Below are 144,179 nucleotides of genomic sequence, written 5' to 3' on the forward strand. Positions count from 1 at the left end.
TACATAAAGTTTCCATTGGGCTATCTAGGGCATTGAACACTTACCACTTCCTCCTTGATTGGTGTTTAGACCCTCATCATGGCTCCAGGGGAGGAGTTATCACACCATCAACAGTTCTGCCACCTCCCTGTTCTGTTTCTCTTTTATTCTGTTGCAATTCTAGGCTGGTTTCCAAATTTCATTCAGCTCTACACTAAAGATGCCCTGAAATACGAAAAAAATCCCAATTCTGAAACATTTTGCTTTTTAATTCACTGAATTTTTACATGTCAGAAAAAGTCTGATATACACTTAATCTGTTTTGCATCTGTTATTTGTTTCTGCTCTGCCACTGGCACAGAGATATCAATCTTATAGATAGTTCTACTTTTAGGACATATTTATAAGTTAGTGTAAATTGGAGTAATTCTGGATTGTGCTGGGCTGTGGCCAGATACCATATATTGATAATCTGACCTGTATTTTGCATGTTCTCTATGTACTGAACATTCACTCATCCTACACCTAGAATGAAATGCAGAAGCGGGAAGGAAATAGTTTGGATTTTTCTTACTGTGCAAAACAACCATTATTCTACTCACATACTGACATGTCAAAGAAACCAGTAAATCTGTTTCAGGTCAGCATTTTAATTTTTTTCTTTGTGATGAAGGGATTAATCATAAAGGTGCAATACTTCATGGCAGTGAAAAAATATATTGATGGAAATTATTTTTATAGGTCTCACAATGTCTTATTAGTCTCCATAACATTATGAAGCAATTCAGAGAAGGAATCCATGGCACCCTCACTGTACTTGCCAGATTCTTTCCTTTCTTTACAGACTGATATTTATTGCCTGGAGATATTAACTAGGGACTGGAAAGACTCAAATATTCCATACTTACTGCATGACCATGGAGTCTACAGAATCGCTGAAGTCACTTGATACTATTTCTGCAATCTTCTGCAAAGCCTAACAGCCTGAATATGTGCAAAAATATCTGTTAGTTAATTTTCAGAGGGGGAGGCTGTAGCTTTTGACTGATGCTCCACATTCATGAATGATTAAATTTAAGTCTGTTAAGCCTTTTCTCCAGGTGATCAGCCATGACAGAGGGTGGGGGAACATTTCTTCTTTCATTTTGAGTAGCCTCCATTTTACTTAACAGAAGTGGTAAGTATCACAGATTCTTCTGTGCTAAGTGTAAGGCTGTTAAGATGTAACTGCAGACTGTCTTCATTTTGAAGTGGGTTTTCCTTTTTTATCCATTGCAGTAGTGCAGTAATGAACATGAATAATTTATTATTGCTGTAAAACCAGATGCTAAATTGTTGCACAAGCATGTAGTTTGCTTATGCAAGTGAGATTATAGGGTCTTAAACTCATTTTGCACCCATTAATATTGCTTAATATTGACATATCCACGTGGACTCAATGCTGTGGTTGCAGCCTACTGGACATGTGGAGAGGCATATGCACAATGAACCTTGCTGATACAATTCTGGTCAAAAACCTCACATTGAAGGAATCAGCCTCACTGGGCTCTCTGATTTAAATAATTAGATTATTTATTTATTTATTTATTTATTTGAATAAGGATCTCTTAAAAATGCATGTTCAGGATTTAATCCAGCAAGTCCATAGAGGGTGAGAAAAGCATAGTAGTTCATTGGTCTACTCTATGGGAATTATTATGGAACAGAATTTTCAAGCCTAGAATCTTAAATTTGAAACCTTTCTGTGGCATGATAATGTCCGATTGCAATTATCCAAGGAGAGAGAGTTCATGAGGTGAACCAATGTCAAACATCCGGCACCTTGAATCTCAGTAAGATTTGAATCTTTTTTATACTTCTCTGTCTTCTAATTTACTCCTACATCTGCAGTTTTGAATATTCAAGCACAAGCTGAGAGAGGGAGTACATTATTTTGGGCTACTGGCATTTAGTTTGAAGTTGTCAATCACCCTACAGTCAGTGTACAGTGAAGAATAAATACTGCCACAATCTGAAACAAAGCACTCATTACTGTTGATACAAAACTAATCTATATAAAATAATCCCAAATTAAATGTTAATAGTTCTCATATTGTGTATTAAATTTTGGTTCATGTTGACTTCCTCACAGGGTTCTGCAGTAGTGTAAGCAGAATTACACATGGTGGTTAAGTAAAAATTACTTCCCACAAACTCACTTCTCTTACAGTTTCCTCAAGGTCAGTAGCAATTTGCCTGCAGTGAATTAAAAAATGCAATTTTGTTTTGCTTTCTCTGTATCCTTCACACAACTGGAATTAGTCTTAACACTCCAAAGCTGCTACTCATAAAATAGGAACATCTGCACATGCTCAGTCTCCTGTCAACAAAATAAACTCAACCTTCAGAAACTGCTCAAGGAAAACTGTAAAAATTCACACATATCCAGTAGCTCTATGTTAGCATCAGCTCTGGAAGGAATATGTATAAGAAAATTTATAGAATACTTCTAAATAAACTAAAATTTCCCAAAGAATTGGAGATATGAAGATGGTTATACAAAACTTGGGAGTTAAAAATTTAAAAGCAGTGTCATTGTCAAATCTTTGAGAATTGGGTAGAACATTACCCTCTCTATTTTAACAAGTAAAGGTGATTTCTCAGAAGATTAGATGTTACAGTGACTTCAGATAAGCTGATGGCTGACATTTGGCCTGAGGAATGTTGGTCTGGTGCCATGTTGATGTGGTGGCCACCTGTTTGGTTGGGTTTTTGGCACTGTGATGAAATGCCTGATAAGAAACCGTGCTGAACTGCAGAGAGGTAAGTGGAATGCTTTGAAACTGGAAAATACTAAATTATCAATATAGAAAAAATCCATAAAATGCATTTCTTTTGAGAAAAGCGTTTGCTAAGAGGGCAGCTCATATCCAGTGTGAAATTTCTATTCAGAAAGAGAAGAAGTAAATACAGAACTTTTTGGCATCCCAGGGTGCTGTAACATCTCTTTCACCTGGCTGCTGTTCTGAGCCCTGGGTCTTGAAGAACACCATACACTGGGTATTTTCTGTCTTGTTTTTTAAAAACTGGATTACATTTTTTATGCTAATTTAGCAGAAAACAATACTGACAATATTTTTTTCCAGTTCTTATTGGATTGTTGATGCTGCTGTTATTTAATTTTCTTATTTGTACTTGCTTAAAATTATGATTCAAGCAGTTTTTAAAAGATAATTAACATATATTTGTTTGATAAGTTTGTTATATATATGTGACACAGAACATTCTCATGCATCTGGTTGAATTTACAATATTTCTTTCAAATATAAGATTAATTTTGCAGTGCTAGTAAAGCAAATTATTCTACTATAATTAGTAGAAATCAGGCAAAGATGTAATATCAATCTGAAAAGTTTGAGCAGGTCTTTTGAGGGTCATGAGTAGTTAATAATGCACAGTCTGATGTGCATCTTCCTTGTTATCGAAGATAGTACTTCCAGCTAGGCAGTGAACTCTGCCAGAAGTAAACTCTCTGAAATCTAAACCCTTTGCAGAAGAGAAGTCATTGCTAATGATAAAGGTAGAGCAGCACTGTCATTACAGGTATAACTGAGGGGTGGTCCCTTGATTCATGTTGCCATAGTGTGAAACTGTGGAAATTCTGCTTTCAGAGACTGTTTCAAAAAGGTTAATCTCTTGTTCATTTTCTTGTTCAATTATTACTGGACATGTGCCCAAGTCAAGATTGCATTTGGGCAGGTTTAGCTCCTGGCAGAACTTTCTGTGAATGAGTTTTAATAAGAAATCCACTTATTTCTAGTTAGTCAGATTCATGTTTTTGTCCTAGCATCCATAACCAAATCAACTGAAGAGTGAAATAGCTATGTACTTAATGTCAAGGTTTTACTTTGACTTGTTTGTAAGATTTTAATTTTTAAGCTTTTCAGTATAATTTTAAGCAGTGACAGAGAACGTTTGCGTGGGTTTGATATTAAGGTAGATACATGCTGTTTCGAGTCATGTAACATCAGCTTCGGAAAGCAGTCCTTATATTTTCACTGAATGTCTTCTGGACTTCCAAAATGAACCAATAAAACTTGATTTTGCAGAACTGCTTGGTATGTGAATCTTCTGTTGGCCTTGCTTCAGTACTACGATATGCATTGAAATCACAAGGCACTTTTAGCTCCAAACTGCCATCAACTAAATTACGTATCAGTATAATCATGCTAAATCAACCAGAGTCTGTTGACACAAATGCAAGACCACCTTAAATACTCAACGGAATCCCTTGGCATGCCCTTACAGCTCATCTCACAATTTTTTTTTTTTTACTTTTTGTCTGCAGTGTGGGGATTCTAAGCTACTATGTTCGTTTTGAAACCATTTGGAGCAGCACTCTGCTTCTCAGTACTAAGTATGTGACAGAAATAAATTGATATAGTGAAAGAAACAAAAATAAATTGATATAATCCTTTTCAACCTTGCCTCTTGACAGACATATACTTCAGGGAAAGGTCAAAGTTGTCCACTTTTTTTGAGGTCAATAATTTTTGTATAACTTTCCGTACTTTGAAGGAAAGGATTATTCCCATTTCCACTTGCATTTTAACATGGTCTTCTCACTAAGATTGTAGCACTTTACTGTTAGGCTTTGACCTGCTAAAGAGCCATAAACTTTGCTGCAGTAAAGTGCAGCTTCAACATCACTGATGGTAAGAGTGGAATATACATCCCTTCCATGGTTGCAAATACAATCTTTTATAAAGCAATGGAAACTGCCTGTACATATTGGAAACAGAAATTTGGCCTGAATTAAAACGAATGTATAAAAAAATCTGAGAGTACAAGACTTACAGAAAATGTTTATTTGCCTGTTGGCTCTAATGCAACAATCCAGATACAGGCCAGGAAAGCAGTGACTCTTTGCTGTCACCATTTGTTAGTCTGTGTGAAATGAGAGAGTAAGTGCTGCCAGTTATGTTTTCTGACTAATCCCATGCCTGCTCAGCTACGGGAGTTGAGAATGTGCCTGGATAATTAAATATTTCCCATGCTCAAAATCAAGCAGGTGGTTTAGTACCTTGATGAGTCAGGTGTCATAACAGCAAACACTATAACTCTTAATGCTTGTTGGCATGTCTATAGGTAGGCTCAGCCAAGAGGGCAAAAAAGGAAAGGACTTCTCAGTCCAGGAAGCTTGTTGGCAGCATAATGTGGGAGCTTACCCTGTCACTGCCTATGCTGTGCTGGAAGATTAATGGTTATTTTATTCTGACTGCCTTCAAGTGGCAAACTGGGCTACAGCTTCTTTAAGAATGGATAAAAGTTTGTTTGTGCATATCTGTACAAATGCTCAAGTATACATAAAATGCATGCACACGGGCACAGCACACACATACAGACTCTTCTATGTGGCTCTGCTCCTAGGGAGATTCACAAGAAAATAAAAAAAGTCTGACCAGTCTTTTCCTGCACCTTACAGCCATCACTTCTCAATCAACCTTTTCACTGCTTTTTCTATAATAACATTTTTTCATTGCAAAATGAATAAAACTAAGTAAGAACTGCTAAAAACAAAGTAGTAATATTAAGAATTGTAAACCTTGTGTCTAACCAGATGTTTTTCAAGGTATTTATCATTACGAATTTTCTTGATGAGAGAGTGGTGTACAAAGTACATCTGATAAATTCCTATAGTTAAAAGGAAGTGGAAAATATTTATTTTATCATTTCCAAGAACTGGGTTTTCGGTGTCTGTTTTATTTTGTTTATATGTCTCAAGGTACACACATAGACAGACAAGAGTTTAAAGTTCTTTCCCAAGGTCTTCAAACCAAGAGTTTATTCCTCCTTTTGAAAGCAGAGGCCTTATTCACAGCTCAGAGGAAGAGTAAACCTTAGTACTCTCTGGGAGAAATCAGTTATCATGATTTTGTGGCTGAACTGGCTGATCACGCACATGAGCAAAGAGAGAGGCTCATTTTAACAGTTACATGTTGTCTGGGTGTTGTGCCCTAGGTAAGGCTTCAGGGGAATCAGCAGACACTGGATCAGCCACAGCCAAATGCCTGTAGCCAAACAAGGGGGTGGAATTATCCTTTTGCAATTTTCTTTGCTCTGAACATAATTGAGGATTCCTGTACTAGATTCCCATGTCAGAGCGCAGTGCTTACTTGTATTGCAGCATGACTTTCTTCTGGTGCCCCACCACCTGTCACTGCCTGGTTGGTTAGCTGCCAAAGGCTACACATAACAGCCTGGAAAGGTGTATTAAAAAACAGGGCTTCACATTTGTAAGTGTAACTTGGCAGAAAGTACTGTCTTAAAAAAATCCTGCTGCTTAGCGGGGAGCAACCACTGGGTGGTACAGGGAAAGTCCTTAACTGTTGTCTAATGGTCAGAGAGATTGCAAGTTCATAAGGGTAGTGAATTGCCTTAATGTAAGTAATGTATACCTAAAACATACATAGTAAGTCAAATGTCATGGTATACCCATTTGACGTGTTTTATATTATACCCATGGTGACTAATGAGTTACGTATTATAATGCCAATAAATAATTGGAATAATAAGTGATGTATTTTAATGGCTCAACTGAATGGTCTTAAAAGTCTTTTCCAACCTTAACGATTCTAGGATTCTATTCTGAAAATAAGCTAATATTGACAATCAGGCTTAGCCTTTTGGGTGTTCAGCTGAGATACTCAGACAAAGACTGATTCACTGAAAATGTGAACAGGAAGACCCTCCTCTCTGAAAACGGAGCAGCTCTGAGATGTTCCACATTAGACAGGCAGAAATCTAGATGTTCCAGGAAGTTAGATACTTTGCAGTTCTAGTTGTTTTGTTGTTTTTTTTCAAATGAGGCACAGGGAGGAAGCGGTTTGCAAAACAGACCATTGCTCTTTCAATGGTTCATGAAACAAGCTTTTTGCCCGAACTGTCCCTGGGATCACCATCCAGAACCACTAAGTGCATGTCCAGTGTGAAATAGCAGAAGGCAGTAAGTTCACTCCAAATTCTCAAGAATTTGAAACAAAATACTCTACCTTCTTCTCTGTGCTTTTATCTCCTTAATTGACCTTTATGTTGTTTTAAAATATTTAATACCTATCTAAATTTAATTTAGCCTACAACAAATAAGATGGTAAGAAAAAGGAAACTCATATTTGTACTATTACACTAATAGGCTTAATAACAATAATCCACTAACATCTGCAATCATAAAATAAAAACTTCATTATCATTTCAATACAGTTAATACAAAACCTCAGGTTCGCCAGTACACCAGCTGTGTCCTGGTGCTCAACAACACAAAACAGCAATTCATGCAAAATTACCAGTCTTTGTTACTGACTCTTTTTCCTGGCTTCAGTCCCAAAATATTCCTGCTGTTCAGGTCTTTTGTTTCCTCTCCCTGGAAGTCTTTTATTTTCTAGGAGAATATAAAAGATCATCCCCAAGAATGCCTTCAGTAGCCTTCTCACCTCCAGTATCATGCCCCTAGCTCTTTATTCCTCACAGTTGAGAGACTCAAGCGTTTGGTTAAAGGTCTCTACTGATTTGGATGATGTGCTTCTTTACGCAGTGCTGCTGGCATTGCCCTTGACATGTCCACAATATTCTCTAGAACCTCTAATCACCTTGGAAGTTTAGAGCATTAAGAAAAAACATTCATTTATCAATGATATTTTCTGACATTCCCTTAAGGAAGGCAAAATGCTCAGAAAAGTAAATCAGCAGTATCTAATGCTTGTCTTTGAATTAGTGTTGAGCTCTGTTGAGCTAGAAACTCGTGGCATTAACCACCAGCAAGGCCTGAACATGTTGCTACTGTGCATGTCTTTCACTTAAAGACATTACAGAGGCAAGAGACTAAGAGGAGATAGTTCAGGATTAAATACTTTTGTCCTGGATTTGAGCCAGTAATTCCAAACTAGTCCCATTGCACTGGACCTACCAGTTCAGTCACTAGAAGCAGCTTTCTGGCATACACTGTAAACCTGCCTTAGAGAGGTGACAATGATTGGCGAGTTCATGGTACTGAAATATCACTTATGTCTGTCTCAGACAGCTTCTCATCTCTGCCATGTAGCCAGCCAGAGAAAGGACAGCTTATGTTTCAGACTTGTGGGTTGCCCTTGCATTTCCTCTCCATCCCGCTCAGTTGACTGAGGCAATTGTGTGTTTGCAAACTGAGGTAATGGGTGTCTTCCCAGCAGTTCTTTTGGGAGGGGAGGAAGGGCAAAGGAAGTAAAAATGTTTTTCTGTCAGTTGTCTGCATCTGTTATTCCCCAAAGCCTACTGAGAATGTAAAAAGAGGAACGAACTTCTCAGATAATGTCCTATTATGTAGCAGACCACATATCTCAAGCTGCCATTAAGATGAGATTCAGCACTCGTAGACAACAGAATAGTCTAAAACAATTATCCATTATGAGAGGATTGGCATCTTTCCTGAAAGCATCCTGCACTGTACCTTGGTAGAAAGAAGGCACAAACTGCCTTAGATCAATGCTCTGGCTACACATTCTCTTTTTATTTTGGGAAGCACCACTGTTTCCATGCCCCGTGGTACTCTGACCAGTAGTGTCCAAATGAACAACCTTTTAAGAACACGGTTTCCCAGGTGATAGGATACATGTCTCTTTACATTGATCATTTAATCACTCATTAGAAGAGAGAATAAAGACAGTCCACTGGTGTCTGGAGCACAAGAATCTATAAACTGTAGTTTTCTCACTAGGTATGTGGAATGATTTGAGGTGTTTAAAGGTGTTTTAATCTCATTGGTAAGTGAATAACACTATGTTTTGACACTAAGACTTCTAAAATAAGTATCAGAATTGTATTTGGACAAGCCTGTAAAATGGGCAAAAACACTTGTGACTTGAACTTATGAAGCGTGGGGAGCCAGATGCTATACTGCAGTCAGCCATTGTTGGACAAATCACTTCCTCAGTGTTATCTCCTCCTGTCATTCCCTATCTTGTTTATTTGTATTGCAGACTCCTTACAGCAAGACACATTTCACATGTCTGTGCAATGCCTAATATTTGCTCCTTGTTCTTGGTCATGATGTTTTCAGATCTAAAGTGGCTTGTAGGGCTCAGGTTCAAGGGTAAACTGCACAGTGTTTTTAGTGCTGTGGAACAAACTCAGGTGTGTCTGCACAGAAAATGTACTCCAGTCCATATATCACTGGTACTCTGTAAAAATCTAAAGAGTTATACATTTGGCTTTTAAGGTCCCACTTTGAAAAAAATTCTGAGTGTTTTTTTTGTTGCTGTGTATAGGGAATTTTTCATTTTAGCTAAGTTCACATTTTCAGCCTGTAACCATTTATCACAATGCCCAGGATTACAAATCTTTAATTCTGGGAACTTCTGGTAATTTTTATGTTTAAGAAATAAAGTCCAGGAGATATCCGACCCCAAACCAGCTCAGGACTTATTATGCAACAAATGTGGGATTTTTCATTTTGTTAGATACCTAACTAAAACTTGTTCACAGAAGACAATTTAATGCTGCAACAATGCATTGCAGAAATGAAAGATTAAAAAAAGATTTTTCAGTTTGATTCAAGCTTGTCATAAACCAAATCATTTGGTTAACTTTATGACTGTTCCACTCTGCTATCGTTGCCATGTCTAAAGGTCAATCTCTTTACCCCATAATACAGATTTATTTTGTTTGTATAGCTGATTCAGTCCTTCCTTCCTGAGTCAGATGTACCAATCTCCCTTTGACCTTCTCTGTAGGTGTTGTAGACAAAATTCTGCACAAGTTGTTACGAGGGAACACTCACAGACTTTCCACTTTAACTATGGATTCAATAGAAGTAAGAGAAAAAGAGTCCTGTGGCAGCAGAGGGATGTGGAAACATCCCTCATGAGTGGGATGCTTTCCCGAGCTCTTGGGAAAGAAGGACTCCTCTCCTAGGAATACAGTACAGCTGCTAACGCATTACTTAGGCAGAGATTAGCACTTTGAAATACCATGTATTTGATAATCTTTATATAGACCAAAGAGACAGCTTGATGGATGACTATTCTGATGTCAGCCTGTCATAATTACTCTCAACAAACTCGATATTTATCCCCTTTTTTTTCACAATTTCTATTATATAATAGTAACAAGACTGTAAACAGAGTGTTTCCAACCAATGGAAACAGTGGAAATCACTTAGTCTTCATTTGTGTTTCCAGACTGAGGATCAAAACGATTGCTTAGCTATACCATGGATATTCACTGTCCTGTCTCTTCAGCAAATCATGGGCAGTCTCCAGTTTTTGTCTGAATGAGGCAATTTTCTTTCAAATGGTGCCAGCAATTCAGATGATGACCTCAAAATATGAACCTGAGCTGTTCAAGAAGGATGTGTAATGCAGCATAACCGTACACAAACCAAATTGTCTGTCTTTTCTGTGCCACTAAGGTTCTGTTATGAGAAATAGAAATTTTAGGTGTTATTAGTTTAGCATTTGGGACATCCGAATCCAATTTTTTGTGATATCTGTCATGTCCGCTGTGGTACTGGACAAGTGTAGATCCAACAAAGGACTTTGTTGCCCTGCAAGGGACCATCCAGGCATACAGGGCACAGAGCTTTGTTTCTGGTAGTAGTTAGGCTTCCTATGTAGTGATCTGTTATAAATGAGAAATAAAATAGTTTTCCTATTAAGAACAAAGACTTAGATGTCTGACAGCACTTTAGATCTTTGGTGCCTGAGTCAGGGTGACAGACAAAAGCCTCCATTCATTCAAGTAGTGCCCAGGGATAGGTGCCTACATTTCTTTGAAAGATCAGGGCAGATTTCTTTTTTTTTTTTCCCTTTCTGTGTCCTACACAATACAAATGATAAATCAAACCATAATCTCTTCAGTGGCTATCATCTTCAAGTTCAGATTTTAAGACAGCATGATGGCAATTACTTAACTCCTTGAGAAAGTCTACCTTTTAATTGTGAAAACCTACCACAAAGTTTCTAGAAGACACTTTTATTTATGTCCTAAATTTTCCTCAGCTCTTTAGGTGAAATATCTGGGTGAATGCTGTCAGGTATTGTATATCACACACTGTGGTTCTTCTGTGTTTTTACACTCATTGATTCACACTGAGAATCTGAGTAAGTGTATCTGTTCCTACCCTTTGCTCCAGCAAGGCAAGCCTTTTCTTTGCGGTCATGAGTCCTGCAGAATGAAGCACAAGCTTGAACCATCTCTCTTACAGCTCACTGTGTGCTTGCTGATCCGTTGCTATTTTCAACTTGCTCTGTCTTACCTATTTCATGGGGCTGTTGCAGGTTGTTCAGTTTGCAAGTGCATCACAAAGCACCTAGTAAACACAGATAGTTTTTGTAGCAGAGAAGCCCGAAATGTTTTCCAAAGCATTTCTCTGATGCTGCAACCCTCCCTCTTCTGAGCACTGCTGGAGTTTCTTGTCTTCTATTCTGCCACCTCTCACCACATCCTCCCCATTCTTCTACCTGAGGGCAAAAGGTGTTGGGAGGGTAAAGAGAGACAGTTTATCCTATACCTGGTTTGAACAACATATACATTGTCTACTTCTCATGGATGTCAACACCTTTTTTTTAGCACTACCCCTTAATAAGGCAGTTTCAGCATTCAGAGACATGGATGAATCACAGTTCCAAAGTGCATAAAAATCCCAGCACAGCTGGACATGCAATCTTTAGCTTCCATATTTCTGTAAGTGGCCAGTTTCTGGAACCACCTCACAGAAATGATATTCTTGTCATGGGGGCATTCTAGCAATTTAAATTCTGGTTACAGTGGGTACCTGCTCCTGAGCTAAATAAATGCAAAAGCAGTGGGTACTGAATATAAAAGCTGTCCAGGGATTTGATCCAATAGAACCATTGAGAGTCAAGCACTTCTGACCAGTAGTCCTATGATGTGCATCTTGCATGTTAGTCATAAGGATCATCTGGAAAAGATATAGATTTTGTAAGCAATATATGTTGAAAAAAAGCTTGCTAGCATCAGTATGTGAAGAACCTGTCTTAGCCCTCCAGTCCATTCAAAATTCCCAATTTTTAAATTGCCCTACATGAACAAACTGGTGGACTTTAATTCCTATTAACACACAATTGCCTGTGCTTCAAAAGGAGCATATATTACATTATTATTTTATGTCACTAGCTATGACTAAGCTTTCATCTTACCATTGGTCTGCACATTTTTTATTCAAGTCTTTCTTGCTTAGAGATGGACCCTGATTTTAATAGGCTTATCTCTTCTATTTACAGCACCAATAAATGTATATGAATATATATGAAGTGAAAAAAAGGGGTTTTCTGTGTCTGAATAAAGGATTTTTCAAAACGTGGTTCAGTGGAAACTGTGGAAGCTGATTGAACAGGGAAAGGAAGGCCTATTTTAAAGTGTGCTTGTAAGACCTTACATGCCCAACACTGACAAAAGTATGCTTTTGCATACTGCATGCCCTGTATGCATTAGCTCCTGTCCCAGTTCTAAGTGGGCTACAACATTTTCTAGATAGTGACAGTTCTGCGAAAATAAGTTACCTTTTTCTTTTAAAATCCTGCATGGATATCAGAATTTTCCACTGCATTTCTGTGACTTAGCTGTACCTGAATGGTACTGAAAAATAGCAAATGTTAAGCAGGAACTCCATTTGTATTTATGTTAGAACTTGTTTATATTACATTGGAGAAGACATTGGTAGTCATGGAAGAAAGACAGAAATCCCTTTCAAAAGACCTCTGTCACAGAACACACATATTAGCCAGACTGTGATGTTATTATCCCTGTTCTAAGCAACATTAGCAGGCATTTTGTGCACAGGTGAATAATAAAAAAGAGAAATAAAGAGATTATATTAGCCATTCCTTGGAACAGACGCTCATTTTTGGTCTCTTTTTGCTACCTTTAAGGAGTCCTTGTTCATGAATATGGTTTGTGGGTAACAGGAAATTTAATTAAAAAATAATTAATTATATTGCATCTTGCTCTTGTTACCTTTTTTTCAGTCAGGTAGGAATTAAGAGACACAGAGAGGAAAGATTCAGATTTTGCCCAGGTACATTAGTCCTCTTTATTGTCAGATTCCCACCTGACTTTTATTCCCTAAGAGTCCAAGGTCTGTGATTTTGTCAGAACCCTCCCCTTGTGAAAATTCTGCCCACCAAAAGGAGTAGAAAACATATTGCTATACTTGGTAATTACTCAAAGTAAATGAACACAGGTCAATTTTTTGTCAATATTTGTGTTAGTTTTTTGTTACAAACCTTGTCACCTACTGAGCTTATGTAGTGAATTAAATAAAGGGGACAAAAGAATTATCAAGAAGTGTTCCCAACCAGAAAAGAGTCCAACCTCATCACATTAAGGCCTCAGCTCTATCCTGTAGTTTTCATGACACAGTGTCTACAAATTTGGGTTGCATGCCCTTAGTCTTTCTAGCCACAACACTCAGATTTATGATAGCATAGATTTCCCATTGGAACAGATGGCATACTGCAGCAGAATTTATTAAAGCTTCATTTCCCAGATCCTTTTCTGTAGCACTTGTGCTCTTTCCCCTCCTTTTCCTAACGTGACAGAGCATTGTATGTCTCTGACACTGAAATTAGCAAAAAGATGCTTGGTTCCTTGCAAATCTGTTCTGAATAAATAATCATTCAGATTGCTGACCTGCTAAGGCTTCTAGCTGGCAATCACACAGCAAAGCCTGTAATTTCTCCTACTTGGTGCTGCTCCACCATTTCCTTATCCTGACTTCTATGTTGTTATGCATCTCTTATGTCTGACATCAGAGAAAATAATCGGTTGGGGCTTAGGAACATTATCATTCTAGGTCTTATGTGTAAGTATCTTGGTTTAGTAAGAAGACAGACAGGTATCAAAAAAAAGGACGTGACTCAACAAAATTAGGCCAAGATAAAAGTGTTTAGGCTTTCAGAAAGTATTATAATTTCAGTTTTTCCATAAATCAGATTCGTAACAGATGGGTGAAATGTAGGTCAGATGCAGCAGACATCTTCATAAGCACTTGCTTTAATGGTTTCCTGGATAATTTCTGTCTCTCTTGTCACATGATAAAGGACGGTTTAAATCAGTCCATGCAGACCACTCGCAGTAAACAAGGGGTACTGACTGAGTGGGCAAACCTGCAGAACGAAGGGCAGGATTGTGGCATTCACTTTTGCCTTGGGCCGGTTTCATCCTGGATGCACACTGGATAAAGCAACTGCTAAACAGATAAAAACTGCCTGCATTGCAGGCAGGCAGAATTTGCACCCCTGTTAATAAGTACTGTGACACATTTTATAAACAAGATCACACACACTGAAGTTCTTAAAATCACAGGGCATCAAAAGGTCAACCAAGGACAGAGTAGCAGCCTTGACTTTGAACTTCCTACATCTTGCCAGCTGAGTACCTGAGATTTATGTGTCTGCCTTTGTATTTTGAAAAAATGGGACACAGAGCCACCTCCTCAAAACAATAATTCATTTATTCTCAGTCATTTCCTTTTAATGGCTCACAGCCCCTTCAGTAAATATATATATATATATGAGAATTTAAATGATTGGAGTTTTAAATTAGGTATCCCCTGGAGCCATGAGGGCCCACTGTATAAATACATCATTGCTCACAGGCGTGAGGGATGTAGCTGCTCCTTTGGAGCTTTAAGAGGCTCTGATGCTGATGCTGTGCCTGCTGCACACACTGCTGGCTCTCATCTCATGACGTACACGGAACTCCATGAGCACGGCTCTGCCCCTGCAGCTGCTCAGTGCATTGCTGGGCAGAGAGATAATAGAGATCTCTGCTACTTATGTGATCTAGCTTTAAGTGTAAAAATAAACATGCACAAAAACATTCAAAATAATCTGTCATGCTACCCTTTCTTCCTGAACACCATTCTCTCCAATTGTTTCCCTCACATCTGATATATGTCCCTAAATTAGACATAATGTTTCTTGGTTTACATCACTAATTGTGTGTCACCATGATCTTAATCCCCAGTAAAAGGTCAGTCAAACCCATATATTTCTAAATTTGCTTAGTTCTGAGCCTGAGACCAAATTATTTTGAATATTGTCATTATTTTTTAATAGACTTCATTTGTTTATGTACTCTGCAAGAGAAGCCAGCCAGTAAAATTCTTGCATATGTGCTTAATTCAACAGAATTGCCATTCAGCTTAAAGACATAAGTACTTCACTTTCTGATGTCTCTGGGTAGAGCTGCTAATAGGAAATTACAGTTTCTGATACAGAAAGATGTACTGATTTCAAAATCCCTCTCTTAGCATACTTTTCTACCTGTATGGAAAATAGTTCTTGAACAAGACTCATCTCCATGGGCCAAAGGCAGGTAAGAAATGACATTGTTTCTCTGCTGTACTCTAGAGAGCCACTGCTGTTAAGTGCCAGTCAAACCTGTAGTGGGACAGATGAAGGCCAGGCTGAGTCTCCCTCTGCAAGCCTTGCATTAAGGGAGGTGCAATAGGAAGCCTCGGTATGGGGCCTAAGGACAACATCTACTGGAACTGAAATCAATCATGATCTTTCCATGGCACAAGATAGCTTTGGCTAGGATCCAATAGAAAAATAATTTTTAGCTCACTGATGGAGTGAGTGGAACTGATCATCTTTGCTGCCAATGTGTTTGTTTAAAAGGGGTATGCAAAGTCCTATTTCCCCTCACACAGCAGAAACTTGTTAAGAAACCACTCTTTTGGTGATACTTCTAAGCTCTCCTGTGGGAACACTCGTCCTGTAAAAGTCTTTTCAGGCATTTCTGAAGAATAGCTACTAGTACTTGTTCTGGCTCTTCCGTGTTTCTGGTTCTTCCTTGCTCTCTTCTCTCCTATTACACTAAGTTCATTTGCTGGTTCTTTAATGCATACAATAATAATAAGAGCCAGAGACATTTTTCCATGGACAAGTGAAGCTAGATAGGGTCATAAAAGCCTTTAATGAAGACACTGCTCTGGTTTCACCAAAAGTTACACAGAGATGTTTGTAGCCTTCTTATCTTACCCTAAAGAAACCTTGCAACTCTCTCTTCATTGCAGAGGTTTAATCCAATTTATCGCATCTACATACTATGTAGTCTTCCTTCTAGGTCACACAAAATCAGAGAAGTATGTTTTGTCTCTCTTTGGCTTTTGGTTGTCTTGGAAAATACAGGTGTGCTGGTGAACTGTTCTTGACTGAAAGGGCCACCCATGTAAAGGCTGCACACTCCTCTTCATTGCAACTCTGAAGTTACAGAAGATTCATTTGAGACTATAAGCAGATTGGGATATGTACTGATCAGATATGAAAATGTCTTTGATAGAAAATTGGCTGTATAGAATAAATACATCACAGGTTAGTTGCCTCACTTTTATGAGAAGTGGAAGAATATTGTGACTTGTGACTGTACCTAAGCCCTTAAAGATGGGCTATTTAAATATGATCTAAAAGCTCTTCAATAAACATATCTTCATGTTAATGACTCATATTTTGTGGATGGAGGGTAACAGCCATTTTGCCTTTCTCCACCTCCAAGAGGGTTAGAAATTAACCCTTTCTCCTCTTCACTTTCTCTCTGTTGTAGCACATAGCAAAAAACCACTTGTGCCTCCTTGCTTGATGTCTCCCTGAAATTATGCATAGTAATGGATCATCAAAGCAAAGCTGCTCTGCTTGGTGAGGACATTTTTCAAAATGGAGCTTTGACATGGCATAGAAATTGTGCTCTGGCTTCTAAATATTGCTGATGTGGATTTGATAAGGTGCAGAGTCAGGGCTGGAACAGTTGCCAGAGCTGTGTCTCTTCCTGGATGCTCACACCACTAGGAAGGGCAGAGATCTGCCCTGTGATACAGTTTCATAGCCACATGGCATGTTGCCTCAGCTTCCACCTTTTAAAACCAACCCAAATTCAAAAACCACTTAACTAGAGAATAGAAATTATAGCCTGACAAAGATGAAATTTCTCAGGACTGACTATCTTCAAAATGCATTCTGTTGGTCATAATTGTTGAGTTATTTAATTTCCTTTCTGGGCAAGCAAGTAGCACTCTTTTTCCTGGGGAGAAAATTTCCCTTTGGAAGGCAGTGAGAGAGGTTGGACAAATGATGACAGGCTTGCAGAAGCTGGTTAGCTGCCTAATCCTTAGAAAAGTTTCTGGCAAGACGTTTTACAGAGGAACACTCACATGTCCATAAACATCCATGCACACATTCATTTACATACCACACAGAAGCATCAGCCACAATCCAGGCCTCACTGTTCTTTCTGCTGTAGAGTTCATGCCTAAAATCTAATAAACTCCATAACTGATGCCTTCTGAAAGGTGATAGATCTATATACAGATCGATGATATTCAATTTATACTCAGATAAACTTAATTTCTCCGCCTTTATTGGAGTATTGCTTGAATAAAATCATAAACCAATTTTTTAATGACAATGAATACATAAATATCTTATTTGAGCAACGATAGAGAAGGAGAGAAATAAAGAGATAGACTTTATTTTTCTCCACTCTTTGTTGTACATTTAATCTATTTCTGTTATTGTAAGTGAAAAGTAGCAGACATTAATAGACCAAATTTTTCTCATGGTGCATTTTATTTCTTTTGTTAGTGAGTGCTACTCACTTGAATTTCAAATCCAGTTCAGACTGCAGAGCATTAATAAAGTTAACTGATAAAATAGATTCCACCTTTATAATCTTAAGCTCTGAAAGATTTACGGAATTCTCATGTCCTTTGATCTTATGTGACTAACACAGTCAGAGGAAAATATAAAAACTGCAGCTGGGCAGATAAGATTTAGATTAAGAGAACCATTACCTCATAACAACACCAGGAAGAGGATATAAATGTTAAATTGAGTTTGGACATTGCTCAAAGCAGAATGTAAAGTGGTGGGAAGAGCCTGTGAACCCCCTGATGCTGGGCGAATCGCTTTTCTTAATGCAGTACTTAGATAATCAAAAGAATCCACTATACATTTCTATTTCAGTTAAACAGGAATAATTGTGAATAAACTTCCTACAAAATATTTTCCACCGCCGACCATGGCATTTTGTATAGAAAATTTCCATCCCATGGTTTTCAAAGGCTTTCAGCCACATGAACATTTTCAGTAAGGGCTTGGGTTTGAAGGATAGGTGTGGTTCCTGGACAGATGGCCCACAGGATGGGTAAGGATGGGAGCCTGCCATCAGCATCTCATGGCCAAGGGTAGATGAAGCTGAGCCCTTGACCATGGATTACACTGTTATTTGTGGAGCAGTGTGCTGGACCAGGTTCCCATCCCATGCAGGTTCTCAGGGCATCAGCAGAACCTCAGGCTCCTCCTGCCACATGGTTTGACGTCTTCAGATATCAGCCCCAGGTTTTGCTTGAGAGGTGATCCAGTGGCCCTAGTCTGCTGGGGAATTTCTCTGGGTAAGCAATAAATTGCTCTTCATTTCATACTTCCCTCTCCATCTTCTTCTTCCTCTACTCGTCAAGTGAGAATGGAGGTTTGTTGGCTGAGGGGAAGGTAAGGAGGGGAGGAATAACACAAGTCTCTACTTGTCTGATCCTGGAGCTACTGATGCAGAAGGCAGAGCCACATTGTCTCTGTTCTCATTAGAATCTGTAGCTAACATTCCCCAGAGGGCAAATATTCAACTGGAGCTTTAGGAAAGAGAAACCCCAGGTCTTCCAGGGGTCAGTCACTTGAAGTAGGTAAGAGTAATAAAAAAATTGAGACAACGTTCTGGCTCTATCTGCCAAGCTATTTCCTCATGTTGGTTGTTTTTGCCTGTTCCTGGAAATGTGAAGGGCCCAGAAATGGTTGTGGACATGTCTGTACATGCTGGTGTCAGCTCTCCTTTCAAGTTCATCCAAAGCCAGAAAGAAGAGTAATCTGAGAATTGATTTTTGCTTCTGTTGAGCTCTGAAATATGTGTCAGATTTGAGCTTCAAAGAAACTGCTTATTCACCCACACAGGATTCCACTTTTTTATATTCTCCTTTGCATTTTAACTGCACCCAGTGGACTCTTCTTTCAAACAGAGAAATCAGACACTCAGCTGAATACCAGCAGCTTTTGTGAGATGTGTGCTGTGGTAAACAGCCCTGCTTTCTTCTGCTGCTGCTGCACAGAACCTGAACTGAGCACTTTTCACCAAAAAGAATTAGTATTATGCTTTGTCAGATTTTTTTTTTTTAATTGATATATATGATGATGGATAACACTTTACTGGGCCCTTAAAAAAATTTTTCAGTCACAGGGAAAAATCTCAGTGATGCAGTTGCTCACGTTACAGAGTACCAAACATTACAGAGTAATAAATGAGATTCATTGCCTTGGATGATCTGTAGTTCACATTTCTTGAAGATGAACTGAACACCTACATTCAACGGCCAATTTATCTAAAATGAAGCATAATCTTCAAATATTCATTTTATTCTGAATGTTTGAGAAAAACATGTAGGGCCAGGTTCAGGTCAGAGTCTTGTCTGGAGCAGCACAAAATCAGGGAGTTTGACTGCAGTTAAATTACTCCTTATTCTGAAGATGAGAGTTGAGGCTCAGGCAGTGAGGTAAGTAACAGAGGTGATTATCCAGTACCTTGTGATTATCATAATACTCATCTGTCACTGTGATATTGTTGGCCAGCACAGGATCCACTTACCATGCTACCTTGCAGCCATCAGCAAGGAGCACAATAGATCCCAGCTAAGGCACATATCAGCATCTATTGTGGCTAAGGAACAAAATGCTTCTCCTATCTGTGGAAATTTATACTTATAAACCAGAGTGTATCACTTGCCTGGAGTGGTAAATCCTTGCTCAAGCACATTTCCTCTCTGTAGTCAGGCTCTGTAGCAGCATGGCAATGCAGGAGACCACAACTTAGACCTGATCTTGTACAAAGCTATTTCGTGTTAGACTTATAGCCAGGTTGAAACAAGCAGGGCTTATATTTGTTTCCTTCAAGTGTTGATGTGGACATACTTCACTCATGAATGAAATGAGTCCATTTGCACAACATAATTAAGAAGGATGTCAGCTTGTCTGACTGAGTTGAGTTTCACAGCTCTTATGTGCTTAAGACTGCATCTGCTACTGGGGCAGCAAGAGTAGGTAGCTGAGTGCACAGGCTCACTCTCAGGAACAGACCAGTGGCTGTGCCCATAGATATTCTCCTTTCCATGCCTTTGCTCTCCAGGTACCCTCTTGTCTGTGTTGCCTATCAGGCTATAAGGAATTCTGGGGCAGGGACTGTTTCTATTGATATGTAGAGTGACATGGTACATTAGTTTGAAGTCCTCACCAGCCCTGTACTTATCCCTAAACCAAAATCAGTATAGTAACACCAGCATGCTGTCTGACCATTAAAATTGTGAAAGTTAATTAATCCAGGCAAACAACACATTGACAAAGTTATGTTGTCTCCCAGTTCTTCACACTCTGCTGTGATATATAGCTACAGAATATTTAATTAAACAGCATTTAGGCTAAAGGGACCTTGGTGACGAACAGGACTACTATATACTACTATAATAGAAACTAAGGACATCAGTGAGTGATGCCCCGATTACTTACAGCAGGGGTAAGGTGAACACCAGTAATTGTTCAGTAGTGCTGTGGATCACAAATGGGATGTCCTTGTGGTCCAAGAGGGTTAAAGTTTGGGGAAGTAACAAGAAAAGAAGGAAGGAAGGAAGGAAGGAAGGAAGGAAGGAAGGAAGGAAGGAAGGAAGGAAGGAAGGAAGGGAGGGAGGGAAAGAAAGAGAGAAAGGGAAAGAGAAAGAGAAAGAAAGAAAGAAAGAAAGAAAGAAAGAAAGAAAGAAAGAAAGAAAAAGAAAGAAAGAAAGAAAGAAAGAAAGAAGAAAGAAAGAAAGAAGAAGAAAGAGAGAAAGAAAAGAAAGAAAGAAAGAAAGAAAGAAAGAAAGAAAGAAAGAAAGAAAGAAAGAAAGAGAGAGAAAGAAAGAAAGAAAGAAAGAGAGAAAGAAAGAAAGAAAAAGAAAAAGAAAGAAAGAAAGAAAAAGAAAGAAAGAAAGAAAAAGAAAGAAAGAAAGAAAGAAAGAAAAGGAGATAAAGCAAGAGCAGCTCATATTGAACAGTAAATTTTTAGTGCAATATATTAGAAATTGGGAGGTGGAGTAGGAAAGAGAGTGACAGTGTCTCTATCAGTTCTCCCCACTGATAACATATGTATAATTGTAAGACAGTGCAAAAGCCAGAGCTGAGTCCATCTTGGTGGCATAGAAAGGAGCTAACTTTTCCAAGGCTACCTTTTCTTGTTATGCTTCTAGAGATATAAATGATTCATAAACAAGAACTGCTTCGTATGTGTGGTGTTTTTCATCTAGAAGGTAAAGAACTCAACACAAAAAATTTCCATTTCAATACAGCTGTTTCATGAACTAGATTAAAGTAGATTTAAACTAGTTCCAGGTTTTAGCCTGTAAAATAAGACCAGGATAGCAGTTGAGCCCTTGTCTTACCGAGGTAATAGGAAAATAACTTGATTTATACTGAATCCCTTTGGCCTTGTTTATATCTGTACTTGTGGTAAAAACTTCCGGAGGGAGGCATTCCTACTCTCATTTCTGAAACTTACACCACTTTGTTTTGTAATTTTTATTTTTGGTAATCTCTTTTGTAAACAGTGTCCTGCAGAGACCTACAGTAGTGAGTCCAATGCAAACAGGACATCAAAACGCATTACATTTTAAAACACATGCTGGTGTATAGTTAAGATTGCGACACTTAGGACTACAGCTTGTAACATTATATAGGGCTACACTATACAAACACTTGAAATGAAGAATTTCTCACACAGTTACTATTATTTTTGAGGGAGTTTATGTTTGGGTTTCTCAGCATCTTACACAGACTTTAATAACCTTTCCTTAAAAAATCCTCCCTCTTTCTTTGTATGTGACAGAAACCAATGTGTAACCAGACCTCGGGGATACCTTTGCTCAGGCAAATGAAAACAGACCTTGAAGGCAGCTGGGATTTGCAGGTATCTCCAGCTCTGGGCAGCGCATGCAGCTGACCTGGGGGAAGCAGCCTGGCATGCAGAGCCCACAGAGTGGCAGTGAGACCACTCTGACCATGTCTCACCTGAACCACCCCTCTCTCCTGCTCGTTGCTCAGCTGCTGCCACACAGGTACTGCACTAAGCATCCAGAGACAGTTTTGTGGTCCCCAGTGTCTGTCTCACTGCCTGTGTCCCCTTCCTGTCCTTGTTGCTGTCAGGTAAGGGTGGCTGGAGGTAGCAGTGGGAGGACTGGGCAAAGCAAGGTGTGGAACAGGTTGGACAACTGTACATGCTTCAATGTAAACTTAGTGGCTTCTATTGAAAAAGTATAGCAAATGCAGAAATGGGTAACCTTCCCATATTCCATCCTATATCCTTATATAGAAAGGAAATCCCATATTAAATTGGAAACCTAGAACCTGTTTGGGACTCACTCCAGCTTCACTGAGAGAATTAAATTGGGGGGTCAGGGCTTAGTTCTGTCTGGTAGAGTAGAAATATGTGAAAAGATTTGGCCCCGTGGAAGATAGTTTCCAGTCTAATTCACTTCAGTGATTTCCATGTTTGTCTTGCAGCTTGTCCTGCAATGAGATGGAATGCCACACTGTGTGGGAATTAACTGTTTTGTAACTAGCTTTTGCAAAGCAAAAAGGTTGCTTTGATAGAGATATCATTCAGTTTAGGCAACATCCAAATTTTGCCAACATCCAACCCTGGCCTTACAGCCTACTTAATTTGCTAATATACCAAAGGAGTGCCTCCCAAGTTTCTCAGATGACTTTGCTTATTTCCTCATGCATAAATAAATTAGTGTGACCCTGAAAACAGTGCAGTTTATTCTCTGTGGAAATCCCTGTATTTCTGGTTTGACATAGTCCTTCCCAGCTCCTTTTCATCCATCGAGTTTCTTGCAGTGGAAAAAAACAGCAGTGCAGGCACTGCTGAGACACAGCGTCCCTACAGCCATGAAGCTGCCACATTAAGACAAGTGACAAAGTAGCTTTTAAAAATCTCCTGACACAGCTGAAAAAGAATGTTTGGTCTAAAAACTTGTCTAACCATATCAGTTAAAAAGAGCGACTCAATGAAGAACAAACTTCAGTCTCTATGACAGTAGCAGAAATCTGGAATTACTTTCTAAGCACTGAAGTGCTTTTACTAAAGATTTCCACTTGCAGAGGCAATATCAGCTTTGGGCCCATATCACAATCCATATTTTAATGATATTCTAATGACAACTTGCTCTAGGTGTGGCTAAAGTGTGTATATGGATTTTAGTCAGAAGAAATAAATATCTGAGGAAATTCTAGGCTATTTTTTAGACACTAGTGAGGTAGAAGCAGCACTTGTGAATTAAAAACAGTCCTAGAGACAGCCTTTGGACATTACTTGCAGCAAGACTGATTCCTATCATCTTATCAGCCAAAGCATATGACTGCAGAACACACTAAGAGCTGTCAGGCTGTTTCCACAACTATGACACAGAAATGACCAGCAGATTATCTGCTTGAGAACAGAAGGTCAGCACTCTTGCTGGGATCTTGGAATACAGGGAGGACAAATTCCTTTTTGTTACCAGGTACAAGTTAAATGGGAAAAAAAAAAAAGGAAAAGCAATCGATTTTAATGAGTGACTCCAGATTTACACTGCTACAGCTGAGACCAGAGCTTGGCTCATTGTGTGTAGATATATCTATGAATAACCTTCTTAACCTGTTGGAAAGCTAATGACGGAAAATGGTCCCCATAAAAGTATATATATTACAGCTGTGTAAATATATTAAAAAACCCTAAACTGTCAGCAGACCTGCTGGTAGATGTATGAATGCCTCAACAAGATCTCTGTAGTCCACATAGCTTCATTTTTATCCTCTACATAGACACACACACATGCACACACCTGTTTAGACCTAATAACATTTAGAGTACAAAACTCTTTGATCAGTTAGCTCCTCCAAGCAAACAGGATCCGTGGCAGAATACATGCTACATTGTACTGCTTATGAAACACATTTTATAAGCTTTACCTGGCTGCCAGCTGTAGAATTCAGCAGGCAATCTATATAACAATCCCCAGGCCTAAGAAACAGAGGGTCTTTTTTTCTCCCTTCATATCTTCCAGGGGATAACAAGAGACAGCTTATGATGGCACCGAAGTATCCCCATAAATGCCCCAGCAAGACTGGAGAACCTCCTTGTTTTCTAGCTCCATAAGTTGCTTTTATCATGGGTTAGTGGCAAATTTTTAGGGAGCAAGTAAGAAACATGGAGTAGGTGTCTTTAAGTTTCTCTGCCCCTTGGTATTACTACTGGAGAGATGTGAATGACAAATTCAGGGCTAAATCCTGACCCAAACTTGTACGTCCACTATTTCAGTGGAAAAAAAGGGGGGTAAGGGAGGATTTGACACATACTTCTGGTATTTTTAAAAGCTAATAAAGTGGTTAAATGTCTATAACTGAGCAGCTATAGTGAATAGTTTTTTTGGCAAGACTGTTAAGACATATTTACAGCATGCAATTGGAAAATAAGCTTGTTATATGTTATAAATAAACTATTCTCAGTGACAGATTAAGAAAATATTGGATATGTACAAAATGACAGCATTAAACAATGAAAGTATTTCCTGAGGAGCTGAGCCTTAGCAAAAGCCACAGACAAAATATTTTTAGTGGCATTCCAACACTCTGTGTTTCAGAGCCATTTATAACAGAGCTCATTATGAGATATTCCTTTCTGCTACAGGCCACAGCTGGATATACCAAAAAATTAAAGAAATATTTACCTATGAGAAAGAGTCACAGTACCTGGCTTTATTTCATACAGATAATTTCTCCTCTTCAATCCACCACGTGGGTTCAAGAGAAGAATTTGCCCTTGTGTCTCCAAATCCTTAAGTCCCTGCCTCTCCCAAGAACTGCTATAAATCCAGTCATTCCCATGTGCATGACCAAAAAATCACAGAAAAAGGCTTCTGCAGAAGCCTGTCAGGGTAGGAGGATACCTGTACCTGTGGGCTGTAATTGCCTGCTCCCCTTACATCCTCCTACAGCACAGTAGCTGTGAACTCTCTTACAACACATGCAAAATGGATCCTGACTTCAGCTATTGTGCTGGGCATGAAAACTAGCTTTCAAGTGAGTCATGCTGCTAAAAGCTCAGGTATACTTTCTTGTCTCTTTAGAACAGCTAAACCCAACCACTAAACAAATTGTAGCCCTTAAGGACTCAGATGGGATGGTGAGGTGCAAGGTGAAAGGAAGAGAGCACAAGTGTGAAAATGCATTGCCTCTGAGCAGCAGTAGCTTGAATACCTTGAGGGCATTAGGAGGAAAATGCTCAGAGAAGGCACTTTGCGGGTTTTCTAAAAGGTAAAAGCATCATTGCCTGCGAAGCTGCCTGCAGGTACTGGTCAGCTGTGCTATCGTGCAGTGGCACCAAGAACTTTGGCTGCTTCGCATTGGGCATGCATCCACATTAACAACGTTTGTGCTGGTCTGCCTTGTCCTTTGGCTCATGACTCAAACCAGAACTCCAAGCATTTTGCTTTTAGGAACTGCTTTTTAGCAGTGTTTTCCCCCTGCCAGGCTATGTTTGTTCTTCTGGGGTTTTCACCATATTCATTCCCATCAGGGCAGATGGTACAGTCTGTTACTGACCTGGAAAAGCTGCCCTACGGAGAAGAAATAAGTTGGGAGGAAGCAGAGATGTATCATCACTTTGCTCAGGGTACATCTCAATGGAGATCTAGATTCAGTTTTCCTTCCTTTCTCCCCTTTTCTGTGTGAATGGTGTTGACAGTGTGTGTGTGTGTGTGTGTGTGTGTGTGTAAGTCTGCCAGGCTTCTGCAGCTGCCTGGCTGGTGATCCTCTCCTAGGGAGCACACATGCAGGTAGAGCTGCCAGTTGGCTTCCCTAGCTGTGCTTGCTGTATAAATATGGACACTCTTCACATGTTTGTCTTTCTTTTGGAGAATATTAGTTCTTGGGTCTCTGGGTGGCTGCAAACGAGAACATACCGAGTGCCACCTTGTCTTCTCTCCCTCTGTATGCACCTCTGTAAGCTGACTCTAAGCACACCCAACCACCAGTTGTATATAGAGATGTGTGTAAATCCATGCCACTGTATGACAACAGCCCTGTCCTGGAAGTTAGAGAAGAAGAGGATCTCTTGGATCAGTTAGTTTGATGACTGGGGGTGCAACACAGTTTGAAACAGTAAGCTGTAGCTGTGTAATAAAATGTCAAGGAGGCATTCCCTGTTTTGGTTTGTTGTTGTTTGTTTGTTTGTTTAAGATCTTATATTTCTTCCATGAAAGACCATTGATGAGCTTCAATGTCAGATGAATCTCATTTCAAATTCTTCATAAATAAATAAATAAACACCAGTTGTTCTAATCAGGGTGATCCAGCTTTTTCTGATGGTAAATTTTAGATCCCAACCTGGAATTTATAGTGGTGAGGCTTGGATTTAAAAAGATCTGAAAGTATTCATACTTTCATCCCCTCCTTCTAACAGACAGAAGCACAGTGATGGCAGATATTCTGAGCTCATAGAAAGATTTCACAGGCCTATCCAAACCTGTGATTCTCCTGCTGTTCTGAATGATATGTGCTGTGAAAGCTACAGAGTAAGCAAAGCTGTTGCAATGGCCAGAATTTCCTTATGAGATCATTCCAGTAACTTGAAACTTAACTACGAAATCAGGTGATTCCTTACAGAAATATATTAATTATGTCTTTTTTCTTTTCCCAGGACTGCTAATGTACTGTAGCCAGGTATATTTGCTAATTGGTGCATGCTTTTTCCATGAATCATATCTCATTTTGATGCTAATTGCATAATAATTGAGGCATATTTTAGATTAGACAGGAGCAGTCAAATTCTATTTATACATTCTATTTATATTTATATAGTGTAAAACCAGAATAGTTTCTCTAGGATTTATTCTCCCAGTACAAAAGTTCACCTCCACTGAATAAAATAGAAGAGCGTCTCAACTTAAATAGGGTTAAATGGATCCACTGGGGGTTATAGGGCAGGGTAACAGCAGGAGACAAAAGGCTGAGTCCATAAACCATGTAGAAGAAAAATGAAACTTAATAGAAAGATTACTGTGTTAAGCAATAATTAAGATATTACATGTTCTAATGTATCTGTATTTACTGTGTGTGGTTACATGCACAAGAAAAAATACTTTAACTGTGAAGGTGGTGCAACAACAGCTGGAAGAGGTCGTCCAGAGGAGTTGTAGAGTCTTCATTTTTACAGGTATTCAGAACTCTATTGGTCATGGTCCTGAGCCAACTGCTTTAGTTGTAGGTTTGGACTCTATGATCTCCAAGAGGTCTCTGTCAACCTCAACCATTTTGTAATTCTGTGAATGTGTAATTCCAGGGTCCAAAGGAAAGTTTAAGAAAAGATAAAATACACTTTTTTTTTTCCTTAAAACTTGTTGCTTTAAAGGCTTCAGCTTGCTCCAGGAACAAATAAAAGATTTTTTGCCTTATAGATTTTTTGCATGGAAAGTTGTAGTAAATGTGAAGTGAAGCAATAACACAACAAAGAAAAATTGTTGAAGGTAAATAATAAATTTGGGAATACCTTCTCCTTTCTTCCTGGATCTCATAGCCAAAGTAAATGGCACAGCAGCAGAAATGAATGCTGGAGGAAGGTGCTACATTCAGGAAGCATTAATTCTTGTTAGCTGAAAGCATAATCAACAACCATATAGAAGAATAGAGAGTCACCAGTATTGTTCTGCCCTTTCAAATTCTGCTGTTGCCATAATAGGTATGGTGACTCTCATATTCAGGACAACTAGCTAAAGGGCAATAATAGTCAAATTCCTTCAATTTTCCCTGTAATTAGAATAATTATATATCCTACATGCCTATATCCCAAGCTGCGATCATGCTAGGAAAATAATTTTTTTCATGAAAATCTTATTAAGCTGCATCATCATTGGTATTAATCTTTCCCTGTTAAAATCTTTTTTATTTCCAATAATTGAAGTCCAATGTATTGTGCTTTCTGTATTGCAAAATCCATTGGTATTTTCCCTCAAGGCAGAAGGTCTGAAGCAGCTGTCAGTGTAGAAAAGTCTAACTGTATAAACCATTTGAATTTCTCTTCAGTTTGATTCTAAGCAACAGCTGCTTTAATCTACTTCACAGCACATTATGTTTGTAAAACAATGCAAATTGGGCTGTGTTTCGGTGGTTGACCTGCTTGTCTGGCAAGTGTTAATTCAACAGTGGTACAGTTTTACTGTCATATTTATAAAGAACAACTGATTCATCTCCTGGGAATTCTCTGTCTGGATGTTTTCCACCTTTTGTAGTATAGTAATAGATTGACTTCAGTTGGAGTAGAAGGCATTTTCTTCCCGTGGAAACATACATATCTGACCAAATTTTTAGCTGCTGTATTTCTTGTGTAATCCAGTTAAGGGACAGAGTGATATGCGTTGTGTGTGATCTTACCTTGTGCACAGATATTTACAGGGCAGGCCTGAATGGAATATTCCTGAAAATATTTACTGTACCTAGCAGTCATCCAAGTCAGAGTAGCTATTTTTGCACAAACATCCTTTGTATGTTTCACTTACTCTGAAAAGATTAAAAAACACCAAGAATTTTTTCCTGTCTGCTTTAATATTTTATTTTCAGAAACCTGATATGAATAAATGTATGGTTTCACTTTATTCTTAGTGTATGCCTAAGATGTGTGTCCTTTCTATTTCCACAGTATTCCTTTAATTTGCTATTTTTCCCCCAGCCAGTTTTAAATAGTTTATATTTCAATTAAGCTTGAGATAGATGTGAGCAAAACCATTTGAGAATAGTTTTGCAAATTCTGATTGACTTTTCTCATCTTATGCTCATATGTTCATACATCTTTGCTGTTCAATGAATTTTAGGTGCTTGCTTATTTGAAGAGCAGGGAATTTCTACTTTTTAAGTGAATATACTCATATATGTAACAAACATGCAGGTGGCAAAAGCTGTCCAATGGTGTGCTGTTACAGTAGTTGGTGCTATTACAGATATCAAAACTTCTTAACTTTGTTTATAACATTTTTAGACACCTAAAAGCAATGCAGTGCCAATACACGGTCAGGAGAACACTGACAGGCAAGCTGTGGTAGGTCTTGCTGAACTGGTTAAATCAGCACTTCTTCCAAGAAGATATGGCTCCCAATTAAAGAGATGGCAGAATAGAGCATTTTACTGCACCTCAGCTGTTCCATTTTACAGCCCTGTACATGAGCTTAACTGAGCAATAGAAGTTGTTTTGCAGTAAGACACCAGATTATGAGCTGGAGCAGCTGAGGTGCAGCAGGTTTTGCTGTATCTGGAACAGAAGCAAGAATTTCTGGCAGAGGGTCAATAACAAACAGCTGGGATGGGGCGAGAAGAGGCAGTAAGGTCTTAGCCACCACAGCTGTTTGCTTAGTGAATGTGAGTCAGAGCCTTGAGAGAAGCATATATTCAAAAACAGTTGAATAGTTCATGAACAACCTGTAGCCTGAAATACATTCACAGGGAGTATTTGCTGGACAGCTGAAAAAGATGAGTAAAAGTACCCATGTCTGCTCTTGGATCACTTGCACAGAGAACAGAAGGCTATATCTGTAGTATAAAATTTTCTTTATGAAGTTCAAGGTCTTGTACCTGGAGTGTGAAGGTAAAATATTTTGAATGGACGTTGGTTTTGTAGGGTGTGTCCTTGTAACCAGTATGTCCCTGGCACTTTGTAAAATGAAATCCATTCAATGTTCCTCTGAAAATGGTGCTTGCCACGTACGGTACAGACATAGTTTATTAGGAAATAACATAAAAGAATTCAGAGGATATTGAGGAAAAGAAAAACTATGACATCAGCCAAAAAGACTCTCAGTGTCAAAATATTCACTGTTTTTACCTCTTTTCTTCTGATAATTCCTGAACCTTGTCTACAGAGAGGCACTCACAGATCTTTGTTTATTTATTGACATGCATATCTATAAAACATGTGACCTCTGCCCAAGCACCTGGTTGGATTTCCATTCAAAAAAATCTAATAAATAATTCACAGCATATTACCAACAACTCTAGAGAAAAGAAAATCCTGAAGCTAATTAATATCCAAGAGTGTAAAAGCCCTCTAGAAACTTCAGGTGTAACCAATTTCCCCACTAAGTCTCCTAAGAAAAGAAGTATGTGGATTTTCTTATGAAGAAACACAAAAAAGCTTTGCTCTGTGCCCTAAAGTCTAGAAGGACTAGCAGTCCAGCTGGAAACAAGTTCTAGAGCTGAGCATTTTTCCTGGCAAATATTTTCCTGTCCATTACTGGAACTGGAACTGACAACAGAAACACTCCAGGTGAACTCAATGGCTTAAAAGATAAAGCAAAGAAAAAAACATGTCCCAGACCACTTAGGCCTTTGTAACTTATGCCAACATGTTCAGTGTTATTGCTCCACAAACAAAACTTTATAGACTGCTTTAATAAAAAATGCACTCGGAACTAAGAGTAAAATGGCCATGGAGTTCATTTATGACGCAATAAAAGTGAATTAGTCACGGAGCAATATTATCAGGCAAAATCAAGTCAGATTTACTTATTCAAACACTTTACAACCTGGAAAGTAAAAGACAATAATTTATAAAAAGTTTTATGTCTTGACAATAAAACCTTTAAACAGCCAGATACATTATCTTGCATTTAACGTAGGGGCAAACAAGCTAAAAGCTGTTTAGAAACCTGCAGAACTCAATGACTTATACAGTAAGAGTCCAGCAGATGAGTAAAATTTATAGAGATCTGCTGACATAGGCTGGATGATTCAGACCTTGTGACACATGCCCTCGTGTTAAAGCTCAAGAAGCTGACACTGGTCAGAGATTTGCAGGGTTGCAAATGTGCAGGACTTCTCTATGCAGTTCAAACCTGTTGGGTGCAGTACTATTTCAGCAGCTGCTTTGCTCCTTTGGTCTCATTAGGAAGGGAAATCTTTCTTTGTCCTGTAGGGATACTTTTCCACAATTCCTTTATGACTCTCTGCCCTTTCCCCCCCGCCAGACCATTATTGTCTAATGGGAAACAATGGCATTGTTTGATGGGGGCTTTACCACTCACTGAAGATGGTGGAAACTCATGTCCTTAGTTCTACATTAGGGCAATTGTGTTGGAGAAATGAATTTCAAAATGTCTAAGGGGAGTTTAGAAGACATTGCTGAATCTTGGGAAGAATTACGGAGAAACACTGGGTACATAGAGAGGACACAATGGTAGGTGAGAAGGAAAAATACACTGCTTCTACGCAAACCCGAAACATTCAAAATGCATAACTAATCAAAACTCCCATAAAATTCTAATTCATTTAGAACATTTTCTGCTGTGTACCTCATTCAATAAAATCTCAGAACTCCTGATGTCCAGTGGCCTGTAAAGCCTAAAATACAGGAAAAATCCGAAAATCCCCCTTCCTAGTGACACAAAAGTAATTATTCCCTCTTATCAAACAAAAGACAAATTCTATTATTTGTCTTCTCCTATGTCTGCTGACTAAAATCACTGCCATGGGTACAGCCCCTACAGTGCAGATGGGCCAAGCTAAGGAGGACCTGCTGAGAGGAGTTCTGCTCTACTTGCTTCCCAGCTCTGTAATTTGTGGATAGGTCTCTATTCAAACACCCTTTTGGATAAAATCAAACAGCTTGGAGTTATCTATGCATTTATATTCAGTGTAGGACCATTGCTTAAAAATGACAGAACAAATTTACTCAGAGCATATCCAGAGCATTCTTTGTGTTCGAGCTGGTGCCTTACTTCATAAAGAAGCTGATATGAGGTTGTTTATTGCCTGTTTGCTAGAAATGCAGCTCATTATTCTGAGATCACACCTTCAGAAGCAGATTTTTTACCACATCTTTTCTGTTGACTCTGACCTGAGTTTTCCTGATAATCAGGCTGATGGTATAAACCCACTCTCCTCAGCACAGACATTTCTGTTTTATTTGCTTCTTTTTTTTACAACCAAGTGATCATTCTTACACAAATAGCAATAGCAGTTAATTTGAGATGTGTTCCCTAGCACTATGAACAGCATGGGTGTCTTTTTTTTCTCTTTCCTGAAGGATGTTTTGAGTTGGTACCAGTGCCACCTGAAGTGTCTGTCACCTTACAACCACCGTCTGTCCTACCTGCAAATTCAGCAGGAACAAAGCACAGATAAAACAGAGAGGAACCTCTCCATGAGGTCCTTCCTGCTGCATTGCTTCATCAATGTTTAAGGATAGGGAAGGACCTGCTGTGGGGCCCCGTGGATGGTGCAACAAAGCCTGCAGACCTCACAGGTCCAGATTGGCTCCCAGGAGGGCACTGACTACCAGCCCCTCATGAGGAGGGCCTGAGACACCAGAAACCCTCTTGTGCTTCCCAGCAATCTCCTAAAGCAGCCATGCTGCCCAAGAATTCACAGGGAAAACTCCCCAGGGTTGTGAATACAGCTACAATCTTTAGTCCAGCAGTCTCTGTACTGGTCAATAAGAGATGATGTGCTGACTTGAAGCAGTATTTACTCCTGTTATCTCTTGCTTTTATATTTTTCTGTACAGATTGTAACTCTACAGACAGCATATTAAGAGTCTATGTAGAATATTTCTGCTACCACAGATATGATCACCAAATCTTTGTTGTGCAACTCCTTTCTGATCCTCCATAAAATCTCTTGCTCTTTGTACTTCAGAATGTGGCACAGACATCCACTGATATCAGTGACCTTTCAAATCCCATCCCAGAGTTTTCCCAAAGGACAGATAAATCAGTCTACCAACACTGTGACAGTCAGAAATGTAAGCTTTATATCAGTAAATGACATTCACTGTGTTTCTTCCAGTAGGCTCCTTGTACAGGGCACTGAAGGTCTGCTCCACTGCGTTATGCATAATCATGACTAAGACCAAACAGAATATTCCATTACTTGAGAGTGTCAAGACATCTATCTTTTTAGAATGGCATGGGCATGTTGAACTGTGATTAAGATCTTTGCTCCTCGTTGAGATATTTCCAAAGCTCTAGCAAAAAAAGCTTGTAAAAATACAGATGAATACTTTCATTCAGCCTCCTGGGATAAAATTAGATCTCGCATAGATCTATGCTGCTCTTGAATTTTCTGAATTCAGTCATTTTTTGTGAAAGACAAGGGTGATTCTTAACTAACTTCACCCCAGATAAAGTTAAGTGTATATACAGTTAAGTGTAATGCAAAAGAGTGGGCAGATGGGCTCCCTGCCAAAAGAATGGAGGCAAGTCTAGTTCGCAATTTAGCTTCTTCTAAACCAGATGTTTAAGTCATCGCAGCAGAGCACCCTGAAAGTGGCCCTCTCTACTGTGTAACAAGGCCTTCCAGAAAATTAAGACCTCCTACTATTTGACAAGTTCAATCCACCCTAGCTCTAAGAAACGCAATCCCTATTTTATACACTTAGGCCATCCCATGTGTTATTTCTATTATTGTATCTCTGTTTTACTGGACCAGATTTAATAGAGTTGTAATTTAGTGCAAAAATATTAGCCATGAGAAAGTATTGACAACAAGCTGTGAGCAGCTGGCAGGAATGACCAATCTTTTTCCCTGAAGCATTTTGTAAGATTAACAGGAAATTGGTAGAGGCAGGAGGCAAGGAACGAACTTGGTTAAAGCCGGTACCACTGAAGGTGTCATCATGGTTAGAGTTGTGTGTATGGAAAACAAAACCCTGAGTTCACAAATAATAACAAAACTGCCTACAAGCCTTTCTAGGGCACATTTATGAATTTAAGTTTACTTTTACGTATCTCATAATTTTCTGCTTCTAACAATTTTTGTGTAAGCATCATGGTCTATGAATTCATCTACCCACATAAAGATAGAGGAAAAAGTTAGTATGAACTCAGTGCATTAAAGGAATCAAGTACTTCACAGAGGAAACAGACCGCATTTCAACTTATTTACTAGTGAGTGAACAAAACGTTATAGCAGAGGATTTATTATAATGCAGAAAGTAAAGATGGGTAAGAATCTGATTTTAAAAATTGCTGAGTGACAAAAAGGCTGTTTGGGAATGATAGGCTCCATGGGAAACATGAAATACTGTGCAAAAACTGCACTTACAACAGTGTCTGTCATGGCACTGCCCATGGGACTAAATAAATACAACAGCTACACTCACTTCCATTACCTCTGATTTTCCTTTGGTTTCTAAGACTAAACTGAATGATGAAATTTTCTGCAAATGTAACATTTTCCTTCCTTCAAATGCTTTCTGGTATATCTGCTGGTGCTTATCATCACAGTAATTTGTCAATAAAGAAAAAAAGACACGTAGTATTTCAGTCCTTGGTGTACTATTTCTTTAATCTGGTTCTTTGCTATAGAAAGTTCAGTCAGATGTTAACTACTATGAGCTACTGAAGTGATAACAAACAAATATTACTGAAAAGCTTTGCAGCTCAGGGATCAAGTTTATGGCATTATTCTTTTGTGATGTCTGGTTCAAAGCTTGTGAACAGCCAACACAATAGTAAAATTAGGTAACAGGTAGAATAAAAAACCTGTCTTGAATATTTCACACTTGCTTGTGTCATGTCTGCAAGATTTTTCTTTTTCTTCCTGCTGTGGATTGGTGTCTGCTTTAGTTACAGATCTGACAGGACATGCTCTAGATACCTAAGCAGAAGCATGCAAACCAGTGTTGTGCAATCCTGGATACTGTTGGAGGCAAAAGCAATAGTTCCGGAATACCTCAACAATGGCTGTGACACAGCTGCTTCTGTGCTACACAGCTTGAGTTGTTGGGATGAAGAATACGCTTTTTGACCAGAAGCATTACATTTTGGAGACTGGTCCCTTGATGCACAAAATGAAATTTCCCCGCTTCCAAAGTGCTGAAGGCTACATGCCAGGTGGTAACTACAGTTAATGGAGAGACTTAGGAAGTTTAGAGTTCACTTCCTCTCCTCTCAGATCAGAAATCTGATATAGGCATGATGAATGAATTTGCCTTTGTCTCTCTATTGACAAGCAAGGATGTAAATGGCCACTTTCTTCAGCTCACGTGTGTTATGTGTAACTTTAGATGTTATGGCTTCTGTTCATTGAGGCTTACTCACCATAGTAATTTACTTCGGTAAGTCACTGATTTTAAAGTATTTCCAACAAGGATGACAGTTGCTAATGTGACTGTAAGCCCACAGAGGGTCAAGATGACTGTGTCTGATCTGGACTAGATACTTACTCAGTCTCTCAGTTTCTTTAATGTGTTTCATAAGATCAGACTTCACACAGCACCTTCTTTGTCTTGGTCCAGAGCCATGCCTATTAAAAATGATATCTTACTGGTACAGTAAAAGTTCCATTTACTAGTGTGCTGAACATTTATTTTTTTCTTATTATTATAAAGAGATTGCTGGTAAGCCTAAAATTAGATCTATCAGTTCTGTCTTTTTGTTTGTGAATATATATGAGCTTGTCACACGAGCCCTCTGTTCTGCCTGTCCAGTCAGTTCTTGTAAGTATAGACACTGATGCAAATATCATAATAAGAGTCATGCTCTCAAGTCTCACATACTTCACTAGCTTGCCTGCACACAAAGGTGAAGCAGAGTGGAGTGGTAGGGTGGTGTGACCTGCACATATCTGTACATGCCTTATTCCCCCGGGTTTGCTGTGGCCACGATACCATGAGGAAAACTGAATTTTAGCAGTACTGCGCATTGTCACTGGGGGGAATCTTGGTTCTGTAGGGCAGTGAAAAAAAATAACATCATCAAATGGATGGATGCTTAAAAATGGGACCTGTCATTCTTCATAATGTCAATCTTAACTTGAACTCAGTCCTTCTTCCAAACATGCAGAGCTATGAATGACACGAAGGATTCACATTTGGCTGGTGGCTGGCAGCCACAGCGTACAGAGGCAGAGTGCAGCTATTGTTTTGTATTGATGTAACTTTATTACAGAGCTGCTTAATGTTTTGCAGAGAACCTGGAGGGGAAAAAATCACAATGGGTGTTAAAATCAAGCCTACTGGGAAAATAATTATATCTCTTGCCCATAATCTTAAAACCTCTGTAAGTCAGCTTCTGTGATCTTGTATCTCTTGCCAGCAGAAAATGTTAAGAGCTTTATCTCTCTTCCTTTTTCCATTTCATAGTGCTCCATTGGAAGGTGGAGAATATTCTTTATAGAAAGACAGGATATCACTATTTTGTTCTGTGTTGCCTATGATTGTAGAGATCGGACTCAATTGTGGCCGGTGTTCAGCCTTGTACATGCATGAGGTTATGTATTAAAGAAAATAGAAATCTGTGAATCATTCCTCAAGCTCTGGATTATTTTCTAAAGCACTCCAAGAAGATCTCGTAAAATTAGAAAAATTGCCAGTACATTCCCAGCACTCTAAAGGCATTCTGAGGCATAATATGGAAAAAAACCAAAGGTTTAAATTTCAACTGTCAGGCTTGCTGTGGAATATTGATGCAGATGTTCAACTTAGTAATGGAGGATGCGGATGAAGGGACAGAGTGTACTTTCATCAAATGTTCTGATGATACAAAACTGTGAGGAGTTGCTGATAGACCAGAAAGCTATATTGCCATTCAAAGGGACATTGACAGGCTGGAGACTTGAGCAGAAAGGAACATCATGATATTCAACAAAGGCAGATGCAGGGTCCTGCACCTGGGGAGGAATAACCCCAGGTACCGGCACAGGCTGGGGGCTGACCTGCTGGAAAGCAGCTCTGTGAAAAAGGAGCTGGGGGTCTTGGCAGACAACAAGATGCCTATAAGCGAGCAGTTCGTCCTCATGGCCAAGAAGGCCAATGAGATCCTGGGGAAGAGCATTGCCAGCAGGATGAGGGAAGTGATCCTGCCCCTCTCCTCAGCTTTAGTGAGGCCACATTTGGAGTCCTATGTCCAGTTCTGGGTTCCTCAGGACAAGAAAGACTAGGAATTCCTGGAAAGAATTCAGCAGAAGTCTGCAAAGATGTTTAGGGGACAGGAGCATCTATCTTATAAGGAAAGACCAAGTGAGCTGGGCTTGTTTAGCCTGGAAAAAGAGGACTGAGAAGGGATAGTATCAATGCATATGAATATCTTAAGAGAGGGTGTCAAGAGGATGGGGCCAGAGGTGTCCAGTAATAGGATAAGGGTCAACGGGCCCAATTTGTAACACAGGAAGTTCCATCTGACGATGGGGAAAAAGTCTTTTGCCTAGAAAGTGAAAAAACGCAAGAACAGTCTGCCCAGAGAGGTGGTGTCTCCTCTGGAGATGTTTAAACCTGCTTGGACATGATCCTGCGCAACCTGCTCCAGGTGAACCTATCATAGTGTGTGTGGGGATTAGACTAGATAATCTTTAGACATCCCCTCTATTCTATGATTAAGATATATGTAATGAAATATGAAATAGTTGAGTAAGTAAAGTAAGATATCATATCTGTATGAGCTACAGATCAGGTAGACCTTAAGAAGCCGTTAAGTCATTATTTTTTTTAATTTGTTTGTTTTTGTTAAAGATCTGTTAACCCCCCCCCACACACACTCCACACCCCGCCTGCTAAAAGATCAAAAGAAAATGGTTGGGATGACAGTGAGGCAAGACAGAGGTTTTTTTGTTTGCTTGTTTTCAGCACTGGACAGCAGAGTGAATGCTTAAAGCTAGATGCCTGAAATTAAAATGGTCCAGGGCTTAAAATAAGGTAATCCTTTCCTCAAACAGAAATCTTACGATAAAATGAAAATGATTTGCAATTTCTGTAAGAGTAGTTTTCTAATAGCCTGTTGGTGACATCGGTAGACAAAGGCAGCCTTGTATCACAGCATAAGTGTAGTGCATATATCGAATTTTGTGGGTATAAAATCATGTCTTATGTATTCTCCCATGTGAGGTGCCCACATCAGGGCAGAGATTGAAAAGGCCAAAGACTTGATGAAATGCTGGTGTTTTGTCAAAGAGTAAAGAGCAAAGCACAGCTTAAGTCCAAAGAATAAATTAAGAAACAACTCCATGTTTGAGACTCTAACTGATTCACTGGAGACGGAAAAGTGGAGACAGACGGAAGGACACACAAAATCTCAAAACATGAATCTAAGAGCCTAAACTACTTGTAGAATAAAAAAAAAAAGGCAATTTTCTGCAAAATGCTAACAAATCCAACAGAGTTTTTAAAGGTACCTTCTCAATTAGGTGACCATCAGCATATTTTGGTGCTGCTTATGCCAAAGTCTACAGTGCACTGGTGATTCTAGCTGACAGTAGAGTCTAACTGACAGTGAGAGAAGACTGACAGATGTTTTTTTTGCCTGCTGAGAACTACAGTTGTATGGAACTCTCTGGACTATTTGAAATAATGATGTGTTACCCAGAAATTATGCTGTTCTCAGTTAAATACTCCTCTCTGTTTCTTAGGGTAAGGGAGAAAATGTGCCTCATCTTGGAGTAAAAGCAGATTTTGCTGTACGCCACCAGGAAATCAAATTTGTATTCTTTATGAGGAGGCCTCCCTGTTGGGCACTTTAACAGCTCAAAGTCAACCATCATCTGCGGGTCTCTGAGGCAGTTTTCTTCCATCAGATGAAGACAAACAAAAATCTTACAATCATTCATCCCCATTCTAAGTGTTGTGGCGGCTAATAATTTGGAAGCAATATTAAAAGGGTCTCCTGCCCCACTGATATTAAAGATTGAGTGGAAGATGATACAAAAACAGTGGAGTGTACACTAAGTACTGCCTGGGAGCATGAGACATCACCTGTAGACTGTCATTCCACTACTCCAATGGAAAAAGACATCTGCTGACCTATTAAGCATAGGCAAAACCATGCAGAATAGGTTTCTGGCTAGCCCCACAAACTTATCCCAGGGGTCTAGATGAGGTTCCTTTGTCTGCAAGGATCTCTTGATAGGGAATGCAAGATGAAGATATAATTCCTGAAGCCATGACTAGCACCCTTTTACTTTGAATAAAAACCTTCCAGAGTGAGAGACAGACAGTGGTCTTAATGAGAGGAGAATCCTAATTGTGTCTACGTTTACTTGTTTGGGTGCCACTTAATGCCTTTCTTTGTCTATTTAAGTTGTCTTTCAAAATCTTCCACAAGCTTTATACTGGCAAATGGAAAGACAAGGCCTTGATGCTAGTCATGTGGGCTCTTGGGTCATGACACATTTTGTGACAAACTCTCCAGCTATGCTTTTCTCTTAACAATGAGGAATGGTTTTCTCAATAATAAGTTATCTAAAATCAAGACTAATTCAGACAAAATTAAAACTAGATTGATGTTTTATTCAGAGATTTCTAGTCTGTTCCCTCCTTCCTCCCATCTATAGGAAAGGAAGGTAAGATAAGGTACCAGTACAGCAGAACACATTTCCTTCCTGCTGACCTCTGATTCCTACAGGCAGAGTGCAGGTGGGAAAATTTATCACCTCTCTTCTCATTCCTACTTGTCAGTTCAGGGAAGGGAGACTCTGGGCATAAGAGAATCTTTTTCCCCACATGTCTTAGATACAAAATGCTGTCAACCTTGATGTGGATGTATTAGTTTAATAGTGACTACAGAAGATGGTATTTCAGCCCTCTAAGAGACAAATGTTTTCTCAAAGGGCTCTGTATAGTCCCTCTGTAGATAGCTGTAGCGGGTTCAGTTTGTAAACCAGGCAGAAACACCAATTAAATGTAGTGGTTTGGTACAAAATATCCATTACTTACTTATTTACCTTCTGTGAGATAAGAATTAGGAGAAAGCAAAGCAGGCACAAAACTTAAAAGAATATAAAGAAGTTTATTAATAGACCTAAAAGAAAGAAAAAAAAGTCAGACAAAACCTTCAGAACACTTCTCCTCCCCCCACCTTTCACTCTTCTCCCGCTGACAATGTAAAAAGACGACCCTTGAGATTTTCAGTCAATTTACCACTTCTATAATAACCTTTTTCAGCTCACTTAGGGAGAGGAGTCTCTCTTGCTCATGCTATGGAGACATCCCCATAAGAAGTTCTTTCATGGCTTCAATGTCACAGCCAGACAGCCACCTGGGTTGGTTCCCTGGTCGCACGTGAAAGTCCCTTCCCTCGTCTTACAGCTTTCCCCACAGCTGCTTTCGAGGGTCCAGTCTTGAGCTACTGGGGTACCATTTTAAGGATGAGCTGTTCTCATGATAGGTTCTCTTCACCTACCTCTGGGAGCATCTTTATCTCTAGGAATAGAGGCCCTCCCCCTCCCCTGGGAGCAAAGGTCTTCATCACTTTCATCTCTAGGAACAGAGGTCTTCTCCTTCCCTGGGAGCAAGGGTCCTCATCAAATTACAGCTACTGTCATTTGCTTATTTCAGCACAGGTACTTTTGCTCACAATTAGAGTAATTAATTTTTTCAGCACAGGTACTTTTGCTCACCATTGCAATTTGAACGCTCCACTCCCCCATGCTTTCATGAAATTACAACAGGTACTCTCATGTATCATAGTCCATCACCATAGCTTTACAACAGAATATCAGCTTCTAGGCTTGAAGCATCTCCTCTTTCTCCTCTCTCAGGGTTTCAGCCCTTCCTTTTTTACTGACTTTGGTGTCTCTGTGGTGTTTTCTTCACTTGCCTCCACATTTCCTCTTCCTCTGGCTCGGGAGAGGATTGATGTCTGCAGGCTTCATCTGTTCTGGAGGAAACTTACAGCACTAAAGGGTAAATCTCACTCGGGCTTTGCAGCTGGAATTCGCTTATCACTGTTGGTCACATGAGCTTTGCCAGACAGCGGGCCAGCAGTCTCAGATGAGCCCCGGCCTCGCCAGGGGCTGCCTGCACGGAGCAGGGCTGTGGGGGGGGCCGCAGATGGAACTGGGCCATGCCTTGGACGACCTGGCCAGGCCAAGCAAGGCCCAGCCTGGCCCCGCTGGGCTGCCTGCAGGCCCCCCCTGCTACCTGTCTGAAAGCCGGAAGACAAGAAGAGCTTTCCAGGGGTTTGTTAGTTCTTAAATGTGGACCACAGAGGCGTGTCAAGCTTCTTAAGTGGCTTAAAAAGTTGCCAATATTCAAACTAGCCAATTGATTGGTTCTGTCAGGTCATAGAGGAAGCTGTAAGCACTTCTTTGCAAGAGAATCACTTCCATGGCTGATGCCTTCTTCACTAAAAACCCAAACTATACTAAACCATGACAATAGCTAAGAGTTACAAGTGTTTTCAAAGGATGATTCCTTGAATCATAGAATGGTTTATGCAGGAAGGGACCTTTAAAGGCCATCTAGTTCCAAACCCCCTGCCATGGGCAGGGACACCTTTTGCTAGACCAGATTTCTGAAAGCCACATCCAACCTGGCTTTGAGCATTAGTAGGGATGGGACATTCATAACTTCTCTGGGCAACTCTTTCTCTGGTTAGCACCACCCTCACAATAAAGAATTTCTTCCTTATATCTAATGCAAACCTACACTCTTTCAGTTTAAACCCATTTCACCTGTCCCATCACTACATACCACTGTGCAAAGTCCTTCTCCAGACCTCCTGTAGGCTTCCTAATGGAAGGGGCTATAAGCTCTGATTCCTGGAGTCTTCATCTCTCCATAATGAACAAGTCCAACTCTCTCAGCTTGTCTTCATAAGAGAGGTGCCCCAGCCCTTTGATCATCTTTTTTGTCCTCCTTTGGACTTGGTCCAACTTGGTCCATGTCCTACCTGTGTTGAGGACCCCAGAGCTGGATGCAGCACTGCAGGTGGAATCTCACCAGAGTAGAGTAGAGAGGCACAATAATCCCCCTTGACCTGCAGTCCACCACATGGTTGGTTTTCTGGGCTGCCAGTGCACATTACTGGCTTGTGTTGTGCTTTTTGTCAACCAAAACCCTCAAGCTTTTTTCTTCAGGGTTTCTCTCAATCTATAATCAAAAATTAAGTGTGTAGAACAGAGATGGGATGAACCCTCTAGAGGAGCAATGTTCTCTGCACTGTCTGTTCAAATAACATAGATGATGACAGCCTCAGACTAGAGGTTTCAATTTTGCAAGGCTGCAGTTAGCTGAGGTGAACCCTATCTAAACTTAAAATTCCAACCACACAGTATCCAGAGCAGCACTTTAAATGATAAATATGGCTGAGTTAAACCCATATGCCTATTGAAACAAAAAGGAAGACATCCATAAAGAAATTTTGGAATTACTAATCTGCCTAGTGGAAGCTGACAAAAATCATCATCCAATAATCAGACATTTACAGGCTGGTTTGTTTTTTTAATTTTTTTTCCCTGCAGATGAGTCATTTGCATGAATAGTCCAAAAACTAGAGTCCTGTTTTTCCTGTTCAAACACAATTTGAATCCTTTAAATTTCTTTTGAGGAAGAACTTCAGTGCTTTCTGATTTTTAATGCAATGTTGCCTTGAGTAATGATTTAATTGTTTAAACAGTCCAAAAATGCAAAAACTGCCTCTAAGCTAGGCCTTATTTAATGAACAGCAAGAAAAAGCTGTTGCAATATATGTTACAGAATTAGCTTCATTGTGGTGAGATCACCAATTCCCTTGTCCTCCTCAGCAGTCTAGCCATTGTTTTCCATGGAACAAATCCTGCCATCTATACTCAAAATTTAATCAGGACAAAAGACACAATAACAACACTAAGAGCAACTTCTGGCAGTGCTCTTCATAACCTGAAGCTGTTTTGCTTTCCTGGCAGTATCGTGCTCCATTTTGCTTGACATGATGATAAAGCTCAGCAAAAGGCAGCGCTGTCGATCCTGAGGAAAGCCGACCCACATCCCTGTCTGCCCACTCTCAGAAGAGGGATGAGAAGGCTTCACTCATTACCTTTACCTCTTTTTAAGGATAGCAGCACAAGAGAGTTTTTTTGAACAGAACATTATGTGTTATCTCTGTGCTTTTAAGTCAGATCTTCTAAAATCCCCTGCCCATTTCTTTTCAGGTGACATTGGCCTTTTCTTCCACAAAGCCTCACCCTGTTTTATCTCCCCTCCCTACCCATAGTTCTTCTTCTCTGCATCGATCTCTTGCCACAGTGACAGTCCTCTTGTTTCCATTAATTGAACTTTGATGGTGTTGAAATAAAGAAAATATCACTGTGTTGGTGTACTGCTGTGCACTGCTTTGGGTAAAAATACACTTTTTTTTCTTTCTGCTATTCAATGCTTCTCTTATTTTAGTGCTCAGTGCTGTCATCTCTTCACTTGCTTCCTCCAACTTGCGTCTCAGCAGAAAGCAGGAAAGGCAGTCAGCTTTTAGCTCAGGATGACCACTCAAATATATAGAAAGAATCAAAGCTTAGTTTCATAATATGGCAGCTATTTTGTTCCTTTCTCAGAATCAGAAGTGCTGAGAATTGCAGAGCAGGCACCGTTGTTCTCCCCGACTTGCTGCAAGCTGCAGTTTGTTGGGCTTTTAAGTGACTCTTTGATTCCACATGAGTAGTTCATGATAAAGGAAGTGATTCAGTGCCCAAAACTCCTATTATCAGGAATGTACAACCTCTTAAGTAAGTCCCTTCTCCTGGATGAAGATAGTGAAGTTGTTAAAAAACTCAAACAAAATAATCCTGCCTATGTTGTAATTAAAAGCCCAAGAGATAACGTGAGTGCCATGCATTGCTTGGGCTGTCAACTGTAAAACAAACACTATCTTCTGCTTTATTGCATGATTTATTTCATTTTTATCTGCTTAAAAAATACTCTTTAGGGATGAGCTGCAGGAGAATGACTTTTGGACAGCTATGGGGCGAAATGAGCACACAATGAAGGGTGACCTTTCAAAGGGAGATTATCTATAAATAGCAATGGTTATCCCTCACAGCCTTCTGACATAAGCCTGCTGGGAGTATGAAAAAGGAGACCCTTTCCACCAGTTCCTCCAACATGATTTTAGATTGGCACATGATATATTTTGGCCATGAATAGCTGATAAGAATTTGCAAAGGGATCAAGCAAAAAGCCTTAGCAGCTGTCTGGCTGTTGATATTCCCCTGGGTTTAAAAATTAGCTCAGAGCTTCCTTCTCTTTGCCCATGAACAATGGCATACACTTTACTATAAAGGTATATTAAGATTTTATGTTTGCAATATGTCACTTTGTGAGCTCATCTATTAAAAAATTAACTATAGCAAATTAGCCAAGCAGTCTCAGCAGAATTTGTTCAAACACCAAAGGGCTTTAGGATCAGACTGCAGTTCTTAACTACTGTTTTAACTTCTGCTCTGCACCATGGATCCATCAAATCCTTTATTTGGAATGAGGAAGAATTGGTATTCCTGGCCATTCACTATTTTTAAAGAGGTGAGTGAATTTATCAGGAAAAGATAATGGACTGTTCTGCTTGTAATGCATATCCTTTGCTTATTTGCCCTGTAATATTGTCATTAAATAGTATTTCAGAGATTCTATTTTTGAAGCTTTCATATGAAGGATAATCTGCAAAGGGACAGAGCATAGAAGATGACAGTTTTAAATGGTCAGATGTGATCAGTGTCTGAACACTTGTGTGTTTGTTGCATGCTTACGTATCTGTATGGTGTTTTAAGGTGCATCCTGTGTGCAGCCAGACATTACCAGCAGCCCTTCCACAAAAGGTAGAACTGCTCTGTGTTCCTAACTGCTGTGGCTTCATGTATGTAGGATAACTATTCTGATAGAAACAAAGCCAAAGCAACTTGGTTACTGTTAGATTCATATTGAATGATTACTGTGTTTATCATCACTACTATAATAATGAGTATTAGTGATCAGGATCTACACAAAAGATTGAGCCCATGCACTACATACTGTTGGTTAACAAAGTAAGAGACAGTCTCTGTTGGAAGGCATTTGCAGCCTAAATAGATGTGCAGGCAAGAGGTGTTATTATCTCCTCTTCACACATGGTGACCAAGATACACTGAGATGATGTGCCAAGGGATACAGGCAAATGTGAGGGGGCAGGGCGGGAACAAGGCAGTACCAAAGCTGGGTTACTGGTTTGCCCTGACTGTGACCCTCCTTGTTGCACCTGCTGCAAATGGAGCAGCTGATGGGCTTCCCTCTGCTTGCAGACAGCCAGTGCATGACAAGCAGCTTCCTCCCCAGCTCCTCCAGGCACGGTGTGGCCTCACAGTTGACTTCTGCGAAGTGGAGCGAGGTTCCTGTGTACCCAGGAAGTATTTGTAATCGGTTGGCTTCACAAAGGAGATTTTTTGATTCTGTCTTGCAGATGTTGTTTTAATGCACATTTGACAGTTGATTCTCTGCTTTAACATCACGATCTGGAAGCTGTTCTCTTTGGATGTTTACAGCTGTTCTTGGGTTTAACAGCAGTGCTTCCTTCAAACCTTTCCACAGTCCAGGATTCCTCCCTGAATTTATTGTGAGGAAATGTTGCCTTTAAAAAAATTAGGATTCTTAGAGATGGGTTAGTGAAAGGCATTATATAATAGCATGCTGGCACTAGAAGCAGATTCTGTGACCCAGAAGATAGCTTCCAGTCCTGTGTTACTGCTGCCTATGATACAATGACTTATTTTCAGTGCAACACCACTGAGCATTGCAAGTTCTCTTCTGACATGAAAATCCCCTGAATAGTGACAGGGAGCAGATCACTCTTCTGCCATTGCTATCATGTATTTATGCTCAGATGCAACTCCAGTTCAGGATCTGTGTCCTATTGTGACCTCTCCTACAAGGACAGGTATAGAAAATGATCCCTGTCCTGAACTGCCAGGACAATAGGAAATGTTAGCAGATATTAACTGACAATTTACATCTCCTGATTGTCCTTACAGCATAAAATTGAGTGTGGGTTTATCATGCAGCTGTGTTGCTGCTCCACTCCAACTGGCAGGTTAGTTTTTAAATGTGATTTATAACGTGGATCTTGTTTCCATGTTGGAATGCTTTCACATTACTGCATGAAATTTGAATGTGTCTAAATAATGGGAATGCAGTGGTGGTGGCGGCTGGGAGGCAGGGATTATATGAAAGCTGTCAGGATGCTCCGAGCACTGTGCTGCATTAGCCAAGGGATTTTTATGGGCACAGAGGCACAAAGTAACCCCTCTAATCCCTTTCTCACTGGCTTACAGACTCTGAAGAAGCTTAATAATTACAGAGGAATGCAGTCAAAGTGTTTTTAAGGACATATGTGCAGAGGCTTATTTTAGTCATTTCCTAACGGCAAATGCACTGGCGGATTCTCAAGGAGAAATCTGGGCACAAATTTTCCCTTCTCTCAACCCCCCAACAAAAAGATGATTTATGCTTATATCAGAAAGAGGCTTAACCAGTGTGGAGCTGAAGGAATATTTCCCAGCCTGTAGGATTATGGTTTTTCCACAGCCACACCACTCACCCTCTCCTTCTGCATATACAAAGCATATCCCTGTTCTGCTGAGCCTCCCAGATGGGCTTTTTTTTTCAGTGAAAAGGCCAACAGAAAGCCTGGACGTTCCCTTTAAAATACTATCCTATCCCTCTGGAGAAGTATTTCGCCTTCTCTGAAATCACTGGTTCAGCTGATGGTGACTCTGCTGCTTATGTATCGCTATCTGTAAGTATGTCCATAACTGCATACTAAATATATGCATAAGAAGGAGGTGTCCAGGAGCTGTTTCTGTGCTAAGCTTTTAGTTTCACAGCTATGTCATTTCTGGAGGAATCTGCGCCTGAAAGAGAAAGATACAGTGTATACTCTCTCACCCCAGGGAGTTTTTGTGAATTTTTTTTTTCTCTGAGAATCTTTCCTAATTCAAGAATTATGGCATGGATTATCCCTCACTCTCCTTCGAATATAACCTCTTAGGAAAACTGGGCATGAGAAAAACAACAGTAACTGGAAAAGTTCTTGAGTTTTAATGGTAGAGGAGGATAGGAAATATATACTTGTTTTATGGTGCATGCTAATGCAGTGCTTGGTATCCCACTGTTGCTTGGAATATAAACTGCAATAAAAATGAAACAAGTTATATCTTATTACTGCATTACTAACTAAAAATGTCCTGTTTGATCAGCTTTGTAGCAAAGATGAAAGTTTGTCCATATGCTTGCCATTTCTCTAAGACAATCCAAAGACCTGTAAATTCATATAAAATATATATGCGGTAAGGATTAGCCTCATCTATCTTGAATCTTCTTTTAAAATTGCAATATTCTGCCAGCACTCTAACTAAATTCTTGGTCCTTTTCTGCTAGGGATGCTAGGAACAGATTGCTCATGTTAGGATTGCAAATTAACTGTAGTTTGAATCCTTAGCATTTGATCCAGTTTACTGTGTGTGAAATTTTGAGATGAAACAACATAAACTAAACCATGATCTGCCTTTCCTGATTAGATATTAAAAACCTGTGGCACTTTCTGAAGAGAGGGTGTTTGATGAAGTGACATGAACCTGATTTTTCTTTCCTGTGGTCTAAAACTTTTTTCCTGGGGAAACTGGCTTTCATTTTACATACTGCTTTCCCACCAAAGGCAAGGTTGTCTGGTTCAAGTGGCCTAAGCAGTTTAGATTTGAGATGACTCAGCAAATCTCTGTTTTCAAGGTGGAATCTAGATACCAAGATGAAGCAATGAGCACGTGTCCCAGCACATGCACAGACCCTTGCTGACTCCTCATGAATGTGGGTGCTACTGACCCACGTGGCGTCCTCTCGTGCTGCTTTCTCTTGCTATGCACAAGACATGCCAGGGACTTAGACAGCAACAGGAAAGAGAGAGCTTCACCCTGCAAATGAGAAGGTCTCCTTCCCTATGTGGTAGCTGCACATCCATCCCTCAAACAGAACTTTAAGTCTGTCTCAGTCTTCACACACCCACAGCATCATCAAAAATTTTTTGTAGATGGCACACAGTAACCTCACAGTATGTGAGATGGGCAGGTCTGTGCCACTCCAATTAACACATCCCAGTTCATGATAACACAGTGTCCTCCAGACTCTTACAATGTGCCATCTAATAATTACTGACTGAACAATGTTTCTCTCGTAACTAGTTCTGTAGACTTCTGTGGAATGACTTTGTGTGAGCACAAAGTCACATTTTTAATTGGAATTACCTGCTTATTTGAATGTTAGATGCCATTATCCCAAGGTGCTGGATGTAATCTGGTTTTATTCTCTTTGATTGTTTCTAGGAAAAGATGCTTCCTGAGTAGAAGAAACATGAAAGATCAGGAAAGTGACTAACAGCACTAGAACCCTAATGACGCCTATCAAGTGCAATAACTGAAAACACCGAGGATTGTGGCAGGGATAACATAATGGGCTGTTTAGCACAATAACTGCCAGCTATTGTTTTTCAGGCAAATGACTGAGACATTGGGATGATTACTCTATAACCAGAGGAAAGCAAAAACACTAAACAGGATGAGAAAGAGATTGTAAAACACAGGAAATAAAACCCTCAGACAAACTTCCTATAGACATGAATTTCACCCCAAAACCAGTCAAGTATCAAATTTCCTCCTGATGTATGGCAATAGAGTCAGCACATTTGTACTGGGTTGAATATGTTCTTATATATATGTAATTAGGTTTGATCACAAGTTAGCTCTCTTTGGCAATAAAAAATTTACCTTTTGTTGCTTGAATATGAACCTTCAGCCCTACTCTGTACACCTTCATGCTGTCCCATTGGCTTTATTGGTAGAAGGGACTAGAGATGTTATTTCATGATGAAATGTAAGTATTTGGAGCAGAAAATCACCACTGATGACAACTCCTCATGCTGAAATAAATGTCATCCATAAACTCATCAATTTCTGTGGTGTCTGCTCCAGCAGGGACCTCATGTTACAGTAGGCAAACAATCTAAAAGGCAACATGGCATTAAAATATTGATATAACTATGTTAATAGGAAGGGAAATGTATATTTAATAAGTGCTTAGATTCCTTTCATGTTCACATGTGACACCGGATTACTCAGGCTAATCAGAGTGAGGTTGGGTCAGTCCTTGTGAGGGGAAGGTTCCAGACAATACATGGGGATATCCTGTTGTAGCTGGCTTGATTGTGTTTTTGGTGCCTTGACCAGAGGCAAGGAGCAGGGTAATCCATGTCTTGAGTCCCGGTTTCTGCTGGGACACTGGGCAAGTAGCTCCCCTTGTGTGGTGTCTCAAAAGGCCCATTTCCTCTATGACTAACTCCATTGTAAGGAAGGACAGGCTTTAAGATGCTGCTGTTGCAGCCTTCTGTGAGCGACAGGGAGGCTGGAAGACACACCACTCATGCTGATTGCTCACCTGGAAGCTGGGAAGTGGCAGGACTCCTGATCCACTGACACGAGGAAGTCCCAGTTTGCCCAGAGAAAGCATTTGAAAGGGTAAAACAAAAAGCTCACTGTGCCCTGAGCACCCCCTCACACAGAAAGGTCAAGAACAACATAACCCAGGCTATTAATGGCAATGAGCTGTAAAAGCTTTGGCCTCTGTGTCATGAAACTGTAGTTGTTACTACAATGCACTTTATAACCTGCAATTCCACCTCAGGCTGTGCAGCCTAAGCATGAGGGACAGTATAAGTCCGTGTAAATGAGTGTGCACAGCCCCGTGCTCTGGCTTGTCAAGGTGTGAACTGTGAGCAGCTGTTTGGTTTTACAGACGTGACACACACCTTTCAAATAGCTGCTCATAGATTCAAAAGTTTAGCCTTTCAATTGCAAAATTGTTCTTCGTGTTAGAGTACATAAAGAGCCCCATGTGTGCCAATGTATGTGTGTGTATGTGTGTTGAGGTGCTTGCTCCTTTATTTGTTTAAAAATTATTCATAACACTTACCAACAGTACTCTGTACATTTTTGTTAATTCCAGCTCTGCTTTAGCTCTCATACCCAATGCATTTGCTGTAAGTAATAACACTTACTTAATCGCCACAATGAAGGAAATTTTCTGTGCTTGAACTTTGACACAGTAAAGTAATGGCTTAATAGAAAAGTACTTGGAAATAGTGACAAACCTTATTATGAATGTCACCTATTGGTGAGTTGTAGATCGCTTTTTAGTCTTTATCACAGCACTGTGCTTTTCCACTGGAGGGTATGTTTCCTTCTAAGCAGTTAGTTAGTGGTAAAAAAAAATCCCTGGTAATAAGAAAAAAAAATCCCTGGTAATGAGAAAAAATTACATCAGTGAAAGGAAAAGAGTATTTTCACAGAACTTGCACAAAGCTGAAGCACACTAGGCAATTATTTGTAGTACATTACATCCCAGGCAAGGCATACTTGCTAAGCATTAATAGTTACATGCACTGTGAGCCAGACTGATGCTTTCATTGTAAATGTACTCCATGTTCTGGCCCATAGTTGCACCACAAATTTCTGAGGATCATTATATTATCACAGAGTTCCCTTGAGATGTATTCAGTGATAATGTTGGTTATAAAGAACTTTAGAAAAAGATAGAAATATCACAGTCAGGCCAGCATTTACATATATTGCCAATTTACCATTTATAGACTCACTAAACTTGGGTTTGATTCATTACACAGCTGGTTGTTGGTTTTATAAAATATTAATAGGAGCAGAAATATTTATTTGTCATAGAAATGCTGGAAAGTATCATGACAAAGAAAAAATGGAATCTAAATCTGAAGACTGGGAAACTTCTTTAGCTCCACCTTTTACCAGGATATTCAGGAAGAACTGAGAAAAATCAATTAGAAAGAAATGAAAATGCAGGACTTTTGAGAAATCAAGTTATTCAGGCCAATAATGTCTGGTTTAGAGCCTTTTCTGAAGTGAAGGCAGCACTTTATAGTGATATTTAGCATGTGTATGGAAACAGACAAGCAGCTACTAGAGGGTCCCACAGCAACATCTCAGCTATCTATTTGGCATATTGAGATGTACAGAAGTAACAGAGCAGACTATACAAAACACTTCCAAATTAGCTGGAATGGTAAATATACATACATTTGGGAGTATTCAATGCTAAATACGTGCTGAAGTTGGGAGAACTATAGACCAACCACAGTGTATTACATGAAAAATGCCAGTTTGGATATCTTTCTCTTGAGTAAACACCCACAATGGAAAAAAAAATGCATCTGCATTCCTCTCCTGGACTTCTCCTGTTTTATATCCTGGGCCAGGCTGCCTCCAGTGGAAGGGGCAAGGGTGGCAACACCTGTGGAGGAGGCCCAATGACTCCACTGGAGCAGATTCGGCCACGCTACACCTGCGGCCTGTCGCCACCAGCCTTTTCTGGGGAGGCAAAGATTAATCAGAACAGTGGTGGCAAGGACTATTGACCTGGCCGATGTCCCTACACTGCACTTATGTTGACATTCCCAGAAAGGAGCTGAGATGCCTTTTACATGGATTTCCTTTGCAAGGCAAGGCCAAAAGGGGGGAGACATATATCCACATTCTTCCCTCTTCTTATCTAATCTTATCCCAAAGACCTGGTCCCTCACAAGGTCACAGGAGCATGAGGACCTGGTCTAGCACTACAGAGGACCAGGTCTGTACACAGAGGGGCCTGTCTATGCGTCAATCATGAGAAAGACTGGCTCAAATGGGGGCTGAGCTGGCTGCATCCAGACAAAGGGCTGCATGCACTAATCTTCCTGAATTGCAAGTATTGGACAGTATTTTACTCACTGGAGCACCAGATCAGAATAATTAATGAATTAAAATGGATTTTCTGCTAGGCAATATTTTACCTAGGTTTTAGAAGTTTGGGGTTCTTAATAAAAAGAACAGAAACCAAAAACCAAAGAAACCCTCCAAGACAGCTGTCTTGTGAGGAATCTGTATTCAATATTAGAAAGCTACACAGCTGTGGAGTCTGGATGCTATCATAAAAATTGAACAGTAGAGACATGGCATTGCTGGAATACAACCCACTTTGGAAGTGTGCTGGGTGCTTGGAATGTGCATATCACACAATAAATGTGCTGTTCTTGTCTTCAAAGCAAGAGCACCAATAGGCCTGTGGAGCTGATGTAATGAGATTCAGGCTGCCCTCAACAGCTGAAATATTCAGTTCAGCAAATGGATATTTCAAATGTAAATATTTATATGGGCCAAGGGCTCTTTGTTGCTTGCTATTTTGACATTTTCAAATCCCTCAGCTTTACTTTTGTTACAAAGATGGTGTATTTGCTGATGAAAAGAACAAAGGTCAGTGGCTAGTTATGCAGAAATGGTGTTATTATCACAGCAAAATACCACTTCTCCCAATCTGCAAAGCTTTGATTCCATATGCTTCAACATGATAACCTACACATTAATGGAAATAATGCGTCACCCAGGCTGGTATGAGGAAGACAATGATAAAATAAAGAAACAACGAATTTGAAGTTGTAATTATTGGATAGGATTAATGTTTCATCAGGAAGAAATGTTAACTGCATTTGACTTTCAGTACAGAAACATTCCCAAGCTGCTCTTAATAGCCACTTGTTGCATTTTGCTGGACTGGTATTTACCTTCAACACCATTGCTATTGCAATTCTTCACTCGTTTAACAGTGTGCTAACTTTTTGGTTTTTACCCAATTTAGAGATTTAGGAGATACTTAAGAAAGTTATATTTTAGCTAAAATTATTGCTATTATTTAATCCCTAAAGCTTTAAAATTAATATTACTGTCTCGATATTGCCTACATGAGCAATTATCTTCCTTTATATAGCTAGGTGTGACTGCCACTGTTTTTTTCCCTTTTCTGTCTCCTTATACCTTCCCTACTCTTTCTCCTTGCTATGCTTTCTGCTTTTCTCTCCTTTTCCTTCCAGTTTTTGGGTACCCTGCTGCCCCCAAGCAATGTGTCTCTGCCTCCTTGCAACCAATTTACTCTCTTTTGCCATTTTCCTGGGCTGTTGCTAGCTCTTTCTCAGTCTGGTTCCACCAACTCAGCTCCTCAAGTAAAGATTCTTAGTTTGGGCTTCTCGCCACTCAGTGCTTAGTCTGTTTATTCTTATTGCCATTTTATTGCAACAGTGGGAACTGTTGAATTATATATAACTGCTTCTTGGAAACTTGAAAGAAAGATTGAATGTTTACCAAACCACTCTTTGGCAGATAGCCAAATTTCAATTCATATTGTTGGACTTCTTCCATAAATTGTTTCTTCCATAAATTGTTTTCTAGAAAAATAGAATACCAATCATTTTTCTGAGGAACATAAACATCTGGAGAAAAAATTCTTCCAAGATGATCACAGAATGTATAGGGCTGCTACCTGCCCAGATGAGATAGGTCGGGTTCTGAGGATATTTATTTTAGTCCACTTAAATATTTAAGTCTTGAGCACTGTTGTCTACTTAGTGCTGCTTTTGATGTGGGATGTCATTATTCATATTTGGTTGCATTTACTACCCATTTCAGTAATCAGGAGTTAAACTTTCAGCAGGAGTCTAATTACGATTCAGATCTGGAGCTGTATTTGACTTTTAAACAAAAGTGGGGTGAAACTGTTCCCGGCAGGATTCTTTCCTCCAGTCTCCAACAACCTGTGTGCACAGACCTCTGCTCATTTCCTTTGCTCATCACCAAATTTTCATTCCTGGCAAGCAGTTTAGATTCTCCAGGCTTTATTATATTTTAAAAACATTGAAACATTGTTTTCTTAAGCAAAAACTGAGCTGCATTAATTGCCAGGGAAAGGAGTTTCGAAGATATAGCTGTAGAATTAGGCTGCTATGAAAGTATGTGTGAGGTCAGGAGTACCTAGATGTCCTAAGAACATCTGACTTTTTTGGACTGTGAATACATGTACTATAGGGTAATGAGTGTAGTACAGAACTCTGGTGTAACTGCAGAACTCCAGCTAGCCTCTTAAAAGAGAAAGCCGTAGGTAAACAGCATCAGTTCTCCTCTAATCCCTCCAATTTTCCTCAGTTTTCAGATATGAAAATTTATGTCCTAGCATTTGGACCATGACTAACAAATGCCTTTTTTATGGAGGTAATTGATTTTCCATGTGGAGCCAATTACATACTTTGTTAACATCTTACAATCCTCTCAGGTCACAACTTGTGTGTATCCTCTGATGGGAATGGATTGGGAGAGACGTGCTGGTGTGTTTGTGAGAGTAGTTCTCTCACCATTAAGTGCATCGTGGTTCAGTATAATGAAAATTTCACTTGCCCACCCTCCCTTGCCAAAGATAAAGCGAGCATTGACAGCATTGCTCTCACCAGGCAAAATGTTCCTTAAAAAATATTCTTTCCAGGTCACTGAGAAGGTCATGGAGAAGCTTCATTTTTTGTGTGTGCTTTCATGTATTTCCCCATGTGTGCATACCCATGTACATTCTAGCTTGCGAGGTGTCCTGAAGGAGATGTTCAGTGACAGTTTTTACCCAATTAGAAGTAACAAAATTTTGACTTTGTTATAATGTCACCATCTTTTACCACTTTTTTCAGCTAACCACATTCACACACTTCAGAAGCTGATAATTATTTGTCATATCCTAAAGTATAGGCACAAAGATCTCAAGTTCTTCTCTTGGGCTCATTAATGTACCATGGGAATTCTTTTAGGCACCACCAAGTTCAAGTGTCTTTTGGAAAATTTGGTTTAAGTAGCACTCTGCTCTCAGATATTTTGTAGTTTATCCCCAATACCAAATTTTTAAATGTTTTACCAGTGATTTCTTCCCTTTGAGTCAGTGCACTAATTACATCCTGCATCACTCAGCCCTGATGAGGCACAGCTGGAGTGTTCAGTCCCCACATCAACAGGCACATGGAAATACTGGCCTGAGTTCATTGAAGGGTCACAAAGATGGTTGAGGGATTGGAGCATCTTTCATATGAGGAAAGCCTGAGGGGGTTGGGACAGCCCTGCCTGGAGAAGACAAATCTCAGGGGGATCCTGTGAATGTGTATTATATACCTGAAGGATGGGGATAAAGAAGATGGAACGAGGCTCTTAGTGGTGTTCAATGAATGGAAAAGAGACAGTGGGCACAGAACATTTAAAATAAGAAAACACTTTTTTACTATAAGGGTGATTGAACAACAGGACCAGTTTGCCCAGACGGGTTGTGGTGGCTCCATCCTTGAGGGTTTTCAAGGCCTGAATGGACACAGACCTGAGTAACCTATTGTGGTTGACTTTGCTTTGAGCAGAGGCTGGAATTAGATGATCCCCAGATGCCCCTGCCAACATCATCCATTCTGTGGTTCTGCGGTTCTCCCTCATACTCCTATAAGATTCTAACTTTTTTTCTCATTTTGCATGCCTTCATGGTCTGCTTTTTCATTGCATGCTGGTATGATTTGTTTTGCCGTAGGTCACATCTTGAGAAAAGTTTTCTGAGTGATTTTATTTCTCTCACATCTGTTTATGCTCCTAAATAAAAGTTAAATTCTTTTTGATAAAACTTTCTGGTGGTTTTTTGGACTGAATGTAACTCATTATTCTAGAACTACTTGGTCAGTGCAATTTTCTGACTTTTCAGTGACATTTCCTTTTGCTCGTATGTGTTGCCTGGCTAGGTTTTATGGTATGCAGTGCCTGGACATTTGTACACATAGAGATATCAAAGCTTTACTCTGTCTTAGGTCCTGCAGTCCCACAAGGGCTTCAAAACAAACTCTTCACAAAGCACTTTCTGTACATTTGGATAGGAGAAAATAACCCTGTATTACTATTACTACCTAAATAAATCACACCCCTGTATCTGTACTAACATTCATTCCCTATGAGGAAGTCAGAGATTTACTGTGCCTCAGTTTATCTCCTTACCAGTTTCATTGTCCTCTGGACTGTCACTGGTCCCTGCCTTTCAGTACCAGGGAAGTCCTTGTCAAAATACTTGAATTTAGTCAATACTATTCATCATGTATGAAGTGATTTCCACAATGCAGTCCTTTGGAAAAGGGATCGAAAACTAGGTTTGCCTCATCCTTGCAAAAACATGTTTCACAAAGATGACCAACACAACCATATTTCATCTTCTGAACCCCCTCTCTCCTCCACTTTTTTTTTTTTTTTTTTTTTTGGGGTGGGGATTGGAGGGAAGTGGATACATACATAGAGCCTGTCTTTATTGTGCCTCTGAAAATGCAGGGTTTTCTTCATTTTCTTTCTTAATATAAGTTGACAACTGAGCAAAATGAAGAGGGGAATGGAGCCCTTCTGAGCTGTGGCAGCTGATAATTACCTTGTTCTGCACAGGGCTCTCCATAACCCCAGCATTGTGAGAAATGTGCTTGATTACAGAGTGTAAGCCCGGCTTAGTGTGAGAGTTCTGCTTCATTAGGAAAATAGAGCTGCAATGCTTTTGCTGATCTTATTTCCATCTCCATTCTTGCCCTAGCGTGTATTTATGCTCAAGTAGCTGCCAATCTTTTATCCTTGGAGAGCTTTAGAGGTAAATGCATGGAGCCAAACAATTGGTAAAATACTTGTAAAAGTGGGTAGTGTGAGGAGAGGATAACCTGGAGGACCAGTAGATCCTCTTCAGAAAAGAAAAAAATAATGTTGTGATAGGATTTCTCTGGGGAAATAATAGTGCTTATCATTTTAGTGGGTTTGTTTCTTCAATCCCTGGAGAAAAAAACCCCAACCAAACAAAAACCCAATGTCTATCCCACAGGGAAAGAGGCATGATCTCCTGGAATAGGCAGTGACTGAGTACAATGATGATGACCAGAGGCCTTTTAATTTAGAAAAATGGGTACATTGAACATTGTGGCTCAACAGCCTGGCTCTGCTGGGTGCAGAGAGAGCCATGGCACTCCAAAACACTCTATTGAAGTAAGTAGGGATTTGGGGCATAGAGGAAACTTAGCTGAAGGGATTGTTTTCACCACAGAGTGATATTTGCCAGGATACATGTTTTCTTCCATCTGTGAACAAATATTTAAATTCTAATTGTGTGTATTTCTGATTTGTCAGCATTTCAGAGCACATATAATGACATTTGACAGGTGTCTCCTCTCAGACCTGGCATTGTTCTTCAGTACTCAGCAGTGAGTGTGCAAAAGTAGAGACTTCATCTTGGACAGGAAAGTTACTCATGAGGTTTTAGACCTAACTGCAGGTTTGGAATTATTTATTCTTTCATGGATTCAATGTTCAATCCAATGAGTTTGTGAGTGCAACTGCACTGGCATCAAAGGGATGGTGAAGTTTAGGGATGATTAGGGTGCATGTATACCTTGCAATAGAGCAAGAAGATCCATGATCTAGGACAGTCTGGGACTAGTGCACACTTAGTACAGTGCAGTCAGCAGCAACTAGCTTGGGGAGGAAGGCAGATAATATCCTCCTGAGATCATCTCACTCCAGGCAAATTCAAGCACAGATGGCGAGTGAGGGTGGGAAGTAGGAGGAGTGAGCATCTCCCTTCAGGTAATGTTGCTTTCATGCTCAGTTATAAGACATATTGCTGCCATTTTTGGTGGCTGTGGAGTCCTCATGGGGTCAGGGCAGGGTACCACCATGATTGTCGCAGATCCAGCTTGGCTGGCATGCTACTACTAGTGTAGAAATTCCATTAGCTTTTCAGATCTCATCCCTATGTTACACAGGCTATGAAGCAAACTAGTTCTGGTTTCCTCAGCCATGTGTGTCTTCAGCTGATATTCTAAATGCTGCAGTTGACTTTGCAGTTGATTTTCTGGATGGTTTTAAAATCTGTAGGTAAGAAAACCTGGGGGTTTTTTGAGCCTAATCATTCCCTCATTTATATCACTAACTTGAAAAAAAACCTCCTCACAGCTATCTGTACAAAAGGGAAAAAGACTTATTTGACTGTCAGAAAACAGGGACCATTTATATCACCAGATATTCCACTCTTAAGACTCCTCTTTAGTGATGGGACTGCTGTGAATTTGGCTAGTACTGTGCTGCAGCATATTAGGCATCCATGTTCCTTCTGGTTACCTGCACCTTTATGGAGCAATGGTGGTCCTCCCCAGCCTGGTGCATTTCCCATGACTGTATACTCAGCAGCTTCCTCTTTTTTAATGTATAGAAGAATAAGGTTCACCACATCAAACGTATCCATAAACCTACTCTGAACTGCATAATTCTGCTTAAATGAAGTCACCAGAGAAGGAAAGAATGGTTAGTGCTATTACAACAGAGTGAGACAGTATTACTGGAAATTACATAAAACAAACACAAAACTCTCATTACAAACAAACATCTAATCTACTTTTTAACAGTGTTCCGAAGACAAATGAGTTTTATTTCCACCAGTGGCTAAGGTTTAAAATAAGATCTTTCCTATTATGCTGCTCATGACCTCCTTAGATCTTGTCTCAGTCATAGTGCATGGAATGGAGTATTACAGTGTTGGCTCCCAAGGGACGCTTGAGTCTTAGTTACCTTTTAAATTAACTAAACCTTTTGGAAAGATTAAACCATTCCTACCCTATTATGTTTCATCTGGTCATTTTATTGTTTTAGTTAGCATTTTATGTTTTACTACCTCTGATCAATATTTTCCCTGGATCAGAACAATCACAAAGACAGTTCACCACAACAAATTCTTCTTCCCTTTCTTGCCTTAGTACAGTCACTGGTCATGTTGTAAGCAGCACACATGTGGCTCCCAATGTGATGTCTTCTGCCTTATTATCAAATGTGCTGTTTTCCTAGTGCTGAAGATATTTATAATGTAAGGGCTGCTAAAAATGTCTCAATCAAATACTTGAAATATTTTAATCTCTTTCTATACAGTAAATGTAGTGCAGCCCTTGATTGTATAATATATTTTATTTGCCCCATGCTCTCGTTCCTAGGCAAGATTCACTGCTTTGAATCAAGATCAGGCAGCGAAGACATATAGGCATAACTGGTTTTGTAAGGCCATTTTGAGGATTTTCTGAAGCTGTGCCAAAGCCTGCCTGCCTCATTTACTCCTACAGTATTCTGAGTTTTTCTGTGCTGAAGCACAGTCTGCTTTCACTGTCCCCTTCCAACCTGTTATGCTATGATTCTATTGCATCTGAGGATCAGAGTGTCACCAGCAGAGCAAACTCTTGCTCCTTGCCTGTATCCTCTTTCCCCTTGGACACATCATCCTCTACACAGTGGGCTAAATTTATCTAAGACTCATTTCTATGAAAGCAGTTTCAGCCGTTCTAGATTCTATTTGAATCTAGGATGGCTGAAACTGCTTTCATAGAAATCAGATGTTCCCTATTTTTGCTTTCTTCAAATGCCCTTTTTGAAGCCAGGGTTCAACAGCAAGACACTTGTGCAATTGAAAATCAGCTTCAGTACATGCTTTTCTATATCCTCTTGGGATGACAGTGCCTTTGTGGAAGGAATTATCAAGCTGTGAGAGAAAACTTTCTAAGAGCAGTGTGTTTCTTTGCTTCCAGCTGATATTGGGGGGTGCTAAAGTTGTCACGCTAGGACTATTTTCCTAGCGTAAGAATGAGTTAAAATCTGGTGTGTAATTAAAGCATCTGATAATTCAACTTCATTTGATAGGTAAAGCATTAACAGTGCTTAGGTAGGGAGTAGAGACCCATGGCTACTGGATAGTATACCTAACAGTGGCTGTGCACCACACTCAGGTATGTCTCCATAGCAAGCTACAGAGACCCAGGGTATTTGTAACTCTGCTAGTCTGGGCTTGGGAAATAGTCTGGTTGTGCTTAGAGAGGGGAATTTAGCCTGCCAGGAAACAGGGAGAGATTCACAATAAGGTTTAGGGGGCAAAGTTTGTATTATGCAGGTAAAAACCAATGGTATCTCAGTCATGTACAAATGAAATGAGAGAATGTTGAATCAGACTTTTTTATTTTTAACCATGGGAAACAGACCCTGGAATGTGTATGGGAAATGCAGCAGAATGTGCTATAGCCCAGGAATCTGCAGAAAACCTGCTTTCATATTCTGGATAGACTGCTAAGGCAGGAGAATTAATAGCATTAGCAGCCTCTGACAAGATACACAGCTTTCAGATTTCCTAAGTGGGTAGGTGTAAAGCAAGGTGGGTGATGGCAGGATGATTTTCAGTTTTAAAGAGAGCACTCAGAGCTCCAGCAAACAGCTTTAACAGCTCAAAGAGCTTGCTACCAAGATGAACAACAGTGCTAGGACTGGGGAGGAAGAATGGGGAAGGGAAGGGAAGGGAAGGGAAGGGAAGGGAAGGGAAGGGAAGGGAAGGGAAGGGAAGGGAAGGGAAGGGAAAAGATGGAAGAAATATCCTGAAGATTACCACCAGTCTTTGTCTGAGGTTACTGAAATACAAAAGGATGACTTGGTTGATTCAGCTTTACTTGCTGTTGGGAACCTCCTCCCCTGCCCTCCCTCACATCTGATCTCAGCCCTACATTTGAGAGCATGTGTCAAGCACAAGGGAGAAAAGCTGCTGAGTATTTTGGTCACAGTCTGTTTCTTTGTGAAAAGTACAAGATATTTTGAAACTGAAGCATGTCTCCTGGAAACACCTTTTCCCTTCCCTTTCCAAACCACATTTACTTTTTTCCCAACATTTATTATCTCAACTCAGGTCAATCTAATTTTAAACATAAAACTTATCCTACTTTATCTTCTTTCCTGCTGTTTAGTAAACTCCTTCCTTCACAAACACAATTCACATTACTGTGGCAATTATGGTCTTTTCATCCTCAGCATCAAAACCGTGTAGTCAAATATTCTTCTTTTAAAGCTGCCACATGGTATGTTATTGTGAACAAGAATATGTCATATTTAGTTACAGGCCTCCCTCTCCAAAACCATCAAATGCTAGTGGGTAAACATTTAAGGTATCAGAGTAAAGAAAACTGCCTTTCAAGAGCCCCTCTCCCCGCTGAGAGGGAGCCGACTCCTCACATACCCCAGCCTGTGTTCCCGGCTGGCTCGGGGCATTGCTGCTAGATGCATCCCCATCCCTTCTGATGATAACAGGCTGAGGAAGCAACACCTAGAAAATGCAGTTTGTTTTAGGATACCTTTTAATTTTTTTTTTTTTCTTAGCCTGGCAACAGCACGCGTGATGAATCTGTGCTGGCACATGTTCCTCTTGCTGCCACCCCCTCATTGTCTGTTCAATGTCCTTGCCTATTCCTGCCTTAAACTGGGCTGCAGCATCACGTGTATAGCCTCTTCCTTCCTCAGTTTTTGTGTGTCTGAAGTCACCAGGATGATGGAACTTTATTCCTGGTTAGGACTAGGTTCACTATTTCTGTAAAAGCAGGTCTTCTGACTCGTCCAGGTCTGGGCCAGTTACCAAAAAGTTTTGTCAGTCACTCTCCACAGTTACAGCATTAAAGTAGGAAAGTGCCATTTTTCATGCGTTCTTCCCTGGTTGCACTAGCTCATCTATATTTTAACCCCTGTTAAAATCACAAAAATGCGATTATGCAGTGAGGCTCTGTCCTTTCTGCCACTGGCAGCCTGGTGGAAACAGGCTGTTTGAGAGTCCCTATAGATACGTGAGTCAAATGTGAAATCTCAGTGGCTGCAGGCACTGCATATGGGCCAGGCTGCAATTCATCAGGCAAATAAGCTCGGGACAAATGCCTTGGGTTGAGCGATGTTCCTCATCCTCGCTTGTCTGTGTCAAAACCAGCAGAACACTAGGAAGTGGTGGTTGCATTCCCATGGGCCTGGAACTGGATGAAAAGGTACAGTGATTGGTGCCAGGTGGGCTCCCTGCACTGTCAGGGATCACCAGGCACCCTGAAGGGGGCACGTGGCACGAGGAGTATCCAGGACTGCGTTGCAGCAGGGTGGGTGCTAGCACCATGCCATTGGGAAGGTTGCTTCATGTCACCATGGTGGTCACCCCAAGCTAGGCAGGGCAGTCTCCCTGTGCTCTTCCCTGAGGCGCCTGCAGAACTCCCTGCTGCTCTCATGCTGCTCACTGCCCAGGGAAGGCTGCACAGGAAGGCACTTCCTCTCCTGAGCTGTGCTGGGTATAAATAGCTTTTTAGGCAAGTGGAAAGGGCTGCTGGCTTGCCAAGAGGTGGGAGCTGGTGGCACGGAGAGGGCTGGCAGGGGTGGCAGCAGCAGGCTCCCCTCTGGGCTGTGTCTCTCAAAGCCTCCTCTGTCTCAGCTGGCTCCCTTTGAGCAGTTGCTAGGTAAAGGCAGGTGTGTCAGCTGAAGTAGTGGAAATTTCTATTCATCTTATAAATAGTTGAACAGCTCGACTTGGTGAAATGTGAAACGAGCAAACATCCCATCTTCTCCTCTGAGGGCAGATCGGGATTCAGTCTATAGTGCTGTCATGTCAACTGTGTCAGTGCTGCTTTCATGATGCCAAGGCCCAATAAGTTATTCATGTGAACACAGCAAACAAAGGTTTAGCTTAACCAAAGGATGAACACTCCTCCACCTGCAGCTTTCTCCACAGCTAGATGCAAAAAGTGCAGAGGTCACTTAATCTGTGACAGAAATAGACTGCCCCGTCTTTGGGGCAGTATGCTTTGCAAGTTTAGAAATATGACTGCAGGCAGGTCTGAGGGCTTCTGGCACAGCATCCTTGGTAGCAAGAGAAAACATTAAAATCCTCATGCAGCTTGGCTGGCTTGCTTGAAATTTGCTGGGAAAAATTATAAATTTCCCTTCTAATCATGTTTATACCCTAGGCCATTAGAAGGATTTTTCCTGCTGCTAAGCTCTCACACTTCTTGTTGAACTACTCTGACCCTTGTTCTCTCGTGTATTAAGACAGATCCTCATCAGTGGTTAATACTCCCCATGAGACTGCAGGAGCTTTTCAGGCCTTTCTCAGTGACAGAAGGGTCTGTGTTCTTAAAAAGATGAGACTTCACAGACTGAATTAGAAGCTATATGTCAGTTTGCCAATATATTAAATTGAGTTTATTGCAGGATTTCAATTGTAGTCAATTTTAAAGAACGGAGATATCTCTGATAATTGCCTGGAAACAGATGTGTCCAAGCAAGCTGTCATAGAACCTCAGAGTATCTAGTCATCAACATCATCTAGTGGTCAAAGAAGAGGGCTGTGAGTAAAGGTAACATAGATCCTAGTTCTGCCACAGGCCCTTTTAGCTGGACTGACTTCCCAATCCCTTCTTAGATGATCAAATTGCCATGGGGACACTAAGAATAACATGCAGAGAAAAGCATGGTGTGCTCATTAAATGAACAGGAGTCTATTAGAACAAGTTTTTGCTTTCTTTTGTTCCCATTTATTCCTGTTAACCAGGTGGTAGGATTATGCTGATCCACAGCTGACCTGGGCTCCCACCTCCACATGGAGGCAAAGATACTGTAGTGGCCCTGGGCAGCAGCTACTGCCAGTGACTGCAGTGACAGTGACTGAGTGACATGGTCTGAAACTGGACCAGCACTGCATTTACATGTAAAACAAAACACATCTTTCAGGTCACTGGCTTACTGGTGAATTATCATATCCTGCTCTCATTTGCCCTTATTCTGCGTAGCTGCTTCTGGAAAGGGGTGTTTTGTAGCGAGCCGAAGGAGGGTGATCTGATGAGAAGCCAAAGGGGGTATGTGAATGAAACCCAAGCCATTTAAGACCATCTTATGCCTTTCCTGCATTTCTATTTTGTTATGCTCACATCCACAGAGAAGGAAAAACTCAGCTTTGTTAGGTTAGCTGTCGCCCTTAAACCCATGTTTGCCTGTAATCTGATTAAATTCAGGTAAAAGGAAATCAATCAAAATTAAGAGAGATGACAATGCTCAGCACAAAGCTGGTGCTTCACCCCTTGGCGTGTGATGTAAGCTGTAAGTGAGCCTTGCTGCCTTCCTTGGAGATTGGTAAGTAAGCAGAGCAGTCATATTTAGCAGATGTAGGAACAAGAAAGCCTATAGCTACAGCATGAAGGGGGAGGATAAACAATTTATAAGTACTTGTAAGTGATGATGGCACAGCTCTGAGTTACTGCTCTAATTTACTGCTTGCTGCTTGTCTCCCCCGCAAGCCTCAGCCAGAAGATTGCAGGGCCACTGCATTTTGAGCTCTGTGCAGTCTCAGACACAGGCTGAGGGCTGTGCTGTATGAACCACACTTTCATTTTTGAGAGCATACACGAATAGCCTCACTAAATTCAGTGGGATGCTTTGCATAAATACTCACTCTGTATGGCTTACATTGGGTAGTGCTTACGAGGTGAGCCACTTAACCACAAAACTTAGCAAAGGCATAAAAATACAACCGCTTTTTATATAGAGCTACTGTAGATCATTGGCCTCAAAAGTCCTTGTTTTTAACATGATAAATGGCTGGCTCCCAAGTGTAGTCACTACTGTTGTGGAGTGTAATCTGATACAGAATGGTAAACAAGGTTTTATTTGATGTACAGTATTGAAGTGAATTCATGCTTTTAAAACTCCCTCCTCTATTGGTCTAACCAAGCACAGTGTTCCTACATTGTGCAAATAATTACTGATGTGGACTTTACAAATGCAAATGTTAATAAGGTATTGCTTGAAAGTGTTACGTGGTCTCAATTAATTTGATGCAGGAAGCCATTTCTTGGTAGGATTCCTTATCACCTCAATGCAAAGATAAAGATTTTTTGAGGAACTATGTGCAGATCAAAGGCACTCTTTGAACTGCACCTAAGTATTGGTTAGGCCTGGGAAATGAATTGTTATGGGAGATGTATTTAACTGTGAGTGAATATATATATATCTTAGAGCAGGAGAAAGGAAATTGTAGTTTCCTTAGAACTTCAAAGGGAGGAAACTTTATAATGAAAAACTAATATATATCTTTGCATAACACTTCAGATTTTGTGTCTCCTGCCATTGTGTAATCTTGCATCAAAGGATACCTAGGTAAGTATTTGAGGAAGCCATCAGCAAGGAGACCAGCACAAGCTATGGAGGGAGTGAGCAACAGAGAGCTATCAAAAGGATTTGGAATTGATGAACATGGGATTGAACAAATTATGTTTTCCCATATTAAACTTTTATATTTGAAGAACAGCTTTAAGAAGTCGTTTAGACATGTTGGGTGACCTGGTTACTGTAAAAGAGTCCATAAATATTCATTTACTATCAAAGTTATAGTTTCCACGACTTTATTGCCCTTGTACATTGTGTGGGATTTGTTTCCCACCAATATTTATGAAACATCTTAGACACAGTTATTTTCAAGCAAATGTTGAGAGATACTTTTGATCATCAAATTTTAAATTAAGAAGATTCTTGATCTGGTAAAATTCCTAAAAATCTGAAAACTTTCTAAGAAATATATATATGCACTCAGCAGGTACCATGGAGGTGGTAATGAGATCATTCTCAAGGGAGAAGAATGAGGTAGCCAAGGATGTGTATCACCCATACAATAGAACTACAGGTACAGTTTAAGTTTTGAATAACCAATGTTCACAATAAACCACTTTATGCCACAAATTATTCCAAAAAGATAATTAAAATAGTTTTGAATTCTGAATGAAAACTTCAGTGAGCCAATGGGCAGCTCGAGTACAGAAAAAAGAGATAATATTCATTTAAGAGATCATTTGTTATGGATTGTTTGCCAAGTTTCATTGGTTGCCATCTTTATTTTGCATTTTACTCCAGCTCTTTCAATGGGTATTTATTTTGTTGGCCAAAGTCTGTAAAAGCAACTTAAGATGCATATAAGTACTCAGAAATCACTTAGCTGGTAAGCTGCTAAAGTGATTTTAGGGCAAGCCAAAGTCAACATACATAACAAAGCAGAGTTTTTATTCTTCTGTTCACTTAATTCAAACAAACACAAAAACCTTATGCAGAGGTACGTGAGACAATGCTCCCCTTCCTACAGATGCTATTTTGTACATAAAAATACAGATTTCTCTTATACCATTGAGCCCAAGTTGGTAAGCAGCAGTAGTACTCAAACCTGTTTTCCTATGGATTTTTTTGTTAAAGTTGAGGTCATAGTAAGCATCTGTTATGACGAATGAAGTATGAACACTCATTTTAACCTTTTCCTCAGTGAGGCTCTCACTGAGTTTCTCAGCCTTCAATTTCTTTCTGAGAATTTAATTCATTTGGGATATTTTGCCATACACCAAAGTTGGTAGAAAATCAGCAGTAGATTCAGAAATCATTAAAGGAACTAACAGACAGACATTGGCATCATATGATCCTTATTTATTTCAGCAACCAGACAGCAAGAGAAAACAAAAAAAATACACTTTGCAATATTCCCTGTCCAGGTTTCTTCTTGGTGTCTGCAACAAAATAATGCCCCCCAAAACTTCAGAGACCACTTGTAAAAATTGACTGAGTAGTTAAGCATGTTTAGTAAAAGTGTTACAGGTACTGGCATGCAAATGCTGCCTTAAAGAAAGATAAAAATATGCTTGATTGTCTTTACCAGACAGAGCAGGAGAAAGGCAGGTCAGCCCACCACAGAAGGCTGCTATGCTGAAGGTACTGACAGTGTGGTTGCTAAACTCTAACTTACATGTAGTAAGTTGTGCTATAAATAAGAATTGTATTCTTATTGGTGGTCCTGTGGTATGTCTTCTGCCTATTGCCTCTACCAGCAGCAAATGGGACGTTTTTAACTTATAGAGACTAAAGTTAACACTGTTTTCTTGTTACCAGACAAGAAAGAGAAGTACACACTTGTCATTATCAGTACCGTATCATTCACAACTGGGAACATGATGTGGCACCCACCAAGTCCTTGTGGAATGCAGTGAATATTTTGGCACCATATGTGTTCAGGTTCTTACAAAGAACTTAAAAAACAGATGGGATGGATTCCTGAAAATGTGTATATGCCATTCAGCTATTTTGCTGTAAAGAGAGCTTAGTGGTTCATGAGCGAATTGCTATTTAAAGACTTTTTTCTTCCCCCTTCTCTATCCATGGTGTTACGCAGTAAGCCAATATGGCCCAAAGTCACAGAACAGGAAAAAAGGGACTCCATCTGCAGTAGGTAGCAAACTCTGTCACTGTGAGAAGTGAGTGTTGTAGCAGCCTAACAGGCATTTAGTCATGTGTAGCTAGCTCCCTACCTGCAAATCTCTGTTTTAAAATATCCTAACTGTAACACTACAAAGCGTTAGAGCAAGTCAGTTTGATTCTGTCTTCCTTGACTCCACAGGAATCTGTGGAAAGCATCTGTTTAAAGCACTGCTGTCTTGAGGGCTTTTTTTTGAGCACAAGCCCCATCTGCTCACAGAAGAGTCTGTGATGTCCCCTCAACAGGATTTTATGTTTCTGCCTAGTCTGTAAGAAATTCCTCTTCTGAGGATCTCAGCTGAGTCAGAGGTCCATTGAGATTTAAGGCTTAGCATGGACACAGGAAAGACAGAGAAAGGGGATATTGTGTCCTGCTGTACTGCTGCTTTCAGACTAGCCAGATAATTTCTGTAAACTGGGACAAGCTAGACCAGGCATTAATAAAGCTCAGAGCTGTATTACATCCTTATGGAGCCCCTAGTTCTGCTGCTGAGCAGCTGCAAGGGGAGCCAGATCAAAGGCAATGAACATTTGTGCGCGACAAGGAAGAAGGCAAGCCGTGCTCCACAGAGACACAGCTGTCCATGCTGAAGAGGATTCCAGTTTTGAGGAAGCTATTTCCTTTGAATTGCTTAGGTCCTGACATTATTATTGCAAAGGTTTAGAGGATGCCTTGGATGGCTTTAAATGAGAGGCCAGCTCTGTGGTTCTCTGAAGGAGAAGGAGGTGAAGCACTCAATCCTTTTGACTGAAAAAATTTTAAGTGCTCACTGACAATAGCAAAGGGCCATGGAAAAGGCTGTTTACTTTGGTACTAGACAGAAATGTTACTGATGTAAAGAGAACAGAGCTTTCTCCAAATTTTCTTCTTCCCTGATTGCATGAAAATTATATGGCTGAAGGCTATATGCTAAAAAAACTTAATGTGTTTTAAAACATGCCCAGGTCTACAGGATTTGCTTACATTTGAAGCAAGATATAACTCACCTATCAAAGGATGGCCAAAGATATCACTAGGTGAACTGACTATGTTGATTTTGGCTAGTACATGTTCAAGTCAGCTAGTCATAGGTGTCAATCTAGTTCTCAAGATGTCCTTTGGGTATGGTTGAGATATACCATGTACTGTATTCTTATTGGTGGTCCAGTCTGAGGTGAAAAATCTATATATTCGACGTTCAGAATAGCAGCCATTCTCTTACCATCATAACTCTTACAACATGGGGCTGGGTCAGATGACTCTCCAGACAATGTAAAGACAGCAATTTGGGAATAACATTGAGGACTTTATACACAGAATTCTGGTGCTTGGTGAAAACAGAATTACTCCCTTTAGTATTATTTCATCTTCAATACTGGATCTTAAGGAATGAAAAAATAGTGCCACAAGGTCAGTTCCTCATATAATTATTTAAAAGTATGTATATCTTGTGAGTTATGGTCTTTCCATTGTATCAGATCTTGTTTTTGAACAGCTGCGCACTGATTACTCTTATGGCTGGTGAACAGTGTGCCTGGGCTATCTTTCTTCTGGCAAACATTCAAAGCACAAAAAAATTATCAGTGCTTCTGGTAGGCTAATGAAATTAATGCTGATCCTTGACATCTTTATTGATATTGACTTACCACTTCACAAATCATTTTACAGAAGAGTGTGAGCAACAAAAAATAGTACATACATTTGCTAAAATATCCTGCTTTATACAGTAGATATGGAATGTTGCAGGAAAAAATAAGCTAAGCTGGGGTTGTAAGTCCACCTACTATTTTCAAGGAGTAGAGTAAAACTCAAGAGTAAACTGATGAGTGAAGATCACTCAACCACATGGCAAAACTGGATTACTCCTATTAACAGTAATTATTAACTTTTTCCATGCCAGAATTGACACCATTGATAAAACCTTTTTGTCTTTGCAATGAGAGCACTTGTAACAGGAAAAATTACTAAATAATAAACAGATGACCAGAAATAGTATTTTCTCCATTCCTGCTCCATGCATTTCTCTATGTGATGTTAGCAAGGTCTAGCTCCTCTGTTAATGATAACAAAACAATGCTGTAAAAGAATAAAATAAAAATAACAAAAAAAGTATATATTCTGCCATTAGATTTCCTTCCTGTTATTTTCCTAAATGTTTCTCCCCTCTCCTTTATAGGTACACACAATGAACCTTTAAAAATGTGGAGCTGCCTTCAAAATTGCTATCGTCATCCAGATCAATTTGGAACAAAGTCCTGTCTCCCAATCTATTCTAATTTCAATGTACACACTCTGCTGGCTGGCTGCCAGCACGGAGCTCAGGAAATGATAAATACCCATTTAGTCACAGACGCACAGATTTCCCTGGGATGGTGGGCTGGGACTGCTTTAGTATTCCCAAAGTTGCTGCATGTTTACACATTCACTAACGTCACTTAGTGTGATATTTAGAAGCTGGATGTAGCAATGACACATGGGGGGAAAGGCCAGAAGTTGCACATGCTTTTCAAAAGGGCTGAAGCTTGGAGTCTTGTTTGCCTGCCCTGAGCTGATAGCCTTCCACCTCAAATAACTGTACATAACATGAATAGAAAATTAGGTTGGACTAATCTAATTTGAAACAAGCTGGTCACAGCCAGCTACTGTGAATCTCAAAGGTCTTATGAACTGGTTATGATAAGTATTTGACATTTCTACAGGGTACTAAATGTAGCTATAAAGTGCAGCACACTGCGCAAGGAAAATGGGCTTGTATGCTTATTGGTTTGGTGGCTTGTTGGTCTTTTATCCCTGAATTGCTACAGAGATGTGGTTTTCTTTGTGCATCTGGGATATTTCCAGAAAAGGGATGAGTTTATAGCTTTGGATGACTTTTCCATATAATTAATTTTTATACCCTTCTCCCCAATTATTTGAGGACTGGATCTTTTGCAAAGGCTGAATCTAATATCAGGATAAATACTTTCCAAAGTGATTTGAATTTTTTTTGGTGCATCTCTTGCTGGTATGTTAGGTAAACATCAGCTTAAACAAACCCTGAATAAAAGCTGGAAGCCTGCAATGCAGGCAACCCTAAAAAATGGAATAAATTTAAGAGAGAAGCTCAGATTTTTCATTTACATTAGCAAGTCATTGAAAAAACAAAATACTCTGTTAAAGATAATTATGAATATTTAACTAATACTGTAGGCAAAAAAAGGTCTCTGGAAGAAACTCAGAGCCTTCTAATGTGTCTGTTGTGCAACGAAAATGTTAAAAACTCATTCCTGTTTTCACCAGCACTAAATACAAACATATGTTTTGACTATATGGTTGATATATGGACTGGATTCTTTGGTGTTCTGAGTTTCTTTGTCATGAGTGGACATTACAAAGGAGTCTGTCATGACCCTTATCTCAGTTTCTGAGTGGGGCCCTAAGTGATGCAGTCCCCTCATAAGAGAGTGGAAAGATGTGGAACAATTATCTCAGAGACACAATTAATATAAGGGACACCAGTGCACAGCTTGCTCTGGGTCAATGCTGGCTGGGTGAAGAGATTGGTGTTGGGGCTCATTACAGTTAGAGGTCTACAGTGCAATGTCTACAGGTGAGCCAGTTTGTCGTAAGATTTATTTTAGACAATATGACCTAAATCACTCCTCAACTTATCTGTTGAGCTGTATGAACAGCTGTTCATACATACATGCATACATGATAGACATGTAAAGACAATGAAATGAATCCTATGTCTGTTTCCTGTTATAAAAGGCAACTACCTTAAAAATTCTTGATTTGTTACTTAAATTGTTTAACTAGATATTTTTACAAGAGGATAGAGAAGTTTTTGTTTCAAACTTCCTTACAAGGTATTACTAAAGTGAATTTGCTTTCTGAAAAGTTGACATTTAATAAAATCATGACTCTGATCATAATGTGCCAGTAGAACAGTTTGGACTCAAAACAAGTTCCTAAAGTTTTAAACAATGGATATAGGGTTCATAAACATTCTTAAGTTAACTGACTTGGGAATACAAAAAAAATATAAGTAGACAGACTAAAACAAAGAAGAAGTCCCTTCTAAGTGTCCTTTTTCATGTTTCTATTGAGGTAAGAAGTGTTTTCAAGTATAGAATTGCTAAGGATGTGACTTTGTTAAGAACCTTACTTGATAATTAGTACTAACAAGTTTTAAATTTACATCTTGCTTTGTTCTGTGCAGGCATACAATATTCTTTCAGTATCTCATAGACTAATTTAGAACAAGCCTAGTTAGAAACATTTGTTTAGTTTGGCCTTCCTTATCTCCAGAGCCATCTTTTTCTAACAATCTATCAGAGTTACTAGTTTCAATCGTCAAAACTCACTTGCCACACACAAGATCTATTTTATATGCCACCTTTTCACTTTTATGCAATTCAAAGCATGTGGATGGACCTGAGCTTGAAGAATGCTGAGTAGCTGCATGACCACAGGGATTCTACAGCACTTGGGATGGTGTCAAATCTCACAGTGACACTTGGGTGCTACTGCAACCTGGACCTTGGCCTAGACCCAAATATGTTGAGTGTAAATAATTGCTCATTAAGTTCTACTGTAAAAATTAATTTGCACTAATAATGACAGAAACAAATGGTAATTTGTTTTGTAAAGTGTCTGTACTCCTTAATAAATTAATCTCCAAAATAATGTGCTACACTATATTTTCTGGTTCCATCACAGGCCAATTCTTATTTCTTCTTAGAATGGATGATCACAAGGTCACAGAGTATTGACAAATATTACCATCAGAGAATAACAGAAGGAAAAGAAGTTGTTCTTATCTCAGAGAAAAGGAAATGTATTTTGGTAATGAAGTAGTCAAGATACAATAAGTTAGGTTTAACCCTCACAAATATCTATATAAAGATGTTTGTGCTTCCCAAGTATTGGTCTGTGAGTTGTTGCAGCCTATGTAGTAATACGGTTGAATTCCAAGGTTATCTTATTTGTTCTTCCTCTTCAATATAGAAATGAAGATTTCCTTGGATGTTCTTCAAGGTCAGCAAAACATTGTTTTCTTTCCGTCATCTGGGAAGGAAAACATTTCTGGCCCTTAAAAATATGTATTGTCTACTTAATGGATTTGCAAAAGAAGCCTAGTGAAATCTGTGTGGACTAGAAGAGTTGTTTTGCGTCAAAGCTATTTAAAACAATCCAAGTTAATAATAACAACATTTTTTTAGATGCACAGGAGTGCATGTGAATAGAAAGAACTATTCAATACAGGCTCTTATAGGAAGATTACTTCAATTTACACATTGATCACTGGTGGAGGTAACACGTGTCCGGGTCTAATGTCTTTTGTGTACATCTCCATCCTGGCATGAATTAAACCACACCATGTTTTGCTGTTCCCTATTCATTCTGCTGAGAGGGAGCCCAGGGGATTTCTGGTCGAATTGTACAAATATATAAAGCTTGGTAGTACTGATTCCAATTTACAATGGGAGTGGCAGTCTGTTTGCTTACTAAATTTCAGGATAAGTTTTCCATAGACATTTCATTTGCTGACAGTAAATTTCAAATCTGTTTGCAGGAGAGGTATTGTAATCCTGCATAGTAAATATGCTTGTAGACATTCACTTAAAAATTGCATGCATTTGGTGTTTTGGAGACATGAGCAAAACTGTGCTGACTCTGTGCACCAATAGTAAATAACTTTCCCAAGGTATCTGGTTGTTTCCTAGATATGCGTTAAAGAAACAAAGTCTAACACTTTCCCTCAATTACTTCTGAGTTTGTAATTAAATCCATATGAGAAGAACTGTTTGTTGGATTGGGGTGAATAAAGTGCTAGTAAAACCAACTCTAATTTCCTGGCCAGTCACTGTTTTCCTTCCCTTGTGCACCAGTGGCTATTCCAGGGATCACTGCCAGATCTGTAGCCATGTCCCCTAGGGCTTTGGTCTTGACACGTCTTTCAAAATAAACAGGACAGAGGATGTGGACAAGCAAATCTGTTACACAGACCCAAGCAAAGTTTCAGAAGCACCACCAACCCCCTGTGGGTCTTGCTTCTTGGAACCTTGCTTTTACTATATACCAGGGGATAAGGACATGGTGAGGTAGAGCTTGATTCCCACCCTCACTTATTTTGGGAACTCTCTGACTAAACCCTGAGCTTGATTAAAATGCAAATCCTGCTGTACACTACTTTAAAGTTATCTTAAACATTTCCATTGCCTTAATGAAGTTGAAATCAAGCCTGTAGATTGGCATCTCAAAGGAAAATGTGGGCACTACAATAAAAATGATGTGGGTGAATCAGTAGGTGTCAGATTGCTGAGTCCATAATGAATAATTATCTCAGCATAATTATTCTATGCGCTGTTTTTCAGGCAAGATGTAAAATTGAGGTCCTTTTGTTTCTTGGTAATTAAAACCACATCTTTTATGTGATTGCACCTTACAAAAGTGTCTCTCTTTTGGAGAATATGGCCTGCTAATAGTATCCAAGGCTAGATAGGGAACTATTATACTGATTATTAGAATTGTCTGTCCTATATAATTTTCTCTTTCAGCATCTGTTACTAATTTTTGAATTTTCATTTCAGTTTATATATGTATTTTGCAGAAGAAACACTTATGTTGTACTTTCTGTGATACATTTTTTAAATTTTGTGCATATGAACAGGGTTTTGATACTGCTCCTGGACCAGATTTGACGTAATTTTGAGTTCAAAAATCAACTGCTGGATTTCAAAAGCAACTGGATGCATTCATGGGGTAAAAATACATGAAAAGTGTTAAACACAAAGACACAACTTCTGTTTCAGGAAATCCTTGAGTTGTAAACTGGTAAAAAATGGGAGAATATTCTTAAGAGTCCTGAATGTTCCCTCTATTCTTAAATTTTTCCCTTGGTATCTGTTGTTGACCACTATCAGAACAATAACTGGGGCTATACATACTTTTTATTTTGTGCAGAATGGCTATGCTTAGTTTTCTGTGTAATATACTGTAATGACTGAAATGTCCCACCATTCGGTTTTTCCCCAAGGCAAGAATGCAAACCTGTTTTTCAAAAAAGTATTGAAAATTTAAGTAGATTATTTTCTCTTGAAGCAATGTTACTTGGGATATATTTTTCTATAGAAATATTCCTGTTCAATTTTATTACCAAAATGGGCATCTTATCAAAATGTCTTGCACTTTCTGTAACTTATGGTGGTTTTTTGGACATTATTACTTGGCCTGTTCTTGGAGCTATTATGGGAAATTGGATGCAGAAAATGGTTTCTCATGTTCCATCCAACTTCTTCAGCATATCCTCTTCTGCATTTGCTATGTGCCAATGCAATTATTTTGAGTGGAAGAATCACAAAAAACCAAATTTAGATGAGACATAGCTAAAAGCATTTTCATGCATCCATCCCAGAGATAACAGTTAAAGGATACTTTTGCGAAGAGCAGTAAGTCTGTCTAATTAAAACTGGATTACTGACCTGCTGCCCAGAATCAGATTAAAGAATTAATTTAGCACACAGTGGCAAACCGGGATTTTTCTAAAACTTTTCCTGTCATTATTTAGTGATTGCAACCAATAAGGGCTGCTTTTGGCTTTACCTTTGACTGCCCACAGATTACGCCTATGCAGCCTGTCAAGATGTGACTTGAGATGAATATTTCTTTTTCTCTGGCAAAACTGGAGAAAAAAGGGATAGAAGACATGAAACATCCAACTCTGAAGTCAGACACAAAAACTAAGAAGTCGGAGATGAAATCCATCTGACGTCTTTCTATCTTCATAACTTGGATATGATAGGAGAATGTTCCTTTTGTGAAACAACAGTAGGAGGAAGACAATAAAATAAAGGGTGAAGAAGATGGCTTGGTCATTGTAATGGCAACTAGGAAATGAGAAGAAAACCACTAATTACTCCATGACTAGTGTTTGGAGAAAGAAAATCCTCATGCTTGAGCAATACAAGCATCAGAATCTCGGGTGAAACTATGTAACATACTGCATTTTCTTTGTGACAGTACATGGTGTGGTGGCTTTAAACAAAACAGCAGTTATTTATCCTGGCTGAAATTTGACTGATCAATGGTAAATACAATTTTGAGCTTATCAAGAAGTCATCAAGATAGCTGTGTCTGGCTAGATTATGACTAAGAAGGAAACCAGAGGCACTGGAACTAATGTTTCAGACTCTGTGGGAAATAGCAGAGTATGTATACCCAGGTCCTGAAGGTCCTCAACCTGTTTGAACCATGTTTCAGGAAGTGAATAATAAAAAAAGAAATCTATTATATATAATATAAACTTTGATATATTTCCATGTGTCTCCTGGGCTGGGTGTGGAACTGGAGAATCAGCTCTGGCAGTCAGTTGTGGTCTGCAGTCAGCTACCTGTGGGACTCAGGTGTACCCTGTGCTGATCAAACTGTGAGACCTGTGCTTGCCATGAGACATTATCAAAATAAAGAGATATGTCATGTGCTTGGAGAGGTACAGAATAAGGCAGTTCTCAAGCAGGAGGCCGAGGTATCTTTTTCTCCTGTGTTTGCCAAGTGCATTTACACTTGGAGTACTTGGCTGCCACTTGTGCAGACTTCCCTTGGAAACATTTTCCATCTGTCATGCTTACATGCAAAATAACCCCTGGAGATTCCACCCCCATCCCTGAAATGGAACCTCTCTTTGTCTCTTACAACTTTCAGCAAGGTTCTTATTAAAGAGACAGAGAGGAGAGGAAAAAACACAGACAAGGTCCTTTCTAGCGTTTCACATTCAAGAGCTGTAGCCAACAAGATCACAAATGCCTGGAATGGCAAAGAGAAAGGGACTCAGTTTCACCTTGACTCCTTATTTCCACTAGCAATCCTCCCTTTATCTGCAGCACTGTAAGCTGCATCAGCTGCTTCATCCAGGCCTACTAAGAATTGAGTCTCTTTATATGTGGAGAGCTGTGAAATAAAGTAGAGCTAGTAGTCCTTGACACTGCTTTCTCCTATACTTAGAACTGCATGTGAAATACCAGCCACCTTCTTCACAAAAGTAGCAGAAAATACTTTTCATTATGATTTGTAACACCATTCCCTCTTATAATACATCACTCACATCAACAGCAAAATGCGAAAAAAAATCACTGAAAAGATATATGAGAGGATGGGCATCCTAAACCTGATCAGTGATGATGCAGGGGTGATATCCGTCTCTCTTATGTCTTCTTTTTTCAAAACTGTAATTATTTTGCAAATAGGCCGCTCTCTTATATAATGATTGTGATTTTTCAGAAGACAATCTTTGGACAGCACTTTATAATTTCTACAAGATATTTAATGAATAGGCATTAGGAAAACTAGATCATTTGAACAAATGGGATCTTTCTTTAATGGAATTTCCTTGACTTAAATTTCTGCTTCACATATTATGTAAAAGGAAGCTGCATATTCAGAAAATTGAGTGGCAAGACCTGCTTAAAAGACTGGCTGTTGTGCCTATCACTGACAGCGAAAGCCTGAAATTTCTGTTGTAATTTGGTTATATTTTGGTCATAGGGACATTTAAAACTACCTTTAAGTATAAGTATATTGGAAATAAGTATAGCTCTTATTTTTCAGAAGGATTTTTTGGCTTCTCCCATCTACTCTCCCCTCCCAGCTCTATACAAGCCATATCACTCAAGGCACTGGAAACAACAGGTTAGCACATTTTCCATGAAGAAGTATTGAACTTCTGCCCATTAACTGGGCTCCTTCAGCTCTCCTGCCTGACACCACACAGTGTGCCAGGCTTTGGCTGGGCTGACAAGTCTTTGCTGTGTTTTATTTTAATAAAAAGCACAATCAGCTGGTGCAGTGATAAAAAATCAGTTTATCAGGGATAAACAAAACAAGTTATTCAGAGGGAAATGATACATAACTGCTTGTGATTGAAGTCTTTAAGAATTACTTGTAGGAGAAGAAAGGAATTGCATAACAAATTTAACTCCCTGTTTTTTTCTCAGAATATGAGTGAAACGGGGCAAAACTATCCTGTGAGCCAAAACACACAAATGCTGATCATGCTCTTCGGCAGGCCTCTTAAATGCGTTTTTACTGAATTGAATGCTATCACCAATTCATTCTGTAATGGAAGAAAAAGAAGGTGGAAGGTGGAACCTTGTGGAAGTATCCTTTTTTCAGAGAAGACAGAAGACAGAAAATGAGTTGGAAAAATTCTTTTGAGACCTCTCCCCTCACCAATCCAAAAAATGAATACAAATCTAATGCATTGTTTGAAAACTGAAAAAAATACAGGCACAAGAAAGTACTCTCAGTTTACCAGAATCAGGCCTGTTGCAGAGACCCTCAGAGACCATTGTGTCCTTCTCCATATCCCTTTTCAATGCATTTCAGTAATTGCTGCATGCTGTTATCCAGCATCCATGCTTCACCACAGGGGTGTCTGCAGTTCCGTTTTGGCTGAGGAATTTATGGTTTGCAGGGATAAGAGACAAAAGGATAGCAGAAAATGGCAAAAAGGCAAGATAAATCTGGTGGTGCCCTCTGATCTCCATGGTCTGCTGTCTGCAGGCTGTAACCCCATGCAGAGTGCAGATGCACACACATGAATACACACTGCTAGTCTCCCTCTACTTCCCTGCAGTTGGCTTTGCCATGCCACCTGTCTTCATACCACAGGAAGATATTCCTTATTCCCAGGCTTGCTGGAAGGAGGGGGATGAGGGATGGAAAAGGAGGCTGCTGTCAGGATGCAGGGGAAGAGGGGTTCTGTCAGGTGATCCTGCAACTTCCCCACAATGACTCTCTCACCGCGCCAACCCCAGATCAGGAGACACTGCTGGTCACAGACTAATAGGGGCAATTGCACTTTGTGTGTCTGATGGATAAACTGCTATGGTAATTGCCTCTCCACATACTGTATAAACAGTGAATGATAGATTTCTGATGAGCAATCAAGACTCTGGACAGAGAAGGATTAGAGACAGAAATTAATATATATTTGTACATACAGTTATAGATGTAAAAGGTTGATGCCTTGCTGTTCTGGGAGCCAGAATAGCTTATTATGGTCACAGGTCTGAGGTTATATCATGTTTATATTCTAATATCCTGGTTTTAATGTCTAATAACAGTCAGAAATTTTCTGAATTTTTTCTGGTCCAGAAGTGATTTCTATCCACATGTAATTTTTTTGGTAAAATTTGAAAAGGAATGGTTCTTGGGGTTATTTTTCCCTCCCCAAAATTATTCAGGTCTTATCATGGGCTGCTGAAAAAAGGATTTGAGTAAGGCTAAATCCACCTGCCTTCTGCCAGGGCATACCCAAGGAGAAGCATCAGCAACTCTTCTGTCAAAACAGGATCCAACCTATGTACATCAGGACTTCACTTCTGTACAGTAACAGAGTGTAGGAAAAAAAAATCTCTGCCACAGAAAGTGAAAGAAGTGAGGTCAGTATGAGAAAAAACAAGGAATGTGGGCGAAGAAGGAAAGTTTGGTGTGCTGTATCTAGGAATTCTGAGAAAGATAGTGAGGGAGGACAAAAGGGTGAGTTATGCATATCTTTGATCAAAAAGACATTACTATGTTTTAGTTGCTTCTCATTTTTCTCACCATCTTTTGGCAGTTGCTTTGCCTTCTGGGAAGGCCCATGGCCCTGTTTTGTTTCTGTGAATATTTTCTGTCAGCTTATGGTGAATGTTTCTTGCACTCATTGACTGAGTTCCTTGCAGTGTATCTCCAAGGGCTGCATGGATGTCACGTAGTCGTGTATTTTCTCTAGGTTATCAGCATCATCCTCACTGACTCAGGGAACAAGGCTTTGTTTAACTGCTGTCTCTCTCTGGTGTGGAAAGTAATTGCAAATTTGTATTTACTCTTTTTTTTTTTTTTAACTGAAAAGGGGGCAGATAACAATCCATGATGCTAGACAATCTTCAGTAAGTACAGACGAGGCTGAGACATTTCAGTACTTTTTTGCAAGTACTCGGTGTGTGCCATTTCCTGTTAGTGTCCTTGTTCTTAAGCAAATGTTGCACTCACTGTTTTGAAATGTGAATGTTTTAACTTCTGCACTGCCCAGGGCATTCCTTCTGCTGCTGGCTCAAGTTTGCTTATGGTTTTAATGGCTCAGACTAAACCCCTTCTGAACATTTTCTCACTTGTATGAATGGGTTTTTCATTGCATAGGAGTACTGCGTCATTGCTGAAATGACACTATCTTTTCCTAAAATATGTTTTTATTCCCTATCATCAGCTTGGTGTGGCCACACAAACCATGTACATTCTGTTCTTATTATCTGACTAATCTCTATCAATTCACTCTAGTCCAAAGGTTAGACAAACCCTACAGCTGACATTTGCAGCCTCATATTTGGAATCAGGACTGTGAGAACATCTTTGCTTGAGCTTCTAATCACCACCTGCAGATAACTTTTCCATTTCTCTGGCAACTTAATTATGCATTGTAATTGATTTGGAGCCTATGAAAAAGAGACATCATTGTGAAACGTGATATTACAGATTATATACTTATCTAATTTTTAAGTCCTACATTACATTATTGTCTTTGATGAGGGAGAAGAAAGCTCTTTGTGACTTAGGAAGTTATTCCCAAAGTCTTAATAAGTTATTTGATTTTTTTTTTTTGGTTAGCCAATACTGCAGTCTGAGGATATGAAATCACTTCCTCCCCCCCCCTCCAAAAGAGATCAAACAATGGAAATTAGGACCTGTGGATACTCCAAACATTTGCAAATGAACACATATGAAAAAGGAAGGAGGACCACCTAACAGTCTTTTTAGATTGCTCTTTATCAGGGTGTTTCCATCTAAAGGGATGTAAGACTCTGAACCTCCTAGCCAGCATGGGTATATGAAAGCAGTGCTGCTTGACCTACCTGACCTCCTTCTATGACAAGGTGACCCATTTAGTGGATGAGGGGAAGACTGTGGATGTTGTCTACCTAGATTTTAGTAGTCTTTGACACTGTCTCCCACATCATCCTCAAGCAGAAATTAGCTGCTTATGACATGGATAGGTGTGGTCTTCCCTGGATGAAAAACTGGCTGGATGTCTCACCCCTGAGAGTAGTGGTAAATGGAATTAAATACAATTGGTGACCAGTCACTAATGGTGTTCCCAAAGGCTCCCAAAGTATCAGGGCCAGTCCTGTATAATATCTTTTATTGGTAATATGGATATGGGGATCAAGGGCACCTTCAGTAAGTTTGCAGATGGCACCAAGTTGGCAGGACTGTTAGTCTCATGCAAGGCTCTGCAGAGGGACCTGGTCAGACTGGATCAATGGGCCAAGGATAATTGTGCGAAGTTCAAGAGAGCAAAGTGCTGGGTCCTTTCCTTGGGTCACAACAACCCCATGCAGTGCTACAGGCTGGGGGAAGAGTGGCTGGGAAGCTGTCCAGAGGAAAAAGAAGCTGGAGATGCTGGTTGACAGCCAGCTGAACGTGAGCCAGCAGTGTGCCCAGATGGCCAAGAAGACCAATGGCATCCTGGCTGGTATGAAGAATAGTGTGGCCAGCAGGGCCAAGGAAGGGATTGTAACCCTGTACTTGACACTGGTGAGGCCACACCTTGAGCACTCTGCCCAGTTCTGGGCAGGTGATACTGTGTATACAGTATGTAGATAGGCAATTACCATAGCAGTTTGTCCATCAGACACACAAAGTGCAATTGCCCCTATTAATCTGTGACCAACAGTGTCCCCTCACCTGGGATGGGCACGGTGAGATAGTCATTGTGGGGAAGTTGCAGGATCATCTGTTTTCTTTAAACATGCAGTGTTTAAAGAAAAACATTGAGGTGCTGAAATGTGTCCAGAGAAGGACAACAGAACTAGTGAAGGGTCTGGAACACAAGTCTGATGTGGAATGGCTGAGGAAGCTGGGGTTTAGCCTGGGAAAAAGGAAGCCATGGGGAAATCTTACCACTCTCTACAATGACCTGACGGAAGGTTGTAGACAGGTGGGGTTGGTCTCTTCTTCCAGGTAACAAGTGACAAGATGAGAGGAAATGGCTTCAAGTTGTGCAGGGGAAGTTTAGATTGGGTAGTAGGGAAAATTTCTTCACCTAAAGGGTTGTCAAACACTGGAACAGGTGGAGGGGTTTTCAGCCCCTGGGAGCTGACAGAAGGGAGTTTTACCCCTTGTGTGCCGACACAAAGAAGCCCAGAGGTCAGCGCTGAAACCCCTCTGGAAGGCGGCACTCAGTGCCCAGCACACAATGAAAAAGGGTTAGAGGTCCTCACCCCAAAAGGGGCTGTGTCTTCCTGTCACCGTTATGCAGGCACGCAGGCCAAGGGAAAGAAGTAAAGAGAGGGGACTCTCCGTGCGTGTTCCACGCAGGTTTACTCCTGTGAAAAGACAAGACGAAGAGGCCAGGGGTCTTATACTGGGTATGGAGTAGGGAGGGTCCAGGGATCTTATACTGGGTATGGAGTAGGTGGGGAAAGGGATCTCAGCCAATGGTATAGACACAAGCAGGTGGGATTGACGGGAAGGAAACCAATGGGAACAACACATAGGAGGGACTCAGGGAAGGATCCAATGGGGCGTCGAGGAACAAGGAACTTTCTAGAGCTAATACATATTAAAGAAGGAAAATGAATATACATAATTTCATACAGAAAACAGAGAGACAAAATATTAACCAATCAGGGGAAAACATGCAAAAGACAAAACAAGGGAATCATGGGTTCTCACCATGACTGAAGTTACATGCTAAACTTGGGTTGCTAACCACCACAGCGGGTTGCCTGGGTTTTTCTCAGGAGAAACAATGGTTGGAGCCACCTGCACTGCCACAAACAGGTTGTCCAGGAAAGTGGGTGAGTCACCATCTGTCAATGCATTTGAAAGACGTATAGATGTGATGCTTAAGGTTATGGTTTAGTGATGGACTTGGCAGTGCTTGGGTAATATTTAGACTTGATGATCTTAGAGGTATTTTCCAACCTAAATGATCCTATGATTGTCTATGCTATTTTTTTCCTGGGAATGTTAGCTCTAATAAGTAGCATTTTAAATAATACCTTCCAGAGTCTGAGTGCCTTTAATATTGGGATCATAACAAACCTGTACATTTTGTTGCAAAACATTAGTAAGAAGCAGAATTACTGTGAATGGTGAATGTTTTCCATACATAGATCTCTCTACATATGTGTGCATCAAGATGGCATTCGATAAGACTCTTTATGGATAGGACCAAAATACATCTCAAACTTTGCCGTGCTGAATCTAGAAACAACAAGTTTGGGAGAGTTAACTTCCTCAGGAAAACAGGAATGAATTTGTAAGTAATTTAACACACGAGATTCAAAACCTGCAAAAGTCAGACTAGGTAAGATTGCCTTTTATGTATGTTTAAAAGGAGAAATAAATAGAAATTTGGTGTTCTTTCAAAGGTATCAGGTATTACTGTACAGTATATGTGACATAGAACACACCAAGAAAGATTTATCAAAGAAGTGACTGACAGCTTCATGCTACTATTGCACAGTTCATGATCAAACATGACAAAATGGTCCTTAGAAACATCAGACCATTTGCAGACCCACTGGAAAGGAAATGAGAAGTTTTAGATGTGATGGAGACACCTTTCAGATCTATTGGAATGATATGAAGAGCTCCAGAGGGACCCCTCCTTAACATATAAAGACACTGAGGTCTAGAGAATCACAATGCAGTCCACTTCAGGACCTGGAATAAATTTACTGTATAGCAAACAACAGTGCTGCAGGGCAAACAGTGCAAAAAATTAGTGGTCCCTCAATAATCTCCAATCACCATAAATAAGATGGAAAATCTAACTTGCACTGAACTTTTGGTCTGTGCACACTAATTCTCTGGAGTGATTCAAAGGATGAATTCATCTGATCTGCTTGCAGTACTCTGAAAAGCCAAAGATGTTGATCGGGAAAGATCAAGGCTTTTGAAGATGGTAAATTTGGATGAAACCAAGAATGTGATAAAAGAACTGGAGGCCTGGCTGCAGAGCCTATTGCCTTTGCTTACATGCTATAAACAAATGTATATGTACACAGTAGTGCCTTGCTATGCTCATTATCTTGGAGCTACTCCTGTGGAATAAAAAAGTGGGCTTGCATTGAACGAAAAACAAGAGATGTGTGTTAGAGATGTGAAAATCAGCTGTGTTGTGTAGCTTGTCATAGCACCAGGAGCAGGCACCACTACCAGTTATGAGAGTAACTCTGCTGACAGAGTTGTGACTCATACAACCAGTGCAGCTCAGAAATGACTATCAGTGACCTGAGTAACACTGGTTTTAGGAGAGGGTCAGAATTGTTTGACAATGAGCTTATGGGCAGCAGTAGTGGAGCATCTTTATTGTTACACCTCCTTGTGTTTCAGGAGAAATTTTCAGTTCAGCATGGCTGCAGGTGTGAAATATGAAATATCAATTTTTCCTTGTTTTACCTCTACAGAAGTGAAAATGTGACAAAGGAGAATGCAACCACATGAGGGAAAATGTCTCTGCCTCAGAGTTCACTGGAAATATCTTCAAAAGACTGGTCTCAGAAACACCAACAGGACACCAGCTGGTGCTGACTGCATGTGACAACCTCTCCAAGATGAGATAGAGCAGTCACACAACGTAAAAGTCCCTGACGGTTAAATATGCATTACCTAGTCCTTGTTGGCTTTCAGTCATGCTTCTTTCTTTCTTCACTGGGTTATTTTAGGTCTACAGGAACCTATGTTTCCCTCTAATCAGATTCCTGTAGCCAGGTGCTCTGGAAGTCCTTGGATTTCAAAAGATGGAAGAGTGGAGGAAACACAGTCAGGGAACCTCTGACAGACAGACTGTGTATTGACGCTGAAAAGACAATAGTCTCATGAACATCCAGGACACAGAACAGCTGTGACTAAGCAGCCAGAGAAAAGCAGAGGGAAAAAAATTCCTAGAATACTCCTTTTATCATTCTTTTATGCATCTAGAATTGTTGTTATGAATCCAAAGCTTAGATTCAGAAAAACAGAGCCTACTCTTTGCAGCATGTTGAGAACTGTTAACTAGCAGTGAGAAAGGTCAGTAAAAAAAAACCTCAGTGATTGAAGGGACACTGAGAAACACTGGGAAAGAGATCTACAGATATTCAGGTAAGTTCTACATGTCCTATTAAGTTTTGTTGCGTTGCTTGTAATGGAGCAATTTGCAGCAGAGAAGGAATCGCTACTTTGCCACCAGAGCCTCGACTTAGTGCAGTCTGTATCTGCCCAGTGGGGAGATGTGACTGGAAACAAGAGACCTGTGACCACTGACACCACAGATGTGCATTTGAGCAGTGACTCTGAGGCTGAAGTTAAGACATGAGCATGCACGCTACTTAGGAACACCACATAAACACATGAATGCATGGATTCCTAGGGGTTAAAGGAATGATAAAGGCTTATTAAAGCTGTCTGGATTGGTAGGAGTTGTAATGTTCAATGCAGGCAGCATGAATAAGTATTAATATTTTAAAGTTCTGTGTGGTTTTATGTTCACTTACTGTCATCTAAGTTAAACTCTGACTGAATGTTCTGGTGTTAGTACTTGTGTTGTCACTTTAAATCAAATTCTTCCTTCAAATTCAAAAGTTTATGAGACTTAAAGTATCCTTACTGGAGTTTGTCTTTCGTTTACAATATAGTGCAAATATAGTTCATGGGGCTACAAGACTGGATCCAGTAAAAGTGTATTTATGTAAGTGATTATGTATTTCTTCACTTAAACTTTGGTGACTGCATGATGCTTTTTTTGGAAAATAGAATAAATGGTGTAGTGTATTCAAATATTGTCTCCTAATTTTTACATGAGAATTCAGCTTTTGAACTCCTATCAACATGTTTGATGTTAAGATAGACTTCACATTCTTTATAAACAAGAGCTCCATTGATTCAGATTAAACAGTGGTGAGTGGTGTGTCCTGCATCTCATTGTGATCTTTGCAGAAATATGAATGAAATGGCATTTGAAAATTGTTGCAGAACCACAGCCATGCACTTTTGAATATTTCATTAATTAATTATGAATTTAAAAAAAATACGTTGCTGTGCTTCTCAGAGTGGAATTGTCCCCCAAGACATCTCAGGAGGATCATCTCAGTGAGCAGCCTAAGCTCACAGAGTAAACAGAAGTTGTTCCTGTCTCCTAGGATGATTTCGCCCAATTTTTTTTCTAGCCAGAACACTGTTGCTTTTTATTTCTTCTGTTGAGATTTTTCAATCATATACAAGAGCAATTTCTGGTAATCAGGAGGCTGCAGCAGCTGGCTACAGCAGATGCTTAAAAGTTGTCAAAAAATCAAGGCCCATTTTTGCAGAAGTGACATTACCTATCAGGACAGACACAAACTCTGGGGAATCAGCAGTGTTCCTGGAATTGTGGCACCTTGTGCACAGAAACACAGAACCAGGCAAAGCTTTTCTGACGGCACCAGAACCAGCAACAGCTTGCAGGTCTGTGGAACATGCTCTGGAGAAGGGATGCCAGCAACAACTAATGGCCTTCTGGAAATAAAAAGGGCAGCAAAAGCGAAGTAGGAATTTAGAAAACTACTTCAAGTCTTAAAAAATACTGGCTTCATTTTGAGAATCTGGCTAATCTATTTCCTTGAATTATTTCTTCTGCTATCACTTTGAGAAATGCAAGGAGAATGACTCAATCCTCTAGCATCTTACATGCGTCTTAGTCATTGTCAATCACAAAAAAGTTACAGTCTGCTTCTCATGTTGAATTGAAACACTTCCTGAGAGAATAGGCATACTTGATGCAATGCTGAGTCACTCTCAGCTGCTCACCATTATTAGGTATTCAGCACTGCTAAATTGATACAATTAATTTTCCTGAAGTCCCATAGAAGTCTCTTTATCCTCCTGACATCCCGATATTATTTCTATTCTTTTTTATTGTGGTAGTCAGTTTGTTGCTAAAACATTATTTCTTTTCTTTTTTATTATGGTAGTCAGTTTGTTGCTAAAACAAAGAAAACCCAGCTTTTGCTCTTGCTTTTATATTTGAATCCCACAGAGCAATTACTTTATTCTCATTTTTTTCCACTTATGTGTGAATCACTGCATCTTTCAGAATATGAATCTGTAGAACATGATGCTCTTAGGTGTAAAGGGAAAGGATAAAACCTCTTAGCCATCTCCTGAAAAGTCATAGAAAAAGAATCACTGGAGAGGCTGACCTACAGACCAGACAGTGTCCCTTAAACAAAAGTTTGGATATTTTCTGTGAATTATTGAGGCAGATGTTACCATTAAAGATAGGACACACACAAGTATAGACCAGAATGCTTTCCATTAAACATTTTATTCTTCAGTGCACTTGACCAACATGAAGCGCTCAAAGGTTATTACACTTACTCCCCTGATTTGCACAAAACTACCTTTTGTTTTCTTTTTTAATGCCTGTTTCATATGATTCTTGGGCATGGGTGATTTAAAGCTATAAAAGAACAGTTTGAGAAAAGCCATGTTTAAAAATGGCTCCTAACCCATCCCTCTGGAGAAAAGCGTGGTCATGGTAGGTGTTCTCTCCAGTGAGAAGAACTGGATGAGGCATGCACCTTGATCCTGGAGTTCAAGATACTGTGATTCTGCCTGGTAAAAGCAGAAAGCAAGTTTCAGAAAGGAGTACTTGTGATGACTTGTTGGATCTCTCTTGGCTTATCTCACCTGCCAGTCTGATGTACCAGGAGAGACTGGTTTCTTGGAAAGCAGATCCCAAAAGGTGGCTGGCCTCATTTTCTGAGTCAGCAGGCAATGTGCTCCATATACGTGTGCAGTGTAAGGATCCCAGATGTTAAAGTCCACCAGAGAAGGTTTGTTGGGGGAGCAGGTTTTATGTTTTACACTCCATGAACAAACTTTCCAGACCTTTCACCTGTAAAGCACAGTACTGTATTTCAAGCTGAAGGCAAACAACTCCCCTTCTTCTCCCTCTGAAAAACAATTCCTGTTAAACCATGGAAAACTTGTTAAGTCCTTAACAAGGTAGACAATTTGCACTCTCTCCTACTGCATTTCACATGAATGAAACAACATTCCTGCACTTTGTGAACTGCTAATGGCAAAAAGAGGCTGTCCAGATTTTAAGCCCCCTAAAAGACGACAGCAATAAACTTTCCAAAAGAGAAAGGAACATCACCTCTACTACTGCAAAATTATTTCTTCTCCTGAAACGTCACTTTCCTTTGCTCTCTCAGCCCATTCACTCTCCTCAGCATGCTTCCTTGACCCCCACTTCTGTGGCTTGAACCCTGCAAATTTCAAGGTCTAGGCTAAAATAAGGATGGAGCTGTGTCACCATGACTGATGAAACAGAAACTGTATTTTTCTTATGGATGATGCAGAATTTGTTTTTAAGAGTCTTTGTCTGTGTAGAAGCTTGACTCAACACAGGCAGTGAGCATCAGTGATTCCAAGAACAAGGGTAAAGTGTATTGCAAAAAGGATCCCAGAAAGGATAGTGGTTTTATTCTATGTAGATTGTCAGGATCTGTTCACACCACCAGAGAAGTAAATTGCATGACAGCACCAATCTTTTCAAGTAGAGCTTTTCCTTAACACCTTTTGTGTGGCTAATGCTGTGCCAAGAACTCATGTTTGTGTGGGACTTTCCCCATGTCATATCATAGATTGCAGGACCTTGGATATCTTCTCTTAATTCACTTTGGAAGATAAACAGGAGTGAATATCAATATAAGTAATCTGAATTGAAAAGAGCCTCAGCCTCATCACTTTCCCTAGTGTAAGTAGACAGTTATTGCTGTGATTTCCTGTTTATTAGAAAAAATACTAAAATGTTGGCAGTTTTGGAAATTTTCTATAACAAGCTTTGAACAGCAGAGGCATTTAAATATTTTTAATGAGAGTCCTGCCTTGAGCATATAAAATTAACTGAATTACACTTAATTAGGTCATCAGAACTTTCTAATCTTTTTACACTTTAGAGACATATTTAAAACACAGTAAATGTGAGTCTGAAGTTTTTTTAGGAAAATTGTTAAGGTCTGCAAACTTTTAGACATATCTGTACTGCACAAAACTTGATCTTGATCTCTTGATTTTCTTGTTCTCAGCTCTCTGATTTTCCCACTAAGGAAGGCTGTTGCTTTTGTAGAAGATTAAACTGTTTGTGATATGGATGCACACTCAGTAGTTACCAAAGGAAGAATGTCAGTAACTGTGGACTGTTTGCTTCAGGCAGGTGGATTTTTACAACTGAAACTCTCCTACAGCACTATGATTTGTCTATATGAGGTAGTACATGTCCTCATAAAAATTACATAAGGCCCCCAGAAGTGCCCATTGTGATTCCAAGTTTCATGTAAATTGGATCCTCAGTTGATATAAATGTGCACACTTTTGTTCTATGGCAAAAGGCTGTTAATATGTGTTGAGTTTTAAAAAATTAATTAAAATAATTGAAATTCACACTTCTGGTTTCTAGAGCTTCATTTTATTATATTAAATAACATTTGGCAGTTCAATTATGCCAGTGTTGAATCCCAAACATCACTTTTGTGTCATTGCGTGGAAGGCAAATTTCCCCATTTCTTTGCTGGAAGTTTTCCATACGTGAGGTATTAACTTGAATAATTAGAGACATCCTGAGAAAACCTCAATAAATTTTCCTCCTTTTGGTAGTTATACTTTGGGGAATGACACTGTTGGTGCTTTGCTGTCAAAGCTTTGCATTAAGAACAGAGAATAAAAATCAATTTCTACAACAAATTGATGGACTGCTGAAGGACTTTGTTCCATATCTGTGCTGACACCTTGAGGGTATCCAAAGCCATGTGCTCTATATTTGGAAACCTAGAGAACTAACTCGTGTTCATGTTCTGTCCATTTATTGAAAAAAGAGAAACAAAATCATGTCAGAAGCAAGGAAAACTAGATGGAGGCTCAAATTGCCTTGTGTGCCCAGGTGCTGATTTTTAACCATACCAGGACAGGCTTGGAAAGCTAGTTGTGCTCTTCTAAAAACAGGCAATGGAGGGAGAAGGGCCACTGATTATATTCCTCATCTGGTGCAGAAAGTCTGGGTTCAGTTTCTTGCTCTGCCATGACCCCAAAAGCTTCAGTGATCCTAGAATGATTTTTTTCTTGAAAATTAAGAGGTGCGCAAACTATGTGCAAATGCAAATGTCTTATCTTGATCTTGTTCTAACATAAATTCATTGTAAAACTATATTCTGATATGCACTTTAGAAACTTTTTTTTTAAATGTAAGCACTGTAGATAGGCAAAATGAAATTGCTTTGTGGATTGAGCCTTTCTAGTACCTAGACAAGAATATAGGGTCCTATATGCCTTTATCATTTTGTGGACTCTTGTGTGAAGGATGGGAAGAATTGCAGTCTCTCCACTTAATGTGGAACAGGAATTGTTCTCCATCTAATGCCTCAAAAGGGGCAGAGGAGAAATGACAGCAGCAGGATGAAACCTCGGCACCAGACTTTCTTGGCTGCCTGCAGGGAGGGAAATGAGTTACAACAATTCTGTATGGGACTAGTGCTTCCCCTCTCCTAATTGGATATTGCAGGTTCTCCTGGGCTGGTAAGGTGCCTGTTTCCTGCATTGAAGGTCCACGCAATTTAGATACAATTTGGTCCTCCAGTTTCCTTTGAAAAGGACACTCATATATGAATATCTAGATAGAATGAGCTTTTTTTGTATGTATATGAATTGCATTTATATGCAATGCATACTGCGTATACATACCAATATGTATTTATACCTCTGTGCGCTGTAACTGCAAAAGATTGTGATTTGCTTTTTGCTATATATGGACATGTTGGTCTGCAATGAGCTACATCTGAAATCTCATTCTGATCATCATTTACAGGTATCCACAGTTTGTCTTGCTTATGAGAGCAAATTTCGTAGGCATTTTACCTCAGGAACCTCGTGGTATCAAAGTCTCATATGGACTCTGCAGAGTGTCCTGGAGCGCTGCACCCGGGGCTAGCCAGTCCAGCTGGGGCATGCGAGGTGGTGTAGAAATTTTATTCATTGAAATTGTATTCAGTGATGATCTTTTAAGTGACCATGAAGATTGTCCTTTTCTTCTCCATGGTGCCACCAAGATAACATTGCTGCTCTGTGCAGGGGTTGGACAAGCTTATGTTAGAGTGAGCTGCTTATAGGCTGTAACAAGAGGAGCGAGACCAAGGACCCATGCCACCCTCTCCATCTCTTTGAAAGTGCAACTATACTCCTGGTTTACAATGCTGTTACAGCCCTGGTCCTTCTTCGGGTCATGCATCCACCAGCCCTGGACTGCAGTGCATTTTTTGGTTTTGCTTTTGCTAAAAAGAATATAATGATCAGAATGAAAGCAATACATCAAAACCCAGTGAAAATTAAATATTGTTCTCCTTTATCACATTCAGAAATTTCAGTAAAACACAGTCTTTACGACATTTTTGTATACCATCAGCTGGAGCCATCATGAGAACAACATGTCTTTTGCTTTTTTGTCAGACCTGCAAGCTGTTGCAGAAGTTATATTCATTTTTGGCCCTTAGGGAGCTTTAACATATCTGTGTTGGAGAAGAAGACGCTGTGACACAGTTTCAGTTCGTTTGCCCACCGACATGTTTTCAGGAACTAAATGAAAAGTAAAAAGACCATCTAGTGTTGGAGCTGTTTCTTCTGCTTTATGTGTGTCAGGAATTGTCTGCAGTGCCCTTGCAGACTCAATAGAACTCCATCTAGTGTGCCATTCCTCAGCAATCAACATTCATTTCTAAAACATCTGCTTGGATTTGGCTTTAATCCCTCTCTGCTGCATCTGTATTTATCAATATTTCAGAAATTTGTGTCACCTAGTCTCATACTCTAGCCTGTCTGCACAACTGATGTGATAATCTGAAACTTTTAGGAAAAATCAGCAATGAACTAAAATAACATAGATATATTTAGATCTGACAAATACACTGTGACTAATTGTGCATGTTGGCATAGTCATGTCGTTTTATACCCTAGATTTCCTAGCACCCATTTAGAAGAAAACCCACATTGTAATGAAAGAAACCTTCCTAAGAAGAATAGCCAAAAATATTAAATTGCAGCAGCATATATTTTTAAATCTATGTTTGCAACATTGCAATAGAGATGGGTAGACTAAAGTAGAGCTGATGTAAGTCTATGAACTTTTCCCTCTCTGGCACATGAAGATTTCTCCATCCCCTCCCCTCACTAAGTACTTTTAAAATTTTCCTGAAGTGCAGCTTGTGTTTTATGTTAGGGCATGGTGATCCATTCAAATGTTGTGCTGGCAGAGCAGATATGCTTTTGCCTCTAGAGCATATATCTGGTTATTTACTTCTTCCCTCTTCTCCTTTAATTTCATGCAAGGAAATTTCCTGAGGAATTTAAGAGTCATCTAATACCCCATTCACTCAGTGTGAAATGATATCTATGAATGTTTCTCCAGTGAAGGTCTAAAGTCATGAACTATTGTCTTCTTTTCTGCAGATGAACTTGAATGTCACAGAAAGAGCAACAGGCATTATCCCAGAATATGAACAGATTCTCTTAACCAGTTCTGTGGGATTCTTCTCCTTTTTATTTCTCATACTCTTCCAAAGATCAGCTGAAGTTGTTATGATTAAAAGATTAATGTTTCAGACCTCTGCAAAATATGGAAGACTGAACATTAGGTAGTACAGTCCTTAAAAAAGATAAAGGTATTTGTTAGATAGGCTTTGAAGGCTAAAATAAATTTTCCATACACATAGCAATATTAAAATACCTTAATAAAATAAGACATTTGGAGGATTTACACAAGTTAGAGATATAATTGGGATGTGACAGGCAGCTTCAAGATATCTCACTTTACATTATCTCAGCATTTGTGTTGATAGTCACCTGTTTGTGCTATCACAATAAACCTAACTTCTATGTTGGTTTGTGATAACAAGGCGATGAATAAGAACTAAGAAACAATAATGAGAAAAAATAGTTAGAACTGAGCCTGTCTATTTTTGCTTTTTGTTGTTATTGGGTTTGATTTCTTTTCTAGGAAGTTTTCCTTAATGTGTTTGCTTTTCTGAAAGTTTCACCCACTATAAATGTTGCTTTTAAAAATGCCCCCTTAAAAGTTTCTTAGGTTTCTCATTCACATGGAGAAGATCAGGATGGGGAAGGGCAGACATCTCAGTGAAGCACAGTCCGGCCCTCCTGCGATGCCATCCTGATGTACTTCCCCAGCTTGGAAAACCTGCCCGTGACTGATCCTTTCCTTTCCATTAATCAAATGTAGTCATCTGAAATCATGTTGGGTCATCCCTGGACTTGTGGGGAAAATTAATTTCCAAGTAATTTTCTCTGCTCCATCAACAATGCACAGTAACCTTTTATAAAAATGGGAAGTAATTAGGATTTCAAATTAATGGATTTCCTACCTCAAGGTGGACTTCTGCTTCTAGCTTTTGATAGAAGTGCTTTATTATGAAGCTTCTGGCTGTTCAATGCATTTAGAGCCTCAGATTGCATGCTGGCAGAGACTTATGAATTTTATTAATGATTGAATAACTAATAAGAAAATGCTGTAGAACTTGCAGATTTTTAAATAATTCACAATTACCTTAGAAGACTTCTGCCCTCTTTTTCTGATTGCAGACAGAGTATATTTCAGCTGAGACATTTTCCTACTGATTTGATTTCTACACAATATCTTTTTCTGCTGCTCTGGAAATCAGTAGATCTGCTCCTTGGGTGATACAATAGACCTCCTTCAAACTGTGTAGAGCACAGCACAACCTGTTTCATTTCAAGCCAAGATGGCCCAACTGATGTAAATCATAGAGTCACTCAGTTTATTGCTATTTATAAAATTAGTCACCTGCGGCATCACCCTGGATGAAGTGGTTGAAACAATGTTGGAACTGTGCTAGGAGCACTTGAAATATAGAGAACATGGTGTTTCCCTTAGGCGCTTGGAAGTTGCACATTTCTTACCTTGAGTGTGGGGAGTCCCTTTCCATTAATTCCGAACCAAATATGAAAAGTCAATAAAATACTTTTTAAAAAGGAGATTTTTTTTCCCCTAGCAAAATTTTATATCTTTCCATTCTTTTCAGATATTGAAAATGACAAAATTGCAGTTAGAAACTTGGAAGAAGAGTATCAAAATTTTGCAGACCCAAATGACTTGACAAAAGGCAATTCTACTTTTCCTTTTGTGGTCCAAAATCTGTCTAGCATATCAGGTTATACAAACCTCAAAAAATAGATCCACTGAAAATGATGGGATTAATCTAGTATATGATTTCTGTTTACTCAGAGTAATCATGACTTATATTCCTGTGTTGTATTGCAAGCAAAAGACCATTATGATTTTCTCCTACCTAATTTTCTGTAAATAATATGAAAGAGAGAAAGATTTTGCAGTTTCCTATTACTCATAATGACAATTGCCTTAACAGTTTTGTTTTTCTCCAGAGGCTACACACAGTGCTATCACAACGTAATCTCCTGTAGCATTAGTAGTAACAACTCAATGTAAAGCTCAAATAATTCTCACTCAGTGATGTAAAATTTACATTCACATCTGTGAAAACAGAATTTGTCCAATCTCATGTAGTACTGAAGTTCTTTTCTCTTAGTAGCTGTTTGATCTTATAAGGCATATGTTTGTGCCACTAACAGATGCCATTTTACTGGATATGAATCAGTTAAGCAGTGCCATGCTAAAGCTGTTAGCATTAAGAAGGCTTGTCAGCTGATTTAGTTCAAAGCAATGCAGCTTAAATGTCAAGTATATATATACAAATACATACATACAAATATATATATATACACATCTGCAATTTAGAAAGGGAATTGTTTAGAAACAGCTTACTGTACCTTGTACAACACAGACCTGAAATGTGAACCGATGATGCAGACATCACCAAACTAGTTTCAATGGACTTATATAATGCATGAGTGACTCTCCGTGTCAGAACATAAAAGTCTGGCAAAAAAAGCATTGATTTCTGGACAAAAAGCTTGATTTTCATTTTACTTAGTGTTGCAATTCTCTGTGAACAGGCAATACTACCTGTCAAGAAAAAAGGAGGTTCTGCTGAACAAAGTTGTTTTATCACTAATTTTGGTTGATTGACTAACATAAAAAATCATGGATCCAATAATGGAATGAAAACAGTCAGTGAGTTCATGGAAGACTGAAATATCATGATGAGCTGACACCATTTTGGTTGGGACCCTAATTTATACACGTCTCAATGCTGATCTAGGCCAAGGTCCTTTCTCTGACTGGCTCATGACACCAGTTGGAATTGACTAATTAATGCAGTTTTGGTCCATGCTTGAGCCACAAAGATAAAGGGATTAAAAATTCAGGCCAGAACAAGCCAAAGCAATATTCTCGGTGGAAAAAAAAACCCCCAAAAACAAGACAGCAACAAAGATCAAACAAGTATAATCAATTTTTATTTTGCATTTGCCTGAAATATTTCAGGGAACCCCAAATCAAATGTTGTGCATTGTTTTCAGGTTATTTATACCTGAAGTAAAGGAAATTCTGGAACAATTAGTTGCATTAAAATTCAGACCAATTAAACAAAGTTCTTTTCGAATAAGCATACATTCAATTGTGTATCAAATCTGAAAATAATTCCAAAGTATTTTTCTGTATGCATATTATGCGTATTTTTCATTTGTTTTTACTCATCTTTATGAATATTCCTAAAAGAACAGGTACAGAACTATCTGACCAGAGAGAAAGCTTTTTTCTAGCTCCCATTTTCTAAATATTGATTTATTTCCAGAAATATTAAAAATTTGTCCCTTTGCTTTGTGTCTTTCTCTTTTAAAACTTCAGGGCTTCAGCTAATTGTAGACCCCACCTGCTTTGAGCAGGAGATTGGTCTAAAGACATATCGAGGTCCCTTCTGCTCTGAACAAATTCTGTCTGTATGATAAATGTCTGTAAACACTTTTTAAAAGTTCTTTTTTGTGGTGTATACCATTTTCTTCACTACTGAAGGAATAAGACTGACGCGTTTCACCCATCCCAATAAACAGTTTTCACAATGCAAATTCTTCACTTATATACAGAACTAGCATCTAACATAGCAACAGAGATTCACTTATCAGTATGCCTGAACTCTGACATGTCAGGCTACCATGATGAGCAAGAAAATTGCTTATTTTACTGGTCTGTTTACTCAGTCCTAGGCTAATCCAGCAGGGATGTCAGTGTAACTTGAAGATTCACACACTTGAGATAACAGCAGCAATTCCACTAAGAACCACCAATTTTTGCAGTGGGACCCATCACCTGCTTTCCTCAACATCTCCCTAGAGCAGCTGGCAAAATCTATCTTAACTACACGTGTTAGTGCCAATGAGAGAAAGTGGAAGAGATACCTCATCTGCTTTGTACCACTTTTAGGAAGGAGGTGTCAGCTTGTTTCCATTGCCCAGAAGGAGAGCCTGCATAGTTACTGTAGCCCAGGCAACTAACTCTTCTGTTGCCAAACTTAGACTGTGTGGATCTCATCTTCTGTTACTCTTGTGAAGATAAAGCTGAAAATCTGCAGTTTAAAGTTTTCCTTGTGCATCCCCAAAATCTTGGACTCTTTACACCCATAAAACATTTCTGTACAATATCCCTAAGACATTGAGACACGTTGAGACACTTACCCTAATCCAAGAGCAGAATCAAAATTTCTACTCTAGAATGGCCATAAATGAGTGACCTCCAAAGCTTTCAAAGTATCTTTAAATATTTTATTCCTATTAGCATTTTCAAGGTGTAACCAAGATGAAATAATGATATTGTAAATACTCCTCAATGAAAGGAAATCAAATGCTTTAACATAACCACAATTTAAATACTAGTGTGACAAATACCTAGTTTTAATGCTAAGTGCATATTTCTTTTCCTGTGAGCCATTAAAGTGCATCTATTGTGACTTTTATTAAGTAGAAGAAGGTTAGTGCCTATTCATCTGAAGAGTACCAAAAAAAAAAGGAAAAGATGACAGATGACAGTTTAACTTCAATTCACAGAATAAATCTGGAACAGTCTTCAGAACCTAGAAAACAACAGGGAGAGAACCCAAAGCCAACACAGATTTACCAAGAACAAATCAGAGCAAAATAAATTCACTCTTTCAATGACCAGGTAATAGGTCCCATGGACAGATGAGGAGCAGAAGAACATATGCACCTTTACTTGAGCAAAGTTTTTGGCACAGTCTCTGTTGATATTCTCATGTCCAAAGTAAGAAAAACATAGACTTTATTTTGTGGGCACAAAACTGATTAGATAACCACACCATAGAGAAGTTAATAAAAATCTAATTATGCTCAGGGTTCTGTGGGGGGTCTGCCTTAGATCTGCTCCTGTTCAAGGTTTTCATTAGCTAAACAGATGGTGGAATAGTCAAAATGCTCATTAGTTTTGTATCTGACACAGTGTGCTCGGAAGGACCCCAAATGTGTTGGAGGATAACAGTAAAAATAAAAGTCTGGAGACATGGACTGGAAGCATAGGATATAACTCAAGATAGAAAAGGAATGAGGGCAAGGTTAAGAGAAAGAGCAAGATAGTATAGAAAATATCAGTTATATAAATTTAAGATGATGGTAAATATCAGAAAGCAAGTTCTTCATAAAGATCTTAAGATTACAGTGGATCACATACTGGGTCAGAATCAACAATGTCAGATTCTTTTGGAAAGATGAATATCCTGCTCATGGTGTAAAAAGCCAGAAATACATCGCACAAGATGCATGCTATGATCAAAAGTTGTAGAAGCCATGAGGAAGTGAGATTGGAAGAATGGGTGCTATCTGGCCTAAGAAAGACAGAGAAGGACGTTTAGGAAAGAAATTTTAAGAACATTAAGCTATTCCTGTTGGTACAAAAGGAAACAACACTTTTGTCTGTATCCACAAAGAATGGGAAAAGAAGATAGGCAGTTAAATTAACACACAAAAGATTAAAGTTACTAGAAATGTTTTCTAATTATAAAGTTAACTGAGCATGGGAACACTGGCTAGATTGGGAAGACTGGATCCTCTGTCACTGGAAGTCTTTAATGAAAAGTTATACATTTTTCAGAAATAACATGGATATTGTGAATCTCTAGAGCATCGTGATGAATCAAATTGGTTTGCGTTTTTGAGTCTGCTGGAAGGACACAGCATAATAGGTAAAACAAGGACTACCTTGTTCTCTTGTACATTACTGTAAATCTGAATTTTACTTATCTAATGAGTCAGTATTGGACATTAGCGCATCATTTCAGTAAGACTGGACACTTACATTTTATTGCATTTGCTTTCAGAAATTCTCCTTTTGTTTAAATGAGCTAGAACTGGTAGCAGCCAGTCACTGCTCATCACTGCTAGTTCTTGATTCTTCTAAGTGTTTTTCCATAAGCACAGCCGTTAGCACTTGTACATACTGCTGCATAGTGTGGACTATTGGTTTTTACATTTATTCTAATTATTTGTGTAGCATCCAAATATGGTGGCCAAAGAACAGGAGTAAACCTGGAGTAAAACAGGAGTAAAAAATACATACAGTTGTATGAAGACTGGTGTTTATAGCTGTATGTAGCTGTAAAGCTGTTGGCTAAGAATTGGCACGGGTTTTACCTTACATTAGACTGGAAGGTGCATAAGTGACTCTCATGGCTTTAGAAACATTTAGAGGCATTATAATCCCACTCTGCCCTGTGTCTGCAGTGTAGCTCTCCCTAAACAGCCTCGTTCCATGGGGTCAAGGACTAATCAAATTGTGAACTTCTGTCTTGTACTTGGGCACCTTTCAAACCAAATTTATACTACGGTTGCCGTGGAAGCTTTCCACATCTTTCACTTGGGTGAGGATCCTGACCAAAGGAGCAGGTTCTCAAGAGCCCCACAGGGCATGCTACCTGACTGAATCTTTCCCAAAACTGAGATGTCCAGAAAGTTTTCCTCATTTAAGTCCCGTGTGTCTAGCACAGTGCAAACTCATGCTGCAGCTTTTCCCTCAGCAGGTCCTTATCTAAACTCTTCCTCAGTCAGGCCTTTTGGGTTTTTATGGTCTTGAAACTCACAGGAGAAGGTGTGCAAGTCAAGTATATATGAGACTGCATGAAGGACTTCCCAGGATTAATATCAGACTGCAAACTTCCCAGCACTACAATAAACTTAATTTCCCTCAAACTGTCTATACCACCTTGTCAAAATACAGTCAACACCTCACTTCTGTTCCTAAATGAATTAACCTCAGTTCTCTCTCTTTTCCTCTATTTCCCATCATAACATTCTTTGTTTCTTCCTGTATTTCCTACCTGACATTGGTTTAGCCTGGAGGCTCTCCAGGAGATGAGTTCTGCTCTGGCTAGCCCAGATCCATGTGCTTATGGAATGGTCTGGCAGGTGCTTCCCCAGCCTGGGTAAATACCTGGTACTTTTTCATTATGGATCTGGACAGAAATTTAGCCCCGGGAGCTGCCCCAGGAGCTGTGTGCACTGGCTGATCAAATTTGTGGGTAAACCTTCCTTTCCCAAGAGCTTGAGAAGCTTTTGGGTGAGACTGGCAGATAAGCATCCCACTCCTTCAGATTAATTGCAAAAGAAATCTTTTGTTGGGGAAAACAGGCCAAGTTCCCCCTGCCACCTCCCCACCTTCTTACATAAAACTATTTAATCTGCTAGATGTAGCACACACAAAGAACTCAGTAGCAACCCTTCCTATTTCCCACACATATCTGTATTTTCCATGACTGTGCTGCTGTACATTTTAATAAATAGGCAGCATGTCTGCTGGGTAGGACAAAGATAAGTCTCCTTCCACCTACCACAATCAGTGGAAAAGGAAATATAGAAACAAAATGTATGATTAAAGGAGACAACAAAAACCACCTCCAAAATTTGATTAAATGGAAGCATCTGAAAACTCGTTAGCAGTTTTACTGAATTTAAGATGGGTAGTTTTCTACCAATGAGCATAAATTGGAGGCCAAATTACTTTGGTTGAGTTTCAATTAAAAAGAAAAGAAAATAAAACAAAAAATGTGTTTTATTCATTGTTCCCCTGATTCCCTCATGTAGACTATTTAGTGAGTCATAAACCTCTCAAATATAAACAGAAACATTCTTAGAATTTGAGAGGCAGAAAAATATTTTGTGCACAACTACTTCTGGATGAAAAGCACTCTTGAATAAAAATATTTCCCAAGCATTGTCAGAAAAAAGTTACCTAACTCAAGGTAGTATAACTTGCTTTAGCATTAGCTACAGAACACTTTCAATTTACCTCTCCTGGCACATATACCAGGGCATTGTGCTGCAGAATAGGGAAGGGGTTAGAGTGCCTCTGTTCTCTGCAGATTGCTGCCATTCTATTTGCAAGTGTTCCCTAGTCCTTTTCCCCACCTGGATCGCATGTACTTCTTCTAATCAATGGATGTGCAAGAGGTTGTGGCGCTGTGCTAAATGTGTGTTGTATTTTGTTCTTGCAAGGGGGTAGTCAGGGGTGGGGAGCTCACAGTCACAGCACTCTAGTTCTGCATAAAATTTTCTGATGGACTTAGGTGTAAAATCTGAAGTAAAAAAATTTCTTGTAAATCACTTAATCCCCAAACCACAAATTGTCTCAAAATAATACTCATTCTTCACCTAAGAAGAGGAAAACAAATTCCCATGATGTGTCATTTTTACATACAGAAAGCAACAATATCAGTCCCAGCTTTGAAACAAAGTAGTTCCAATGAAAGGTAGATTGAATCAATCACTTTGCAATATGTGTGTCAGGTCCAAGAAAGGATCTTTGCCCAGATAATATTACGCACAAATAAAAAGCTGCCTGGTTTTAACTCTTTTTTTCTCCCCAGAAATTTACTGGGGAAAATCTTCTAGATATCACTAACATTAATGGTATATAATTAATAATTTAATAGTTGGACCTGAGATATTTGCATCTGTTGCCCCCATGAGAAGAAGGATTTTTCTATTTCCTGCCAGGAACTCTGTATGTGAATTCAAGAATAAGCAGTTCATCCCATGACATTTCCTTATGCTCAAACAGACAAGGTGACACATAAAGCCCAGGGGCAAAGGGAAACCTGATAGCTAAATAGCTGAGCTGCAGTCGGAAGTGGTGAATTCCCTCGACCACAGGGAAAGCTTCCTGTTCTTTGTAGATGAGCCTATTATTGGAATACACTTGCCTGCAGTTAATCTTCAAAGTAATTAAATGGAAAGGAAGCAATTAAATCACTGAAAAGGAATTGCATCTGGTCCAGAGGGAAAAATCCAGGCCTAGGAAGTATTTCAGTGATAGCTTTATGTACTCACTGTAAACAGGTATCTTCCTGTTTGCACAGATGATTAACATTTATGTGCTAAGAATATCTTGTGGAAATCAAATGAGGTTGAAAAACAGAAGTTATCATTATTGTGGCCTACAAGTACCAGGGAGAGAGATGTTGATATATGTTTTTCCTATGATGGGATAAAATTGAAACCTGGGCCCCTTATACTCATCTTGCATAAATTAGCCTGGTACCTTGAAAGCAAGTAAAGCAATGTACATTTACTGCTTTTGGGAATCTAACTCAGCATTTCAGTAAGCACCTCCCACAGAAGGAAGACCATAACAATGAAAATGAGAGGCATGATTCATACCAGTCTCCAAAGAGAAAGATAGTCAAGTTTAGAAAGAGCTTGGAATGATTCCTTAAAATCAGGTGCCAGGGCTACGCAAAACAAGACAGTGCATTTTAAAGATTGACTTAAAATCTTTAAGTTTGTTTTAAAATCTTCAACTAAATTCAATTTTAAATTTGTTGAAAGAAACATTTGTTTTATAATTCTCTTAAATGCTTGTTCATTTACTTTATCAATTACTGCAAGACAGCAAATATCATTGCATATTTAAGATGTACGTTTTGCTCAGACTGGAACAAGGGATCCCATATATTACTCCAGTCTATAGTATAGTTGCTGGAAAGCCATCAAGAGGATCTTGCAGTGATGTACTTATCAAAGCTCATACTGACACTGGAAAGTACAGGTAGTTAAACAGGTTGTTAAACAATTAAGAGATAGTTAAAGAACAACTACATTAATTAAAAATCTATAGTTGAGAATAGAGATTCTGTTGCAGGAGCATAAGAAGCCAAAGGAACCATAAGAGCTTATATTCTACTTTTCTTTGTCTTTCTTATGTCTTTCATTTTTCCTTTGGAAAAAATTTCCCTGGAGTTATATGGGATCTAAGTATTTGCACTGTTCCTGTCATCTAATTAGCTGGAAGTTGGGCTGGCTGAAGATAGAAGTTGATGTCCTCATAATGAGTGAACAGCTATACGTAAGGTAGGATAAGCTGCCTGGGACATTAGCAGTGAATACTGGTAAGCAATGGTTGCTGTGACTGAGCAAAAGGAGGTGATGCAGAAAAGAGAGCTGGCATGGTTAAAACAGTAGACTCAAACTATTTTTGTGGGAAAAGAGTAGCAAGAGAGAAGCTGGTAGCAGGAACTAAGACCTGAGAGGATGAATGTATGGATGGGACACGTAGGTGTTTAATTGGACAAATAGGCCATATGTGTGTGACAGGTGATCCAGTGGCAAAGGTGCAACCTTTTTCTCAGATAAAGATAAATACTAGCAGAAAAATATGCCTGGATTGTTGACCTGAGACACAAGCATTTCTTCCTGGGCAGGGAGATGGGAGTGAGGGTTTGGTGAGAGAACAAAAATACTGACTGTTTCTCAGCAAATGTTACACAAAACACTCTTCATTACTTAAAGTAGTTCAGTACCTGGCAAGAAAAAGATGTCATTCATGCTACATACGAAGGACCAAACTTTTCTTTAGAGTACACGCAGGTGTGCTCCTATTGTCTTAGGCCAGTTCCAAAACAGGTCCTTGATGTATATAGATCTAGAACCTTTATTTTTATCTTGTATCAGTTTTTATGCCACTGTAGTATCTCTCCTGTTCTCAGAGAATTGAATGCAAGATGTCAGTCAGCTAGATTACCATTTTCTTCATGATCAGCCCCTCTAGCTACATGTGCATTGCTATACTGCAGATAATTCTGTACTTGGATGGTTAGTTCCCCATACATTACTGTCTACCTGTTTCAGACCTTAACAGAAAGGAATTTTAATATTCAGATTACATAATATGGAATTTATTCAAATGGGACATAGTATAATAGACAATTTATTTTACTCAATGTAAAATATTAACTTGCATTCTGAGAGACTTGTCTGCTAGCCCAATTACAATTGAATTTTGTGTGATACTTCTAGAAAGGTCCAATTTTTGGTACTCAGGAATAGTCATGGCTTGACATATTTATGCTCAAAAGTGCCTTGGGCTGTTTTATTTTTATTTCTATTCAGATGTTTCCAAAAAGGGGTATGTCTGTGGGAAATCAGGTTCTTTAGCCCATGCCTGAAAGATTCTCAGCAACATTAGGCCTCCTGTATGTGAGACAAGGACTAGCTGAGGGGTAGCAGGGAACCTTTGTATCAAGAATCTACTTTCCCCTATCTTGCCAAACTGGAAGGTTTCAGAAAAAAATTTTGTCTGCTCAGTAGAGACTACTGAGACTTTAATGAACAAGCCCCTATTCCTCCCCCATGCCATCTGCAGCAACATGCTAGAAATCCACTAAACTGCCAGAAAATTATCCTCCCTGTGTAAATGCAGGTACTGCAGATGCCTACCATGGCTGAGTGAGATGCCAGGCATAAGGAAGAAGGAAGAGAGTGGGGAGAGAGGAAACAGCAGGACTCAGCAGTTAGAAATGAATTGGGAGCGTGGAGGAGGAATGGGACTAGAAAAAAGGAACATAATTTAAGACTGCATCTCCATATACATATGGAGATACATATATGAGAAACTGAACTAAAGTTGATCAGGCAGCCTTAATAATTTAATGCCTCAATTTGGTGTCTCTGTCAAATGGACCCCCTGGTGTCCCACAGAAACTTGATGACCTTATAGGCTTAGTTCTGCCGCCCACCCTTCGTCACTTATTATTATTTGCAATGTCCTGGACTGCGTACAGTAAGCTGACAAATACAGGGCCAGCAGAATTGTGCATTGTAAGAGCCAGGCAGGATAGCCTGATGTGTTACTCATGGTACTGTTGGAAATGATACAACTTTTAAAATTTTCTTTGTAACTTTAGTCATGGGTTTGTTCGACTTCACCCAGTGGGTAGGGAACTGAAGTTCCTCTTCCTAAAACTGTTCACCAGGAAAGGCCTGATGAGTTCAACATCTACACAGATTGGGAGTAGCCAGGAGAGACACAGGAGATAACGACCATTAATGAACATTACCCCTTGGAACACCACCCCCTGGAGTGGGTCGGAGACACGTGGTCTGGGAAAAGACTGATAAGAGAACCAAAGAATGAGGACCAAATTAGCGATGAAGACGAAGGGATCAAAAACCAATAGGGGATTAAATACTAAGAATTGTGTAATTTAAGATCAATCAACAGGAATTTCTTTGGGTTTTGTCTATATAAACATGTGAAAAGTCTGGTAAAGAACTATGTGTGATGGAATCATTTTCACTGCACAACCCTAGCATGTATGGATGAAAGGATTTCTATTGCACATCTTGGCCAGAATAATATCCTGGCTGAAATAAAGCAATGCCTTGATTCTCTAACACTAAAAAATTCTTGTTGGCGAGTTTCTGCTTTTCCCGAAGTTCCGGTGACAGTACTAGACACCTTTGTAAGGGTGCATGAATTGGTGTCAGTCAATGTTTTTGTGGGAGTAACTATTCACAGGGTGCTAAATGCCATTTATGTTACTCGGAATCAACTCCATATCTGGCTCTGCTGTTCAGCTCAGCCTTTTTCAGCCACTCTGGCATGGCAGGCACCCATTATGGTTAATTCTTGCTGCTGCAGTGGATTCAAGGGAACTGCTGTCAAGTAGACACAGCTGAATGTTACCTTAAGGTAATTCGAATCCATGATGGAATTATTGGCTTGGACCCTGGCTGCTTAAGTTCCTGGCTACTTTCCTATCTTGTTCACAAATAAGCCTGTGGTATCTCACTGAGAACCTAAACAGACCAAAATTGTACCACAGTGTGACAAAACTGATGAATTTTTATGAAGAGCAAATTTAGCAATTAAAAATTTTTATGTATATTCTTGCAGGTAGAACCCCTACAAATACCATCTGAATTAGCAATCCCTAAATTGCATCAAACTTAGATGTTGATCATATTCTACTTGCTTATTCATGCATTATGTTTCTGCTTTTTCAGCTCTTTTGGACTCCTGCATCACCTCGAGTATGTTCACTCCTACTTCAGCTCACCAACGTCACCAAACCATTTTGAAGGAAGTATGCAGCTGCTTTGCAAGGAACCCGATACACTGTCCACAGGGAAAACAACCACAAGGTTTTATCTGGAACCCTAATGGTTTAGCTAAAAAGCTTCTCCTGGGGGAGAATACAGGACTCATGGACGATTTAGGCCAATTATTTCTCTGTTCCAGAATTGCTAGTCTTAGGGCTGAAATTGCAGATAACAGCGGGTATGTCTCAGTGCTGCTAAACTTCACTTAGTTTGGAATGCTGGCAATAAAAGGCCAATTTAATTTACATTTTTGGCCTTTTCTAACTTACTATAACTGAAGAATGACTTCCCAATGGCATGTAGAGAGCAGTTATCTCTGCAGGATGCTATTCTGGCTACTGTGAAGAGGGAACAGGAACACATAAACAGCCAATTGATTTGCTGTGGTTTTGATAACTGCAGCATTTGTCTTACTTTATGTCAGGACACATGGTGGCCATCCTGCCACTATGCTGTGTGGGGATTGTAGGACTTTGGAAATGTTAGTTTGGTTGTTTAGCCTCTTTAAAAGCAAATGAAAAAAACCCAAAAATGTATTAAAAACTGCCTCAAAATTGTAGCAACAACTAAGTAATAGGTGAATCAAAAATATATATCAGTGACACTGTAGAATCCTCACCTCTTGTCTGCATCCTGTAATGAATGAAATCCTTGAAGCCTGAAAGAATGGAGGACTCATTATTCTAACTTGTTTTTTTTTTCCACAAATGTCATGTAACACTTTGAATAACATGGTGCAGCTGCCAAGCAAGTAGGCTGAAACTACAGGACTAGTGAGTACAAGAGCGAGTGCATCAAGCAAGTAAAACTGAGCAAGTATTTCATGCCCTTATAATTCAGAATGCTGTCTCAGCCCTCGCTTTATGCTATAGGGTTAGGATGCATTGCAACAAACAGATTACCTAAGGAAGCTACAATATTTTTTAATTAAGGTTTTTCCCTATCCATTTATCAATCATATTTCATCTCCATTTACAAGAATTTAAAATCAACAAAAATGAGCTCTTCAATGATGTACTTTGTATAAAAATTCAGCAGTGCTGATGCAGATAAATCTAGGGAAGAATAAAGAGAGTTGCTGGTAGTTAGATGCATGGTAACCCTACGTGGAAAGAATAGAAAGGCACAGCAGGGCTACTTTCTGCTTGTTAGAGAAAAATCCCAGGGAAAGATATAACTGGAAAAAAAAAAAAAATCATTCACACACATTTGTAGATTGACAAGGGTTCTGACCAAACATAGGGAGAATTATCCTCCCTTCCCAGACTGCCTGGTAAAATTAGTTGCCCCCTGCAGGGGTCCTTTAAGTCCAGGGCTGGTGTGGCTGTTGCAGTCACACCACACGCAGGCATGATGGTGATGACATAACCTGCCAGCTGGAGGGGACTTTCCCAAAGGAGCCCATGTCATCGTTTGCTTCTCGAAACACTCCAGAGGCTCTCAAGGACTTCTGGAAACTGGATATAGCCAAGAGCAGCTGTTGGAACAGGTGTGCTGCTCAGTGATCCCTCAGGGTTCAATCCGCAAGGGAGTAAAACCACCACGAACTCCAATTTTTAGGTGCCAGCTTGTGGATCCATGATCCTCACATCCTTGTTGTTTTTTTTTTTTTCCCAGCTGTCACCTGCCTTTGGATGTGTGTAAAGCCCATCAGAGTTAGGTAGGCAGAGGAAGCTGCCAGCACAAGGCCTGATCTAGGGTTTCCTTCTCCCTGCTGAAGGCTACCAGCAGCCAGGGGTGGCTCCTGCCCGTCCTTGCCCGTGCAGACATTTTGCCTCACTACACAGATGGAAACACCCTCAAGGTGGCAGATGACCAGGGCATCTTCTCCTCTTGGGTGGGCTGGAGCAAGTTTGGCAGCCTCTTCCACCCCGTGGCAGAGCTTGGTGGCTCTCAGATGAGAGGAGGGGGTCAATCCCAGTGCAAGCACAGCAATCACTATGTGCCATCATAGATAATGGAGTTACTGACAGAGGCAGGCGCAAGGCACCTCCCATCCAGGGAATCACACAGTGGAAGTATGATGCACTAGCTGTGAAATATGTCTTCTGGTGATTCATACTATAAATTAAAGGTTATCCTAATTATTTTCAGTACAAAATGTACTTTAAAGAGTTATTCTCCTTGCATGAATCACCAAACCTGTCCTCCCTCTAGGTTAGCAACAGAGACCAAACTGCAACTGGTCAGGAAAAAGAACATAATTTAACTTCTCCACTCATTTTGAATTAGGAAATATATTCTGTTTATATTTTCAATCCCCCCAAAATTGAATTCAGGCACTCCTAAATGCAGACTTTTAGTCTATCCAGTACGGATAGCTCATTTGTCAGGTCTGGATGTTTCTGCAGCCTGTACTGGGGTGTAGTAAGGGCACGGCTGGCTGAGAAAGGAGCAGCTAACTAGAGGAACTGTGGGCTTAGCCAACTCTCAGAGACATTTTTGAGGGGGAGTGAGGAGCAGAAAACTTTGTAAGTCTCACTCTTGCAGGAGGATATCAAATGGGCAAATTGGGGAAAATATGCTGGAGCATCCATAGAGATCTCTAGCATACAGCTGAGACACTCGGTGAAGCAGGCAGGGAGGGGCGGAGAGGTGGGTGAATGGGTCAGATCTTCTCCTAGGCTGCGTTATTTTGGGCAAGACTTTGACAGAACCACATATTCCTGCAGAAAACTGAATATGCAGCTTTTTTGCAAGGGAAATATTTCAACTGTCTTCTTTAATCTCTTGATTTTTAGCTCCTAGGGTTTTAGACCCTTAAATACAATGGTAACCAGCTTTGTTTAGAGATATCTTCAGCCCATTCAAAGTTCTAGCAGTGTGCTGACTCTGAATGTTCAGATTAGGGTTGAGCTTTGGAGCATGGAGACAGAGCAAGCCCTCTTGATTTGAATTTGAAGGCAAAGGATGAAAGGAATAGTGAGAGGAAGAACCATCCCCACACAGAGTGTGAATTGTAAGGCTGTGCACTGGAGTTGTTTTTAACAACCAGGTCTTCTGAACTCCTCCTAACTAGCTGCAGCTCATCCCTGCACAGTTTAACCCCTGAAGGAGGGGACTCTTACTGCTGCATTGTGTCACAGAACTATATTTTTCAGCTATTCAAGCAGCGATGAGCCCTGGAGTCATATTCCTGGGTATAAGAAGGAGAATAATTTACAAAGATGAGGAAATCTGTAATAGCTTAGTCACCCCATAAGACATTGAATGCAGTAGATAAGATTAGAAAGAGTTAAATGTGATCTGGAGATGGTTTGCATTAACAGAGAAGCCATGGACGGGACCTTGCTAAGTTAATTTAAAAAGTTCTGATTTTCCCCAGCCTTTGTTTGTTACGGTTCATGAGTTCACTCAATGAAAAGCAAAATTAATTCTAACAGTTCTCAGGGGAAAGGAGACGAATAGGCAAAAGTTTTGGCCTGGGAATTGTTTTCTAAAAATATATACCTGTCAAAGTAACCAAGTTCTACCACTGTAGAAGCACGAGAGGAGGTACAGTGTGATTTAAGAACATTAATCAGATACTTTTAGCCTCTAGGAAAGAAAAGACACAATTTAATAAATATTTTCCAAAAGTGCCAAATTTCAAATCTTTTTCTTTCTGCAATGTCCAAAAAATTCGAGTTTTTACCATAACACCAGAATAATTTGAAAATGTTCAAGATTTATAAGCTGAGTTTTAGAATTTGCCATAGCAAGGTATTTAGTTGGGGAAGTTTAAAGAGCTGATGAAAACTAAATGATAGCCACTCAACCATAATATAATGCAAGATGAAAGGATCTAAACTATTAAATACACCAGAAATAAATGACCAGTTTTTTTCTTCAGTGAGTTTATTTTTCCTTGTACTTGGGCTACCACATGAAAAATAACATTAAACCAAGGAGCTGCTATTTCTAACTTAGCATGTACTGCTGTCAAAAGTCTTAATTAATTTACATTTCTATCATAAAAGAGCACTGTATTTTTCTTTCTCATCTACTCCACACTAGATTGGTCTTACTCTGTAGCATTCTAATTTAAATCAATGTGTTATCTTTGTTGCTTTCTACTGAACTCCTTCTGCACACAAAAATATTCTAAATAACTAATAAATTCTTTGTTAAAAGAACAAAATAACACAAGTTGTTGTGTTCCGTACATGTAAGATGAATATTCCTTTTATTATGCTGTTGTTTTAATCAGATTTGTTCAAAATTTATAGAGAGATAACGATTTTCACTGCTGTTTTATTTTCATAACCTGATCTGTCCTCCATGAACAGCATGAAAACTGTACTAGCCAGTACTAGCTGATCCAGCCAAGAATTTTCATACATATATTTAATGTAAAGGCATCATTTTCCTGCTGTAAGTGATCTTCAGGTCAAATAGATAAATTGATATTTTGGAACTGTGAAAAGATAGAAAAGGATTATTTTCTACCTTTTTTCTTTTCCCAGATATTCTAAGTCCAAAGGATGATCTACATCTCTTCATTTTGATGAGTGTTTTAGTATTTTAACTAGTGGAATAGAACTAGATAATTCTTTTAGGAAAACTTTGTATTGTTAATATTTCTCCTAGATGTCGAATGCAAAAGCATGGCCTCTGCATCTTCAGTTTTGTTGCGCTATGGATCTCCACACCTGCTGTGAAACACAAGCACATTTTCATGGTTTCAGAAAGGACTGGTAATTATATAGAACCATCTGACAACCTAGTTGTTCTCTTATAAATCATCAGGTAAGGCTTTGTTTTACATTTTTTGTAAGTAGCCCTTCAAAGAGCAGGATAGATTTCTTGGCAAGACTCTAGCAGCTTCATCATTGGAGATCTCCTAGAACTTGCTAGACAAACATTTATTTCAAGCATCATAAAACAAATTAATCCTACTTTTGGACAGAGTGATGAATTAGATAGCCTCTAGCACCAATCTCTGTCCCATGATTAGATCATGTTTCCTGAAAAAGAGCATATAATATGATTTCTGGTTCTGAATCAGACCGTAGATTGACCCTGTTGACCAGACAGTCACTTCTCAGCAGAATTGCAGGGTGTATGGAAAAAAAAAGAAAAGGGTGGATTTATAGGTGGATGTTGAATAGAACCTTATGGAAAATATGATGGAGAGTGTAAGACATTCTATCATCTGAGATTCCAAGAATTAACTCTTCAGCCCAGCATGTAGCCTGAGATAGCTCACAGAGATTAAAAAATAGTGAACGAAGAAATTTTAGCTGCTCTTTTGTGGTGGGATGAAAGAAATTTGAAGTGTGCAGAAACATAATTTTTGCCATTTTTTTCAGTAGTTTGAAGAGCAAAAAGGACACATGGTATTTACCATAGTGCTAAAGTGTTAGAAATGAAAAATAACAATTATCAGAAAAGACCAAGAAAATTTGTTAGAACATTTGTTTTTCACCCATTCCCTGTCAGTCTATGAACACTGAGAATTCTATAACTGTTTAGAAGTTCAAAATCCGTTATATGCAGTAGAAATTATTGTCTGTGCTACAACAGCATCTGGAGACTCTAAAAGAGTTTTGGCCTTTTGTGGGTAAATACACATCTGGAATGCTCAGAAGCTATGCATTTCCCACAGAGTTCAAATCCCTATCAGAAAAGATAGGAATGACATTCCTAGTTTGTGTGGGGTATAGTTTTTTGTTTGCTTGTTTGCTTGGTTTTTTGTTTGTTTGATTGATTTTGTTTGTTTTGATTTTAAAATCGTGGAAGAAATGCAGAGAAAGAGTATATACATTGCTTGGAAATCACCCAGGAAACCTATGGCACATATCAGAACTGAGTCTGTCACTGCCAAATGTCATTCTGTAAGCATATAATAATTTTAGTTTTAAGCAGACAGTAATTCTACAATCAGATCTAAAAGCTGCAAGAGATCACTTGAAGGGATCCAATGGCTGGCCCATGACCTCTGCTGATAAACCATTTAGGAACCACAAGGAGAGGTTGTACATATATTTGTACATATATTTGTTTGCATAGCCTGTTGTATGCATCTGAAACGTAGCTACTGCTTATGCAATGTGTGCCCACGTAGTACATGTGTCAGAATAGTATCAGCAATGCAGTTTGTCAATGAGGAAAACCTGAGTAATTGAAGTAGAAGGCTACTAGAGAAAGAAAAACACTTCTCTTGATGCCTTAGTAGACACAGAGGGGAGATTTCTGTATCAAATGTCTTGAGTACAATCTCTAGACACTTCAGAATATTGAAGGAACTGCATTCCCTGCTTGAGAGGTTTGTTGGATGAAAATGGAAATCTGCTACTGCATTTTAGAAGGTAATTATTGAAGTGAAAAACTTTGTCAATTAAACTGTGAGCACTTGGTCATCCCACATGAATCCATAATTTGTTGTTCTGCAAGGTCATAGATCACCATGACATCAGCAGGTCCCAGAAGACTTAGTTTGGTTGACAAAACTGAGAACAGTATTAAGTGACCAAAATAAAAGAAAGACCACATGGAGAACAGGGAAAAGAAACAAAACCTAAGGTGTTTCCTGTAGTCACACAATGCATAATAAATACTGCATGTAGTCAAACCAAAATAATCTGTTTGGTGAAGACAGGAAGAGAGCGATATGAAGCAGCTGGAATAGGAAAATGATTAAGTTAAATAAATAGAAATTAAACATTTTTTGCTTCCATTCAGTGATAGAAATATCAAAACACAAAATCCCCAATATAGGCTAAGTTTGTGGATGAAAAAAAAATAAATTAAAAAAAATATTCTTAGATCTGGTAGAGCCTTCAACTATGTTGAAGGCATATCTCCTTAAGTTGTAATAGAAATGTTTTACTATCCATTGTCTAACTTGTAAAATACTTTATTTGCAAATAAATGAGATAAACTCCAAATAGGAAGGTTTCAGGATGGTTTATTTTTAAGAAATTTGGCTGATCATTACTTTATTATCATGACACTGATTTATTAGAAATTGTCCTCAGTTTTTTTTTATGTATTATTATATCTATTTATCTAAGGAAGTTAACACAAAGAATATAATTTTTAAAAATCTTTACCTGAAGGATATAAGTTTCTGGAGCTGATTAAAATTATAGTACAGAGATTATTTGCTACAATACTTAGCTGTTTTTTCTTTATACTAATGCATTATAGCACTTCCATAGACAGGTTAGCTTCACCTCTGGCAAGCTATATTTGAGTTTGTTCTACAGGCCATGCTCCTGACAGTTGTCAGGCACAGATAGCTGTGGAAACCAAAGTTAGGTATTTGTTCACTGTTCAAGGATAGGGTTCCTGAAGCAGATCTGACCTGGACCGAAGCATGGGTCTATTTATATCTTTATGCCTACTGGGTTCCCAGTTGAGCATTCCTGCCTTGCTGCCAATCCATGGGTTACATTTTCCAGCCAGTCTCTTCTGTGACTGAGACCTTCTTTTCTGCCCTGTCAGTTGTGGGAATCAAATTACGCCAACATGGCAGAAAGATGGAGTGCGGTAGAGAGGAAGGTGGAAACATTGCCTGTGGAACGGACACCATCTGTCCAGCTGGAGGAACTCAGGTTTATCTGGAGGAGTTCTGGGGTTTTTTTTTCTTGGCTGGTTGATGTGAAGGACAAGATTTGTGAAGAACAATAAAACTCAATTTTATGGTTAGAGCACAGTGCCTTCACTCTTCTTGGCCAGTGGAAAGACAATCCCCTGAATGAGCCTACTTGCAAATATTCACGCAGCAGAGGTATCCCCCATCCACTACTGCTTGCCACCAAAGTCTTCTTTTGGATAACATCTACGCTGGTGTTTAACCAAGGTAAACTGAAAGGAAACTCAGAAGTCCTACTCACTGTTGTATCTGAGCAGAAAACCTGAACAGCCAAACATATAAAAAAAAAAAAAGGTAATATTATTGCACATTGGAATATTTTTCAGCAACTTTTACCTATGCTGAAGGTTAAGGAGAGGGAATGTGAGAGAATAGAAGCAAAAAACCTGTAATTTAGTAATTAGAGTGCCTAGCCTGTAGGCACCTGTCTCCTGAAAGAAGATGGAAGCAGGAGGTTTGGTACCTTACCTCCATGTGCAGTGTGTGCAGGGGGTTGTAAGCCTTGGCATGAAAACTTTCAATGCACTTGAGGGACACCTTGGGCTACGCAGAAAAGAAGCACCAAGCTGACAAATGAAACTGAGAAGTCACTGGTTCCCACACAGGGCAGAGAAGCAAGGAGTGTTCTGTATCCTTGATGCCCAGGGCCTGTAACCTTCTCCAAGAGAAAGCTGAGAATTGTCTTCCAGAGAAGGGAGTGCAGTCTGCTCTGAGCAGGGAAGCTGCTTTGCTGTGCAATAACTGTGTGCAATTATGTAAGTAATGAATATCTGAGAGGGACAGAAAAATAAAAGGAAGAAGGAAAGTAGAGAAGTAAGTAGTCTTGCCAGCTGAGCAGAGGACACTGGCCATGCCAGCACATCCTCTAAGGGCAGCTGGGACATCTGAGGAGCAGAAAGCATTTCTCTCTCCTGTTTTCATGTCCTAACTGCATTAAACAGTGGAGGGAGCATGAGATTGCATGCTTGGGTTTTCTGACTCTGTCCCAAGGGGCTAAAAGTTGGGTTCTCATCCACATCCAAAGCCAAGAAAATTTCTTAAAATGAAACTTTCATTTAAAAGTTTGACTTTCAGGACACTCTCTGAGGAAAGAGAAATTTTTATTGCATCTTCTTTGATTCAAAATCATATTTCCCATCTCAAAGGTAAGTTTCCTGAATACTGAGGTGAGCATGGGAAGAGACATCTTTCATATCCTTAGCTGAAACATACAGGTGAGTGAAAATGATTCAGAGTTTACTGGGGAAAAAAAGGAGGCAAAGAGGGTCAGGTAGAGCATGATTTGATCACCCAGGTTCAGGGTCCTTAGTTTACAAAGGAGATGTCCTGGGCTACAATATTCTGGGTCAAAGAGCAATTTCTGTGTTTTACACTAAAGAAAAACTGTCCCAGCAACAGAGACACCAAAACTATAGGTTTTTTCATCCTAAACTGCTGTCTTAACATCGGGGTAGAGCATTTCTTTGTCCTATTGTCTTCCCTTCTTTTGATTCAGCAATCCCCTTTGTAGAGTGACACAGCTTGGATGGAAAGAAAGGGTAGAGAGAAGATGGAGAGAAGGCTCAGAGTCAAATCATTTTCCTTTGTACAAGGCTGTGCTCCCACAGGCTGTGCTCCCACAGTTGAGACATTATTCTCAGATCCAGCTTGCCTGGATCTGAAGGCTGAATTGAACTACAGGTTGTTCTGCCTGGGTGAAAACCTCTTAGAATGAGGCTATTAAAAAAAAAAAAAAAAGGGGACATTTGTTCTCCTGCATCTTGTGCAAGAAATAGTAGTTCCCTTTATTTCTTGGAAGGACTTGTATCCTGTTAGATTGTTTTTGGAACTCTCCAGCCAAGCCTCCCAGAATAGACCTCATGTTAAATAGTGCATATTAAGTGGAGGAAGAATGCTAAGTAGTGGAAGGCCCAGCTTAGGGCTTAGGCATGAGAGGCAGAGACCTGGTCTAAAGCCTGGTGGTGGTTTAGTCCCATACAAATTTTATTCTCTTCCCTCTTCACTTCTCAAAGTAGAGTATACCCAGTAACATATTTTAACTTCTTAAACATTTTCAAATGCTGGGATTCTTTGCTCTGTTTTCATGCTTAGATATCTTCTATTGAACTTTTGGACTCACTTCTGCCTCTAGTTTGTTCTTTATTATTTGTCCCTAGCATACACCTGAGACTCAGTTTGCTGACTGCCTGCTCAGAAGGAAGGCGAGCCTTTGACTTTGGCTGCCCTTAACCTCACCCTGGCCTGATTTTTCCCAAAAGGCCCAGGGTTAGGCCATATGTAAGTAGGGATTGTTGGGATTGCAATTGTGGGTGCAAGTGCCTAAATCCTTCTTAAAACCCCTACTCAGCACTGTAAAGTTGGAATCAATAAACTAAAGCCAGGGGGTTCTGAGGCAGATATGAAAAGTTTGAGGTAAGGAGTTAAAATAAGTGCCTATTGGTGGTTCATTTTCATAATGGGATAGGAGTTCATTCATGCTGGAAGCCTTTGTATGGGAATGTATGAAGTCTTTAATTAAAGTTGATTAAAATGGTAATTTTGAGCTTTGATAGTTTATAATAATTTTTTTCTCTCCTCACTCCACATCTGAAAACCTTTAAACTACTTCAGTGAACTGCAACCTAAGTAATCCTGCTCCTATTTTTAGGGACATAAACCCTGGCTTCAGCAGGGCCATGGCAGTTAGAATAAGAAGATTTTCCAAGTGTGGAGGATTAGCCTTTGCAGCAGTTGTATGACAAAGCAATATAGTTGCCAGTGATAACAAGAAGGAGGAAATAATTTATCATTTATTACATATTCATATTTGCCTTTTTTAAACACAGCAATCTGCAAAAATGCATCCAAAATGATTCCCTGGTTTTTGTTTTGTTTTTGTTTGTTTGTTTTTTAATTGCTCAGAGCTTTTAGTTCCACAAATGTCTCACCTCACTGCAGAGCAGAATAGATGAGTACTGGATGCCAGCTCTGTCCTGGATTTGAGAACACTAAGCATCACAGTTTGGGTCCTGTCTAATCCTCTGGTGTGGAGTTAACCTGCTGAGACCTAAAAGCTCCTCTCTTCCTGGTACTGATCTTTGTAATCATGAGGAAAGCAGCTAATTAAGTACACAGATGAAGGGACATTTTATTATTCAGTTCTTAAATATCTATACTAGCTTTACTCTTCCTGTAAAATCCATGCTCCATCTGAGCAAGTGAACTAGTGCCCTTAAATTTTATGACATTGATCCTGCACTGGTGAACCTGCAAGATGACAAAGGAGATAAATTATTGAAACAGCAAGCCATCAGAGGATAGTGCAGAAGTCTAAGAGGTAAACTTGTTGTTAAAGCAAAAAACCCCAATCCACGACTTTTTCCCTTACCCCCCATAAAGCCCCCTCCAACAAAACACCTAAAATTCAAAGCTCTGTTATAGTCCAGATGGTGAAACACACAGTGTCAGAGCTAGCATGGATAACATGAGGTCAGAAATGTGCAGCTCTGTATTTTCACTGATTTGGGATAAATCTCCCCTTTTGGTTGCAGAAATTTTCGATGTAAAAAGATGACAACAAAGACATCTTAGTTATGGTCATTTAAATGTTCATCTGGTCCTGTTTACATTGCCTTGAAGTTCACACTCAGTAGATTTTTTGGAGATCTCCTTTATTGACATAAACATTCACAAACAGATCACTTCAGACTCATGTATAAGTGTTTACAGCTCCTAGGGGATGCATCTGATTTCCTCTTTATGCCATCTTATGGCATGAAGAAGCCATCAGTTCCTCAGAGAATACCCCATTGCCCACATACTGCAAGCTGCTGGAATGATTTTGTGCCATTTGCCCTTCTTGTGGTGCCTTAGGTCTCCTCACAGGAAGCTGTTGAGCTCAGTGGGAAAATAGGAGAGCCTTAAAACCCCAAAGGCTTCTTTAAATTACTGTAATTGCTAGTGGGCATGTGGAACAGCCAATCAGAAATTTCTGTAAAGGAAGTCCCAGGCATCTTTCCTTTTCCACACTGGTGCTTGCTGCAGGGTGGTGTGAAGGCACAGCAGAAAGACAGTGTTCCAGATGCTGTGTTTATTTCTAGAGAGATTGTCATGCATTTTTCTCAACAAGAAGATACTTTGTGTTTTCAACCAAATTAAAACAGTAAACACAGGTGAATCTTCCTTAGTGAGTTTAACTGGGACTTAGTATGAGCAATTTTGATTTTTAATCTATTTCGCTGGGTCTGGACATTAGCAAAGTTTTCATCCTCTGATACAGACCCATGCTCAAAGTTGCAAAGGCATCTTTGGTGCTGATAGATGTACCTGGTGGGTTTTGCAAAGCACCTAAATGTTGCAGACACTATATTTTAATTTCTTTGGCAGAATCCTAAAAGAGACATATCCACTAGATGACAAAAATATCTAAAAATCAGTTGTGATATCTCCTAAGTTTCACATGTCAGACCTATCATTCCCATAAAAGAGTCCTAAATTTTGATGGAGGAATCTGAGGTTTCTACAGACTTCATGGGAGACTAAGCCCTTCTCTTTGCTTTGCAGTGTGGAACTTGTCACTTAACTCATCAAAGTTTTAAGAGAAATGTCTGAAATACTGATCATTCTTGTGATTTAGGCTTCAGATTCAGGTCTTCAGGATGTTTTGATCACTTCTGAAACTACAGATAAGGTGGGGTTTTTTTTGTTAGGGTTTTTTGTGGTTTTTTGGGTTTTCTCCTTGAGATTAGAGAAATCTCTGGCTTCAGCTTCATTCTCCCTAGACATTACCTTGTGCATCAGCCTGCATGGTGCTCAGGCAAGACCAGACTTTGAACTACAGTGAAACTCAGCCAGTCGGTATGAATAAATGCCGGATAACATAAACCAGAGAGGAGTGTATAAGGAAATGGGTTTGGGTGCTAAAAATAAGGTGTACAACTTGAAAAGTAGATTCCTGGTCCCAGCTCTTGCTGTGAAAACTTCTTTAGAGTTTTTAGCTCATTGGCTAATAAGAGGGTGAGAAATTGAGGGTTACTGCCCAGGGTTATCAAAAAACATTACCCCTAATACTCATTGCTGGATATTCTTTTCTATTAATAATGTCACCCAAGTTTCTTGCAATGCAGTGCAAGAAAGGCAGCATGTCCCCAGCTGTCCATCCTATCAGGCTCACACTAGTCTCTTGGATGTGTGGGTTGGACTTCCCTCAAGTTAGAGTCAGCAGTATTTAAGGCAATGTTTCCTAACTGTTCTGCCACAGAAAACATCTACTTCTGCTGCCTCGATGGGAAAGAAATGGTTCACTGCTTTACTTTGGAAGTGCATTGAATACCTCTGCTGAAGTGGGGTCTTCAGCAGGTGTGGAGGGTGTGCTAGGCATCACTGTGCATACAATGGGCATATGCTGAAGAAACAGGAGCCTAGAAAGACTCCTAATTAGGAGGCATCTAATGAAGTTTATATGCCTTGAAGTTTAGGCGGCAGAAGGAGGAGGGAGAATGCTGCCTTCTAATTTGATTTGAAGTTTGAGTTCCTAGAGAGGCACTTATATGATTTTTTGAACTCTTTCAAGTTTAATTTTGGAGTTCTTCTGCCCTCTGAACCCTAAAGAAACAAATAAAAGCTTTTTCTTTACTTCTGCCTTTACTAGCAGCACTCTGGATGTTTGTCCTCTATGTAGCCTCAAGTCTTCACTTATGTTGTGGCAGTCTGGTCTGACACGTTTGTAAACTCAGACATCAGCATGACACTGCAGCAGAATGCTGGTGATTTAGGTGTAAAATAAAATTAAGATAAAAATAGTGCAGGGAAATTTCACGTAATGTCAAGAGACCCTATTCTGGCATAATTCCATGCCCTCCAGAATATCCTTCCGTTAAACCGATTGCAAAGCTTATATGCACTAGAAATTGAAAGGCAATGTGGGTTTATCACTTAATCTTCAGTATTAGTTTGTCCTTTTTTTTATTACATGGGACACTTTAGTTGAGTCTCTTCAGAGACGATATAATTTCTTTCTTGATTTTCCATTTCAGAGTTGTCAGTGGAACAAATATTTGTCATAGATCATTTTGACCTGAGGTCTCCTCATCAACAATGAGGACCATACTCTGAAATATGTTCAGTTTTTGAATCTGTCATGAATTTGCTAATCTTCAGCTCACCCTCTATACCACTCAGATAAATTATAAGACTAGAGATTCTGCAAATGCTGAACAGCATCTCTTTTTTTTTTTTATTACTTTTTCCTTGCAACAGAGATTTGTTTCATGCACAATCATTTTAATTTGTTTATCAGGATACGTGTTAGGCATTTTGAATAAGATCAACACTGAACTGAACTTTTACCCAAACAGGAACTAAATTAATCTTGATGTTAAGAAAATAGACCTAAGAAATACTAAATCTCTGTTTTGCAGAAATGTGGCAATTTCACAGAAAATGAGATATTTACAAAATCATTTGTATGACACACTTGGCTGATCTTTGGATTAGAATAAGCTTTTATTTTTTTCAAATTTCCTCATCGCTGATTATATTGGTTCTGGCTTTCAATGTGCATAACCATAAATTTCTATAAATCTGGTTCATTGGGGTTTTCCCACTATGGCTTATTATATTGCTACCTCTTAGCTAGATCTTGTTCTAGAGAGGTAAATCCCATGGGAGCTGCACTTAGATCAAACTATGCGTACATAATATGCAGCTGACATTTTATAAGAAGTGCTAATGCAAGTGGCTGATTTTGCTTCTAGTGAAGTTGGTAAATGCAGAATAAATCCTGAAATGAGTATATATACATGAGCATTATTTGTTGTACACTCATACCTTTACCTGGAAGATGTGATAGGGACAGGCAACACTGCTAAGAGCTATGAATATTAAGACAGCACAAATTTTAGCAAGACTAATAATCTGAACTGTAAGAAGTAATGGTTCCAGCTTCTCAGATAACTTATGCTGGGATAAAACTGGAGTGCTATGGTTAATAGTATATGTGTTTGCTCCTAATGGTATCTTTCTCTTGGACAACACAATTTTAATGAAACCAAAAGTGGTTAGGTGAATTTGCTGATTTCACTGAAACTTCAGAAAACAATTTCGCAATTAAAAAATATTATATTTCCAGGTCTGTAATATTTTGTTTTCCATTATTAAATAGCTTTTGAATTTTAAAAATGCGTAAAATGAAAGAATCACAGAAAAAATCATGTTGAAAGGAACTTAATCCAGTCTCCTCCTCACAATGGGATCAATGTTACACTCAAACCAGATTATAGAGTAAAAAACTGTAGAAAAAAATCAAACGTGAGACAAAATATTGTGATTAATCATAAACCAAGGAAAAAGGATAAATGATGCTTTCAAGACAATTTGAAATTGTCTGCTTTCTTTCTGGTAAGTTGTGAAAAAGTTATTGAAAAGATGAGTTTCCCAGGAAGCAGAAGCTCTTTTATAACTCATTTATAACTTCAGTTGACAGCATCACAGTGTACCAAAGCCAACACAATGATATAACAACCAGATTCAGCAGCTGAAAACCTTATGTGTGAAAATTAGAGCTGGTCAAAGGGCTACACTGTTGTAAATACTGTGGTTGATTTACTCAGAGTGAATATTGACTTTCCTTGTACGCCAGAACAAGTTTCTATCCTAGAAGAATGGCAATCCAACTCGCATGCTGAGCTCAGGCACAAGTTGTACGTCATTTCAGCATCAAATGGAAAAGTTGATTCCAAACAGAGAGGTTACCTGACCTCTCCTCTTTGGATTCCTCTGCAACTCTGTAGCAGTATTTTTAAACAGAACCGGAATTCCAGAATCAGTGCTCCTGATTCCCCCAACGTGCTAAACCCTCTCCATTCATCTGGTTCTCACAGTCCTGGAAAAATCCATCTCTCTCCTGTATCAGCTTCTTGCAACAAACAAAAGTGGACCAAAGATTAACCACTGTCCTGAAACATATAAAATGAAATGAAGCAAGTCTTTCCATGTCCCTCTTCCCCACACAGTTGATACCATAGTTTGGGAAAGGAACACTGGCTTTAAAAAATCAACCTTCATGTATAGAGCTGTAGATCTTAGTTAAGCACCTAATACAGTCCAGAGTGCTTCTTTTTAGTTTTTTGACACTTTGATCTGACAAAATGATGCAGGCAACTTTGTACAATATTTTAATAGAAGTATGCTATGAACAATTCCTGTTGCAAGCATGACAAGAAGAGAGAGTAAAGGCTTTGTAAAAGCAAAAGCAGAAAATAAACACATACATAAACAGTCCAAATAAAGAGGAATAAAAACTTTAAAAGAAATAACAATGAAGAGAAATAATAAAACCAAAAATAAATGGCAATGGAAGGAAATTAGAAGAGTCAAAGATGAAAAATGCAGTGAAGCAGCAAAATGGGGAATCCAAAAAAAAAGAAGAGAAAAGGAAAGCAAATAAAAATGAGTTATATAAATCTATGTGCAATCACACTGCACAGAAATGAGGAAAGTAGAACAACTAGGGAGATAAGGAAATAACCCAATAATAAAATTATGAATGCAAATTGAAATATGTGCTTTCGGAAGATGGGAACAGCAAACAAATAATGAAAACTAATAATGAAAAGAAAGGGGCAGGCTAAGAATTTTGAAGGAAATTTCTTGTTCACATGCTTAAAATGTTTCAGGCTCATTGATTTTAGGATTTTGGATTACAAATCTTTCCATGGCGGTAAAAGATCATAACTTCCTCAGTTGCTCTCCCTGATGTTTTTTACTTTAGTGCTAGAGAGACTTGTTGGAAAGTGTCTTCTGCCTGTCCTTCAGCTGCAGCAATGTACAGCCTGTAGTGCTGGGTCTGAAGTGCCTGGGCTCAGGTCAAGACACAGCTTCCATGTAAAGATCCTTTGAAGAATCACGGTGGGTTAGTTCCTCCACCAAAAGTTTTGTGGAGGAACCAATGCTAAGGAGACAATGTTTGGTGGATAACAGCAGAAAGGGTGTTTTCAAATGTACAAGCAGATACAAGACAGAGAGAAGGGAATCAGACCTGAGGGTGTTTCTGTTAGATGATCATCCTTAAATACTCACAGTAATGTCCTAATTGGGTTCTACCACTGTTCTATTTATTTGAACATCTGAAAACTCTTGTAACATAGTGAGTGATTATGATGCCCCAAGAGGCTAAAAAATTTCAGTATCACTCAGAAACTCTGTAGCTGAACAAGAAGGTAACACAGACATGTCTTAATCCTGCATCACAGACCACTGTTTTTTTCTTATAGTTCCCCATCCTTGCCCCCCTAAATTCTTTCACTGTCAATAAAGATTTCCACTTAATCTAATTGCTGTTTTGGTCTTCCTTCCTCTCCCCCTCCTCTTTCTGTTGTAGGTGCCACATTGGTACCTGTTCATTAGCAAAGGGGACAGCTAGGGAAAGGAGCTTAGGAAAAATCACTGGGAGCTGCACACAGGTGGTCAGTGAGGAAAAGTGAGCTAATTCAGAGCCAGAGAATTGAATATCTGGCAGACAGAAGTAGGGAACCAAAAGGAGTCAATGCGGATAACAGGTATGGTTCAAAAATGCTGTGCTGGTAAATAAGAGGAAATTAAGTGCCCCAAGGGTGAATTGGCACTGACTTGCTGTTCCAAAGGGGTTGTTTATATTCTTTCAGAAAGTACACATGGAAGCCTTGAGGCACTTGGGAATGTCTTGTCCCTGCACTAGGATCACTCAAAGGTGCAGGTCTCCTTGACTCAAGCATCTGCAGCAGCAACCATGGACGTGTGGCTTTTGGAAAACAGCTGGTCCCCAGTCAGCCAGCATGAGTGTGGAAAGATTCACCCTGCAAAATGCCCTGTAGCTATATCCCCACTCCTTCTATAACAGTCCTGCACAATTGCTTCTTGAATCCTTCTATCATACAGCTACCTTAATCTAAATTTGTGCACCTCAAAATGCAGTTTTCAGCTGGGTTCCACAGATCCAAATAATGCTGAGAGATAACAGATGGAGGTAGCCTGAACCAGCTCCCCAAGGAAGGGTCTGCCACAGAGCACTCTTAGAGCCTTTATAACTGCCAGACTACAGATCTATGTGACAATTTCCATCTTCAGGGAGGCATTAGTATATGTAGATTTCAAAAATGTAAGTTAACACTGGCTTCACTTTTTATTGCATGGTTTATGGAGGTTTAATCATATTCACACACCATATTTTGTGAGACTCCAATTCTGTGCAAACAGCAATTTTGGTCAAAAACCATCAGGGTGTATTGAGTGAATATACACATACATGTATGAATATATTTTTAAATCTTATGTTGACAATTATTGAAAGACTACCTCCAAAGAAATAATAACATAGTGACACCTCCTTTTCTTATTCTAACCCAAGAAAAAATTGAATAAAATAGTCTATCAATTTCACAGCAGTGAAAAGAGTTTTCTTTTTCTCAATGACAATTTTGTCCACCTGGTTAATAGGACAGGAAATGTAACTAAAACATATATTACTTTGTTCTTTAGTGGGATTTCCTGACATCCTGGGGCAAAAGAAAAGGAGGAATATAACTATCTTTAACCATATTAAAGGGTAAGGAAAAGAGTGTGAATTTGTTTTAGTTAAACTAAATAATTCTATCAGCTTTTGCCCTAAACAAAGCCATTTTAGCAAATTCTGTCAAATGAAACCAAGTGGGATGAAGTGCCAAGTATTTTGCTGCCAACCCTGCAAATGCTGGTGACATTATCCTCTTATTTTGCCAGTGTAATAGAGAATCAATTGTAAGATGCTACAGAAGCTCAGCTCCACAATCATTAATTATGGTTTCTGTATTAACTACAAAGAAAAAAAGTTGATAAAACCTTTTCTAGTTTCAAATGTCAAGTTAAGCCTGTACAAGGCCCATAAATATACTGAAGATTCATTGCTGTTGGCATCATTGTTGGTTACAAAAAGTACAGTGTTGTTACAGCTGGGGAATAGTGAGGCAAAAGATTGTGGAATATAGTAGCATGAAGTGCTGTTTTAAAATTTACAGTAGTGTTCAAAGACAGTTGATCAGGAAAGTGGAATTTTACGCTGTGCAGTTAATGGGTAAACATTCTGACTATAAATTTTTTTTAAAAAATTGCAAACCCAGAGTAATGCTCTTATCCTAGCTTTGATTATCAAACAAAACAGTCCACATGATGCGAGGGTACATTGATTTGGAGATGTGAACTTACTGCAACCTATCTGCCAGCAACTGCAGCAGGCTTTACTTTACCTGTTGAACAAGTACGTTAGTCCCCTTTGCCATGTAAAACATCCTTTTTCTTAAGCTGGAGGAAGAAACTCGTAAAGAAAAATCCTCAGATTTGACTCTAAAGTCAGGGTAGCACAACAGTGGGGAACTGATGTTATTCAGCAAGGTTGTCCTTAGCCCTTTTTGCTAAGATAACGCTTGCTCTTGGTCAGAAAGTCAGGCTCAGACAAAGTCTTTATGGCTTTATGGTTTTATTACTATGCTTGGGACGAAAAGACATTTGTGGCCTAGCCTCTGGGGGATATACCAACTTCTTTGTAAATATTAAGTCACCCACTGATTTACAGCTTTACTTTTGAAGTTTTCTGGACAAAGAAAAGTAAACCCAGTAACCCTTCTTTTGAAAATGTACTTTGCATGTGCCTTTCACTACACAGGATTTCAATAAAAGAAATAGAGCTCAATGACTTGAGGCAATATTCTATTTACAGATAGTTTATTTTTAATTATCTTCTGCCTGTAATGCTTACTGTCAGACTATATCTTCTATATACTTACACAGATTGGTAGTGGCTGAAACAGAAATAAAATGGTTTGATTTTTTTTCTTAAACCCTTGGCTTTTTAAGGCTTCACACTGCAAATGGAGAATATGGCATTACAACTAAAATGTTTTGCTATGGAAGGCTGTCATGCAATCATAATGAGTTTATTGGTGTTTGGAAACTTGCATTTTCCAGTTACAGCAATGGCTGCTTCTCCGGAGCAGTCGCTGTGGTTATTTTTCCACCACAGCTAGTAGAGGATGATAACACTGTCAAAGCTACATGTCTCAGAGAAGCCTGATTGCATTTTCAGGGCTGTCTACTTTTGCTTTCTTAACATCTGGAGGGAGTGTTATATGATTTGGATTTCAACACAAATCAGAATCATTGCAATGTGCAAGTAGTAATTTGTATTTATGTACCAAAGTTTATATTTTAGGATATTGCATAAAATCCCTGGCTGCATCATTAAACTCTAGTATTTATTAACCAGTTTTCTACTGACAGCAATTTTATCATACATTCATAAGGAGGAGTTGTTCTTCTGGCATAGATAGGCATTTGTTATAATAATCACAAAATGTCCCAGAAGGACTATTAAATGTGCCTGTTTCTACAATCTGTTTATGCAATGCTTATTATATGCACAACATAAATCTGATTTTCAAGAAAATTGCAATAAAATGTGCAAATAGTAATCTTTTTAAGGCAAAGACTTTTTATTCCAAGTGCATTTCCAGCAGCCAACAATGAAAAACGGAGTAAGATACGTATAGTTTGTTGTCATAAGATACATCAGACGTAATCACTGTTACAAGTCTTCTTTCCCTAAAGGTATTTTTTCTTGGCTGCCCTGAAGAAAGCAAGCCTTTTGAATAGGCTTGGTAATTTTCTCTGCAGGGTCAAGAGATGTGCAAATTAGAAGTTGCCAAAAATATTTTGCAGGCACATACAGACTAAGACCTTGTACTTGTCTTTAAACAGCCAAAGAATCTCAAGTCTAGCAAGTAGACTAGAGACATGTCAAGTGATGAAATTGAATGTGAATGTAAAAGCTTTTCTCTGCTAAAAAAGAACACAGCCTTTAGATTAATATTTGCAAACCCTACTATGTCACATTGCTACAATCAGCATCTCTCTCTGGGAAATAAGAATACATTAGTTCAGGTCAATATCTGCACTCCCATCAGACAAAATTACCTAACTGTCTTTGTCTGGTAATGATAATGACATTGTTAGCCTCCAGGGAGTTGACGTCACACAACTAAGCAACTCAGGAAGAGCACAGTGTACAAGTGTATGAGTGAACCGGCAAAGACCTCCACGGGTATGGACTGATTCAGCTGATGGATGCTGTTCCAAAGCTGCAGTACAAAAATCCAAATGTGCCCCAAGCTGCACTTAAAAGAAAACAAGCAACTTGCAAAGGAGTGTTTTAGGCATATAAACAGTTGTAAGCGACCCATCAGAAAGGAAACTATTTCAAGAACAGGAGGTGTGACTGAATCAAATCTATGATGCGCAAATCACACTCAGACGTGTGCATGTGTATTTGCATTTGTGATGGTTAATATGCCTTCCCACTCTAAAAAATTAAAATCCTTTGCCTAATCTCTTTTGCTGTTTATATATATCTGCTTACATATATGCACCTGCCTGCCTCCTGTAAGTACATTCAGGTCTTCCAAAGACAGCCAAAAGAAAGTAGCTAAAATCAAGCCCTATGAGTAAGGCTAATTGTACTGTATTATCATCATTGAAGTAACAGTAGCACATGAAATCTTTTCCCCCTAAATAAAGAATGACTGCGAACTGTTTGGACACTTTGTCTATTTAATAAGAAAGGAACAGCCAGTTTATCAGAATGATTGTGCAGGCTAAGGTAGGATTATTTTTTTGGTGTTTGTTCAAGGATTTACATGAAGCTAATTCTCTCTGTATATTGCATTTATTTGATTAAAAGAGAAGTTCAGTCAATACTGCTGTAGAAAAGCCAAGGCATGTCTGAACTCATTAAAGTAGGGTTTGTATACTGACACTGATGAAAGACCTGCTGCCGGTGCTGCTGCAAGTCCATTTAGTTTTTATTTGACATCAAGTTGCTTTGCCCGTACTGTCAGGGCTTGTATATGAAGCTGCACTACAACAAAAAATGAGCACATCTGACAAGGAGCCAGGGATTTCTCAAATGATACCTGGACACTGCCTCATTTTCCTGGTGTGTGATATAACAGGTCTGGGCAATCTGCTTTTCATTTGCTTTCTTCCCCATCTCAAAATGGTGCCTATGCTCTCTCCACGGTGTCCTCCAAATAGCTGCATGTGGGAGGAGATACCTGCAACACAGCTTCTCCTACCAGCAATCCACTTCACATATGTCTGAGATGGGGAAAAGAAATGGGGCAGTCACAGGCATCCGAACTCAGCACTTGTGAAAGGAAGTAGCTCTGCTAAAGCAAAATCTGCTGCTGCCAATGATTTTCAGCCCACTGGGCTGCCAGGAAAATCTGCTGTCAGTGGATGCAGCTTACCTAACATCATAACTGTGCAGACAGACTTTTTGTAGGGCATTCATGAGGGCTGACTTAGCCTGCTCAGGCTCATGTCACCAGACTGCCTCTATAGCCTGAGCAGGAGCAGTGAAGCATGCAGGACCATTATGGGATCCCATTTCTCACTGGTGACTACAGAGGTGATTATCCTCACTATGCTAAAGTTAGCTTCCGTGAAAACGTTTTTAGTTGGGCTTTTATCAAAATGACTGCTTCAGGGTTGAGCAGATTATATTCCCATAGCTCTGTTTTGACATGCTGTTTTGCTTTATTTCTCTCTTCATGGTGCTTCTTAAGCACTGCCCAGAATTTTTAGAAGCTTCAGATCTGATCTGATTCATCTCTTTTGAATAGCCTTGCAATATTAGCCAGAGAAGATCCTTTTTATTCCCTCTTTTTATCTGCAAGATAGATTTCTAAAAGGATTTGTCTCACTCTGCTCATCTGAAGTTTTCTTCATTGGTTCCCTTTAATGATTTCTGAGCACACTGGTCAGTTCTGACCCTCTTTATTAGGGCACAGAAGTCTCAGAAATACTTGCTTACTGGAAAAAAAATACAGAGGGGAGGCCGAAGGATTTGGGCTTGATTAACCTGGGGAAGAGTGTCTCCCCTGTATATAAGGAGGTCATCAAGAAGGTGGAGCTGGGCCCTTCACAGGCTTGCAAGGAAGGAGAAGAGGCATAAATTGAAACAGAAGGATTTCAGGCTGGATACAAGGAGAAGCTGTTTCTCCAGGTGGACAGTGTCTGAGACAGGGTCCTCACTCACACTGAAGGTTTCAAGATCAAGCTGAATGAAGACCTGAGCAACCTGCTGTGATCTCAGAACTGACCCTGCTTTGAGTAAGGTCTTGAACTAGAGCTCTCCAGAGGTTCCCCTCTAGCCTTGATTATTTTGTGATTTGTTTTATCCATAGAGACTCTAAAGCACTGCTGAGCTTAGGCAGAAATGCCTAACCAAACTCAGTGGGGTTTTTTTCATTATGTTTAGGAGGAAATATTTAAAGGTTTGTCTATATTTTCTAGCAAATAAACTACTTAAAACTGTCTCTCCCTATGCATTAACCTGGGCAAGCTGAGTTTTGTGCCATATGAATCTCAGAACTACATATGACAGTGATAGTTTGAAATCTATTCTTGCAACCATGCTCTGGGATTCAGGGTCCTTGCCTTCCTCAGCATTGTCTCCATATTATCACTTTCCTTTTACTCTAGGATCAGAAGATTTATATTCCCTCATCAGGAAGTTGCTTAGCCCCACTCACTTTAATGACAAAAATCCCTACAAGCTTCACCCTGTGTGTCCAATCTGGAAAAACCCAAATCCTGCTGCAGGCACTAAGCCTCAATATCATTCAAATGCCCAAACAAAATCTTTACCAAAAGAGGCAACAGCAACATGCTTCTGCACCCAGAATCAGACCCTGCTGTGGTCTTAACTCTTTCTCACATCCCAGTTCTTTCAGCAGAGGGAACTTTTGGGTGAGAGAGGAATCAATCATCCTAATAAAGACTTGGAAAATCTTCTTTCCCACCTTCCACTCCCACAAGGCACAGTGGCATCCAGATGAGCCCAAAGTTCTCACTCTTTTGCCCTTCTATCACACCTGCTATCATCAAAAGGAAGGTTGGCAGGTGGGCAGAAGGCTGTTCTCTTGGCAGTACAGTTGAGCACAGTGCTGCTCTGATGGCTGTGCTGCACACAGGACACAAAACCATTCTGCTCTCTCACACTGTTCCCATGCTTTGTGGATATGAGACTACGTGGAGTGAGAGGAGAAATGTTCACACAGAGACACTCTCTCAGCATCTAATGCAAACACCTGCTGTGGACATCCTGGCTTTTTTCCCCAAGCAAGCTTTTTCCTTCAACCCTCACCAGAGTCTTGATTTGTCTTGACCAGGGCTCATCCTCAGAGGCCTGTCTCCCTGTCACAAATTGGCAGAATATCCTCTTCTTATTCCACCTGGAGAAAATTTGGCAAAGAGCTAGATTTGGCAAGCAGAAAGCAAAAGCCCAGCTTTGCCCTTTTAAATGACATTTTTAACTTCCATGGAAAAACTCCAGCTGGGCAATCTACCCCAGAGTTTCTATTTACCCCATGCAAGATAATGCTACTGCAAACATGGTAAGCAATTTGTGTTATTTAGCTGAAAATTACATTTTGGGGACAAGAAAATAAAATTAGCATGTTGAAAGATTGACTCTGCTATGTTCTCTGCACGAATGAATGGGAGCTGTGCCCTGGCACAAAGATACCATAGGCACACTGCTTTGCAAGTCTTGAGCATGGAATGCTGGTTAAGGACACTAGATGTTCACACAGATTAAGAATTAATAGGGTTTATAAATATATTCTGCCAGTCAAACAATATTATCTTTAATTCAATATGTAAAAGGGGTTTGCATCTTACACATCTTATTATATGTGTGAGTGCTAAAGCTGTTTTAGTAGAATGGACAGGCATGCATTTAATATTTTAGTATTAAATTAAGCAATGGTTAATTTTGATTCCTCAAGTACTCATCCAAAAAGATTATTGGGAAATTTACGTCCCAATTGCTTTCTAGCTGCATTCACATCACAAATTTATTCTTATTTGAAATCCTTGCAATCTTTGAAATCCAAGTCTTTGTGATTTTTGAGTGTTAATTCTTTTTCCTTCTTCTCAAGAAACTATTGTTTTGTGTTTAAGAAAAGGGAACTTTTATATTAAAAAATCAGTATTCTTGTGAAATAACTAGTTGGGGTTTTTTTAAGAGATTCTGCTCAGATTTATTTTTGCAAATATTTGTGCAAATTCACAACAAAAATACTATTCATATTTGTTTTAGTGGAACGCCACTATGGAATGATAATTGGAATGGTTTTCCTGTGGACGAACTACCCCAGGTAGCAAACAGAGCTATGCCAAATACATTCATTACAATCCGTCTTGAGAGAAATTCAGTCCCTCTCAGGCAAAAACTAAAAAAAAACCCCCAGTGTTTAAACAAGTAATATGCTTGCTGTTTGTCTACACATGGGAACACAAGCCTAATATTCCTACTGACAACCATTTATCTTTTCCCTACTGATTCTTTCTGGTGCTTCATGTTAGTTACTGTTTTTTTCATTATAATTTTTCCAATTGTATCCCAAGTTTATTATGTGATTTATAACCAAAACCATGATCTCTGGTCTAAATAATCTGCATGCTGAAAACAACATCAGACTAATATGCCACAGGATACTGAAACACTTCACTGATTTCTACAATAAAAGTCAAAAGGATTGACTGTGTAAGAATTCCTTCAGGTCATTAGATTGCTGTGGCAGGTGCTGTTTTATTTGCAAATTCCAACAAAAAAGCTGGTTTCCAGCAATATAAGATTGTGAGGATGGGAAAATTACAATGCTTGGAATATTTCTGCAGTATATGTCAGCTTCTTCATTTCCATGATTTGGACAAGTGAAGAACTCATAGCAGACAGAACTGTATTGTTTTGGGGAACAGAGAGGACAAAGTGCTTGCAAACATTTCTGAAGAGTTTGATATATGCATTCAAATCTAAATACAAGATTATCTTGATGAAGTTCTGGAAGTGGACAAGATTATTTTTATTGGGGTTAAATTCATCTGTCTGTGTGTGTATACATGCATGTACTATGCACAACTATATAGTCAAGTGGGCAATTCTGTCTGGTTTCTATTACCTTTGGTGCAAAGATGTGGTGGGACACACCTATTAATGGAAAATGCATTAGATATTTGTCGACATCATATGCCTAAACTCAGAAGAAGTAACAGGAAAAATCTCTTTTCCAAGGTGACCTCCTGTGTTCATCACAAAATCATCTCAGTATGTTCATAAAAACACTGATTGCAGTGTCTGTTCTCTCTCACATGTGGTTCTTTTCTCCTCTCATTCTTTCTATCCCCATGCAAGAGTTAGGGGGTTGAACTGGGTTACTTTTGAATCATTATTACTCTGTAATACGCAATACAGTTTTCTTAGTGAGACGTATCAAAAAAGGCACCTTTTCCATTTGAATGTAGAGTACCTTAATTCTTGTGAGAACATATCCTGCAGTCTTTTAGAGACATAAGAGAACCTGTAATTGGGAAATAAAATTTAAAGAAATGTTTAATCATTGAAACACTGAGAATGACTCTGATCACCATCTCTTCTCTGTGTCACACATTTAAAATAAAAATGAGACTATTGTGTGTACCAAGTGGAACAGTAGATGAGAAAATTACAGTGACTTCAGGATCTGAGCATCATTGCTCAGTGCCATTAGAGTAAAGGTCGTCGCGGGGAGAGATTTGGCAGCATGGCCTCTGTCATAACCATAGTATCGTGGCAACGTTAGAGTATGCTCAGCTCTAAAAACAAACTGGGAAGACTGGTAATGTCTCCTGAACTCTAAATTAGCCTCACAGGTCTCTCTCTGAAGTGTAGCAAGCTGAAGAGCATCTTTTCCAATGTCCCAGATGGTTCTTGTACAATCCCTATAACTTCTTTCAGTCTCCTATTCCCTTCCCGCTTTTCCTTCCAAAATGCCACTGACTATGAATAATTTAATTTGCCTGCCAGAGTTCTCCATCACTTTCTCCAGCCTTAAGAGAGTAACTTTCTAACACTGTATTTCAATGTCTTCTGGCAGAATATTTTCCATCTGCTTTTTAGATGTGCAAGTGTGGGAGGGGCAGAGGAGGCTGGGATGGCGGGGGTGGTGTCAAGGAACGACGCCAAGACATACTGCTCTCGTTGAAATGATCTACTGCTTCCTTTCTGTTTCCACAGGGCTTGGTACACTGCTCTCACTTCTCTTCAGCGTGGCTGCTGTTCTTCACTTCTCCCTGAGGTAAGGATAAGAAGGAAAGAGGAAAAGAAAGTCAACTTCTCAATGCATAACTTTCAGAGTGTGTTTAGATCGGAAAAGTCTGTGAAATAAAGCTTTTATTCCATTATCCTAGGCTTTTCATCTCAGTTAGCTTTGTAGCTTGCATGAAAAGTATCTGAAGCATGAGCACTGATCTGAGTGGACAGAGGAAGCCAGGCAAGAATGTGGGCACCCACAAGGAAAGGGAGCTGAACTCCATCTCTGTCAGACATCGCTCTGGGAACAGGGAGAACAAGGTTATCACAAAAGGAAAATAGCATAAAGCCATAGCTGTACTCCAAGATACTATTAATAGGAATAACACAAGGTTATTTGCCATGTGGATTTTAGGGTTTCTCCTTTACAATTAAGAAGTCCCCAAAATTAGTTTTCCTCTATTTGAGCTGGGAGGACCCGATAAATCTTAGGTCTTCCTTATGTCTAGACATGCCTTTGAAGTGGTTTTCTGTGACAATACATAAATAATGGGAAGCTGCAAGAGACATCCTGAAGCAGTCTTTAGGATTGCATTGAAGTACAGTTATATAATAATACGAAGCAACTTGGATTGGCTCATGAAAGTCAAGAAACATGACAGCAGCCATTATGCTTAAAGTGGAACTTATTAATGATAGATTAAATAATGCGGTATCCTGTTCTCCTAAAAGACTATTCTGGCAGTTTGATGCCTGTGGCTGTGCCTGGTGTGGTGCAACCCATCACATTCAATCACAGGGACTTTAATCTGGAGACCTCTTGGAAATCCCACCCACCTTTGCCACAAGCCAAGGAGCTGAACTCATTCTGCGGTGCAATATTAGATCATGGAAACAGAATGCAGAAAGCTTTGTGCAGTTCTGCTGCTGCTGACATGCAACGTGGAAAATGGCTGCTGATTGCTCCATTTTCATGGTGATCTTGTGCATTTCTTTCTTCTGAGTTCTGCTAAGTATTGTGACAATTCATCTAAATTATATAGCTTCTCAGAGGATAATTGATTATTACATATAGTAGTATTTTGTCCATATTATGTGTTTTCTTTAGCAGATAGTAGTCTGAGCATATCTGTATGACTGACAGGGAACTGGATGAGAATTTCCCCATTGTGAAAGTTGCAATATAAAATAATGTCACTTAGATGTTCATGGGATAAAGACATGACTTTTCCTTTTGTTTATAAGAATCATTAAAGCTGAATTATGCTCTCCTATTGCAAAGTAGAAAACTTAGTTACTGATATCTATTTGCCAGTATTATACTGTGGATATATTACCACATTTTTCTTCACAGTGTTAGCTGAGTTTGACAGATGAAAATCTATACGCAGCTGCATAATTAATTTATACTTTGTCAAAGTTAGGAAAAGATTTGAATGGCAATTCAGAAGAATCTCATGCAATGCTTAAGTTAGATCATTGCTCCATGTACCTTACAGTGTGTACAAGACAAAGACTGAAATCTACAGCTTTGTTCTATTTTGCATTAAATTGTAGGGTTCTTTTTTTCTTCTTCTTCTTTTTGAGCATATGCCACCAAGCATGCTAATGAACCAGTCAAAGAATCAGCTGTACTAACAGTTAATGAGAATTCAAAGAGATTTATTTAGCCTAGCATCATCGTTTCAGTGAAGATTCAAAGAGGATTAATTTGATTTATGTCAAAATGGAGGAATCTTTATATAATCTACAGTCAAACTTTCATGAATATATTTATTCAGACTTGCAAAGTTCTCAAAATTCATCTGTAAAAGGCTATGGGAGAAAAAGACAATATTTATTTATATGTAAATTATTCTTTTTGTGCATAAAATCTATTTTAGGTTTCAAATGTGTTTATATCTCCTCTTTGCAATGCTTGGGAATTTGCAGGATAAAATGTGGAACTTTTGAAATCAATGAGTTTTATATGTGATTTTAATGAACTCCAACATTCATTTACAAGAATCTGATGGGCAGACACAGCTAAGAAAAAAATTATACAACATAATTCTTAAGTGCACTCTACCATACCTCAAAGAAACTTTTTTCTGGAATACATATCACACATACAGAATACACACTAGTGTGTTATCAGCATTTCATCTGCTCTCTTTTGGAAAAGCTGCATGACTCACATCTTTCTCATACCCAAGTAAAAAACTCGTGCTAATAACGTCATTACAATGCATCAAAATTTCACATACAGCTATATTGAGTATGGAAAAGACAGCTGATTTTAACACCAGCAGGACTTGTAAGCACATCGCTGTTCCTCAAACCCCACATCATTACCATTTCCAGGAACTGTGTATGGCATCTTGAAGTGGCTTTTCATACACCATTTCCATGGCTGTTCATGCACTACTGTTTTCACACAATGACCCCATATCATGCATGATGATACTGAGTCACAGATGGCTTTAATACAAAAAGCCTTGTGTTGAGCCATTTTCTTCACATACACATCGAAATCCAAATTATTCATGAGTAACCGTACTTTTGTTAGACAACTTGGGCTGTCTAAACTCCAAACTCACAAGATTATTTATGCTTGGCCAGAGAAGAAAGAAATGATAGCATGCAGTATCAAATGACCTGACCAGCTCTTACAATGTCATTCTGTTGGGGTTTTTTTAAATATGTTGTCTAGTAGGGCTTTTTAAACAATGGGAAGAAGTAGCACATGAATGCAATCCCTTGTCTGACTTGTTCTTTCCAAGACTTTAGATGGACATTTCCAAGGCAGTGGATGTTAATCCAAAACAAACTATGAGAAACAAAAGCATTTTACTTGATCCAAGTGGCTATTGGCAATTGATATTAACATATAAATTAAGCAAACTTTCCAACTGATATGTGTTTAGGCATACAGTGTGAGGAAAACAGTAGATCTAGTCTTGTTTTGCACCAAAATGTTCCTTTCCCACTGACTTCACAGCACAACATAGACTCTATTTCACTTCAATATTCTTTCATGCTCAGTAAGGGTATTTGCTAAAACATCTCTCTGAAAGGACTTTCATGCTCTCTGGCTGTGGCCAGTGTTCTCTGTCAGACATCATGTTCAGCACATATTAATAATGTTATGCTTCGGTGATAAGAAAGTAATGGCTTTTACTGTCCAACCCCCTGTATGGATCCTGCACATAACTGTTTAGACATTCAGAATGAAATATTAGCCTTGGCATTGCCTCAAAAAAGTAAGGTAGGGAAAATCTGTTTAATTCTTAATTTTAAATAGTCACATATATTTACTTTCTATTCTAACAGAATTAAGATGTGCAGAGTAAATGCAACATTCTTGGCCAGAAAAACCTAAAAACTGGAAGCATGTGGAAAGGATACAAGGCTGGTCCAGCACAGCTACCATGGGCATCAAGAGGTATTCCGCCACTGCCACCAGTTGGAGCAGAGTCTGCGGAGTTCTGAACAACTAAAAGCCTAGAAACTTTTGAAAAAAGAAATTGAAAAAATTAGAGTTTTCTTTGACAAAATTAATAAAATCTACTCCTCCTTAAATGAAACCTTAATAAGAAAAAACGTGTTAAAAGATTCAGTTAGACCAGCAGGATGGAAGAAGTCAGGCTTCTCATGAATTGTGTTAGGCCAGAGCATCACTAGCTATGGTAGGCTTAGACCTACTGTGAACAGGCTGACTTATCTAGTGATGGAAAGCTGACAGGGGCTTTAGCAGGGCAAGTCTCACAGGCACTGATTTGGGTCCCTCTCTCCTTTCTAGTCAGCAGTCTTGGCAAAATGTGCAGGAACATGATATCTCAGAGACCTCTACGTTTGTCCTCTCTTGTTGTAACTGGCTAATTCATTAGACTGTTACTAGGTGGTACTGACAGATGAATTCAAAGACCTTATTTACTAAAAACACAGCTGAAAGTAGAAGGATTGTAACAGTGTTTCTTTAGGTGACAGTCTCAGCATGAGTTTAGTTAAAGGGTCATTTTGGTATATAGCTATACAAATAAACAATTAGGTTATTTTAATGTGGCTTAAAAGGAAAGAAGAGTATATTCAACTTCACTTGAACAGGAAAAAAAAAACTGCACAGAACAGTTAATAGTGATGGTCTAAATATTGTCTGCTATTACAAAATGCAGGTTCTGTGTTCAGTCAGTTGTGTTATGATAACTCTGTTATGTAAAGTCAGGTCATGTGAATGTAATGCCATTTAATGGGATAAGTTATAAAATCAGCTCTGAACAAAAATCCATTACAATTTCCCATTCTCGCCTTGACAAGGGATAAAAACTTTTGAGTGGCCTACATTATCTTGGCTCTGAACATATGGTATTCCATTTTAAAAGAATAAATTTATTTTTCCTTGGCCCAGAATGCAATTCTAAATAGGACTCACCTATACTCTTATGCTTCAATGTGTATATGTTTCAAATAGAGGAAAATTAATTTTAAGCTACAGAGCCTGAGATCATTGGGGTGGCAGCAGTATGGGGCTCAGTACCACTAACCTCTCAGTTATTTACTTTGCTTTTTGGCTTTTAATATCTCATTGAGCCTAACATTTCCTCTGTCACCTGTATCTGCATCAGCTGATACAGTTCTAACTCAGGGTTGTTGCTGTTCCGTGCAATGCAACAGCATTGTAATCAGTAAAATAAAGGAGTGAGAAATGGTTGTACCCTATCCTGCTGGAGAGCAGCTAAACATGGAAAATAATATATTCACAAACCATATCATTTAACAAAAGTAATTCCCTTTTATTTCTGTTATCACTGTGTGAAAGAAGTGGCAGGGTCCTCTCCTACATGCCTTTATGCTTCCAAAGCTTAGGTCCTTATCCTACAAGAAAAAAGCATAAACTTTACATAACTGAGATCATACCCTTCATAGAGTGACCTAGCAGAACCACTTCAGTGTTCTCTTTACGGGGTAAAGAGAAAAGAATAATCAAGAAACATTGGACTGTACTAGAGACCTTGAGGTTTTTTGAGGCAATGTACTCAGAAACACAGTTTCCCAGACATCAGATGTAGAATGCTTCTCCAGGCCTTTTGAAAAACAGATGACTCAAGAAAAAGAAAGTAATCATAACGAAAGCAATGCTCTTAGATCAATCATGAGCTTGAACTTTTTCAGTGATTACACACCACAGAACTTTGAATATTTTTTTCACTGAAGTGCAATGAAAAAAGTTATGTCATCCTCTAAAAATGTACCGGTTTTTATAAAATATTTAATATGATCCTATGCTATGGAAAAAAACTCTAGAAAGAATAATATATTAATTTCTACAAGCGATCATCTTCCACCTAATTAACATATCTCTTGAACTTCCTCTTAGCATATACTGTGGATGGTATCATGTTGTAATGTGCTATATTTATAATCTGTCCTTTTTCTAGAAGTAAAAATGGGATGAGTACCATTTTGGATATGGAGATTTTCTAGACAAACTATCTGTGAGGCTTCCCACATAATAATATTCCTTTGACTTTCAGACTGTGGCCTCACTTTTAAAATACATATGCTGCACATGGAAATGTGCACTCCACTCTTTGGAAGTGAAATAAAAGTATATTTTAAGATTTAAAAATGTCAGGATATTCTTTCCCAATTTTTCTATTTCCTAAATAAATGCAAAGGAAAAGATTCACAGCTGCAGCTGTCACAGGGCCAGGACAGTGACTTTTCTCTTTTTTCCTTTCCTAAGTTTCATGGAAAGCACTTTATAAATAAACAGTTTCTGGGAATAGGAAATGAAATTTGTAATATCAGCCTTTAGATACTGTCCAGTTTCTCTAATGGGACTAGAAAAGAACTGAAATCACAGTTTAAAAGTATTACATTTACAATGGATACATTACCCTGGACACCAGGACTTCTGATGTTGTTTGTGGGGTTTGGGAAACCACACTCTACTTACACTCCACTCCCACTTCACTCCCTCTATGGCTGGAAAAATTCATCTGAAAAAAGAGTGTAATTCACAAGTCAAGTGAATGACAAGTGTTACAAGTGTTGTTCCAGTCACTCATGTCTGCTCACATGCCTTGTGCAAATGCACAGTGATATCCCCACTGATTTAAAATTACAAAATATTCTCCTCATTGTTGTTCTTACAGCCAGACAAAACCAGGAAGGCTGACATTTATGTTTTTTGTTTTAATCTGAGATTTGCTTTCTAGTGTCATTTGGAGCCCTATTCAACAAAATTTTTAGGGCCTTAGGCTGGTGGTGGTTTCACTTACTTTAAGATACCAGCTGTACTTGTGTGCTCAAAGGTGGTGAGATCTGCTCTGAGTCAGAGCAAAAAAGGAAAACATTCTTTGCCAGAAGCATCAATACTGGCTAAATATTTATTCCTCAAAATAGACCTTCAGTTTTCACCAAGTCAAGTTAGCTATTATTTTTGTTGTTTATGCTGTAAGCAGATGCATTTACAAACTTGGAAGCGAGTCATTCACTTTCATTCTTTCCATGTTTTGTTTATTATTTTAAACAGTTTATAAAAATTTCTAGGAACAGTACAACCATTCTTGGTCTCAGCCTTCAGTCAAATGACAAATTTCTTAAAGAGTGTTTATCTGGTGATATTCTTCCTAATAGAAAGTACATTATAAACACTCAATATATAGAGAGGTATTAATATTCACATTTGATTATCTGATCGTTTATCAGTCTTTTTTCTGAGATACTTTTTAAAATTATTCTCTCTATTCTTTGCTTCTCAGTAAATATTTTATTTGGCCTCCTGGTTGTGTTTTTTCTCCCCGAAATAAAAAATTGCTTACATTTAAGAATCCATATTTACATTGTTTAGTCAGTCTTCTGTCTTGTAACTTATTGTTTCTGTTGTTTTTCTAAAGGGTCCCAAATAAGGTATTAGAGGGGCGTCATTTTTGACTCACTTTAGTGGGGTTACACACTTTTATGAGTTTATCTTAGATGACCAAAATATTTTTATTCACTTATAAATATGGCGGTGTATGTTTATACTTAATTCAGTACAAATAGAAACCATTACTCAAGAATAGTGAGTAAACAAAAATCACAAAAACTTTCTCTGATAAACAGAGCATGAAAGGAATGAAAGTGAATGGTTGGTGTCTATGTTTGCAAATATGGTTTGAAAGATTCAACAATAGTAGTTATGGTTACCATAAAGGAATTCCATGGTGAAAAAAGCAGAGGCATTAACAATGTTGTTAGGCAGTTTGAATAAATTTCTGGCAAAATAGGGTATGTTTTAAATATTGGAGTTTTTTAAAATTTTATTAAGGTAAACTTCTCTGAGGCCTAACCTTGAAGATTGTCATGTTATATTGTTACACTGTATAACAGTTTGTAAGTTTCACTAAAACTCAAAAAAAGTAGGATGGCACATAATACACAAGAAAACATTTTCCTTAAACATTTTTCTAACAAATCTTTTAATTTGCTTTTGGTGCACACTACTCCTTTATATAAATACAACTATTGATGTCAACCTTACAATTACAACCTTGTTGTTGTACCCAAGTTGCTGTCCCTGGTGTAGCTTCTGTAGCTGAAATCTACATTTAAAACATTGACCTAGAAAGATAGAATGAATTTTACTTTCGGAAACCACAAAATTTCATATGTGTTTACAAAATGGGAATATCTTTCAGACTGCACAGCCCTGCTAAATAGAGACAATGCACACACAGACTAAAGTTACTGTATAGGAAGTGCTCCTTAATCACATTTTGACAGTGGAAATTTGTAGAGCTAGTGTGCCCCATTTGGAAAGGCCACTTAAATCACTAATACCCAGGACTCTAATGAGCAATAAAAGTGCTTCAGCTAGAGGACACTAAAATTTTATGACTACCCCCTACTAGTGTGCTGTCTCACAAATGTTCCTCTCTATATGGAGAGAAGCAGAGATGGGTCTTTATAGTGACAAACTTATTTAATATCTGTCTATATATAAACTTATCTAGTTATTTATAAAACTATATAAGGTTTCTAAACTATATTTGTATCTCTTTCTCTCAGCAACCATGCCTTCTGCTATTTTGAGGTGATAGTTGATACCCAAATAAATCCTATTTGCTATATTCAGCCCATCTTTATTTTTGGTTTGTTATAACTAATGGCAGTGGGTCACATCAGTTTGACCTTGAAAAGACCTTTTATTTGACACATAGGACAATATAGATATGATATGCTTATGAAAGGGTAACAGAAGTTAGTGATCATGGACCAGAGATGAATTCAAATTGAAGATTTCATATTACAAAGGAGGTGGAGATGTGGACAATATGTTACCTCTCATCGGACAAAAAATCAGGAGAGTCATATTCTAACTCTTGCACCATCTCTCTGCAACCCGCAGCTCTGAAAATATGCTATAGACTTTTCTTGTTCAGTGCTAAATTTGGACAGAAAATGAAATTAATCTCATCTAACTTTAGACCACTCCAGTAAAGACGCCAGCAACCAAGCTGGTCACCCCAGACCCCCTTTACGGTCATGTAGACATGGAGTTACAGTGGGGTGAGACTCACAGGCTTTGTATGAGATGGATGTTCACTGATTATCCAGCTTGCAGTTATCTACATGGCTTCGGAGGAATTCTAGTCTTAAAACCCAATATTCAGGCAGACATCGTCCTCACTATCAGCTGAAGCTAGTGGGAGCTGCAGACATTCAGCACTACTGAAAACCAGAGTCCATTTCTGACATACATAATTTACAATGGTTCTTCTGTGGCCATGCTGGAAAAGCGTTCTGATCTGTTATCAGAAATGTGCTACACAAGGAAGTGACAAAAATGCATCTTAACTCAGCTATAAAACCTTTTTAATAGTTGATAAACTCTGTAATAATTTCATAACCTCAAGTGTATTTATGACTTCTGAGAGGTGGTCAAAGTTCATACAGTGATGGGATCCATAGAAGAGTTTATAAATAAACAAAGCTGATAATGAGCTAATTCTTCAATTTCAAATTTCAGCATTAAAATATATTCAAAAGTATAGGACTGCATTCAAGTTTACTTTAAATACTGTCCATCTTTAGCTGCTGAAGTTTATTCAGGAAAGCATTCTCTCTGAAAAACAAATACAGTAAAATTGCAGAGTATTTTACTGGGAGTTTTTAGAGATCCACCTATTTTTAAAGTTCATCTTCCTCCAGTAGATCTCATCTTTAAGACATAAAATTATATACCAGACATATCTTTTAAAAAATAGAACATGTTTCCTTTTGTCAAAGCAGTAGATGCCAAACCTACATGCGATAGAAAGTACTGTGCATGTGCATACAGGACAGAAAAAAGGGATTAAAATATTTTTGACTTCATGTTCCAGAAAGTCCTGTTTAATCTAATAAAGGTTTTATAAGAGGCTTAAGAAAGGGTTAAGAGAGAGCATAGGCTGATTTGAAGGAAAGGAAAAATGAAGTAGTGGAGCCAAGGCAATGCCTCAACTTTGACATGACATGATGGAGCATGGTACAAATTGAAGCAAAGCAAAACTTCTTCTGTTGAAATTCTGAAAAATAATAGCTTTCCTGCCTTGTGAGACTGTGTCTTGAGTTTAAATAGGGCTTCCAAAAATCAGGAAAAAAAAGATGAGACCTCACTCTCCTTTTGAAAATTTGTTTACAATGGTGACCTCCGGTTAAATTCCGCTTCTAGTGAAAGAAAAATACTGAGGATATTGGAACATAGCTTGGGGTTTGAGGTACTAAGATGACTAGAGTTAGAAACCTAAATACCTCAGCTCTGTGTGGACTGATGTTGATACTGATCCTTAGCATAAACCATGAAAATAAGAAATAAAAGCTTGTTCTTTTTGCTCTGCAGAGCTATATATGTATTCAGATTATTCTTTTACTGCTACAGATCTGAACAGGCTATCCTGGACTAATTCCAACAGACTACATTGTGTTGCTAGAATCTGTGTGAATGCATGGATTCTTGAATATTAAAAAAGTCAGTTCCTTCCATCATGACAAAAAGTAGCTAGTAGCTATTCCACAAGACAGAAATACTGCTGAGGGCAGCATCTCATTATATTGTATTGGGAAAAGCCCACACATGAATTGAAGTGGCTGCTTCAATGGAGTGGATGTTAGTGAGCTATAAGATCTTTTCCTGTGACTTTTTTTCCAAGCAAACTGTGTAACAAAGGAAGAAACTAAAACATAAGTGAAAATCAGGATTCTCTGTTCAGCTGCTGCAGCTTACATATATTTGACCATGAATTACACACAAGGAAAAACTTTCTTACCACGAGCATGGTAAAATATTTGAAGAAGTAGGGCAGATAATCTCCATCTATGGAAATATTAAAAACTCAGTAAATCTTTTACCAGCCTGGTGTAACTGGCCTACCTCAAGCAGGGTTTGGACTAGATGCCCACTAGACATCCCTTCCAACCTCATTTATTCTATGGTTCGAAAGGTTGGGCATTGATTATACACCTAAGACAAAAAATATCAGCTTCGGGGTAAAAATCAGAGAAAAGCAAGACAGATCTCTGCAACCAGAATGTATCACAGAACAAAGAAGCTTATTTTCTAAAAGATTTCTCCCAACAGCTCTAAAAAATAGAGGTAAAAACACTTGCCTTCAGGTTGAAGATAATTTTCCACTTTGAGATGTATTCACTACTCATTTATTCACTACTCACTTTTATTTTAAAAATAAAAGACACCAAAGTAGACTTGATGCTTTGCCCTTATGCTAAAGGTAATGAGGAAACACCAGTCTTTACAGTTGCAGGTTTTCTCCACACAGAACAGAAAGATGAAAATGAAGAATTAAGAGCTACGTTGTTTCTGGGATGCCAAAATGTTTGAATGTTGACTAAGGCAGAGGTACAATAAAGACTGGACTTCAATAAAGCATTCATCACTTGCCTGATGCCTTCTCCTGGACAAACTTTCAAGATGCAAATTGGACAGGTAGTCTGTGAGATAGGGTAGGAAATTTGCTCACAGGTTGCACTCATAAAGTGGTGATCAATGGTTTTTACCAGCCTGTCACAAGTGGGATTCCCCAGGGATCAATACTGTGCCCCCTACTGTTTAACATCTTCTGAAGTGGTCTGGATAATGAGACTGAAAGCACCCTTACCTAGTTTGCTGATGACACTAAACTGTGTGGTAAGGTGGACACACCAGAAGGGAGAACCAACTTACGGAGTGGCCTGGACAGGCTGGAAGAGTGGGCTAGCAAGAACTGTGCCAAATTTAACAAAGACAAGTGTGATGTCCTGAAGCTGGAATGAAAAAATGAGAGTCCAGTACAGGCCAGGATTTGTGTGGTGCAAGACCAGACTTGCTGAAAGGGACCTGGGCCAGGCCAAACAGGAGTCAGCAGTGCACTGCTGTAGCAACAAGGGCAAGTCAGAACCTGGGCTGCATCTGTGGGGGCATTGCTAGCAGGAACAGAGATAGAAACATCCCACTCTGCTCAGAACTTGTCGGGCCACACCTGGATGCAGAGTGCAGCTGTGGTTCCTACAAATTGAAAAAGATGTGGACAGACTGGATAGAGTCCAAAGGAAGGTCACAGAGTTGGTCAAAGGGCTGAGGAACCTGCCCTGTGAGGAAAGACTGAAGGAATTAGGTCTTTTTTGCCAGGAGAAGAAAAGGCTTAGAGGGGCGTTCATCACAGTACTACAGTAGTTAAAGGGCAACTACAAAGACAAGACAAATGGAGAAGACAGGGAGCAACTATTACAAGTTGCACAGGGAAAAGCTTCATGCCCATATAAGAAAGAATTTATTTTCCAGTGAGAACAACTGATCACTGGAACAATCTCCCCAGGGATGTGGTAGAGCCCTCATTGTTGGAGGTTTTCAATACAGAATTGGACAGGGTGCTACATAACCTCATTTTGTCTCTCTTTCCCATGCTGTTGGACTACATGACCTTTCAAGGCCCATCCAACCTGGGATATTCTGTGATTCTATGAAAGAGGAAGAGAGAAAGTATATTTAACATCATTTGGAATGCACCTGTGTGTGCATCCCCTCATCAGGGAGCATGTGGTCAACAGCTGATTTCAGCAAAGCCTTATAAGGGTTTGGTATCTGTGACCTCTGGTTATTGCCTATACTGACTGTTCTCCAGCAGCTCCCAAACTCACTGAACTGTTCTCACACAGCAACAAGCACACACTCATCCTTGAAATAATTTTCCTTTCAGTTGCTTCTCTGGCACTAAAACTGGAAACAAAAAACTGTCTTTCCAACACTTCTCTCACTGCCAATCCTCCTACACAGGTTACAGGAGGAAAGTTTCCCTGGGTCAAGTATGAACAGGAAGAGATTTAATGAAAAAGCATGGAGCTGGACTGGAAGAACTGACAATCTGGAAGGAAAGAAGGAGAGGAGAGTCAACAAATATTGATTCATGTTCCTCTCTGTCTCTTGGGACTCAACACAGTAATCTCAAATCTCTGTTTCTTTATTGCCTGGAAACTGTTCTGCCCATATGTCCCTTGTTCACAGCAGAAGCAGAGCTGATCAGGAGATAATTTTTCCTTGCTGTTGGTTCCACTCTCAGCTCATGCTGCTGCCATGACAGTTAAAAATATTTAAAGGTCCATGGTATTCCTTGCTCTGATGTGTGCCATTACAACTGGAATAGTTTATGGCATTTCAGCTGTTCCCTAGTAAGAAAAGCTCACTGGAACTGAATGCTATAGATCACTCAAGTGCAGACCACCTTCCCATATGTGACTAATAGAGTTGCATTTTGCTATGAACTTTGTTTCAGCTATCTTTATTTTTCTGTAGGGGAGAGAGAGTCTTCAATGTCTGAGAGTATAAACAAATGATTCAAAGTTATTGTTAACAGAATCACAGTGTGGTATGTTGCAATTTGCTAACCAGGGAAGGATGCTCTTTGTTCTACGGTGGCAACTTTCTGGTAACCATCTCATGTGGCCTATAGTTAAGAAAACCAAACAAAAACAACAAAAATCTTCTGGGTTTATTTCTTTATTATTCTAACAGAGGACTGAACAATCCTGGAGGGATCCTGCCACTTCCTGACTGAATTACTTCTGACATCTCACTTGTAATCTGAAACATGGAACCAAATCTTGTTTCAGGCAAGTTTCAGTAACTGTTTTCCTGCACTAAATAGAAATTAAATGAAAAAACAAAAGATTGGGGAGGGAACAACAAGCCCTACTACTGGTATGAATGTTTAGCCTACTGCTGGTCTTTCTTATTCTCATAGATTGCACATGGGAGTCTGGACAGTTTGTGGGTGACTTTGCTTTCAGTTTCAGATATTTAAATTCCTGTTTGAAAGA

General features: G+C 39.2%; 2 long non-coding RNA genes across 4 annotated transcripts; both read left to right on the forward strand.

Moving 5' to 3' along the window:
• Positions 1-1,540: 1,540 nt before the first annotated feature.
• On the forward strand, positions 1,541-88,230 carry LOC104698434. 3 transcript variants are annotated; one of them, XR_005604555.1, is made up of 4 exons: positions 1,541-2,781; positions 76,767-76,929; positions 81,930-82,075; positions 83,229-88,230. It is a non-coding gene; the product is annotated as an uncharacterized LOC104698434 (long non-coding RNA). The 3 variants fall into 3 exon arrangements; XR_005604557.1 differs by having other exon boundaries at positions 81,956-82,075; XR_005604556.1 differs by lacking the exon at positions 1,541-2,781 and adding an exon at positions 76,165-76,461.
• Positions 45,972-48,745, forward strand: LOC109143250. Its single transcript, XR_002043273.3, has 2 exons — positions 45,972-46,546; positions 48,126-48,745. It is a non-coding gene; the product is annotated as an uncharacterized LOC109143250 (long non-coding RNA).
• Positions 88,231-144,179: the final 55,949 nt, after the last annotated feature.

This window comes from Corvus cornix, chromosome 1A, assembly GCF_000738735.6.
Source record: "Corvus cornix cornix isolate S_Up_H32 chromosome 1A, ASM73873v5, whole genome shotgun sequence".
NCBI classification, from domain to species: Eukaryota; Metazoa; Chordata; class Aves; order Passeriformes; family Corvidae; genus Corvus; species Corvus cornix.